Source organism: Neovison vison, chromosome 7 (assembly GCF_020171115.1).
Source record: "Neovison vison isolate M4711 chromosome 7, ASM_NN_V1, whole genome shotgun sequence".
Classification (NCBI taxonomy): Eukaryota; Metazoa; Chordata; class Mammalia; order Carnivora; family Mustelidae; genus Neogale; species Neogale vison.
The window spans coordinates 1,718,714-1,858,175 of NC_058097.1; the positions used below are offsets into that span (position 1 = coordinate 1,718,714).

General features: G+C 61.7%; 2 protein-coding genes and 1 long non-coding RNA gene across 3 annotated transcripts; 2 read left to right on the top strand and 1 right to left on the bottom strand.

Moving 5' to 3' along the window:
* Nucleotides 1-3,542: 3,542 nt before the first annotated feature.
* LOC122911153 lies at nt 3,543-7,918 on the top strand. Its single transcript, XR_006385435.1, has 2 exons — nt 3,543-6,256; nt 6,349-7,918. It is a non-coding gene; the product is annotated as an uncharacterized LOC122911153 (long non-coding RNA).
* Nucleotides 7,875-74,885, bottom strand: JPH3 (junctophilin 3). Its single transcript, XM_044255592.1, has 5 exons — nt 74,238-74,885; nt 48,589-49,366; nt 12,528-12,652; nt 9,716-10,614; nt 7,875-7,961 (listed from the first exon to the last, which is right to left on the bottom strand). Exons 1-5 carry the CDS (start codon nt 74,617-74,619, stop codon nt 7,881-7,883), a joined length of 2,265 nt encoding a protein of 754 aa, XP_044111527.1. The 5' UTR covers nt 74,620-74,885; the 3' UTR covers nt 7,875-7,880.
* LOC122911106 lies at nt 74,764-75,581 on the top strand. The gene is made up of 3 exons (XM_044255495.1): nt 74,764-74,903; nt 75,003-75,200; nt 75,398-75,581. Exons 1-3 carry the CDS (start codon nt 74,764-74,766, stop codon nt 75,579-75,581), a joined length of 522 nt encoding a protein of 173 aa, XP_044111430.1.
* The last annotated feature ends 63,881 nt before the right edge of the window (nt 75,582-139,462 follow it).

Sequence of the window (139,462 nt, forward strand, 5' to 3'; positions counted from 1 at the left end):
CTTCGACAGTGGGACCTCGGCCCGTCAGACTGGCAAGCCTCTGGAGCGGAGCCTGGGGGGTTTTTTAGCAGATAGAAATCGGAAGCTGTCCCTTGGCTGTAGCGTCTGCCACGGGCCGTCGCAGGGGCCAGGCCAGGGGCCGGGCAGCACAGTACCCTTCAAGTCGACGTGGGGCAGGTTTGGTGGAAAAGCTGAGCGCTCCGGCCCCAGGGCCGTGTCTGTGCCCCTTCCCTTGGTTGCCGGGTCTTCCTCGGACACGCGGGGTGCAGTCCTGCTGGATGGCCCTCAGGCACGGCTATTAGGAGGCCGGATCTGGGGTGCGGGACCTCCCGGGTCCTCCAGGCACCCATTGTGCCCTCTCCTGACATGTGGCCCTCAGCCCCGGCTGTGCGGCTGCTTTCCAGGGAGGTCCTCGAGGCGCTTGTCAGCTGTGCGTCCGCGTTCTGTTGTCAGAGACCAGGGTGTTCCGACCATCTCTAGGATAGAGCAGGTCTGAGGGAGGAGGCTGTTTTTCAGTCAGCCCAGTCGAGAGAGAAGTCCCAGCCCCCCTGAAAAACCGTGTACAAACAAGTCTCTGTTTCTGCCGTCATGTCCGTAGGGTCATTGCTGGAACACTCAGTTTGAGTGGACGGACAGAATGAATAAAGAAGCTTCTGGAGAAGGAGCCGCCCCTGCTACCGCATTGCCGAGACTGGAACTCCAGACAGACGCACCCGAGGTGTTCAGCGGACGGAGAGGTGGCTGCGCGCTCTGGGATGGCAGGGGCCCCCCAGGAGCAGGACCCGCACGCCTGCCCTGCTGTCTGTTGGTGACGGCTGTGCCCCACAGAAGGTTCCAGACGCCCTGATGGCCACCACGGGCACGAGTGGCCGGTACGAAGCCCAGGGCCCCCATTCCCTGTGTTGCTGGAGCCAGAACAGCTGGAAACAGCTGTGCTCCGGGTCAGCAAGGGCCCTGCGGTTACATCCTGTCTTGTCTGTTCCTCGGCTGGCTGAGTTGTTGGTGAGCCCCGTGCCGCAGCCCGGCTGCTGGGTCTGTGCCTTTCGCACACGGTGCTCCTCCGCCGGCTGTGCCGTCTTGGACGCCAGCAGAGCTCCTTGGGGGGCGTGGGGGGTTTGGGGTGTGAAGACTTCTGCTGAGCCCCGGGGCGGCTCATGCTGCAGGAAGGCGGGTTCCAAAGGGCTGCCCAGAGGGGGTAGATTTCTGGCGTTGGCTTGACTGGAACAAACGTCCTTTCATTCACAGTGTTGTTCCATTTCTCTCTAAGACTGGAAGAGTGGTATTTATTGCAGTTGGACACGTTTTGGGTTTTTTATCAAGTTGTACAGGAGGGGAGTCCTCGGCGAGCTGGCAGTAGAAACACACTGAGGGGCTAGAGGCTGGCCAGGGCCTGCTAGTGACAGATGGTCTCGTCAAGGCTGTCCCCCGGGGCTCAAAGGGACCTCAGGCTGCCACCCAGGGGAGTTCAGGCATAAGGCTGGGTTTGAATCGGGTGACCCAAGTGAGGCTCCCACTTGGGAACCAGTTCCCCCACGTGTGTTGGGGTGAGGAGGAGGTGACACGGTGTTGCCTGGGGGCTGGGGAGGCGCAGCTGTTCCCTGGTACAGGGCCTGGGGGACGTGACTCCCTTTGGCTTGCGTGAGCTAGAAACCCACTGCCGTCCACCGCTTGCTTCCCTGAGCACTGAAGGAGCTTTCTCGTGACCGCTGCTTTCCTGCGCGCTCTGAATCGGGAGGCCGTGTGCAGGCCTCGGCCACCAGAGGCCCATGTTGTCCTACCGGCCCGGGCGGCTCGCGAGTACGCAGCAGCGGCATCTGCGCTTCTGTTTCGCGAGAGCCTTGGCAGTGCTGCGTTCAGGCGGGGCCTGGTCCTCTGCCAGCGGTCTGACCGTGGTGTCCCGTGGGAAGCTAAGGCGCCGACCCGCATAGCCAGTGGCCATGGACATCAGCCACTGGGGCCTGAGGAGCCTCTGTGGGCACAGGCCACGCTGGGCCTGGTTTCCCCGTGCTGAGTGGGCGTGGGACCCTCTGGACCAGACCTGCTTGTGGAGCTCGGCAGCCGTGCGCCAGGGCTCTGGACCGGGGAGGCTGCCTGGAGAGACTCGGGTGTGTTGGGAGGGGATTCTCAGCCGGGAACGCTCTCGCGGGGCCCCCCCAGGAGAAGCGAGATCCAACTAGGTTGAGCACAGAGGTTCCGTGAGGCCCTTGGAGAAGAGCCCGTGGAGGGGAGTGGGTGCGGCTGGCGGCCCTGGTTTGGGGTGGTGGGGGGCGCTTTGGGCTGGGCTCCCGGAGCTGTCCCGCCGGGGACCGAGGCTGCCAGGCTGCCGTCGGGGCAACACAGGCTCTGCCCCGGGAAGGAACTCCATTTCTCTGAAAATTTGGGCTTGAGGAGGTTTCAGGGAAGACCCTGGGCTGTAATGACACAATGCAGGGGACCCAGAGTTTTCACACGATGACGTTTATTATTAAAAGGAGCAAAAGTGCTGTAAACCTTGACAGTGTCCCTTGCTCTCAGAGAGCGAGATACATAATAACGGTAGGACGTCGAGTGTTACATTCATTAAGGAGAAGGTCTTAATTTTCACTTTGTGAGTGACGAAGCTGTTTTCCAGCTAAAAGGTAAAATAGCGAGGTAACATACTTAGCTGCTTCATCGGTCAGAAAAATCAAAAACACAGTCGACATTGCCTTTTTGTCAATACACAAACGATTGCACTGTAGTAACGGTCACATGCACCCGGGGGAAGCGCGGGAAAGGGAAGTGCAGACCGAGACCCACTGCGGTTGGAATTCACGGGAAGGCATCTCTGTCAGGGTGCGCGCCTCGGGCTGGCGGGCGGGCGAGTGCGCACGCGCCGCTCCCCCGCGCGGTGAGGGCCGCTGGGACTTCCATCGGGCTGCGGCGGGCCTCGTTTCTCTGGACGCGGTGGGCGGTGCAGGTGAGCCCAGTCCGGCTGTCGGGGTCGGCCCTGCAGTCGGGGGGACCCCGGCCACGCGTGAGCCGCGGATGCCCGCTGCCTGCGCCCAGACCTGTCTTCTCCCCGCCCCCCGCCGCGTGTGGAAGCCCCCGCTGGGTGACTGGAGGGCAGCCCTCCCCCCGACTGCCCTCCTGCCCTTTGCAGGCGGGTGGCGTGGGTGCCGCTGGCTGAGGAGCACTGGGCTGCGTGGTGTGGGCTGCCCCACGCCTGACGGTGTCAGGGAGGGAGACCCCTTAGTGCTCTTGGCCTTGCGGTTGGCCTCGTGGTGGAAAGCCCTTCCTCTGTGACTTGCCGGTGACTCTCATCTTTAGGGACCGGGCGGGGCGCTGCAGCCTGTTCATCTCTTATCTTGGTAGCAGGCGTGCGAGGGACCACCGGGGCCGGGGCGGCCAGCGTGCGGGAGGGGAGCAGGGGCCCCGCCAGCACCTGTCCCGCCGCCCCTTGGGGCCTCCTGCCCTTCGTGGGTTCAGGCTGCTGCCGCCCCGTGTCCCCGCGCAGTGGCGGCCCCGCCGGGGCGGGCGTGCGCAGGCAGCAGCGAGCTGTGTGTCGGGTCTGCGGCGGGGGGGCGGGGGGCAGACCGAAGTGAGGTAGGTGTGAGTGTGCTGCTCTCCGCCTTCCCTGCCGTCCCCGAAGCCTGGGGTCTCGGCCGCGCACCCCGACGGGTCCCGGGCTGCCTGCTTCTCAGAGGCCGAGGAACAAGCCGGGAGGACGCGTGTTTGCCCTTTTGTATCTCAGGCGCCTCCGTGTTGGGGTTTCATGCAGAGGCGCCCTTTCTCCTTGGTGGGTGCTCTTGGGGAGAAGGCGCAGCCGTCCTTGGGGGTCTTCTGCGTCCAGGGGCACGCGAGCTGGTATCTTCTGTCTGTTGCTTTTCGAGGTGCCCAGCGCCGCTGCCCCCCCCCCGCCCCCAACCTTCCTCAGACGTTTCAGTGCCTGCGACCCTTGGCTCCCAGAGCTTTCGGACTGTACAATGCTGCGTCGTTCTTCCGTTTGGAGCTCAGGTAGCTGCACTTTTTCCTGATGCTCTTAAGGCTGTGAGCGACACTTCTTGGCAACGGGTCTCGGGGGCAGGTCACGCTCCCAGGCGTTGCTGGCAGTAGCGTGGGACACGTGGCCGGGCCGGGGCAGGGGGAAGCTAACAAGACCCCGTGTTTGCTGAGAGCACACCACCCTCCTCCTTGTTTCTCATCTGGGATTCTGGTCTTGTTGCTTCTCGTTTGTGCTGGACCGACGTGAGCAAGTCCTGGCCGAGGCAGGACACCCCGGAAACGCGAAACGTCCGTGCTCCTCAGTGCTGGCTGTGGAGTGGGGGGCCCGACAGCACGTGCGGCTGTGGACTAGAGGCTGAAAATCTAGTAGGCACCTTTATGATAAGTTTCTGAGACCGAAGGCAAGAAAAACCGGAAGACGAGACCTGCAGGAGTCGAGGAAAGTGAGCTTCATCCGAGCCGAGGCTGGCGCTCCTCGACCATGAGCCGTGTCTTCCTGCGCCCTCCAGCAAGCCCCTGCTCCTGGAGGAAGGCACCGCGGGCGTCCGAAGCGTGTCCCCCCGTGGGTGCAAGTGAGACCTGCCTCAAGAGGGACCCCAGCACTGGTGCTGATTCAGGAGGGGGATGAGAAAAGGTGGTCAAAACACCTGAACTAAAACATGCAAGAAACCACTTTGCTTCAGTGCCCAGATGTTCGTCTGCGTCGGGCTGTATGTAGCGTCTCGTCCCTGCACTGGGGCTTTCGGTGACATCCCTTGGCTTAAAGCGGGGAGGACTGTCCCCACTTAATGGGTTGTTCAAATAGGGATTCTCTTGAAAGGGAAAGGGAGCACCTTTAGGACCAGGATGTGGGGCTGCCCTCTGTGTCCCCTCTTGGTGTGGGCACCAGACGTGGTTCCCGAGGGGTGGCTGTGGGCCGCAGGGACCTGCCCGTGTTCTTCCTGCGTTGTGGGGGAGTCTGGGTTGGAGCAGGTGGCAGGGAGCCATTACCCTACAGTTGTGTGTGTGCACAGCCCTTGCAGTCATTTCGACACCGACGCGAGCTTGTCGGCCGGAACTGTGGTTGTGGACTTCTGGGGACAGCGATTTTGGCAATGGGTGTTGTCCTTCTGTGGCTACCAGAAGTTTCCTCCACTTCCGTCCTCTCCCTGCCGGTCACTTAGGCTCCTGTGTTGCATCCCTGCTCTGTGTTTTGGAATCCCGTGTGCTAATGGTTGGGAAGCTCAGACACGTGGGTGACTTTCCACGTGCTTGACATTGTTCCAAGCACGTCACTGGCACTGAGCAGGTTTCGGAAAGCACAGCCGCCTTGTAAGTTTCCTGGGGCGTCTGGTAACGTAGCAGGTGCTTTGTGTGCGCAGACGGGCGCGCTGCGGACCCGGAGGGCAGTGGGCTTCCCGGGTCTTTGGGGTGAGCTATGGGTGCAGGTTTCCCAGCTGGGGAGGGGGCGGCAGGAGCTGGGCATGGACCGGGGACCTGTTCACCTCCCCCCCATGGGCCCGGGCTCAGGGGCTCCGGTCACTCAGTTTCTCTGCCTCCGGCTTTCACATCTAGAGTGTGGAAGACGTTGTCACGGGAGAAAAGGACTCTCGCCAGGTTGCTGTGGGAGTAATTAGAACGTGTCAGCACTTCGAGCCACAGGGGGCTGGCCCTGACCTGCTCGCCTGTGCTTCCCAACGGGCCCGTGGGGCCCGGTCTAGCTCTGCGTGCGCCCTCCGGGAGCGTGCGGGAGAGAAGCTGGTGAGCTGCCCTGGCCCCAGGGGAGGACCGGCACCCGCTTGGGGGAGCCGGAGGCTTTGGGCGGGAGGAGAAGCCAATCCGGCGAGCAGCTGCGCTTGGGACTGCTGAGCTGCCTGGTCCTAATCGGTTGGGAAGCCAGGGAAGAAGCAGCTTCTGGAGTCCCTCAGCCCCAGGCCATCATGGCTGTGGTGGAACCCACGGGGAGCCCCCTGGGTGTGCAGGGAAGGCTGGGCCGTGTGGGGTCATGGCTGGGGTCGCGGGGCCGGTGTGTGCGGGGACACGAGCTCCTCGTCATGACGTCACGGGCGGCGGCTTGGCTTCTCTGCTCCTCCCAGGCCAGCGCGCGCGTGCGTGTGCGTGCGTGTGCGTGTACATGCGCGTAACCTGCCGCTCCAGGCCCCGTTTTGTGTCCTGCCGTCCCCGGAATGTACGGAAGTCTGTCATCTTGGCCAAGAGACAGAACTCTCAGACCCACATCCCAGCGCGGAGGGCTCTGAGCCGCCAGGAACCGGAGTCTCTGGTCCACCTCGGGTCCGAGCAGAAAGCACGGAAGGTAAGATGTGCAAAAAGATGTCATTTCCCGTTAGGAAGTGACATCAGCAGCAGCGTATTTCTTAACGGATCCTCACTCTCCTCTGTCCCCAGGCCCCCAGGAAAGACCCCCCCCAACTAAACAAGATGAGAGGAAAGGGGGCGTGAGTGTGGCACGGAACAAACGATGCTGGGTTTAACTGGAACATGCTCTAATCTTGAGTTTATTTCTGGTTAAAAATATAGCAATCCAGTGCAGTGTAGTAAAGAAATCTGCTCGAAAGGTAGCAGAGAAACAGCTAGACATAAGCAAAGCAAGGCAGAGTCCATAGCCGGGCTGTGTCCAGGACGGCTGTGGAAGCTCACGGTCAGGACCGTCCCATGCGGGAGCGCGGCGGCCTGTGTATGGACGTGGCCGTGCCCCAGACACGTCCATACCCACGGGCCGCGGCTGGCTCCGGCGCTAGGACCACGGGGCGCCCAAACCTTCCGGAACCTTGTTCTTTCATTGGGATGACGGAGCGACGCCGGTCGAGAAGGCAGAACTGACTGAAACCAGTTAATGTGGTGTTGGGACAGGGAGGGGCCACAACTGCTCAGGAATTTTAAGCCACTGGGTTTCGCCCACATTCCTGTCCTGGGACCAGACCAGCTCCAGAGCATGAATGCGGCATCTGGAAGGAGTGAGCGCATCTGGGGGTGTGGAGTGGCGGCCAGCACAGGACAGAGACGTGAGAACCCGTGTGTGTGCTTAGTGACCGCGAGAAAGGATGGTGTCAACTGCCATGACGTCTGAGGGGGACAAGGGGCCTGGGCACACTTTCTGCACGCCACGCGTATCGATGCCACACTCTGAGCCAGCTGTGCTGGCTGCGTGAGCCCACAGCGCTCCCTGCCCTCTGGTCCCTCCGCAGCCCTGCTTCCTGGGGGTCGGGGCGGGGGTGGGGTGGGGCAGGTCGGAGGCAGGAGTATTAGGACTTTGCTTTCAGACTTGGTGGGCAGCTGGCCTCGCCGTGAAGGCCAGAGGAAGCAGAGGGCAGGGGTGGGGAAGGGAAGGGGCGGCAGGTCCCCGCTTCCTCAAGTACACAGCACAGATTCCGACAGAGGCCCAGCTGCTGCCGGGGTGGGGGGGTCGGCGCGCCCTCTTCCCCACCGCGCGCCCACCCGGATCACTCGCTTGCTCTTCCAGGACGCGGAGGAAAAGCAGAGGTAGCAGACTTCCCGCACGCGGCCTCGCAGCAGCTGCTTCCCGATCTGCCGGGCACAGCTGGACGCGCAGGGGTCTCCCTCCGGCTGCCTCCGTTTCCAGTCCCAGGCAGGGTGTGACGGCGGCGAGGACGGTGGCCGTCTTAGTTTGTGGCCATTGATTTGCTGGGATCCCTTTCTTTCCACACCAAGCTGGAGGGTCGGGGTGCTGGCCTCCTTCTGCCATGCCACACAGCATCGTGTTATACAAGCAAAGAATTTTGGCTAAAATCCAAAAAACATTACCCAGAAAAAAAGGCAAACTGTGAGTAATACCCAATCATGTTCTGCGAAAAGACTCAGAAGGTGTGGCCGGGCCGTCCGAGTTGCGATCCTTCCCTGTTGTCGTGGGTTACGTCCCTTGGTACACCGACTGTTGTCTTTGCTAATGTGACATCCCGTCAGATGAAAAAGTTAATAAACAAAATGGCGACTCCGATGTTGAGCAAGATCACCATGGCCACGAGGATGGGGGCGGAGCCCTGCAGCGGGAGGGGGACAGGAGAGGTGAGCCCGCACCCAGCCTGCCCCCCCGCCCCCCAGCCAGGAGCCGGTCCTCTTGCTTCCCGGGCTCCAGTGACGGGTCCTGGAATCCCCTCCCAGCACCGGACTAAGTAAGTGTCCTCTGCGGTTGGGACAAAAGACGGTCCCGGGGTTCCCGATGTGGCCCACCCAGAAAGGCCCCAGCCTGAGGGCCGAGCCCTCGCACAGGCGTCCCGTCCTCTGCTCTCACGCCCCTCTCGCTGTCCCTGTGCAGCCCTGGGCTGCCTCCGAGCCTTTGCTGCCCCTGGAGCGGAGGCCGCAGCGAGTCCTCCTGGGGCTGGCTGGCCTCGGAGCCTCAGTGCTGAGGGGAGCAGAGGCCACTGAGCTGCACCTGGGGGCGGGGGCCAGCGGAGGAAATACAGGTGCTCCCCCCCGCCCCGGGGCTTCGTCTTACAGCACCAATACAGGGAAGGAGGCCACGGGTCGAACCTTCTCCCCTGTCTCCCACCCGTGTCCATCTTCTAGCTTCCTACCATAACCACACGTGCCCCGTGCACACGTGCGTGCACATGGGTACACACGCTGTAGAGCGTGCAAATGTTTCTGGCTGCTGGGACGGGACACGGAGCTGTGAGCGCAAGCTAATCCTGCCCCAGTGGGCACTCGGGGCTGCGCTCTGGTGGGACCTGGCATGGGGCGGCAGGAGCACTGAGGAGCCGGCCCGCCCACCAGATGCTCACAGTGGTTTCCAGGGGAAGCCCCTGGCCTGCCGGATGGTGCCACTCCTGCAGGGCACAGGCGTGGACACTGGCCCTGCCCGGCCACACTGCTGGGTCCCAGAGGTGGCCAGGGCGCTGCGTGCCCCCTGGGGCAGGTGCGTGGCCCTCCAGGGGCAGGGAAGCAGGCCCTCGTGGGTGGGCGCTACAGGCTACGGCATGGAGCCTGCAGGGGCGTGAGCCCGGGCTGGGGCTGAGAGGCTGTCGGGCCAGGGGCGCCGGCGATGTCTGTCCCTGGTTTGCAGCCTCCAGCTGAAGGGTCCCGGAAGGTCCCTCCCGTGTGTGAGAGCTCACCCGGCCCCACAGTCCAGCCTAGGGGCCTCCGTTCTAAGCTCCAGGCTGCCTGCCGTGGGAGGCAAACGCACATACAAGGACCTGTGACTGGCCCCCGGTGACCTGGAGCCCGGCTGCCCCCACGTGGCTAACTCCCGAGGTGCGTGAGCCAGAGAGGCCGCAGCTCTGTGAGCGAGGGACGCTCGGTGTGGACGCCTTCACCAAATTTTATCCCCTGTCCATCTTGCCCGTGAGAGTGGGTCTCGTGGGGAACCCCAGCGCCTGGCCCCCAAGTGAGAGGTGTGGCCCGGACCAAACAGTCCAGAGCCAGTTCCCAGCCCCATGCCCCAGTGGCTCGGGCTGACCCTCCGTGCTCTTCTCCAAGACGCGGGACCGTCCTTGAACCCAAGGACGGCAAGGTCTCCTCACCAGCGCAGGGGAGGACCCTCCTGGGCCCGGGTGGGGGAGGACAGGGTCCTGCTATGGCCCAATTTCTTTTGGGAGCGTCCAGAATGGTCCAGGTGCGTTCACTGCTAGGTTCAAGCCCGGGAGTGACCCTCTCTTGGTTCTAAAGGCCCGGGAGTGACCCTCTCTTGGTTCTAAAGGAAGGGGGACTCTGTCCCCCATAGAAGCTTCCTGTGGGGAGGGTCCCATTCCTCGGGAAGAAGTTGTCACCCCCTCGCCAGCGGCCGGCGACCACTTACCGTGCTGGCCTTGAGCTCGTCCCCGTTCTCCTCGTCCGACTCCAGTGCCACCGGTGAGGACTTCTGGGGTGGGGAGAAGGCCAGGTCCCAGCGCAGCAGCCGGGGCTCAGCCCGGTCCCCCAGCCGCAGGCTCTCCAGCCTCTGCACCGCGGGCTCCGCGCAGGGCGCCGGCCGCGCACTGTCCTTGTTCTGGGACTTGGACCGCAGTCTCTGTGCCCCGAAGCCCCGGTCGTCGGCGCGGTGGTCCTCCCCCAGGCCCCGGCAGGCCGCCCCCTTGCTGTAGCGTCTCTTCTGGGGGTGGGCCTCCTGCGCGTACGCGTCCACCCTCAGCAGCGGCTTCATCTCCATCTCGTAGTTGCTCAGCTTCTCCTCATCCAGCTCCAGCAGCTTGGCGCCCCCGGAGCTGGGATTGCTGGCCCGGTGGTGCGACGTCCAGGAGAACGTCGGGGGTGACTCCGTCCGTCGCTCCCGGGACTTGGGGTTGCCGGGCTGCTTGTGGCCCGAGCCCCGGCAGCGGATGTCGTCCGCGGGCTGGCCGCTCCGGAGGGCGCTGCCGCGGATGCCCCTGGAGCCGCCGGCCTTCTCCTCGCCCCAGCTGTTGCGGGCGTAGTCCCCGCCCCGGCCCTCCAGGAGCATCTGGATGTCCCCGCCTCGCTCCTCGTCCACCGAGACCTGCCGGGAGAAGTGGGCAACCTTGTTCCGTGAGGCAGGGGCCGGGGGCGGGGTGGCCGTGGGGCTGGCGGGGAAGCTCTGCAGGGGGCTGTCGTCGGGGGTCAGGTCCGAGGGGGTGGTGCCTTTGCGGTACAGCTCGGGGCTCTCCTGCTGCAGGGGCGTCCCCGTGGAGGCCACCTCGATGTCACTGCTGGAAATTGGGTGCTTCGGCCGCTGGTACTCGAGCCCTTTATGGAGGGGCAGGAAGCACACAGAGGTCGGGTTACTCAGACCCTCTGTGTCGTAGGAGGCCTGATCTTACCAGAGGAGCGCAGGAGACCAGGACTGGGCCTGGGCCCTGGAGGGCAGTGGCCAAGGCCAGGGCGCTCGCCGTTCACCCGTGGGGTGCAGGCATGGTGGTTCCCAGAACCCTTTGCGTAGAACCCCAAGCCTCCCACCCGAAGGGCACTTGGAGGGTGACCAGTTCCCCAGGGGCAGCAGTGAACAGAGGCTCTGGGCTGCCCACCCCTCTCCCCAGCTGCACGGGAGACCCAGGCCTCAACATGCAAGCGCGTGCGCTGGCCTGGTCCCTGCTTTCGGGTCCCCCGTCCCCCACCCAGTTCCCTCCAGAAAGTGGAAGGAAGCCTCTGGGGTCGGGCAGCCTTCTGCAGGGTCTCGGGGCCTCCCTGGGGGCAGTGTGTAGAACAGGGGTGGTCTCCCCTCTCCACTTCTCTGCTGGGGCTTCGAGCTGGGGCAGGAAGCGCTGCAGGGGTCCCGGGCCCCACGGCACGGCCGGGAGAAGCACGCGGTGCTGTTGCCGCAGTGCATGTGGCGGCCCCAGGGTCCCCCTCTTGCGTCGGGGGGTTCCGAGACGGGGCCTTGAGCAGCACAAGCCCCAGCTTCAGGTGCCTGGCTGCTTGTGGAAGGGGGATGGAGGGAGGCCCGTGGGTCCGGGGAGTGGGGCTCTCAAGACTGGTGAGTGATGGGCCAAATGGTCAGCCCCCCACCCCCCTAGTCCTTGCACACTCCATCCGGCATGTGAGAGCCAGGGCGCTGGGGTGGCAGGGCACCCCTTCAAGCACGGGGTCAGAGGCGCTGGGTGCCCGACCACAGGAGGCCAAAGATCATGGCCCTGACCTGTTCTACTTATGCCGGGGACGTCCTCGGGGCCAGGGCACCCCCAGACACCACATGCCTCGTGGGCAGGCCTGGGGGTGGCCAGTCCAACTGCTGTGTGGACTCCGCACACTGCGGGAGGCCTGTACCCTCCTGATCGGCGCCAGCACCTCGACGGCCAGCGCCACCAGCCGGGAGCTGATGCTCAGCCCAGACCCGTTCCAGATCACAAGCCCTTCCTGGGGCTGTCCCCGTCATAACCAGGGTAAACGGGGCGGCGATGGCAGTGGGACTCCCAACACCTGTGCCCTGTCGTGGGTTCTGGGCAGGTCCAAGGCCACTCAGGTCCTCCTGCCTCCTGAAAGCAGGCCTGGCGCCTCTGGGCTGCCCAGAAGGCCAGAACTGTCCTAGCGAGGCCTAGGGCCATGGGCTCCAGGAGAGCCTGGGGTGGTCTGGGAACAGCGGCTTCTCTCTTCTGGGCCCCGAACTGCCCTGGCTCTGGAGCCTCCAGGAGTGGAGGAAGCTCCCTGCTGGGGATGGACCGGCGGCAGGGGCGGGGGTGACGGGCGGCAAGTCCTGCCCGAGGGCCTCCCCAGCCTCTGGTCGTCACTAACCCTGCTGCAGGCCTCCTGGCTGGCCCTGCTTGTGTTGGGGCTGAGGGGGCTGCCCTGAGGGAAGGAGGAGGGTCGTGGGTCTGGCTGCTATTCCGGGGGCGGCTAGCTCTTGCGGGGTGCCCGGTGGGAGCGCCTCCCTGGGGAAGAGCCGCACTGTCCCTCCCGGCCAGCCATCACGTGTCCCCTGCGACGGTCACGCAGTAGAAAAAGAAAGCCCTAGTTCCTCAGCAGGCCGGAGACCCCCGACGGGACAGAGTGGCTCAGTAGAAAGCTCTAGGACCACGGGAGCGGAAAGGGCCGGGAGAGCGTGCGGAGGATCCCCTGGAGAGTAGGAGCAGTGCAGAGTGTGGGGTGCGGGGGTCTGAGCTGCTGTGGCCTCGCAGCCCCGCGGGCGCCGGAGGGAGGCGCCCACCGGGCAGACGTGCACTCACCGTTTTCCCGGGGCCGGAAGGAGGGCGAGAACTCTCTGGCAGTGATTCTGGCGACGCGTGCCTCCTCCTGGGCCTTCTGTGCTGCGGTGAGCGCCGCCTCCGCCTTGGCCCGGGAGTGGGAAGTCCTGGCAGGGGGAGGCAGGGCGGGCGGTCAGGGCGGCGGAAGCCTGGCGGAGGGCCGCTGGCTTCCCAATCTCATGCTTTCGTCTCTGCAGCCAACCTGCCGCCCAGCGGGCAGCCCGCCCGAGGGCCTGCCAGTGCCTCGGGGCACAGGGCACACCCTAGCGAGGGCAGGGCCTGGCCGAGGACGGACGTCTGTGCCCACAGGAGAGCTCTCAGCCCAGGCGAGCCGCAGGTGCTGTTGAAGGAGCTTCCCTCCCCCCCGGGGTCATGTCCACACGCCAGAGAACTGAACCCACAGCCGCCTCATCGCCGAGCCTCCAGACACAAGCGGGACCTTGATGCTGCTCCGCCCGGGAAGGAGTTGTTGGGGGGCAGCTGTGCCCGGCCCCACATGTGGGGTGAGCAAGTGGCTGGCCGGGCTCTGGAGCAGGAATGGGGCAGACTAGATGCCCGGACCTCCGGCTGTCTGAAGGTCCAGGGGCATAAGGAACAGAAGGCACCTTCCCCGGCCCAGGGCGGGCCCCGGCTGGCCGTGCTGGACACCGAGTCAGAGCCAGACCTGCCTCCGGGACCGCGCCAGCCCAGCAGCCGCCGGGGCCGCCCAGTGCCTCTGCCCCCCTGCCCTTCACATGGCCCCGTTGGGGCCCTGGGGAAGGATGCCGGGGTGCAGGGCTGACAGGCTGTGGCTGGTCCCTCTTGCCCGTCCCCAGCACTTGTGGAAGCTGCTGGCACAGGCCCCGTCCTTGTGGAGGAGACCAGCACAGGGCCAGAGAGCTTTCTGCGAGTCCGCACGAAGCACGGCCTCCCGAGGCCGGGAAGAATCATGTCCGAGTCCCATGGGCTTGCCCAGAGAGGAGGCCCAGCTCCCACTGGCTCTTAACTCAGGGTGACTGCCCTATGGAGCAGACGTGCTTCTCTGTGACTCGGTTTCCCCGCTTGGTCCCACGGATGCCAGCGGCACTGACCTCGTGTGTGGGGCCTCGAGTCGCTCAGCTCAGGCACGACCCGGCAGACTCCTCTGCACGTGCCAGCAGCCCCGCCCCGAGGACGCCTGCCCTGAGGACGCCACCCCCCAGCGAGGATGCTGCCTTGCACCTGCCAGCAGCACGACCCCATGGTGTCCCCTGCAGGACCACACGAGACCCACCCCCTTCGGTGGGACGGGGCCAGAGCCGCTGCCTCTAGCTGCCACAGCCCGTCCCTGAGAGGGGCCGCGGGTCACAAGGACAGATCACGTGATAAGTGGTCACCGCTGCCCGGGACCCTCCCTGCGCGCCAGGGGCTGCCAGGAGCCCCGGAGAAGCCACTTCCGCTCCTGCCTGCCCAGCCTCTGGGCTGCGGTCCTGGCCCAGCCACGTCCACGGCCTTCACCAGACTGTGACCCGCGGCCTGAACAGACGCACAAGCGAGGCCCAGCCGCCAGCCCGGCGAGGAGGGCCGCTCCTCTCCGCGCGAGCCCAGACCAGCGCAGTGGTGGAGTGAGGCTCTGGGAAACGGTGCAGACTGCCCGGAATGCCCCGTGGGGTGGCGGGCTCTGCCACAGTGACCCTGTTGTCCAGCGGTAACCCACGTGCCCAGCGGGTCACCCAGCGGTAACCCATGTTAACCCAGCGCAGTGGTTTCTGGAGTCTCCACGGCACGTACCCGCACGGCGCTCCTTCTAGAATGGCTTCCGTGCCCCCTGGCCCTGCATCTCCAGTGACCCCCCCCCCCGCCCCGCCCTACAGCCCTACAGCAGGCCTGCTCAGACTTCTCTGCCCAGCCGGTTCTCGCTGAAGGTCACACACAGAGTCAGAAGTGTGCCAGGGGCACACGCACGTTCCCAGGCCGTGCAAGTGTTTCCAGCCCCAGCAGGAGGCCCGGCCCCGGAGCAGCGCCCCCCGCAACTCCCACCTTGTCCCAGCATGGGGGCTTCTCTGCTTCTCTGTGGCCACTGGGTGTTGACCAAGCACCGGCCCTGGTCGCGGGGCCTGGCGGCACGTGGCTGCGGCAACACTGGTGCCCCCGTCCTGGGACCGGCGATACTTGGCTGGCCGGCACGCACGACTGGAGGGGACCCGAGCGGCCGACGACCACCCTAGCCCCCTGGACACCTTCCCGCTCCAGGTCTGGGAAGGCCGGTCCCTCGGGCACGCAGCGCGCTCCTATCCTCGCTGGAATGCTGAAGGAGTCGTGGTGCGGGCCGCGAACGCAGCCACCGAGGGGGCCGGCGAGCAGACGCGGGGTCCCGCACGCAGCGGGCTCGCTCACCAGCAGACCGGATGAAGGGGACGCCAAGCGGGGTCTGACGCACGGCGTGCCGGAGGGCTCGGGCTCCCTGGAGGCCAGGCCAAGCAGGGAAGCATCACGGATGCCCTACAGGGCACACGTGAGACACCAGCCTGGGGCAGGAGAGGGACGGTCAGGCTCTGGGCCTGAAAGCTCTTTCTCGGCCTCACAGGGGGACCCTCGATGCAGGCTGCTGGGGCCGTGCAGGGTGAGTTCAGGGACAGCGACCTGAAGACCAGCATCGAGGGTCTGGCACAGGGCCCAGCGCTTCCGCCCTGGTTCCTTCTCCAAGTTCAGCTTGAATGGCTCAGGGCAGACCCCTCCCTGGGAACGTGGGAATGTGGGAACGTGGGAACGCGCCCGCTCCCGAAGGCTCGCCCCTTCCTAATTACACCACCGACCAGGTGAACGCGGGCCGGTGCGTACCCACAGCGCTCTAGACCCGGAGACGCGGGCAGAGCGTGGCCACGTGCGGAAATGCCGCGAGGGTGAGGGGCAGCACGGGCGGCTGTCGGGGCAGAGCGCAGCCCTTTGGGAGCCACAGCCCAGCGGACCGGCGCGGACACGGCTGCCCAGGGAATGGAGTTGCAGGAGGACACGCGTGAGGCTCGGTGTCGGTTAAAGGGGTGAGTTCGGGGTTTCTCATCCCGAGGAGCAGCGTGAGCGTGCGTCTGTCCTACGGGCGCCCCCCACGTCTGTCCTATGGGCGCCCCCCCCCCACGTCTGTCCTACGGGCGCCCCCCACGTCTGTCCTACGGGCGCCCCCCCCACGTCTGTCCTACGGGCGCCCCCCCCACGTCTGTCCTACGGGCGCCCCCCCCACGTCTGTCCTACGGGCGCCCCCCACGTCTGTCCTACGGGCGCCCCCCCCCACGTCTGTCCTACGGGCGCCCCCCACGTCTGTCCTACGGGCGCCCCCCCACGTCTGTCCTACGGGCGCCCCCCACGTCTGTCCTACGGGCGCCCCCCCACGTCTGTCCTACGGGCGCCCCCCTCACAGGACCCTGCCTGAGTCGCCCCAGCTGTCGGGCCGGAAGTGTTTCTGCCCATGCGGCCCTGAGGGCGTGCGTGGCGACACAGGGGCCACCCCTCCAGGGTCTGACACATCAGTCAGCCGTGGCAGTCTCTCCCATGGTGGGGGGGGGTCTCTGTTTCTGTCCCAAACCCAGCAAACAGTCCCTGAGCTCCCAACCCCCTTCCCCACCCCCACCCTCCCCTGGGGAGACCCGGCTGCTGCCACGGAGAGTCTGTGCCTCGCTGGTGGGGCCCGGGCCCCGGTGGACGGCGACTGCCAAGTCCCTGCCTTCAGACTGTGCCGTGGGCACCGCGGCCGTCCTCTAGGCCACGTGGTGGGCTACGGCGCCCTGATCCCACATGGACCCTCCCACGGTGGGCTCCCGGGGGTGGCCGCTGTTTGGTTTCCACATCTTTGCTTCGCAAAATACCCCAGACGTTAATTCACCAACATCGTACGTGTGTTTACATACACACGCTCACACATAGGAAGGACTGTCTGTGCCAATCCTAAAATAAACCCGAATCAAGGAGAGCGCGTTTAATAGGGAAGGAAACCTCACGGCACCTCCCGAGGGCTGAACGGGACTCGGGCTCCCCGGGGGAGTGGGGCTGGGGGGGCCTGAGCCTGACAACCCCTGCGCGGACCCTGAGGCGTGGCAGGCAGGAAGCCGCGGCCCCGGGCGCCCTCCCACACGTCAACCACGGCGGAAGCCCAGGACAGGACATAGGGTGACCTGCCCGTGTCCACCCCGTCCCCCGTTTCACCGCTGGCACCTGTGCTGGACCCTGTCCCCAGCCCGCCCCCCTGCCCTGCTCTCTTGGCTGGCCTGGAAGTCTGCGTTCCCGGTGCTCCCAGATGATGCTGCCGGCCCTCCTGGGACCTCGCGCTGAGAACCCGCGCCAGACGCTGGACGCCCTAGACGGCCGCCGGACCGGGGCCCGCTGCCCCCGTGCCTGGCCGCTGTTCCGCCTCCAGCCCCCTCCTGGATGATCCCCATGTTCCGTCCCTCCGCACCTGATCCACAGCCGGGCAGCAGCCCACGGCCCTGCCCTGGGTTGAGGGTGTCCTGCGCCCCAGCACCGTCCCAGCCCAGACCAGTGGGGGCATGTGACCCAGCGCAGGCCCCCCAGCGCGTGGGTCTCCAGCCATGCCAGACCCTCCCCCTGCAGTTCAGAATGTGGTTTTCTTCCCAGTCCGCTGTCCCTTGTCACTCCCTGAGGGCAGGTGTCCTCACGGCTACTATCTCAGGTCCCCACAAGGGGTCACCGCGGGGCACCTAGCTGTCACCAGTGCTGGTAACCAGGAAGCTAAAGTGGGTCTCGGTGGGGAACGAGGGGCCCCGGGGGAGGTCTTCGCTGGTGCACAGAGTGGGGCCGAGGGGGCCGCGCTACAGGGGCTCTCCCCTCGCCAGCCCTTGACCAGGGGTCAGGGGCCTTACGCATCGCCCCAGGACGCCTGCCTCGTGTTCCCCAGGGGCTCCCTGTCACATCCCGGACAGATGGCGACACTGAGCACAGACATCTGGGCTTCTGCACGCGTCGGTAGTCTCGCCGACGATCCTCGTTCTCCAGCTCAACAACGCACCACGGGTCTCTGAGCCTCCGGGAATAAGGCCTTCGCAGGCGTCTTTAGTACCCAGGAGGTCCTGCTGGGTTACAGAGCCCTACGTCCCATGAACGGAGTCCCTCTAACAGGGGACACAGCCCTAGTGCAGGAGGCCACGGGAGGATGGCGGAGGGATGGGGCCGGCCGGTGCCGAGGAGCCAGGAAGGACCCTCCCCTCCAGCCTGCAGAGGGACACGGGCATCGGGTCAGAGCTGGAGAGTGGACGTCCCTTGTTTTTGTCTTTGGCTAGCGACGTCCCAGGACACTATGTCAGGCCAGGGGCAGGTCCTGGGGGTGCTACTGGAGGGCTGTGGCCAGAGGGAGTGAGACACACAAGTTCCTTGACCCACATGTGAGCTTGTCTTTCATGGGGGAGACGCCGCGGGCACCTTTAAGAAGGCTCCAAACGCGTCAGGTGCTAACGAGACCCCGAGCTGCCCAGTCCCTCCTCGCCTGTGGGGACCCCGCAGGGACTCAAGCCTCCGTGCGTAGGACACCTCCCTGACACCAGGGCACCTGCCCCTCCCGCTCGGGGCCACGTGCGGGACATCCCTGTGTGGACAGAGACGACACCAGCCCTGCCCCAGAGCCCGCAAGGCGGGGCCCCCAGCTCCCGACAGGCGACCACGGACGGGTCATGTCGGAGATGCTGCCCGCGCCATCTCTGCCACCACACACCACACAGGTCACCTACAAAGCAGGGCCTTTTAGCATGTCCCCAGAGCTGTGCAGCCGTCCCTGCAAATTTGAATTCTTGACCATCTGCAGCTCCTCCAGACCCCCGACCCCGTCAGCAGTCACCCCGACCTGCCGACCCCTCCTTACCCCCCGCAACCGCGCTCTGCCTTCCGACTCGGGCCCCTTTCGGTGACCGCGTCCGTGACACGCCAGCCTCCGAGTCTGAGGTCCGCTGCGCCGGGCCCAGGGAAGGACGAATGTCTCTGGGGCAGGACCCGGAGCAAAGCTGGGGTCCGGGGATAAGCAACGTGGAATGATCACTTCACAGTCACGCCAGATCCCTCCTCCCCCAGGCTGCCTGCTGGCGCCCTGAGCCCCATTCCTACAAGCTCACGGCGACTAGTGGGTCACCACAAGCGTCCCAGTCCGTGAATGGACACGCTAGAGGCTGGCCCCTAGGGAGCAGCGCTCGCTCCCTCTACAGAAAATCCCGTTCCCGCACGTTTCCCCAGCACTCCTGTCCATGTTGGGGCACCACTCGGGGTCCCTCCTGCGTGTGCCACCGCCCAGGGTCTGGGGTTGTGGCGTCTGGTGCGTTCGGGCTCTGTGCACTGTCCCCTGTCCCCCGACCCCAGGCCCCAGCTGTCCTTGTGGCCCTACACAGAGAGGAGAGGGTGCGCTGGGCCCCAGGTGGCAGACACCAGGGCACGGATGATGGGGGGGGGTGTCTGCATTTTTAAGGAGGGGCCTGACGTTTCTGAACAGCCGCACAGTCCCACGTGCCACGGGGTCTGTCCCCCGGCCTGCCACGTGCCCCTGGCTCGAGGTCTTGCCCCCTCACCATGGCTGTGTCCCCAGGCCTCGAGCACAGGGGTGCCCAGGTGGCAGCGGGAACAGACGGGCTGTGGCACGGAGGCCTGCCCGTGGGGGCGCCCGGGGAAGCAGGTCCGCTTCAGACCCCGTGTGATAAAGCCGCTCTCCTGCAGCACCCGGCAGGCACGGCGGGCTTCCCTCCCGGCGCGGACGCGCGGCTTCTGTCCTTCTCGGGCCCGGGAGGCGCGCAGCCCCACAGAGGACCTTTGCATCGGCTAAGGGCTGAGTGGCGTCCCCAGGAGACACACTGGGTCCTAACGGGAACCAGTGCGTGTGACCACGTTCGGGAGGACGTGGCGTGAAGACATGGCTGTCGGTGTGCCCCCCGCCCAGGGAGCGGACACCAGCACAGACACACGCCCGGGAGAGGGGCCTCAGGAGGAGCTGAGCTGCCCACACGGCCCTCAGGTGTCCGCCCCCAGGACCCGAGGCGACACGGTCTGCTTAGCTGCCCCTGGCCGTGGCGCTCGGGGACACTGCCGGAGCTGACACGGGGTGTGGTTTCTTCCCACGTGTGAGCCCCTGCCACGCCCCAACTCTTCCTTGTCAGCCTTCACTGGTCCCCGAGTCACACTCGGGCCTTTGGTTCGAGCCAGGCCCACCGGTCCGGGGGCTCAGGGACGTACATCATGGGGAAGGGGGCTGCGGCCATGAGTCAACCCTTGTCCCGCACTACCCAGGGCCCGCCCCGAGCTGGGGGAGCAGGCCCCGGGCAGGTCCGCAGACCCCTAGGCCCAGAGCTGACCTTACCTACTACCAGGGGCCGGGCCACCCACGAGGCGGGCAGGGAGAGGGTGTCAGAAAGAGCCGCCCTGGCCGTGGCAGACAGCGAGGCCCCAGTTCCCGGGCTGGTGATCCTGGGCTGGGTCCCAGGCCGGTCCTCCTGTTTGCAACCAGAACATGCCTTCTTGCCAGGACCCCGAGGCTGATTTCAGGGAGCACACGGGCACCCATGCTGAGGGCAGCCCCAGACACCGGACGAGTCCTCGGGCTGGAGGCCGCTCCCCCACGCCCTCCAGTGTGGACGGCACTCCACGCTCTCTGCGTCCCTTCTGGGGGTCTCCGACCACAGCCTGGGAACCCGCTCTCTGTCCCCAGCCGCCCCGGGCCGCCATCTGTCAGCTGACGAGCTGAGAACCACGAGCCACCCCTGCCGCTGTGCCCAGCCCGATGGCCCTGACCGCGCCGCAGACCGCACATAGGACCGTCTGAAGGGACCACTCGCCCCCCGCAACCCTGGACCCGCCCCCCCCAGAAAGGGACGGGCCTGTGGGAGGAGGAGCCGCCTGCTGCGAGGTCCCGGGACCTGCCACCTGTCTCTGGGGGCCACAGAAGGGTCAATTTTCAGGCCCACCAGGCCCTGCCGACTCAGGGGTGACCCCCCCCACTGCAGCCCTGATGAGGCCACCTGTGGGGGCATGGGAGGAGCCAGCACCGCGGGGCCTCAAAGCCAGTGGGGCCGGGGGCTTCTCAGAGACAGAGAATGCAAGATGCCGGCCAGCGTGTGTGGTCAGGTCCCTCCCAGCTGGGCCTCACAGTTCCTGGGACCCGCCCCCCGGGGCAGGGGTGCAGCGGGGGGGCCGTGGGGGAGGTGAAGGCAAGCGCCCCGCCCGGGCGGAAGGCAGGGGGCGCTCGTGCAGGCAGGGGCCCGTGGCGGGAACCAGTCCCGGGATGGAGCTGAGCCACCAGGTTGATGCCGAGTCTGGGCTTCCCCCGGGGGGGGGGGGGCCCTGCGCTTCCCCAGGCCGGCCATGCGCTCTGCCCAGGCAGGGCTACTGAATGCTGCTGGGGGGACAGTCCCGCAGGCCTGGGGCTCTCCGGAGAGCTGGGTGCCTGACCCAGGACCCCTGGTGTGCAGCCCAGGTGACAGGTCACCACGGACCTTCTGCGTTTGTCCTACACGCCATGTTGTCCCGTCCTGTGGTCAGCTGGCCAGGAAGCCAGAGAACGTTCCAGATCAAACACAGCAGCGGGCTTCTCTTTCCCCTACCCTGTCTCTCCCCACCCTCATTTTTTCCTATTAAAAATTCTCAAAAAAAGAAAAACACCCCAAGCTAAGGAAGGACATGCTGCCCCCTGCGCCGGTGGGGTCGAGGGAGGCTGAGTCACAAAGGCAGCAGGATGCCGACGGGGGTCACAGAGATGCCATCACAGAGGGACCAGCAGCCGCCAGCACTCTGCACACCAGCCCAGAAACGGCCAGTGCCTGACACGGAGACTGTGCCTGGGGGGGCTTGGGGCTGTGCCAGTGTCCTGGGGCCACAGTAACAACAAAGCCGTGTCCTCTCCGGGCTCTGGGGGCTGGAAGCCATGATCGCGGGGCTGGGCTCCCAGAGGGCTCCAGGGAGGAGAAGCCCCCACCAGGCCCCCAGCACGGCGTCCCCGCCGTCCCCTGTGCTCCTTGGCTGGCACACATGCCACCCTGATCTCTGTGTCCAGCTTCCCTGTCTCTCCCTTTCTGAGAACGCGCGTCGCTGCATGTAGGCCCGCGTCATCCAGAAGGACCTCACCTCCAGGTCCTCAGTGACACACAAGGCCAGTCTGAGGCTGCGCTGGACAGGTCTTCTGAGGTCCAGCGCCCCACCTGCGACAGGGCGTGAGGGCTCTGCCCGACAGGACCCTCCGTCCCCCACCAGATTCACCCCAGGAAGTGGCCCTGACCCCCCCCCACAAACAGCCCCCACCTTTCCTAGGATCACGTTCTAGGATCAGGAACCACGGGGGCAGTGCGCCACCCCCTGCGACTTCATCAGGGCCAGGTCGGGCCGCCGTGAGCTTGCATTTACTGCAGAGTGGGTACACTAGGGTCCCGGCGGGGGGGGGGGGAGGGTCTCTCCGGGGGGGGGGGAGCGACAGCGCACACCGTCCCCAGCCCGCCACTTCCCGTTAGGGGCAATTTCGTGGGCTTCATTTCTAAGCAGTTTTTCGAGATACAGTTCATAGGCCGCAACGCCCTCCTGTTCGAAGGGAGCCGTTGCGTGTGTTGAGTGAGTGTGGAGCTGTGAAGCCGACGCCATAAGCTAATTTTATAACCTCGCCCCTGCGAGAAAGCTCAGGCCCGTCAGCCCTCGCTCCCGGCCCCTCCCGCCCCAGCTCTGGCACCTGCTCCGCGGCTCTGGCTTTGGTGGCTGTGTCGAAAGTGCTTCTCGCAGGCAGGAGCCGAGGGGCGAGGCCTGGGGCCGTGGTGCCACCTTGGAGAGCCCCCCCACCCCGCTATTCCACAGCACCCCGTTTGCCTTCCCCCTGGCGTCGCCAGATCTCCTGTTTGAGGTCAAAGCAACTCTTAGCCATAAAAGCAGACAAAACTCCAGAAAACCACCCTCCCGGAAGGGCTCGGAAGGCAGAAGGGGGGTTAACACTCACCCCGGACACAGAAGCACCCCACAGCAGCGTGGGTCAGAGAGCCACCAGCCACCCCGCCAGGCACACTCCTCGGCCACATGCTGGTCGTGGGGACTCAAAGCACAAGGCAGGTCCTGCCCTGAGGAGGTGGCACGTCGGACCGCGGATGGCTAATGTATTAACAGTGGCTGCGGAGGGGGCACAGGCGTCCCTGCGGTGGGGATGGGACGTGGGCATCCCTGGGGTGGAGGCGAGGAGGGGTGGGCCCGGGGAAGAGTTCCGAGACAAAGGGAGAGCGAGTGCAAAGGCCCAGGGGCAGGGAGTGAGCAGCGATAGAGTATCAGAAAACAGGGAGGTGGGGGGGAGGCAGCAGCCTCTGCCGTGGAGGGGGAGGGGGTGACGGAAACAGCCCTCAAGCCTGCGGGTCTGAAACCTTCCACGTCAGGCTTTGTGGCTGGATATACACATTTCTAAATTTACAAAAACAAGATGGATTCTTTAAGCAATCTTTTCCCGGTGTAGACGGTGAATGTAAGTCTCCCCTCCTGACTGTGCAGCTCGTCAGTGTCCCCCAGAAGACCGCGCTGAGTCCTGGGCTCCCGTCCACCTCAAGGTCCACGTCCTCAAAGGTGCGCGTCTCATCTCCGGAACCTCAACGGCACCAGCGTCTACGCGAGTTTCCCCCTCGTCATGTTTGCCCCAGCGCGTCCCGGACTGTGCGCAGCCCCCGCGTACCGCAGACTTCAGACCCAGATGTCCGCACTCCGCGGCTCTGCCTCTCCCCTTTCTGCCGTTGGGTTTTGTTTTTTTTTTACCCCAACGCTGTGTCTTGGAGATTGTCCCACACCAGCAAACACGGCGCTCGCTTGTTCCTTTTAATGGATTTTTGTTTCCCCGAAATAAACCGCGCCTGGCCCGCCGACGGGCCCGGAGGCCGTTCTTGGCTCTGCTTTCGCGCACCGCTGTCCTGCCGTCTGGTTCGCGCACACGCACATCTGTCTTCGAGGTGGCCTGTCTGCGCACGTCTGCTCTAATCGGGTGATGGTCCGTGTTTTAAAAAACCCTCCCCAAGCGGATGGTGATTCAACCTCGTTCTAATCTGCAGTTTAGTTACTGAGCGCGAGGCTGGGTTTCTCCTCGTTCATGAAGACAGAGGGAGGCGGTCCCCCATTTCACAGGCGGGAACACTGAGGCTCCTCCAGGGAGGTCCCCCCACCCCGGGGCTCGGGCTCGCTGGCCCCCTGCAGGGGGACACGCTGCCAGAACGCCTGGGGGGGTGCTCATCGCGGTTGCCATGGCAACCCCCAGGCGCCTCTCCTCTCCCAGGGAGCTGATTCTCCAGCATCACTGCCCTTCTCCCCAGTGCCTCGCCGCCCCCCGGCCGTGGTCTATGTTTAGACCGAGCGCCCCCTCTTCTCCTCCCGCACCCCACACCCGAGCCCCCGCACGCCAGGAATAGCGCGCGAACCGCCACCCTGTGAGTAGCCCACATCCCCACTGAGCAAGTGGAAAGACGGCTAATTCGGGCGCTGCGGTTCCACTGCGGGACGGGCCACCTCTGCCTGTGACCATCGGTGCCGGACGGGGCTGGGGCGCAGGGGAGGCCTTCGTGTGGGTGGGGGGCCGGGCGATGTGCAGGCAGGGGGGTGGGGGGCTGGGGGTGCGGGGACAGGGGCCAGGGCTGGGGGAGCAGGGAGCTGGGGAGGCAGGGGGGTGGGGGGCTGGGCACGGGCATATCCCTAACGCGTGAAGAGCTAACACACGTGGTGGGGTCGTCTTCCTCCTCAGGCACAGAAGGCCGGGCTGGGAGCAGCCTCCCCACAGACCAGATTTACCCTAAACCCAGCTGGAGAAGCTCATGCTGGTCCTCTGTGGTTTGCCGACCTAAGGCCCCGCCTGAAACCTGCTCTTTGAAATCACGCTCGCGCATATTTCGTTAGCAAAGGAGCCCGTTTGGCCACGATGTCTGGGCCGGGCCCAGGACCACTGGCCTCAGCGGGTCGGGAGGAAGGGCGTGCTCCCCAGGAACCCTGGCCGGCAGCATCACGGTGGGGGGGCTCAGCTCGGTTCGGTCTGGGGCCACGTACAGCGTCCAGCAGGGCCAAGTCAACAGGGCAGCAAAGGGGATCATGCCCGGACGTCCCTGCCGGGGGCCCGTGCAGTCCCTCCCCCTCCTGGGGTCTGCGCTCCGGCCTCCAGTGGACAGGTGAGGGGGAAGGCAAGGCTTCTTGCTCCAATGTGCCACTGTCTGATGGGGAACAAGGGGCCCCTGCCATGGGGCCCCCAAACGTGCTGTGACCCCATCGGCTCACGGTGACCCCGAGTGCACAGGGCCCCCAAGGACAGTGGTGGAACGTGGGCTCCCTCACCCGCACGACCTCGTCACCACTGCGGGGTCAGGGCTGGCAGCCAAGCTCCTGTCCCACGGAGCTGAGGTTCCAAGACTACGACTTGTGGTTCCCTCAGGCCACATTTACACGACCCGGACACTGAGGCTGGGATTTCAAGATGGGCAGCCGGGCCCTGAGCCCCCAGAGCAGGGCCGCTGTGGGCGTGGGGCTGCAAGGGCACCATCCTCGGGCCCCGATCCCACCCGATGACCGCCTCCCCGCCCTCTGGTGACGTCATGCTGTCTCCGACTCACGAAGGGCCAAGATTCGCCCCCCGGCCCTCCGTCTCCTGGCAAGTCCCTCACAGCTGATCCCCTTCCCGGGTCCCCGCCCACGCCCCACCCTGCCTAGAAGCTCGGCAGGAGACCGTGGACCTCATCCTGCACAAGAGCAGGCGCTGGCAGGGGGCAGGGCCGACACGGGCACTTGTCAAACCCGCCAATGAGCTCATCTCGGCGCTTTCCCAGGAACATCTCCGTCTCTCCCTTCTCGGGAGCGGGGCTGGGACCGTCCAGCAGCGGGCGGTCTGGTGCACGGCGGGCACCCGCCAGATACCTGTGCCCGGAAGGGAGGACGGAACAGCACAGCCAAAGGCAGGACAGAGGCTGACGGGCGCTCACTGAGCTTGACGTTCGCACGACAGATGCTTGTCTGGGATCCACCCACGCGGGTCCTGGCGTCCGGCACCACACTGTTCACACGGCACAACCAACACGCTTGTTGACAGAATACATAAGGCCCGGCCAGGCCCGCGGGGATCCCTGGCGGCAGGGACACCCGTCGGCGCCATGCTCTGGGCTCCCACCTGCGCCCCGTGGGTCTCCCCCGTGGGCCAGCTGCTCCCAGCAGCTCAGCAACAGGACTAATGAGGGCAAAGGCCGCTTACAGCCCTCCCCCCCACCCCGCGGCCTCCATCCCTGCTGCAGGGCTTCCGGCAGCGGGCCGCCACCCATGTCCGTCCAGACCCTCGTCAGTCCCACATCCTTCCTGTGCGGGGGATACTGGTCTCGGTCAGGGCCTCGGGCTTCTAGCAACCAGCTGCGGGGGCGTGGGCGTGGGCCTGGCTTCCACGGACCCAGCACTGCAGAATGCTCCCCACGTCCGTGACCCCGTCCCTTGAAGAGCACAGAGCTCCGGAGCCTGGCACACGGGCTGGCCCAGCGGCAGCCCCAGGCAGCCCCGGAGGCGGCTGGGTTCCACGTGCAGCCGGACGCAGAACACGGGGGATCCCGAGAGTCGGCACGCACGGCCCGCAGCGAGCCCGGCCTGGTCTCCCCTCCCCACACACGGGGTGGTGCTCAGACACCCGCCCCTGGCCCCAGCGCCTCCCACCCCAGAGCCAGCCGGCGCTCCCACCCCAGGCTGCATGCCGCTAGCTCCTGGCCCTTTTTGCATGGCCCACATCTAGGCACCTGCCGTGTGATCACCCCACGTTATAGAACAGGACCCCGAAACACAGAATGTGAGGCAACCTGCCCGAGGGGGCAGGCCAGTGGCCCAGGGCCTTGCTCTTCTCCACCACGAGGGGGCACCGGTCCCGGCACAAGCATGAGCCCCAAGAGACCCAGCTCCCCGCTTTCTTCAGCCTCCCCGAGTCAGGCAAGGAGCAGATCTGACACCCGTGGGCGCTCAGCCTGACCAGCCCGCCCGGCCAGCCGGTGGCATCACGGGTCCCAAGCCCGTCACCCACTGACACGGCAGGATCTCCTGCAGGAGTGGAGGGGAGCCAAGACCCGGGCCGTGCCGCTGTGGGGGCCCAGGGCAGACCCTCCGCTGCACCCCCCACCCCCACCCGGCCCGAGACAGCAGGTGTCCGCAGCACGCCGCGGCCCCCCGGCCCACCCTGGAAGCTGGGAAAGGCTGCTGTGCACGTCTCTGGATAACCTCCCTGGACACGGGGGGATCGAGGACACATTTGCGAAGGGTCTGGGGCCCCCTGGAGACCAGGTCCGGCCGTGTGCAAGGAGCGAGCCGGATGGAGGAGCTCGGCTGAGCACGGCACCCGGGGGTAGGGGGGTGCGGGGGCTCCGCGGCCAGGGTCCCTGCCTCGTGCTGGAGAAGGGCGGGGGGGGGGGGCGCCCAGAGCCCAGTTTCTTGGTCTACAGTGGGGAGAGCCTGACGGGCCGGCCACAAAAGACCCTCAGTGGCCGATCATCGAGCCACCCGGACAGGGAAGGAGGGAACAGGCCCCACCAGGCTGCAAGTGTCGCCGGGGCCCCGATCAGCAGCAGTGACTGCCCCAGACATACAGGGCAGGGCAGGGGTGTCTTCCTGCCTTACAGCAGGGGACGCCGTCTGCTGGGAGGCAGGTCTGGCCTGTCGGGTCACGCTCCGCACAGAGGGAACCCGCCCCCGGTCCTCCCACGCCGCGAGATGTTGTCTTTTCCTCCACCAGCATCTGCGGCGACACCGTTCAGGCGGCAAAGGCAGGGGTCTGGGGTGGGGACACCAGGAGGACTTCTCGGAGGAAGCGTGGCTGACGAGGCACAGGCCGGTGCTGCGGGATTGGAGGTGGCCTGGGCGCTTGGCTCGGGTGTGGTACAAGAAAGGGGAGCCCCAAAGCAAGAGTGACCCTCGGGGACTGGGCAGGGGTCTGCTGCTCCGGCCGGGGACCGACGCAGCCCATGGCCTTGAGCGAGGAGTACAGCTCGCCTTCTGAGGGGCTGTGGAAGAAAGGGGGCGTCCTCTGTGCCCGAGACCCCAGAGCTGGCAAAGCCCGAGACCCTTCCCTCTGTGCCCTGTCCAGAAGGCATGGACGCAAACGAGGGGCCCTCCGTGGGTCAGTGTCCAACCTCCGCACCTGTGGGGCTCCGAGAGGGTGGTGCTTTGGCCAGGACCACCAGCTGTCACCAGGCAGAACCTGGGCCAGGCTTCCCCAGGGCCAGGACCCGCCTGCGATTCCGTCCTGTGCCCCCCGTGACCACGAGATGGATCGGCACACCCTGACCCCAGCCTGGGGGGAGCACCCTTCCTTCCTTCTTTGCTGGGGTGTGGGGGGCGGTGGACAGGGGATCGAGAGGAGGCCTTTAGATCAGATGTGACACTCTCCTCTGCCCACACTGGGAGGCTGGGCCCTGGGCAGCACACCACCGCTGTGGGTCGAGGGCTGACCCCGTTTGGGAAGACGGGCTCTGCAGACACCGTTACGTTAAGGGTGTTGAGATCAAAGACTATCCTGGGTTATGGGGTAGGGTCGAAATGCCATCATGTGTGTCCTTATGGGGACAGAGGGGAAGGACACACACGGCCACGGAGGCGAGGGTTGGAGGGAGGGGCCAGCAGCCACGAATGCCTGGGGAGGGGCTGGATTTGGCACTCCGGCCCCTCGTGCCCCACCGCGGGGCCCAAGGGGACAGAGACACGCAGCTCTCACGGGCTCCCACGGGCTGTCACCAGGCCTCCTGGGCTCAGTCCCAGCCCAGCCGAGCTGTGGGGGTCCCAGTCCTCTTGGCCTCCATTTCCCTATCTGCAGAATGGTAATGCGCTTCCTGCTTCCCCAGGGTCGCTGTGACAGGCAGGGGAGGGTCACCCCAGGGCAGGCTCTTCTGAATGGTGCACATGGGCATCCTAGGGTTACGTCTGCCAGTTCCGCACCCACGCGGCAGGCGGCAAGGGGGGCCGCCCGGCAGCCGGGCCGGGCTCAGCTGTGTGATCCGACTTCAGAGTGGAGGCCGGAGTCACGGGCACCCACGCTCCAGCTGGGGTCAGAACATTCTAGAGAACGAAAGTGGCCGCATCCAAGGAGGGGACACGGCCTCCCAGGTGCCAGCCGGGCTCGGGGGGACGAGGCGGAGCGGGACGCAGGGCGGACGGGAGGAGGGTGGCGGCATTAGGGTCGGCCGAGCCGCAGGGACAAGCGCCCCGTGCCCGCCCCCAGCTCCTGCAGCCGGGACTCTCGGACCCCCGAGGACAGCACCGGTGGTGTGGGGCGGACCCCACGATGCTGCAGGGGCTCACGGGAGACCGTGCCCAGGGCACGTCGGCCTCTGCGGGCTGCTGCATCCCATGAGCCCTGCCCTGGGACCAGCCTCTTGGGGAGACACCAAGGCCTCTGTCAGCCCCTCCTGGGTGGCCCCCTGAAGCCAGCCCCTGAGAGAAAAGAGCAGATCCCCAGGCAGCCAATGCTCGGGCCCCTGGTGCCCACCCTGGGGAAGAGGGTTCTAATGGGGCACACGGCAGAGGGCTGGGCGGGCAGGGCTCGGGGCCGGGGAGCAGCGGACTGCTGGCTCAGGGCCTCAGTTTCCCCGTGTGCCACCTGGACCACGACTCCCATCTCACTAGCATGACGGGAGTGAGGGCGTGTGGCCGAGCCTGAGGCTCGATGGCGCTGGGGCCCTTCTGTCCTGCCAGCAGCCTCCCCAGGAGCCGCTTGCTCAGCGACCACCATGCATCCTTGAGGCGGCCCCCGAGGCACGGGCCCGTCCAGCCGCAGAGGCCGCGGCACCTGTGAACCACCTGCAGGACAGGGTCCCACCCGCATTCACCAGGATGCTGGCTCCTCTGCCTTGTGCCCTCTGGGGGCGGCTCACGGCCGGACACCCGGGGGCAGGAGGGGAAGAAGGCCCAGGCCTTAGGCTGCACACGTGCGTGTCTGTGTCCTCATCCGAGGAGTGGGACGGTGACGGCACAGAACAGTGACAGTCATGAGCCTCTGGGGCAGGGCAAGTGTCCGGCACAGCCCAGACGACGGTCAGCAGACCGGCAGGGGCTGCACAGCCAGGGCAGGGGGGGACCCGGCCCCAGGAGCGGATGCCGTGGGCGGATGCGGGTCTGTGCGGAGCGGGACCTGCCTGTGGGTGACCCTCTGCCAGGGCCGCCCCCCCGTCAGCACCGCGGAGCTGGTGACCGGGAAGCACCAGACCTTGCGTCCAGAAATTTAAATATTCGTAAAAATGTTCCATTGTTACACGTATTAACTGAAACAGCAGAGTCCACAGGAAATCAACAGGTCAGGAGAGACGACTGCCCTGAAGGGGCCCCCGGGAGAGGCCAGGCGTGTGGGGGTCTCCCCACAGACGGCCCGAACCCCGCTTTGGTTGGTCTCCTCATGAGCCGCCGGGGAGGCCCAGCTACGCCAGCAGCTCTGCGGGGGCGGGGGGACCGGGCGCCCCGGCCCTCTCCTCACCTCGCCAGCCCCCGACCCCTGCTGCCCCCCCAGATGCCCTCAGCGCTGCGGAGCAAGTGGGGTTCAGGCCCCCAGGGAGGCAACAGTTTGAAGCTCTGAATTTCTCGGCATTCCCTCCCGTAAACCCAGTGTGGTCAGCGCTAGGACACGGCTCACAGGTCCCTACAAATCACCCCCCACGCGGGATCCCAGGACACGAACCTCAGGGGTCGTGGGGAGACTCTGACACTCACCAGCGACGCGTCAGGACGGGGAACAGATGGGACGGCAGCCGGCTTCGCCCGCGCTCGGGGCTCCAGCGCGTAAGGACCGCACTAGCCACGGCCCGGCTCGCCGGGTTGATGGGGCACGTGGGGCGGGAGGGCGGCCGCCGCGGGGGGCTAAGGGGGGCGGCTCTCAGGCTCGGGTGCACCTGTCCCCGCGCAGGTCCGCGGCTGCCTGTCTGCCCGTGTCTCCGGAGCAAACGCGGCGGCAGAACTTGCTACAATTACATCATCACGAAAGCCACCCGTCCCGACACCTGCTCTGCCGACTGCATCACACCTCCCCGCGTGGTCCCCCATTCCCAGCGCACAGTGTGTCCGCGAGGCCGTCAGCGCCGCCGTGAGCCGGGCCAGGAGCTCAGCGTGCCAGACTCTGCGGGCCCTGACCTTGTCGCAAGGGGACTGTGCTCGTCCTCTGCGGGCAGAGCCGAGCTGCCCCAGGTCACGGGGCAGGACTTCCAAGGGAGATCGGAGGAGGTCGTTGGGAACTTAGGTGGCAGGTGATTAGGACCTGAGCAACACTTTTATTTAGGGCCAAATAAGGGAGAAGCAGCCAGCCAACCCTGGGAGACAGGGAGTCCCTCACCCCTTCAGCAAGACTCGGCGGACTTGCGGCCATGACCCAGGACTGACCGTGGAGGCACCAAGGCTCCCTTTCCTCCTGCTCTGAGCACCTGATAAGATCCGGACCCATAACAGCCCAAACACAAGCCAGGACACCAGTGCCCACGTCCACCAAAACCAGCCACCACTCAGGCCTGTTAGCAGACGGTCCCAGGAGATCAGACACGAGCCCAGCAAAATCAGGAGACGGGGAGAATCCAGCTGTCCTCTTGGTTTCGGGGCTGCCCAGCACCTGCTGCCGACAGAAACGACAGGCCTGCTGGTTCTCAGGCTCCCAGGCCAGGCACCGCCACGGCACACTCCCCCCAGCAGGGCTCTGCCGTCCCAGCGACGCGGGGAAGCTGGGCCAGCAGCTTCAGAGCCGCAGACTCAGCCGCAGCAGTCTCCTGTGCCCACGGGAGCAGGCAAGGCCCGGGGCCCCTCTCGGGATGGTTGGTGATACGTGAGTCCAGCTTGGGCGGCCACCACCGAGACCGATTATTTGGAAGTGTTATTTACAGATCACATCTGAGAGCCAGGCACATGCCATGCTTCTCAGTGGACACGAGCCACGAGCCGTGGTCATGGCCCACGCTGCCCTGGAAAGTGGTGCTGTTTCATGCCGACGCTCCCACCACTGGGGCCAGAACGCCCGGCTGGGAAAACCCCAAGTTTCATGGAGACTAGTGCAGGGCAGAGGTGATCCCGTCCAACCCAGCTGCTTACGAGCCCTGGACGCTGACCCTGCTCTGGCCCCTGGCGGGCTGGGGCACTCTGGGGGTGAGGGACACATTCCCTAGCCCTTACCACGGCCTGCCCCCCCAGAAGGCCAGGCCACGCTCGGGGCCGAGGCCTCGCTCCTTCCAATGAGGAGCTACCATCACCCACAGGTCCTGACGGCGGGCCCAGGCCCCAAGAGGTCCACACCTTACTCCCTGGAACCTGGGGGTGGCCCCTCACACAGCGAAATGGTCCCTGCAGATGTGGTTTACTTTGGGATCCGGAGGTGGGAGGATTTTCTGCACTTCCCAGGGGGAAGTGACGAGACAGTCACCGTCAGCAGGCCCCCCGCAGCCTGGGGACAGGCCTGTCACCAGCTCCTACACACATAGGGAGACTGAGTCTCAGACAGGTGATGGCACTCCGCTCACTCTCCGACCTCTGCTGCCCTGGTCCCATCTCCTCCCCCGTCCCCACACTGACGCTCCCGCCTCCCTCCGACAAGGACCTCGTGGGGCTAATGGGTGGACGTCCAGGGCCCGAGCCCCCTCCCACCTGCGAGGCCCAGGAAGGCTCCTCCTCCAAAGCGGAGAGCGGCAGCCCAGAGGGCGGACAGGTGGGGACCGGCACCCCGACTTCTCACCGAGCCCACACTGGTTCATAACCCCGGCGGGAGCTGGGCTTGGGGGGACACGGCGCTGTCCTTAAGACTGTTCACAGACCCGGCGGGGTCCGGAAAGGGGTGGTGCCTGGGCCCCAGTGAAGGCGGCAGGTGGGGGACGCCGGGGGACGCCCAGCCAGAGGGCCCGGCTGCAGGGAGAGCGCCCCGGAGGGCAGGGCGGCAGGAGGAACGCCAGAGCTCGGGGGGTCTCGCCGGTGGGAAGCGCGAAAGGGTCCGAGCTGGTCCCGCAGGGATGTCTGGCCTCTGGGAACAGATTCTGGCCACGGAGAAGGGGAGGGATGAGGCTCCAGAGAAAATGGGACCAGGGCAGGTGGCCAGCGGGGGGGGGTGTCCAGCAGGGCCGGGTCAGGGTGAGCTGGGAGGGGGGCGCTGGGAGCTGGGAGGGGGTTTCCTGCCCGGCCCGCTGGGTGCACGGTGGGGCTGCTCGTGGAGACTTAACGGAAGCCGGGCAAAGTGCTCCTGGCGCACCCCGTTAGGACGGCCGCCATCAGAAAACCAGAACACAGTGGGTGTCGGCCACAGCGCGGGGAACTGGAGCCCAGCGCCCTGCCGGCAGGAGCAAAGGACGGTACAGCTGCCGTGTGAACCAGCCCAGTGGTTCCTCGAAGAACGGAGTGAGCACTGCCGGCGGCCCCGCGTCCCGCCTCTGGGCACATCCGGGAGCACGGACAGTAGAGCATCTCAGCACTGTCCACAGCAGCCATGGGGAGAGGCTGCCCAGCGCCCATCGAGGGATGTTGGGCAAACCACACGTGGCTCGTCCCCACGGCAGAAGGACCCGTCAGCCCTAAAAGGCCGAAACCCCTGAAACCTGCTAGAGCCAGAGGGACCCTGAGGACATGGTGCTCATGGAGAGAAGCTCATCGCAGCAGGACAGTGTACGATCCCACAGACGTCTCACGGATGTCCACAGATGTCCCACGGATGTCCATGTATGTGCACAGATGTCCCATGGACACCCACAGATCTCCCACAAATGTGCCACAGACATCCATAGATGTTCCACAGATATCTCACAGGTGTCCCACGGATGTCCACGGATGTCCACGGATGTCCCACAGACGTGAGGCCTAGAGCCAGTCGTCCGTGGAGACAGAGCTGCTGGGGGCGGTGCGGCCGGAGGAGGCAGGAGTCACTCTGGGGCTAGTTTTGCAGGGGGGGCGGGGACAGCCTCACAACCGTGGGAATATACAAAGCACGGTTAAGCCGGTCACGTAAAAATGATCAAAGTGGTAAAATGTATGTTGTGTCTGTCCCTACAGCACAAACATTGAAAAAACCCGCCCCAGGCACCAAGGCCAGAGCGGACAGCTCAGTGGAGAGAGCCCCGTGTCTGCTTCTCTGCCTTTCCCCCGAGATGGCCAAGCGAGGACACACACGCCTCTCTTGGTGGCCCCAGTCCGTCAGGGCCCATCCACCGAGCCCCAGCCTGGCCCCTGAGTCCTTCTGGACCCACAGCCCTTGGCAGCCACACCAGTCAGTGGACAGCGGCCGGCGCCCACCCAGAAGCCGTTCCAGACGCCGGGCGGGCTGGCGAGGCCTTGGCTGTGGGCGCCGCGCATCTCGGCCGTGCGGTGGTGGCTGTGACAAGGACCCCGTTAGGGACAGCTCCCTGTCCAGCCACTTCACGTCCTCTCCCGCCCGCGCCAGCCAGCCAGGCCGCCCGCCGGACAGGAACAGACGGTGTTCAGCCAGAAGGAGAGGACGCCGGGGCTGCGGGGGGCTGTGCGGGGCTGCGGGGGGCTGCAAGGGGCCGGCACAGTGTCACAGACAGCGGCAGGTCCAGGACCCCCAGCAGGCGGCGTGAACAAGGACGAGGGTCCGCACCGCTCCCCATGGCAGGAGCACAACCCTGTACCCCCTGCCGGCTGGCCCCATACAGGAGGTCACCTGCAGGCCTCCCTTGCCAGGCAGCCCTCGGGCCGGTCAGGACCCACAGGGGAGACACAGAGTCTCCGTCCGAATGCTCCCGAGCCCGTCCCTGAAGGCAGAGGAGGACGACTTCTCCATCCAGACGCGCCGCACGTGGGTTCGAGTCCCCCCTAGGCGCTCGGCGGCCTGCGACCTCCGGGGTCAGGCACACCGTCCAGCTCTCACGTACCTGTGTGGTATTCGCTGGTCACAGGCCCGATGCCGGGTTCACGCCAGGCCCCAGACACGGCCTCACGCGCAGACAGCGCCTCGGCACCCGGAAAAGGAGGGACGTCGGCAGGTGAGAGAGACGAATCTGGCCACGTGGCCTTGAGGAGACGGGGCAGCACAGCCCCCACGTGCTTGGGAACGTGTGCAGAGCGAGGACACCGAGGTCCTCAGGAAGCCGTGTCCCCGAGAACAAGCAGGCCCCAGTCTGCAGTACCTCATGGCAGCCAGACCAGACGGCACAGCGGGGGAAGGGGGCCCGACGGGCCGGGACCACGAGAGGCTGGCAGCAGGAGCGTGGGGTCCCACGCGGCCCCCGAAGAGGGACAGAGACCCCAGGGCGCCTGACCCGCAGGGGCCAGCTGGAGGACGGAGGGCACAGTCTGGGCACCTTGGCTGGTTGACAGTGACCCTCGGAACCCACCATCGAGGCCCCACTGTGGCGGGGGTTGGTGACCTCAACACAGTTTTGCAGAAGCCACTGGGTGGGTAGGGAGGGGAGCTTGTCCGGCAGCGGTGGCAGCCGAGGGGCACCCACGATCCCCAAGCCTGTGCTTGGTGGCAGGGGAGGCATGTACACTTCCTGTCCCCCCGACTTCATCTGGAGCCTCCTGGGGGGCAAGCGCAGCAGACTGTTGACCCGGGACGGCCCCACGGTCCCCTCCACGGGGCGGGATGCCGGCCAGCGCTACGCTGCGGGGGCTCTTACGTACACCGTCACCCCGGGAAGTCACGGAATTGGAAGAGCAGGAAATGAAGGTCAGACGGGAGGGGGACGCCCGTTCCGCGGGCAGGGATGCGGGGCCCAGCAGCCAAGTGCCTCGGCCAGGGAGCCTGCACGGGGGCCAGGCCCGGTGGCCTCCGTGTGACCAGACGGGCACCGACCAAGGTCCCCACCCTGTGTGGAGCAACAGGGTCTTCAAGGATACGGCGGAGCAGGGCCACCACGGTGCCCGAGCCCCGGCCAGCCCCAGAGCACCACCCCTCCGGTCCCCGAGGCCCCAGCCGGCACCAGCCACGGCCACGCTGAACGACAGCGACCTGCCAGGCACACCCTTCAGGTGCTGGCGGCGGACGGCGGCTCATCTGTGGGGATGTTCTCCAGGCTCGCTGGGGACCGACCGCGAGACTCTGCCGGGCGTTGCCAGGTGAGCAGCGCACTGCGCGGTCCCCTGCGGGCTGGGCAGAGCCGCGGTCAGAACCCAAGGGACCAGCGTCTGCATGTGGTGAGGCAGGACCCAGAGCCCGCTGGAGGGTTGTTCTGTAAGCTTGCCGCGCCTTTGCACCAGCCTGGAAGGCCCCAGGATGAGGACTACTGCAATCCCAGAGGGCTGTCCGGCGGCAGGGACGGACTGAATATTCCAAGAACATCCTCCTGTTCCATCCACCGCCCTGGGAGTACTGCCCGATCCCGATGTACAGATCGGGAAACCGGGGCTCTGACCCTATGGCCCGTGACGCGCCCTCCTTAGATACGTCCGTCTGTGTCAGCAAGACTCCACCCCTCCCCCTTCCTTCCTGTACCTGCTTCACAGAGAAGCCAAGCCCTGACGTCAGCGAGCCCGTGGTCCCAACAGATTAAAACTGCACCCCAAGGCAGATGTTGACATGGAGGGACCACAGAAAGAGAGCAGCCGACGCTCCTCCTCCGACCGGGGAGGAGTTCAGAGAGGGGCATCTGAACTGGGTCTTGAGGGTTGTGTAGGAGCTCTCTGGACAGAAGGAAGGGCATTCCAAGCAGAGGGAACAGAATGTGTAAAGGGGAAGGCTGCCCAGAGGGTGTTGGGTCACCCATGCTGGATGTCGGCCAGGGGTAGGGGGATCCAAGGCCAGAGGACTCTATCCTAGAGACTCGGAAGCACTGAACAGAGACCAGACTCCTCTTTTCACAGCTGCTGATGTGCCCATCTGTTGTCTGCACTGACGACCGGACAGGAGGCACTGAAGACGGGCAGGGGTGAGATCTCCCAGAGGAGGGTCCCTGTCATTGCCCCCTCAGCACTGGCGCAGACATTCCATACAGTGGGTCGATCCCCCTCGCAGGTCCCAGCCCGAGACAGGCCGCTCTGATGCTTCCACATCTGCTGGTCTCTTAGTCCTTCTGGACCTCCGTGGGCATCTGGAGGCTCGTCTGACAACCCAGTTTGAGTCACAGAAAACGCCCAGCGGAGTTGGACCCTGACTGCCTGATCTCTCCTCTCCACTCCCTGAAATTCTCTTGTTCCCAAAGTGCCAGCCTTCGAGGACAGCAGGCCCCACAGTCCTTGCCTCTAAGCTGGTCCGGGGACTGGCCTCGGCTGTCGTAGTCTCCAGCTCAGCCAGGCCCTGGGGTCTGGGAAGAGGACCGGGCGCCAACTCCAGGGGCTCACAGGTGCCGTACCAGACCCTCCCTGAGATGAGGGCCTCTTGGGCTCTGACTGTGCCATGGGGAGGGCGGAGGGGAGCAGGTCATGTGGCCCCATGGCAGGGACCCCGCCCCCCAAGGCCCTGCCCTGCTCCGCACACTCCGAGCCGACAGTGCCATCCCGGTCACCGCGAAGGCACGGGGGAGGCTGGGGCACTTGGGAAAGTGACGGGGATTCAGAAGCCGAGTTGGAGCATGTGAATACCCACGCACACACACATCTGTTTTCCTTCACGAAGACAGGATCCCACTGCACGCGGGACACGGGATTTCACTGCAGCCTCACAGCCGGAGCCCTGGGCGCAGGGTCCTCCCACGTGCCAGCACGGCCCTCCTCTGCCTGTCTGGGTCATGGTGAGTGGACGCGGCCGCCGCCCGGGCGTCCAGAGTGACAGGCGGCCGTGTCTGCCTGGCTGGGCGTCGGCATGTGGAGGGGTCTGGACCTCCCTCAGGTGCCCTGGGGGACCAGCCAGCAGCCTCGAGAGTGTCCAATGGCCTCCCCGAGTGCAGGGCCGGCTGCACCAGGAGGGACTTCAGCTTCAGTGACCCGCGCCTCTGGCCAATCATGTAACAAACGGGCCCGGCAGTCGACGGCTCAGACGGAACAGACACAGAGGTCTGGTCACGCCGGGTCAAAACCCGGAGTTCCTGAAACAACAGATCAGGCAGCGGCCATGGCCGACACGGACGGCTCCAAGAGGGACACGTCCTCGTGGGAATGGGCAAACAGAACGGGGATCTGATAAGGCCTCCTGGTCTACGGGTCTCAGGGAAACCACGGGATCAAGCCACAGGCTCAGCGCCCCCCGGGAAGCAGTCAGCCAGTCCCAGAGCGGGGAGGTCCTACCGCACAGCCTGGCTGGCTCGGCACGTGCGCTGCCAGGAGTGGGGGGCCTGAGCCGGGGGAGAAGCTTCAGCGAGACCCGAGGGACCGGTCAGCGCGGCAGCAGGAGGGCTTGGCTGGATTCTTAACGGTATTAGTGGTCGGGGCTCCTTCTTCCTGGGGGATGGCGGGGAGCCCAGTTTTAATTGTTTTTGTCCTTAGAGGGGAGATGGCAACATGCTTAGAATTGGCTCCAAGAGCGGCCCTGGGGTGCAGCGGGGTCTGGGGTCAGGTGGACGAGAGCCGTCCTGAGCTCCCGAGGGCTCGAGCCGGGGCAGCGGCCCGCGGGGTCACAGACCCTCTGCACTTGCGTGTCCAGGAAATTCTCCCCAGTGCAAAGCAAAAACACAAGGACACGCCCCGTTGGCAGCTGTGTCACCCCACAACAGCCGAAAGGCGGGAGCGACCCGGGTGGCCGCTGCGGGGTGAACCCAGCAGGGTCCCCGCGGACGACGGGAAGGCGACGGTGACACCTGCTGCGGCACGGACGGACGGACAGACGGACCAGCGAGGCCGGCCGGTTACAAGGGCACGAACACCGTAGGTTCCACTCATTCGAGGCCCCTGGGCAGTGGGACCCACAGAGGTGGGGAGTGGAAGCGGGGGGCAGGGAGGGGAGGGGCGGGGAGGGAGGGGTGGAGGGTGCCGCTCCCCTCCGCTCACGGCCGCGCTCTGGGAGGATGAGAAGGTTCCGCGGGCCGGCTGCACAGTAGGACGAACGCACTTCGTGCCGCTGAGCGCCCCCGCGGAAACGCGGACAGTAAAGCTGACCTCATCTGTGTTTTACCACAGTCAGGTTTTACGTGAACAGGTGTTCCTAGCGGACCATGGCTCCCTTCCAGGTGGGGACCTGGGACCCAAGTGCCAGGATCCTCAACCCTGGCTCCCGAGGCTGCCGTGCGTGTGAAGCCGCCGGCCTCCGGGAAGGGTCGCTGCGGGCCGGCTCCTGCCCTACCCACCCTGCCCTGGGCACCCGGCCCCAGGGACTGCGGTGCGCATGCAGTGGAGGGGGCGGGCTGGTGGCCGCGGGTCGGCCGCACGGTCAGGCTGGACGGAGCGCCTGCAGGCCAGGGAGCAGAACTGCCCTGTTTTAACGCTTCCTGTTGGCCCAGGACCAAGCCCGCTCGGGGCAGCTGGAAGCGGAGAGAGGAAGCGGTGGGTCTGCCCGGAGGACGGGCCGGGTGGCGGTGGGACCGGGGAGCGGGGCGGGCAGCCTCCCGTCCCCGCAGAGGAGACGAGGGGCCGAGAGCCGCAGCGGGGTGTAGAGGAGTCGCGGGGAGAATCCCAGCACCTGAGCCCCCTGCCCTGGAGGGATGGGAATCTGGGGGCACGGCTCGCCCCGCCGCCAGCCCCTGTGAGAGACCCGCGGCCTCTCGGCCCCACAAGGAGCAGGTGCTCTGCAGACGGCGGAGGGAGGCCCGGGGGCAGAGCCGGACGGTAACGTCTGCACACCCAGAGGGAGGGCCCAGGGCTGGGGGCTCCGGGGCAGAGGCTGTGGGCGCCAGAGAGGCTGAGGTGAGACTGGGAGACAGGCTGACGTCCCCCGGCCTCCCTGACACGCGGCCACTGGCTGGGTGCTTGGGGACAGCCGAGGCGGGAAGGGGTGAGGGTGCCGAGCCACTACCGCGTCCTCCCCCGAGGGACCCGCCCTGCGGAGGCCCCACAACTAGGTCTTCAGCAGGCGAGCTCAGCAGGGCCTTGGGGCGGGAGGGACCAGGTCTCCCTGGTGGCCACCGCAGAGACTCGGGTCGGTCCCCAGGCTGCACAGCGCAAGGGCAGCACTGCGGGGTCGAGGGCTCAGAGCCGCCCGGGTCAGCGCTGGGTAGCCTCATGGTCAGCTCCAGGAGGGGTCCCTCCCTCGGCGCCTCCCCAAGCTCCATCCCAGGACCCCCCGCCGCTGGACACTGAGGAACAGGGCGGCAGGCAGCCCCCCAGCCCGGCAGGAGCCCAGCCTCACGCGGGAGCCAGACTCTGACAACCGAGCGTGTCCGACGGGACCGGGAACACGACCGTTAGAGCCCCAGACTGCAGACGGTGTCCCCACACACCAGCGGCCGACACACGTGTCCTTATCCCGCCGTCGTTCGCCGTCGGGGAGAGGCCCCAGCATACCCACGAGGCAGCGAGCCGCAGACCCACCACGACGAGAGGCAGCGAGGGCGGGAAGAAACCAGAACCCACCGCGCCGCCGGCGGGAACCCAAGACAGGCGGGCCGCGGCGGGGAACGGCACGGGCTCGTGCACCCGCCTCCCCGGGCAGACGCCGTGGCATCCCCACTCCCCGTGCCGCGGGGCGGCCGTCCGGGCACCGGTCCTCCGCCGCCCGCCTCACGCTGGCGGTGCCGGAGGTGCACGTATGTCCCGGGCCGGCTGCTCGGACACTTCCCGACCACTCCGGCGTGCGTGCCGGGAGCCCGTGCGGTCTCCTTCCCTCCGGCCCCAGAGCTGCCAAGATTGCCGAGCGCGGACCTGCTGGCCGTTCCTGCCCCGTGCAGGGGAACCCGCCGGCAACGGACGTGAACACGCAGAGGGAAGCCAACCCGGTCCCTTTCGTCCTGCACAGATTTGAGTTGTGACTCTGTTGCTTTTGCAAACGAGTCCTGAAAGACACCGCCGGCTCCCGGTTTCCACGGACCTGGGTTCGCAGAAAGCCACGCGGCATCAAACTGCCCTTCGGAACCCCGTGTGGCATACGTGTAGGAGCTCGGTCTTGCCAACGGTAGGCATCTTTCCACAGCGGAGAATCAGCTCCGCGAGGCGCTCCTGCGGTGAGGCCCCCACCCCAACCCTGTCAGACCCCCACCCCCGCCCCCCCCCCGTTCTCCCGCCGGCCTCGAGGCTGGAAGCCGGGACTCTCACGCGGGGCTGGGCAGCTCACTGCCTGGCAGAACCCGTTGGTGGGACTGGTGAGAGGCAGGGGGAAGCCCTGGGGGTCACCGTCTGGGGGTGGCGGCGGGCAAAGCCTAAGCTCAGGCCGGAGGAGCGGCCGGGGCGGTTTGGAGCTGTGGCCTCTGTAAGCCGTGGCAGATTCCGCCAGGGTTGGGAGAACCCCGACCGTCTCGCCGTCGGGGAGTGTCTGCCACACCGCGTGCCTGGGTGACGGTGCGTCATGGAAAACTCCAGGAAAGCTGAGGCAGGGCCCCGGGACCCCAAGAACTGGAGACACTTTGTGGGGGGGGAAGGGTCCGAGCAGCAGCCTAAGCAAGTGAGCGGCGACCTGGACCCCAGCTCTCCGGAGGACGGCCCACGCCGCGGACAGGCGCTGGGACAGCAGGAGGGAAAGGAGCAGGGGACACGGCGCTCGAAGCGTGGGAACCGCCCGGCCGCGGCGCAGAGTGCTGTGGGCTGAACCAGGGCCCCTACCCCCACCCACCCTGCACCCGGATTCACACCCACCCAGAACCTCAGCGTGACCTTACCTGGGATGGGGTCTTTGTAGGTGTAAGTAAGAGGAGGTCATTGGGTTACGCTGGCCCTTAGGCCAAGGATGTGTCCTTGGAAGACGAGGGGACACGGATACCAGCACAGGGAGAGGGTGAGTGAGGACAGAGGCAGAGACGGGGGGGACGTGGCCACCAGCCAAGAAATCCCGGGACCCCTGGAGCAGGAGGAGGCAGAGAGGACCCTCCTGGCGCCTCCGGAGGGAGAGCAGACCCACCGCACTTGTTTCCAGACCTCTGCCTCCAAGGTCGGGAGAGGACGGACACCTGCTGTGTCGGGCCCCCACCCCCACCCCGCGGGCGGCACTTTGTCACGGCGGCCCCGGGACACGGATCACAGGGAAGGTCAGGAGGGTCCCCCCGAGGACCGACGGTGCAGCGTGGCTGGGACACTCGTCCTTCCAGAACCACAGCGATGCTCTGTCCGCCGGCTACACCGCCGGGAAACAAGCCCCCCGGGGAGGCGGCTCAAAGTCATCGTTTATTCCCGACAGCGTGTCGGGGTCTTCCCGGGGGCCCCACACCCAGCCCCTGCTGTCACGGTGCTGGAGCCCAACAGGGCGAACTGGGGGCCAGCCACCACGTCCCCCCCAGGCCACTGACCAAACAAAGCACATGGCCGAGCCTCTAACAGGAGGGACCCCAAAGTCCCATGGCAGAGGGCGCAGCCGGTGGGGGGGCAGGCGGAGTCGGGAACAGACGTGAAGCTTGCCGCCGTCGTCTGCTGGATTCTGGCTGGACTGAAACCACACTCGCGGGTCTGCCTGACGTGGACGTGGCTTCCCCGGCTCTGAGGGTGCGGCTCACTCGGGGGGACACGGATGCTCGGCGACCATCAAGGGGTCAAGGGCAGGGGGGCTGCTTTGCTCTCTGCACCTTTCTCCCTGCTTGCTCTCACGTGCCAGGGAAGGACAACCCAGTGTCCCGTCTGTCCCTGTGACCCCACCAGACCCCTGCTGCTTTCGACCCCTTATACGGAGCTGAAGACGCAGTCTGGGGAGCCTACGAGCCTTGCCGGAGCCTGGAGAGCAGCGCACAGCAGGACCGCGTGCCACATCTCTCCAGGAGGAGGAAACAGGATCCCGCTGCAGCGGGAGGGCAGGGGTCCCACTGAGGGGGGGATGTCCCATGGTCAACAAGTCTGGGACAGATCGCTGAGACCCTGGGGCCCTGTACGAGGCTCCAGCTTCTCCTGAGAGGCGGGGGGCTCAGGGAGGATGGGGAAGTGGCTGCCAGCCCCACTCTGGGCCCTGGGACCCGGGTAGGGCTCTCCGGGATATGGCCAGCGCGGAGCTGGCTTCCTGTTTCCTCGCCATCCAAGGTGCCTGTCTGAGCGCCAGGTGGGGTCACTGCCTGGGGCTGAGTCACAGGCTCCGCACCTTCTGCCTGACAAGTGGGACACCGCGGAGCCAAGCAGGCCACGAGCCTAATCACATCCGACAGCCCACATCCCCTGACCCTGCGTGCGAGGGGGAGGCCCCACGGGGTGCGGTGGAGGCACAGAAAGGAGCCAGCCCTGCCGCCAGAGGACACAGCACCCAGGCCCACACTCGGAGCTCCTGGACTTCTAGGGCAGGAACTAAGGTTTGGGGGCACACACAGCCAGGAGGCAGCAGCCTCTCGCCCCTCAGCGAGCCCTGGGCCGGCCCCAGCCCCTTCCCAGGATCGAGCACCCCAGTCCTGAGCCTCTCCTCCGGTTTTCCTGTCCAGAGGCCAGAGCCAGAACAGATGGCTCTCGCCCACCAGAAGGCCTGTCCTAGCAGGTGGTCGGCCCGCCTCCGGAGGCAGGAAGCTCTAGTGCCCTGCGCGGAGAGCCCAGCTCCGCAGAGAGCCCAGCTCCGCAGGGCCTGGAGGAGCTGGCCGCCTAGCAGGCTGGGAAGGGGACGGGCTTTCCCATTCTAGAGAGGGGACTGGGGGTGAGAGACCCCGCCCTCATCCAGGGCAGAGGGCAAGCTCTTCCCAACGCATGTGGCACACACAGAAACTTCGGTCTCTGGATGGCCGAAGCCAGGGCCTCAGCAGGCCAGGGTCACAGGGCGGGTGGTGCTGGACCCTTCTAGAACCTGGGGGTGCAGGGCTGAGTTTCCTCCCCTCTTCCAGCGGCCACATCCTTGGCTCGTGGCCACGTCACCACCCTTGCCTCCGCTGTCCGTCCTCTCTGAGCAGATGCGTACCTGCTCTGGGACCCTTGTAATCCCTCCGCCCCCGATCCTGTGCGAGCCCCTCCTCTCAAAACCCTTCACCACGTCTGCAAAGTCCCTTCTGCCACGGAAGGTCACATACCCGCAGGGTCCGGCCATCAGGAGGACGGTGTCTCTGGGGTATCGCCGGCCTCTGCCGTGGACAAGCCTCAGTGGGGGAGCTTCCCCTCGAGGTCGCCCCCACGTCCTGCCGCAGCCCCCCTCCCCTCCCCAGCCACAGTAAACGGGGCAGCCCTCCCGCCAGGCCCCCACCGCATCAGCACAGACCCAACGCACACATGTCTCGGCCAGCAGGGCCTGCTCCGGGAGGCTGCAGGCAGCACGGCCAGCCGGCAGCGAAGGGCATAGACCCAGCCTCTGTGGCCTTGCCCCTACGACCGAGTGACTGGGCGCACCCAGACTCATTCAGAGAGTCGGGGCTGGACCCATGCGGTGCAGCACGAGGAACACACGGGTCTGGAGAGAAGCAAGCCACAGGCGCCACGGTCCTGCCACAGAACAGGAGACCACAGAGTGCGAGACCTGTGTCCACCCGGACACGGAGAAAAGCCAGACAAGAGCATACGGTTGTCAGGGGCGCCTGGGGGGCTCGTCGGTGGAGCGACGGACTCTTCGTTTCAACTCAGGTTTTGATCTCAGGGTCGTGAGTTCAAGCGCTTGCTGGGATCCAAGAGCAGGAGGGCCTGGCGGCCGGCACCGGGGGCGTATCTCATTGTGACCGGCCACGGCGCCCTCAGCATCGGGGCCTGTCCTCGGCCACGCCGCCCACATGACTCACCTCCCGCCCCAGCCCCGGCCACGCTGGCAGGGACAACCCCCACCTCGGAAGGGCAGGCTGCCCGGCAGGAGGACCGTGAGCGCACGGAGGTCGGGGAGCCCCGTCCGCCCGAGTGTGGGAGGGGATGGCCGCCCCCTGTCAGGAATGACATCTCCCGTCCAAATGCCTGGTCAAGGTCCCTCGCATCTCCTCCCCCCGCAATTCTACGCACTCAGCCAAGCGTCCCAAGACACACACATCCAGCGAGGGCCAGCACGCGCACCTGTCTGCCTGCTGGCCGCCGTGAGGACCCAGCCAGCCTCGGCACACGGTGACAGGTGCCCGCAGCCGCCCAGCCACCACCAGCACAGAAGCAGGGATGTCCGCCCCACCCTGGGGCCTCGGGGCACGGCGCCCCCTTCCTGCCTGCACACCCACCCCCACCTGAGGCTGCCCCCCTGGGACAAGAGCCCCCCCGAACAGCTCAGCCGCCCCGGCACCTCCTCTTCCCTCGTCCTGATCACCACGGCCACTCCCCGGGGACTGCTGGCTCCAAGCACCAGGCTGCGGTGTCGCGCCAGAGGGAATCCAGCCCAGGGAGTAGGGGGCTGGGACAGAGGGCTCTCGGGTCACCATCCCTGCTCCCCTGCCCAGCACGTCCTGGCTCGCTGTCCCCGACCAGCCCCGGTCAAATCGGGAGCGAGCCCACAGGCTCGCCTGGCCCCTGTAGGGGTCTCAGGGGTGGGGGATGCCTGGGAAGGGGGGGGGTGCTGCGTGCTGCGAGCTCTCATCCTCGTCTGCACGTGTCCAGCACCCCTGGGCCCTGTGCTGAGCACTGCAGACCCCACCCCGTGTAACCCCCACAGCGCAGAATTGGCCTCCACCCCTGTAGAGCTCGGTGACTGCCCACGGCCACACGGTGAGCCCTGGCGGTCAGGACCTGGCCCCGCCCGTGCGATGTCAGGCCCCGGGAGCTGGGACGCCAGAGGAACCACGTGGGAAAATGCCGTTCTTGCTTCTGAACTCTGCCAGGAGAGGCGGCCTTGCTGGGCCCGGGATGGACGGCTCTCCTGCCAGAATCCTCGGGCACCAAGGAGCCAGAGGGTTCCCTCGGTCCCCACGGAAAGGATGGGTAGCTGGGGTGACCCTAGCTGCTTGGGAGTCTGGCAACTCGTGTCCTGCCCCCCGAGGCCACGGCCACTGTCACACCTGCAGGCCCCCAGCCGCTGCTGGTGAGAGCAGGTGCAGCCCACGCGATCAGTTACTCACCCCTTCCCTCCTTCGCTCGTTTAAAGCAAGCGCGTGGAGCAGAGGCCATAGTCCACGCTCTTCCAGCCCCAGGGCCTCGGCTGCGACCGGAACAGCCCCGGCCAGGAGTCCACACCCCAACAGAGCGACAGTGACAAGCCCCTCAGCCGTTCGGACAATGCCGCATGTCCGCGGACAGCTCTCCATGGATGCGTCCGCGTGGCTCCACAGAGGGGCCAGAAGGGGACCCCGCTCGCGACCTCCACCGGGGGGCCCTGAACTGTCACAGGCCCTGACCGCCCTCGCCCTGCAGACACAGCAGGGGGGGGGGCTCACCGCAATCTGTCTCAGCAGCCAGGGGAGCTGCCCTGTGTCCCGGGGCTGCGCGGGATGGGGGGGGACGGACCGGGATGTCACCCCCAGCTTGGCCCCCACCAGCGCTTTCCTCTACGGGGAGCCACGAGAGCCGCGTGACAGACGGCAGCCTCTGCACACTCCAGTGGACAGCCTCTGGGCCAGGAGTGGACAGGTTTGCATCCTGACTTCCAACCAGCCCCCGGCTGGTCCTCGGAAAGACCAGCGGCTCTGGTGAGACCGTCAGGTTCTGTCCACCGGCCAGCGCACTGCCGGGATCGGCTTGTCACATCCGCCGTCCGGTGAAGGGCACTTTGCGGAAGGGCCGGAGCGGAGTACAACAGGAGGCGCCTACGCTGAGGTCCGCCGGAGTACTCGTGGTCTGGAACAGGACCCTCCGGGGGCTCAGGGTGTCTCCCGTCCGTGACAGGGCAGGTGGTGGCCGTCAGCCACGACGGGGGAAGACGACGTCACAGAAAGTCACAGGGGAGGGACAGCGGCACCTTCTGCTCTGACCGCAGCCCCCTCAGACCGACCTTCCCCGCGGGCCCTGTCCCACCCCTTTCCTGTCTCCTGCAGCGCCTCCGCCCTGGGGGGAGCTGGCGAGTGCAGCCCCCCGGGGGCTCTGAGGAATGCAGGTTCTCATGCTGTGCCCAGACCCGCCAACCCAGCAGCTCTGGGGTGGGCCCCCACCCAGCACGTTCCCACCTCTGGGGCCATCAGCACGGACGATGGCCCAGAAAGCCATAAGGAGCTCGGAGCCCAGGTGTCACCCAAGACAAACCCAGCATCTCTGGGGGGTGGGGTGCGGGGCTCCATGTGCCTTAGAGCCCCGGGGTGCCCGTGCACAGACCGGGGACTGGGAACCGGGCTGCGGACACTCCCCCGGCCCCCCACCCCTTCGGCTGGGGGCCCACATAAGGGGCCCCCACTCAGAGCTCAAGGTCTATGTGCCATCGTCCCACCCATGTTTTCCAGGAAAGCCCGTGTCCCCATCCACAGGGCAGCTGTCCCCACAGAGCTGCCCCCAGGGGAGGAGACACAGCACCGTCTCTCGCAGACATGGCTCAGTAACCTGCACCGGCACCCAAGGAGGCAGTGGCAGCCCCCGCTGTGACTGCCCACATGGCCTGGCTGTCTCCAGGTTGTGACAATGACCAGAGTCCGCCTGGGACCACCCCCCCACCGCAGCTGCCAAGGCCACTTCCACACTCCAGTGGAGGGGGGCCTTGGGGTGTCTGGCCAGGCCCCCCACAGGCTGCGGGCACTGTCCATTGCTTCATTCTGTCCTTCCACAGGGAACCCAGCCCAGAGAGGGAAGCACCTTCCCCACCCTGCTCAGCCGCAATGGGCCTGAGCCGGACCAGGGTCTGCAGCCCCTTGAGCTGACCCCAACACACGGAGAAACGTCGCCCGAGTTCTCCGACCTTCAGCAGGCAGGGGCTGTCACTCCCGGTTCACCGACTGAAGCCAGTCCTGGGCGGAGCCCGTCAGGTGTGCGGACTCTGATCTCAGGCCCCCACTTCTGTGGGATTTGTCAGAAAACTTCCCCACATCCCACATCCTCAGTCCCAAGGACGTTCTCCTGGTCTCTGGACTTTAACGTCACTTCGGCAGGAGACCTGGGGTCGAGAACAGATCCTCAGCCAGACAGGAGCTCCCGCAAGGACCCCGGATCCCCGACCACGCCGTGCCCCAGCCCTGGAACCACCTCTCGTCTGTGGAGGTCAACAGGCCACACGACACACAGCTGAACAGCGGGACATACACCCAACACCAGCCCGTGGCCGGGGCCCACCAGAGCTGCGGACACCATCCTCCTACGCTCCGTGTTCGTACGAGCGAGTGTTACGTTTAGGAAGGAAACAGTAACAATCACACCTAATTTCATCTTCAGCTTCCGGGGCAGTCATCATCAACGCGGGCCCCGTTTGTTTCCGTGCCCGGATGTGTCTTGGGGAGACGGGGGAGCAATTTGGGACTTTGGTGCGCAGGGAGGGGCTGATCCTTCTCCTGGCTTCTCAGAAGGGATCTCCTCTCCCTCTAAAGCCTCAGACGTCGGGAGCCGCGGATGTTCTGCCGACAAACCTGCTACTGTTTCTGCTCCTCCGCTGTGGATCAAAATTCACGGAAAACCAGAACCCAACGAACTAAAACTTGAATTAGCGACAAGGCTGGGCTTTGTCCTGACCCTTGATGGAGCCAGAAGGTTTCCCGCCCCTGGCTGGGAACCCAGAATCACCCAGAAAGACGTGGTGGTCTGTCCTCCTAGACGCCTCTGACCTGGGCAGGTGTGCCATGTAACGCCGTCCCCAGGACCCCTGCCGACCGACCCCAGCAGCTCCAGGAGCCGGGCCCTGAGCCCCTCCTTCTAGTTCAGAGCCCGCACCGTGCACCAACACCAAAATCCCCTGGAGAGCTGACACGTGGCCCCCAACAGCCAGCTTGGGACTGCTGCCCACTGCCTGGTAGCCCTGAGGAACCCCAACCCATGAAGGGGTGTACTTCACACTGGCTGCCGGCCTACAGCACCCAGGGTCCCGTGGGCCTCTTGCCGGGCACCCCCAGCCGGTCCCTCCCCGTGGGGCTATGTCCTGGAGCCCACGGACAACCAGGGTGGCTTCCTCCCTCCCCCACACGCCCGCAGCACCGGGAGAGCGACCATAGCAACATCACACCTCTGTGTCGCCGCAGAACGGGCCCCCTCCTTTACCCACAGCGACCCCACGGGAAATGCCAGCACAGGGGACAGCGGGCGGTCTTCTCAGCCGGAGGAACCAACCAGCAGCAGCCGCTGGACCAACCGCTGCCCGCCCCCTCCAAGAACGACCGGGGAGCCCCCGGTTGTCCCAGGGCAGCAGTCCAGAAGCACCAGCGTCTCCTCCCGCAGACCGCGGCACTCCCAGCCGGCCGCCGCACCCCCGCCCGCCCCACGGGCCGCCTACCTGGAGGCCGCGATCTCCGCCTTCTGCTTGGCGATGGTGGCGGCCCGTGCGGCGGCCTCCACGGCGCGGTCCACCTTCTCGCGGATCTTGCTGGCGCGCAGCGGGATGAGATTCTTGCGCTTGCCGCTGACGAGCACGTTCTGCTTGTACTTGCCCTCCTCCTTGGTGCCGTCGGGGAAGGTCATGCAGCCGTAGCCGTGCCGCCGGTTGCCGGCCCACTCGCCCTCGTACCGCAGCCCGTCGGAGCGCTGGCTGACGCCGAAGCCCGAGCGCTTGTCGCCCTTCCACTCGCCCACGTAGGTCTCGGTGGTGGTGGCGTCGATGTCGTCCTCGATGGCGGCCAGCTCGGCCTCGGCCTCGCCCAGGCTGATGGTGGAGTGGACGTCGCTGGCCGTGGAGCTGACCGTGCTCATGCCCGCCTCGCTGCGGAACGAGCTCTGCTTGCTGCGCTGGCTGGCCAGGCTGCTCTTGGACTCGGACTTGCGCAGCTTCAGCCCGCTCAGCAGCGAGCGCCGGAACAGCCCCTTCTTCTTGCTCTTGAGGATGTCGGAGTCGCTGTGGGCCACCAGCACGAAGCCCCCTCGGGACACGGCCGGGCTGCCGGCCACTGCCGGGGCGGCGTCGGGGTGCAGCGCCGCGCCGTTGGTGTGCTCGCTGCGCAGAGAGTTGATGGACGTCCTCAGGGGCGAGCGGATGACCGCCGCCATGCCGTAGGGGACACTCTGCCGCACCCCGTAGCCTTGGCGCATGCCGCCGACCCACTGGCCCTGGTAGGTCCCTGCGGAGAGGAAGGAGAGACGGGTGAGCCCAAGGGCAACGGTGGAAGGGGACAGGACACCGCGGATACAGCGGACCAGCCACCGTGGTTCGGTCTTGGGAGACAGAGGGGGACGGGACACAGTGGACCAGCCGCCGTGGTTCTGTCTTGGGACAACGTGGTGAAGACTGCTCGGAGGCAGACAGACTGTAGTATTTTCATGATTATATCACCAATGGTCTTTGGTAAAGACGCTTCCACCGTGCTCTCTACGGTGGCCTTCCATTGTCCTGGAAGTTGGAGAGGGGAAAGCCAGGGGTCTGACACGGTCAGGGGTGAACTGGAGCTCCCCCCACACGCGGGCAAAGGCCCAACCTGGGAAGACAGGGAGGCACCCAGTGGAGGAGGGAGAAGCATGTGCTGTTGTGTGGCCCCCAGCAGTCCTGGGGCCTGGGAATCCAGCCACGGGGACACAGATTCGGCCTACAAACCGGGTGTGAAGAGGCTGGCCTGGGAGGTGGCAAGCGCCCGGTCGCTGGAGGTATCCAAGAAGGGTTTGGAAGAGCAGTAAGCGGGACACCTCAGCATGCGGGACACGAGGACACGGCAACCACAGACCCGACGCGCCCAGAAGAACCCAAGGCAGGGTTGGCACACCCAACTCCCAGGGGCATCACTCAGAACAGCCAACAGGTGCAAACGGACCGGGTGTCCCTCTACGGATGAACGTGAAACCCAAACGGGATCCATCCACATGGTGGAGTATCATTCAGCCACAAAACTGCCGCCCGCTACCGCGTGGGTGCCCCGGAGGACTCAGGGAAACAAGTTGGCCCCGGAAGGACACACGCCCCCCGAGAACCTGGACAGACGGCCCTTCCAACAGTCAGGTTCAGAGACAAAAGGGTGGTGCCTGGGGTCGGGGGAGGGGGAAACAGGTTTTGTTCTCTGATGGGGTCAGTTTCTATTTGGGGTGATGGAGAAGTTTGGAAAGTAGATAGACAGGATGGCTGTGTGACCTGGGAATACACTGCCACTGAACCACACAACGAGTGCTTCAAACTCCAGATTTTCCAGATTTTCCCATATATGGAATATCCCACCACAGCAGAATAAGAAGGAAAAATAAACCAACAAACGCAGACTCGTATCCTTTGCTCTACTTACTTGTTGTGTGATGGGAACCTCTCTGACCCTCAGTCTCCTCGTCCATAGAAGGAACCTGAAAGCCCTCATGCCGTAAGTCACTGGAGGAAGAGGGCGGCCCTCAGTGTGGAGTCCGTCCTGGGTTCGCAGACTAGGTCTCAACCCAGGTCCGCCAAGGGGCTCTCCACCCTGGAAGGGCTTTACACTCTTCCAACTCCCTGTCACAGGGCTATAAGGCAGAAACTCGCCAATATACAAGTTTATTTTGTCCAACAGTGTTCTTCTAAAAAACTAGAATTATGGGGCCCATGGGTGGCTCAGTGGATTAAGCATCTACCTTCGGCTCAGGTCATGATCCCGAGGTCCTGGGATCGAGCCCCACATCGGGCTCCCTGGTCCTCAGAAGCCTGCTTCTCCTTCTCCCACTCCCCCTGCTTGTGTTCCCTCTCTCGTTGTGTGTCTCTCTCTCAAATAAATAAAATCTTAAAAAAAACCCCAAAACTGGAATGCCGACATTTCAAAACCAAGACGCTTCACACAAAGGTTTAGCTCTTCGTTCTCCTACAATTACAGGATCTGGCAACCCTAAATCCTTGTTCCCACACGGCAAATGGAGTACAGTTTAGCAGTGGCCACCTCCTCTAGACAGAGTGTGCCCTCCGGTTTGCCCCACGCCCCACTGCTCCCTCCTGTCTCTCGCGCAGGCCCTCCCCTTCACGTGGCCGCCCCACACCAGAGGTAAGACACAGTCCAAGTGTGGAATCCAAAGCTTTGCAGTGCGGGCCCAAAAGACTTCAGTCAGGGGTCTGTCACCCCCATAACCGTCTCTGTCACCCCCATAACCGTCCCCCACAACCCCAAGGCAGAACAAGTCCTGACCGCTCAAGGGCTTGTGTGAGACTTGTCCACACAGCCTGCCCTGACTCAGCCCCCACCGTGCCTTTCGAATCCCACCCAACCCAACCCAGCGGCCCGCCCCCCGCAGTAACACCGTGGGGTACCCCCGTCCACGGAGCTGACCACTCCCACACAGGACCCGTGGCCTCCGGGCCAGCATCCGGCACTCCCCAGCAGGGGGCATGCCCGGCTTTGGGGGACACGTCTCCCTGCCTATGCAGCTTGCAAGCTGCCCAGAGGGGGCGGGCCTTGGGCTCCGACTCCTTCTTCTCCTCATGGCTGGTTGTGGCCTCGATGGAGAGAGACGTGGCCGGGGCAAGGGGCCAGGACAAGGGACCCGGAAGCCTTCTGCTCCAGCACACAGCAGCCTGTCCATCAAAACAGTGACTCACACGCAGGTGCTGTCTAGGAGCAGAGCCAGAGACCAGTGTCCCCTGCAGAGACGGGCGAAGGAGGGAGGGGCCGAGGTGACGGGGGTCTCCACCGCGTGCGTCCTTCAGCTCAACCCCACAGACCCACCCCACCCCGAAGGGGTGAGTTCCTGCGCCCCCACACTGCTCAGTCATTTGGCAGCCCCAAAGCTGGTGGGGGTGTGCCCTGCTCGGGGAGGCTGTCCTGGGCCCACTGCCCCAAGTGGAGGGGCAAACGTGGAGCAGCAGGGGTGCTCCCCACCCTCTGCTCTCCTCCCACCCCTGCCCTGACCATGAGCTCTTCCTGCCTTGGGCTGCCTGTCCCGGTAGTGGACACCTTCCCCCTGGGGGGACCCCGCCAGCCCCACAGCCTCTGCTGCACCTTTCTGGAGTCAAGCTGGCTGTAAGCGGGGGACGGTCATGGGGGTGGGACAAAGGCGATGGTGGATTCTGTGTCACTCCGCAGGATCCCTGTGGCCCACGCTGGCACAGAGACCCCGTCCACGGCCGGCACCCACGAGGGCTGTGAGGAGGAACCCGGGACCGGGCGCCGTGGGGGTGGGGAGGCCTGGGGGTAGCGGGCCCGTTCGGGCGGGCAGACCTCCTGTCCTAGTTCAGGCTGCGAGCAAGCTGCCATCGCTGCGACTCTCCCCGACGCCCGGGAGTCTCCTTCTACTTGTGGCTCAGGGACAGAGCTGTCAGATGCGGCCCAGGGCGCTGAGTTAAAGCCGAGGCTCTGGGACGCACTTACACGAGATGAGCTTTTGGGGACGATATGAAATCCGGGTTCAGCGGGGACCTTCCACGAGGACACCTCGGGCTCTGCAGACGCGGGCAGGGGGGTGGCAGGCCCCTCCCCAGGAGCTTTCATCCCCCACGTCGCACTCATGCCCCCCGGTACCTCAGGACCAGGCGTACCTGGCGACACGGCCTTTGCAGACGGGACCGCGGTGGAAGGAGGTGAGGCGACAGGCGCGCGGGCAGATTCTCGACGCTGCTCACCGTCCGGGAAACACGTCAAACCCATGGCGGGACCCCACCTCACGCCCACCAGGACGGCCACGGTCACAGCCACGGAAGGCGGTGTTGGTGAGAGCAGGGAGAGCTGCCGGCGGGCACGCAGGACAGCGCTGCTGCCGTGGGAGACAGCACGCGGCTCCCCCAGAAAATAAACCCAGAATGGCCGGAGGAGCCTGGGGCCCCGACCCGGGGAGGGGTGCACGGCAGGGGCTCTGCACACCGCGTTCTCAGCACCCAAGAAGCACAAGCAAGCCAAGGGTCCACGGACCGATAGGGTGAGGAACATGGGGTCGACCCACGCCACGGAACATCACTCAGGCCGAAGAGGAGGGAATCCGGACCCGTGCCAGGACACGGTGAACGTGCAGGACACGACGTGAGGGAAGAGAGAATTACTGCACAATCCCACATGGAGGAGACACTGAAAGCAGGTCAAATCCAGGACAGAAAGTCGGACGGTGGGTGCGAGCCCTGAGGGGAGCCGTTAACAGGAGCAGGGGGCCTTATGGGAACAGACTGCTGGATGTGGATGGTGGGGACAGCTGCCCGACAGTCTGCGTTGGTACCAGGGAACTGCGGTCCTGAAAACAGGGAAGATGGTAAATTCCATGTGGTCTTTGAGCACAGCAAGAAATAGGAAGCTGTTAGTCTGGGCCCCAACCCAGCTGTTCCTGCGAGAAAGGGGGTGAAACCAGGGGTGTGTGCAGAAGGGAGCACACGCATGAAGACGGGGCGAGCGGCCTCAGGAGAGCCCCACCGGCCGGCACCTCGATCTGGGCCTCCAGACTGGGACCCGACACACGCCGAGGGGTTACGGGAGCCCCGGCAAACCCGTATAAGACCCAGGGTGCAGAGAACACACACCCGTTCTGTCCTGTAGCACGCAGAAAGAAGTTTCCGGAGACACAGACCCAGAAGATCGCACCTGGGGGTCCCCAGGAGAGAGGAGCCAGACATGGACTCCCGAGAGGAAGGCCCTGTTCTGAACAGAGACCATGCCGGCCTTCCCGGGTGACCCAGGGGAAGGCGTCTGGGATCGCCCCAGCCTGGCAGGGGCGGAGAGCCTCGGGAGGGGCTGAGTGGGGCCGGCTGGCTGCTCGGCCTCTCACTTTAATAACTGGACTGTGAGGGCCGGCTGCGAGGCCCCGTTGGTCTGACGTCGGTTCAGGTCGGCATCTTGGGGTCCTGGGAAAGAGCCCCAGAGTCAGCGAGTCTCTCTCCCTCTGCCCTCACCTGCTTGCGCTCCCGCTCAAATAAAATATTGAAACGACAAGAACAACAGTCCGCCAGGGGCCATCCGACGTTTGGGGAAAGCCTCCGGCAGGAAGAAAGAGCCAAACATACCAAAAATGCAGGGGGGAGAGGGAGGGATTGGAGAGAATCATGAAAAACAGAGTACGGAAGACGGCAGGAGCCCAGAAGTTACATCCGTGAAGAGAGAAGGGCCCGCATCGGCAAGGAGCAAAGAAACCGACAGCGACAAAAGGAAAGTCAGGGACAAAGAGCAAGTGCCCGGAAATTCAAAGCATGAGCTGGAGGATAAATTCAGGAAAACTCCAGAACCTGGAACAAAAAGAAGAGGCAGGCACCGTAGTGAGAGGAAAACCAGAGCCGGCGCGTGTCAGCGGGGCCCAAGCCCGTACAGCAGGGGTTCCGGGACATTACCGAGGGCGTTCGACAGGGGCCGGGCCGGAGGGGCTCACGGACGCTAGCACGGCGAGGGAAAGGTTCCCACTAAATCTCGGCGTTGCGGGTTTCAGGAACTGCCCCCGACCCCGGCCCCAAGAACGAAGGTGCTAAATACCGCGGGGGCCCGGGGCGACCGTGCATGAAGGACGGAGAATCGGATCCATAGAGGCCTCCTCCGCAGCCATGAAACCGAGCCGTCCGGGGAAGCTGCCCCCACCCCAAGGTCGGGGCAATGCTGGCCTAGAATTCTGTAAGGGACCCGTTCAGCAGCGAAGCCACTGAAACAACCTTCCTGGAACCCTTCCTCGCAAAGCTGCTGCAGGACAGGGGCCAGCAAAGGGAGGGAGTGAACCACGAGAAAGCAAGAGGCGGGGAGAGGCGCAGGGGAGGTCCAGGAAGCAGAGGGGGAGCCGGGGACACACAGGGGACTCCTGGAGACAACGAAGGGAAATCCAGAAAACGTGTGATCCACAGAACGTGTGTGTACGTACAGGTAGACGGCGGGGAGCCTCTGGAGCGTGCGTCCACGGAAAAGCCGCCCGGAGGAGCTCCAGAGCCTTCGGAAGGCGGGGAGGGGTCGGGGCACCGCAAGCGCCGCGCAGCTGGGAGAGGGCGCCAGTCAGGCAAACGGGTGCAGCTGTGCGCGGTGGCGTGGCGAGGCGCGCAGGGGGTGGGCCAGGGCCGGGCGCCCCCGGACGCGTTCGCCTCGCAGTTACGACCGAAAATCCTCCACGGAACACACGTCCACACCCAACAGCGAGGGCACAAAGTTATCCGCCCGACGTTCTGGGCAGGTGGGGCCGGGCAGGGTGTTTCTGGGGCCCTGATGGAACCTGCAGCTCTGGGCACACGTGATCTTGGCGCAGGTGGAACGCTGTGAGCGGGGAAGGGAAGGGAGGGACGTTGGCAAGAGGGTCCCTCAGCGGTCATCCTGTCCTCACCGCGCTGGCTGTGGAGGCCGAGGCTCGGGTAGGATTCAGACCTCACGGGGGTGCCGCCACGGGGCCCTGCCGCCCGCAGAGGACGCCAGCCTGCTGAGGGCTCGGCCCGGGGCCTGAGCAGGCTGCTGGGGAAAGCTGGAGAAAAGGGGCCAAGCCTCACCGAAGTCAGTGGCCTCCTTGGGACGGAGGGCGGGCCTGGGGCCGGGAAGCGCCCTGGGGTCCGAGGGCGCAGAGTTAAAGCAGACCCCAGCGGAGAGCGGCAAGCCGGCCTTCACGTTCACCTTCACCCTCGTTCCAGCCCGCAGAGGTGTGGGCGGTGCACCCGGCCTCCCGGGGGCAGGGGGCGGGCACGAGGAGCCACGCAGGTGAGTGGCCACACCTGAGTGTGCTGGGGGCTCGAAGGCCAGGAACTAGGCTCGAGACCAGCCTCTCCCCGTCCTCGGCGTGGGGGTCCATGGCAGGCGTCCACGCTGCCCCTCTACTCCCCACACCGGTCCATTACGGAAAGAGGTTTTGTTTTGTTTCTAAATTTAAGCGCAGTTTCAGGATTACAGAAAGATTGAGTGGGAAGCACACAGGCCTTCCAGATGCCCCCAGGCCACCATTTTGTTCCCCTGCATTCATTAGTCTCCGTCGATGGTCCGGTATCGGTGCTGGCCGAAGTGCAGGGTGGACAGCAGGAGACACGCGGGCCCTTCTGTGGGTCTGCACACATGCGCGTGTCCCCACAGAGTCACCCCACCGCCCTACAAGTCCTGTGTTCTGCCCGGTCCTCTTTCCCCACAAACCCAGGCAGCCACGGACCCTGGCACTGTCCGCAGTGTGTTGCCCCGTCCGGCGTCCCAGAGCAGGGACGGTGCACAGTGAAGCCTTCCGAGCTGGCCTCATGTGCGCGGCCCCAGCCCCAGAGGCGTCGGCTCATGTTGCGCCGTGCACGGTCGCCTGCCCCCCAGGGGAGGGCAGTTTGCTCCTCCAAGTCTGGGCAATTATTAGGTCCGGGGAAGTACTTTTCCAAAAACCTCATTTCCGAATAAGGATGGTTCCTTCAAGGATTCTGGTCCTCACGAAGACGTCCCTCTACCCGTTCCCGTCAGCATGGGCGCACCTGGGAACCCCTGCTAGGGAGCCCGGCGGTCAAGAACCACGAGCGCCGTGTCTGAAGGGCCCGGGCCGCGGCGGCTTGCGGAGCCGTCATGGTCGAGCGCCCCCCACGGTCGTTCCACAGGGGCCCGCGGGGTGCGGAGAGACGAGGGCACTTCCCCAAGATCACAGAGCAGGGAGAGCGCGGAGATCGGACTCCCCCGCTTGGCTCCCCGCAGAGCAGACAGGAACCTCTGACCCCTGACGCCCCCGGCCTCCGGGGAGGCCCACGCTCCCTGAGGTCCGTCGTGCGGTGCAAGTCTGAAGTAGCAGCGGTCTTCGGACCCCAGCCGGGGCTCCCCATGTCCCTTCCAAGCCGCTCTCCCCAGGGAGACCGACTCTGCTCGCCTCGTCACCCTGACCTCACAGGGGAGGGCGGAGGCTCCTTTCCCCGCCGACAGGAACAGCACAGCCCACACTGCCCAGGGCACACAGTGTGTCTGCGCCACGCCAAGGACTTCTCCGGCTGGGTGCCCAGAGTTACTGGGCCAAACTTCTGACACGGAGGACACAGCTGGGCTAGGACCCTAACCAGGTGTGCCTGATAGAGACCCAGGCCCGGGTTCTGGACAGTTACCTCCACCGCCGTCGGAAAGGCAGGGGAGAAGTCCGTAAGGAGGAAGGCGGGCCCCAGCTCCAACCACACACGTCCCCCAGGCCTGCTGGTTCTCACACCCCCGTGCGCCGAGCCGCTCGCGCAGAGAGGGCTCGTTCTGACGGCCGGGAATGGTTCCACAGGCTGAGAAGACCTGGCTGTCTCCCCCACCAGCTTCCAGACTGCCATCCTGCCAGGCCTCAGGGAGCGGGGACCACCCGTGCCCCCAGGCCTGACTCCTCCATCCCCCAGAACCGAAGGCCGCACAGAGACGGTGTTACTCCGAATCCCGCCACCCGGGGAACACCTTTCCTGGGTCCATGCTCCCCCTCGGGTCACCTAGTGGGCACGGAGGCTCCACAGCCGCCCGAGGCCCGCAAGGTTAGTCCCTTTGAGGTCAGGGGTTAGTGGGAACACGGGCAGGAAATGAGGGATCAGCCCTTCTCAAAAAGGGCCCTCCACCAGAGTGGTCAGAAGTCAGGCCGGTCTGAGCATGGCCACACGACCCTGGGAAGATTCCTTGACCCCTGAGCCTCACCTGTCTCCATCTGTGAAATGGGTACAATGACAACAGCGCCCCCCACCCCCGCCATGTGTTTCTTATGGGAAAATTATCGATTGACACTTGGAAAGCACTTGAGGATGGTGCTGGGCCCAAGGCAATCACCGTGTTTAAGTAAAATTCATTAGGAGGCCACGGCCTTGGGGCCTGGGGGCTGCATTTAAGACGAGGCTCTCAACGTGGCTTGAGATCCATCACCCCATACACGCACCCACGGCCACAGCGGGACACAGGGGCTCCAACCCCCTCAAGACTGTCACTAAGCCCCCGTAAGCCCTCGAGGCCTCAGTTTACCGAGTTCTGGGCCAGTTCCCAGGGGCAGGCCTCCCACAAGGCCACTTGGACGCAAGTCGAGCTCCACCACCAGCCATGAGGCTGAACGGGTTACTAACCCTCAGACTCCATGTCCATAAAAGGGGGACCCTGGCACCCGACCCACAGATCTGCAGCAAGACAGGGACTGAACATGGGGACCTGGGGCGACTCGGCCAGAGAGTGAAGGATGGAGCCGCTGAGAGGCCCCACCTTCTGGCCACGGCCCCCAGAGGCCCCTGTATGTGCCACAGCCCCACGGAGCCCCCGATGGCCACGGCCCCCAGAGGCCCCCTGTGCCTGTTATCATCCCAGGGTGAACCCCCAGGTCCCTGCCATCTTCTTGGGGTCCCCCAGAACTCTGTCACCTTTATGCGGGTTCCCAGAGTCTGCCATCCCAGAGAAAAACAGAGGGCTCCTCGGTGGTCGGTGGTCTGGTCACGGGGGCTAGCTTGCACGTCAATGTCATTTCCTCTCCCGAGACCTCTCCCGTAGAGAGTGGGATCACGGTCACTGCTTAGCTAGGGGGCTTCCTCTGTCCCCCTCCCCACACCGAAGCCTCCATCTTCTGCAGCACGGGGAGAAGACCCCCACTCCACATGACCCCACATTCACCTCTGCCTGCAGAGAACCATCCAGGAGCTGGGCAGAGACCACACAGAGAACAAAGAACCTCTTGGATCTGGGATTTAGAGGGACAGAGACACATGACCGGAACACCACCGGCAGGAGGAGGCGAAGAGCAGGGCTTCGAGTGGGGGGTACCGAGAGGCAGGACTGTGGTGGGGACCACGTGCAGGGGACAGCGAGTGCCCCCCGTGTCCTGCACAGCTGCCATCTCCAGCCCTGTTAGGGTTTTCTCCAAACACAGACTTCGCCACGTCCAGAAAGAAATCCATTCCTCACCCCCTGGAGAGGGGGGGAGCCGGTAAGGACTTCTGATCTTCCAGAACATTCTTTTTAAAAATAAGCTGAGTGGAAATGTACCGTGGTACAGACTCTTTGGGAAACAGTCTGGCAGTTCCCCCAACAATGAACCCCAGAGTCACCCTATGACCCGGCAGTTCCGTGCTTCGGTGCACCCGCAAGAGAGAAGAAAACGCCCGTCCCAAGACCTGCGCCCTTCAGCCCGCGGCTGACCGGGGAGCGGGCGGCGGCCTGTCCGTGCCTGGAACGCCGGCAAGTCGTAGAGGGAACAGAGCTCTGGCACGTGTGGCCGCACAGACGGACGGACGGACTGTATGCGGCTGCGGCGCGTGTCCGTGAAAGGTCCAGGACGGCAAACCCAGGGACAGAGAGAAGATTCGGTGGCTGTGAAGGGGCGGGGGGAGCTAGGGAGAGGACAGCTGGGTACAGGGTTTCCCTTCTGCGGCCACGAAAGGCCCTAAAGCCGACGGTGGCGAAGTGTGCGACTCTTGACCCACCAGGAATCCCCGACTTGTGCGTCCGCAGCGGGTGTGGCGTGTGCCCGGTGGGGTCTGTCTGCACCGACTCTGCACCTGGCAAAGAGCGGCCCTGGTGTGAGGTGGAGGCAGCCTTCCTGGGGGGCCATCCTTGCCAGTGGGAACGCACCTCCACGTCCCAGAACCGTCAAGTAACAACCCTCCCCATTCCGTTTCCCGGGCACCCCGGGGGGCTCCCGCTCCACAGCCCAGGGACCCCCACAGCCTTCGCAGTGTCGAGTGCCCGGGTCAGGATCCCCCTCGGGACACAGAGGGGGACAGTCGGATTTCAGACATGAGATCTGCTCCCGAGGGACGAGGTGGGAGCGGAGGCCCCCAGCCTGGGGTGTGCAGACCCCCAGGGGGTCCATGGATGGAACCAGGGGTTGTGGAGAAGGAACTCACATCCTTTCTTCACTAGCCTCGACCTGAGGTGTAGACGGGCAGCAAAGCACGGCAGTCAGTCGCCAAAGCTGTGATTCTGTCAGCGATGGAAACAGCACGGAGAGCAGCTGCCAATGTCCTCGGGTAGCGTAACCCCCCCAGGCCTGCCCCCCAGAGCAGGGCCCGACAGTTCAGGACGAACCTCACACCTATCCCGCTGGATGCTAGCGTGGCCGGCCAAGGGTGGCCCAGGCCAAGGACACACAGGGCTCCGGTCCCTGCCTGCCCCTGCAACCGCCATGAACGCCAGCTCCAAGTCCGTGCCGGGCCTGGGGAGGCGCAGCCAGCAGTGTGTCCTTGTGCCCCCAGGACGCTGCTGCCCAGAGCAAGGAGGGATACGGGGGGCTGCACAGGCGTCTCCGGACAGAGCAGCTCCGAGGGGAGACCGGGAGAGCAGAGGGAGGGGCAGCAGGGGCCCGGCCGGCCGGCGGCCAGCACACAGCCCTTCACCTACACCCCCGTGATGACTCCTGCCGGACGCCTGCCCCAGTTCAGGAGGACAGGCCCTGGACGTTGGGTTTTCCTGAAACTCCTTCCTCAGCCACCAGCCAGAGTCCCTGAGGCGACCAGAGGAAGAGCTGAGAGAACCCCGCAAAGCCTGGCCCTGCACTGAACCACCCCCACAAAGCCCGGCCCGCCACAGGCTAGACGACTCCTCCCTCCAGGGTTCCCGCAGGAATTCCTGCATCGAGGAATAAACCAGACCTTCCCACCTCAGGGCGGACGCACTCCTGGGTACCCCGGCTGGAGGGCCTCGACACCCCCGAGGGGGTTCTGGATGCTTCTACAGGAGCTCCTCCGGCCGCCGCCGTGGGTGGAGGGGAAGGCCTGCAGGCAGGGGTCTGCCGGCCCTCCTGAGGGGCGGCGGCGCAGGAGGGCACTTGGAAGCCCCCGGTGCTGACCCCTGCGGCCTCTCGGTCTCCCTCCCCATCTCTCTCTGTGTCTCCCCATCTCTGTCTCTCTCCCCCTCTCCTGGTCTCTCCCGCCTTCCCTTCCTCCCTCCCTGTCTGTCCGCTAACGTCCGCCCGCGCCCCCGACCGGCGCACTCCTGTCCTCCTCCCCGCCCAGCCCCGGCCTCCGGCTGACAGGACACTCCACGCTGGTGGACACTTCATGGCCACGGTCTCCAGGGCCGCGTCCAGTCCCAAGGAAACCTGGACCTCCGCTCTCTTCCTGCCGCACTCTCTCGGGGATCCACAGCTCACTTCCTCCAGACGGGGCCCTGCCCCGCAGACGCAGCCGCTCGGCCCCAGGCTGTCCGGGTGGCGTGGCGTGCAGGAGTGCAACCGGGCCAGGCCCTCCGTCCCCAGCGGGTTTACAGGTTTCCAGGGTTTTGGCTCTGGGCAGACCCAGAGGGTTGGGCTGCAGCCTCCATGGCCAGGGACGGCCCAAAGCCTGGACACGGGGCTGCAGGACACAGCCACGCTGGCTCCCCGCGCTCCTCGGCCCACGCACGCTTACAAACCCTCCTCCTGGAGCACCGGGGACCCCCCAGCCTGCCCACCTCTCCCCACCCTCTCCCGGGGAAAGCCCTTCCCCCGCAGGCTTTCTCACACCTGCTCGTCCCTCCTGTCGCCCCGGCCCAGTTCCTTCCATCCCATCAGCAGGAACGGGGAGTCACGTAACAGACGCACGGGCACAGTCCCCTCGTGCCGGGGCCGGCTCACTGCCAGGAACACAGTCGGCGCTCACTAAACGCCCGTGGGCAGATACCGCGGCTGTTCTCCCCGGCTGGGGAAGCAGACCCCTCTGAGCCCCCACTGCAGGGCCCGCATAGCATCCCGACCACCTCGCCCGTGGCGGTGGTCCTGCGTCCGTCAAGTCCACATCAGCTGAAGCCCTACTGTGCGCCGGGTGCCACGCTCGGTGTTCTGGGGCAAGACAAAGGCATCGAGCGTGTTTCAAGGAATCCACTGTGCCCTGGGGCAGGCAGCGGCCACACGGGATCCCGGGGGAGGGGTCAAGTGCTGGAAATCAAGTCACTATTTACAATGTATCTTTAAAAATTGACAACTCGGGGCACCTGGGTGGCTCAGTGGGTTAAAGCCCCTGCCTTCGGCTCAGGTCATGATCCCAGATCCTGGGATCGAGCCCCACATCGGGCTCTATGCTCAGCCGGGAGCCTGCTTCCTCCTCTTTCTCTGCCTGCCTCTCTGCTTACTTGTATTCTGTGTCTGTCAAATAAATAAATAAATAATCTAAAAAAAAAAAATTGACAACTCAACAACAGAAAAACAAATAACCCAACTTTAAAGCGGGCAAGGATCTGAACAGATACGTCTCCAAAGACATGCGCGCGGCCCACGGACACGTGGACAGACGGGCCTGGCCAGTCCTCAGGGAGACGCCCGTCCACACTGAGTGTCCAGGCCCAGCCGCTCCCGAGACAGAAAGCAGGTCAGGGTGGCCCAGGGCGGGACTCAGCACAGGCGGGGTCTCTTTCTCAGAGGAGAAAAATGTTCTAAAATTAGGGGGTGACAGACTAGACACCGCTGAAGTGTATACTTCCGCAGGCGACCTTTGTGACCGGTCACTTGTACCTGCACAAGGATGATATCAAATCCATGTCACTGTGCGACCGTCTGTCCCCTCCTGGTGCCGGCGCGACACGGAACCACCTGTCTGGGACAGGAAGCCCAAGGGGCCGACCGGGGGACGCGCAGAAACCTTTGCCTGCGGGGCCCTCCCATGGGGCTCGGGACCTATGTCGTGCAATTCCCTTGCTGCTGTCCAAGGGGCCTGGGCAAGTCCCCGCGTCCCCCAACCGTGGCTTCTTCGTCTTCGAAAGGGCACAGCTGCCTGCTCCTGGTCTCGTGGGGTGGAGGGATGGTAAGGAGGCCTCCCGGATGAGAAGGGGGAACCCGGGGCTGAATCCCGGTCCGTCTTTGTCCCTGCTGTCTTCCCCTGCCCCCACCCCCCAGGAGCGCCCTCCCCCTCCGCCTGCCTGAATACGTCTGCCCCATCACTCTCCCTCTCCCGCCCAATTCTGAGTCCTGGAGCTTCTTCCCTTCAGTCTGGTCCCTCCCGACTTCATGCCCCCATGGACGGTGCCCCCACCTCGATCAGAGCCGCCTTCTCCCTGCACGCTCCACCCTCACCCAGCTGCCTCCAGGCTCTCCCACCACACACCCCCCCTGCCCTCGGAGCCCCCTCTGAAACAGGAGGTCGGCCCTGACCTGGGAGCTGGCTGTCCCGGCTCCACCCACCTGCGCAGCCCACCGCCAACCCTCAGGGCTCTGCGTCTCCCCGACGCACTGCCCCCGCCCAGACCCAGCCCATCATCTCCCCTCCCCTGACACCAGCGCCCTCCCAGGGGTCCCCAGCTTCCACCCTGGCCCCCATTTCCATCCCCACCCAACAACCAACGTGATGACCCAAACACAAACACACACACGGCAACGGTCCAACAGCCACGCTCCTCTGCGTGTCTCCCAGGGACACGATGGCTCACGTTCACCTAACAGTCTGCAGGGTGGGACTCATCGCGGCCTCTCGACGGCTCGTGGTTTTTGATGGCACGTGGTCACACAAGCCGCAGTCCACGCACACGCACACCGCAGGACCCTGGTCTGCAGCAGGAAGAAAGGACGGAGTGTGGAAGCACACACGACCTGGGTGGCTCTCCAGAGAACCAGAGGGAGCGAAAAAAGCCAGTCCCGAAAGGTGGCACCCCGTACGATCCCACGGATAGAACATTCTGGAAACGAGACAGTGCCAGGAGGGAGGGCAGCGGAGTGGGTGTCGGGGAGGCGAGCGAGCACGGTGTGGCTGGGCAGGGCGGCGGGGGCTCCCCGCTGATGGAACGCTCTGTGTCTGCGTGGACAGCCCGGCCGCAGCCCGTGCGGTCCTTACGTCAGGGCTTCCTGCGGGGAGACTGCCTGGAGGGCACAGGGGAGGCCTCCGCGTGTGTCACCACCGCAGCTCGGAATTCAAACTCAATCACAAAAACACCAGCCGACGAGGCGCCGACGAGGCTGCCGCGCTTGAATCCTTCTGTGCCCTTCCCTCCGGGGGCCGGGAAGCTGTGTTCAGACCCCCACCCCCTCGAGCTCACCCTCTGGCCTCTAACGAGCCACGCCGGCTCCGGCTCCTCGGGGCCTCCGCGCGCCCTTTCTCCTGCTCTCCGCGCCGCTGGCCGTCCTCTCGTCCACGCATGGGCCAACCAGGATCTCTGCAGCTCTCCATGCTGCACCCCCACCAGCCTCCAAGCCACCTCGAAGGGACCCTCCCAGGAGCAGGTGTACCCAGAGGGCTCGGAGGCTCCCTGAGGGTCTGGACTCCCCACACTATCTTCACTGAAATGCATTCAGCTCTTGCCTTTGCTCCCCCAGAGCTACCCACAGACAGCGAGGCCTTTGAACTTACCAGGAAGCAAGCAAACAGCTGGGCAGAGTGGGGGGGGGCACAGGAATGTCGTGCACGGCCCCCAGGGGGGCAGCGGGGTGCCAGCTCACAGCCCCTCGCCTTGGCGTCTGCAACCAGCGTCCGAGAGAGCCGGCTCTGGTCTGCAGTGTGTGCCTCCCATGGAGGCCCCTGCCCGAGCCTCCCTTAGGACCTGAAACTCTCCCCACAGGAGATCCCTCCCGGACCCCTACAGTGAGACCACCCCTCTGCCACCTTCGGGGGTCTCCTCTTTTCCCCTTAATGGTCCTCACCCGAGGCAGAGGCCAACAGGGAGGGACGGGGCTTCTCAGGTGTGGGCCCCAGGATCCCTGCCCCAGACAGCCCCAGAGGCGTGCCCTCTGCTAGATTCCCTGGGGAGCCTGCCCCTCGAGCCCAGGTTGGGACGTCAGGAGCAGACCACTTGCAGACACAGGGACCCTCAACCAGCATCCCCGTGTCCTTGGCCTCCCTGGGCCTCAGTTTTCCCCTCCAGAATGGGGGAGTCCCGCCTTCCGCCCAGGCCGACGGAACGGAAGAAGGCACAGGCAGCTCCCAGCTCGCGGCCAGATGCTCGCGGAGGCACGAGTGTTGTTGGGCTGGTGGGGAGGACGAGGGTGAAGAAGGTTTGAGGGTCAAATGCAGTCTGAGGGGGCAGACCGGGGAGTCCTGTGGGAGCAGCTGAGGGCCCTGGGGCCTCAACGCGGGGAGGGCTGCGTTCCTGGCAGAGGAGGAAGGGAAGGCCGGGCCCTTGCTCCAGACTCACGGGCTGTAGGAGGCCGCTGGCTCCGGCCCTCCTCTCGTTTCCCACTTGCTGTGCACCGCGAGCCTGGGCCGCCATGGAGAATGGGACGGTTCCTATCCTGGGGTCCACGGACAAGTCTTGGGGAGTCTGTGAACACCCACAAGTACCCCCAAAATGTCTCACGTGTGCAGGAACCTGCATATTCCTGGGAGAGGACCCGCGGCTCCCCTACACTCTCGGAGGAGCCTGGAAGAAACCATGAGTTTACGCACTGCCACGGAAAGCCCGGCTTCGGGAGGCCAGGCCCCCTCCCCTGCCTCTCTGTTATTACCAGACCTGGGCACCTCCCTGGTCCTCTGCTGCCTCAACTGTACAGCAAGGGGGTGGCCAAGACAAGTGTCCACCGCGGAGCCCCCGCCCCCCCAGGTGCTGCAGACGGCGCTAGGCCGGCCCCACAGCCCAGCAGCCCCATGGCCTCGCCAAGCCGCCCCAGGCTGTGAGCACATGCCTCAGACGTGGGAGAGCGTGCCTCCCCCAAGCACAGCTTTAAGGACTAAAAGGAACAAGGTCTACGGCAAAGTGCGCCAGAACCCAGAACGAGGCAGACGTTCGTTCACACGTGGTTGTGTCCTTCCTTCAGAGCCGTCCCGCGGCTTGGGGATTCCAGGGGCCCGTGTCTGTTCGGCGCACTTTCAAACTGGGGTCTGTAAGACACGGTCGTGTCCTCGTCCTGACCCCAGGGCTCTCACACAGACACAGGCCTTATGAGATCCTGAGAGACTGTTCTGGATCTTGGTGGGGCCGTAAACCCGGGGGCGGGCGGCCTGTAAGGAAGGAGGAGGCAAAGGCAGAGGCAAGGAGGGGCCACACACACATAGCAGCTCTTCTTGCCGGGGCATCGGCACGTGCTGGGGAATCTGCAAGGCTATTGGACTCTAAAAGAAACCCAGCACCTCCTCCAGGAGCCACCAGACCCGGCGTTTGAAGAACCGTCCAGAGCAGCGGCTCAGCCCCGTCGGCTTGTATCGGGGACCCGGGTCAGGGGCCGCCTTGCCTTCCAGCCGTGTCTTCCGAGCCAGTCTCCCAGCGACACCCCCAGCGAGTAGCCCTCCGCCTCGGCTCTACATCAGGATCACCAGGACAGTTGTTGAAGAATCCCGATGCCCAGGCTGCACCCGGACCAGCTCCGTCAGCGTCTCCGGGTGGGGCCCGGGCATCAGCATTTCCCAACGCAGCCAGACTCCACGTGCTGCCGAGGTTGGGACTAGTGCACTAGGTCCTTCATTCGAGCCACCCGGACATCTCGCAAACATGGGCTTCCGGCCCTGGAGGCCCCTGGGCTGGGGCTGGGGGGACGGTGCTGGGATTCTGCACGTCTAAAGGTCTCCCCGGGGAACCAGCCTCAGTGGCTCTGCTGTACGGCTGGCGTTAAGAAGCCTCACACTTGGGCGCCCGGGTGGCTCAGTGGGTTGGACGACTGCCTTCTGCTCAGGTCATGATCCCGGAGTCCCGGGATCGAGTCCCGCATCGGGTTCCCGGCTCCATAGGGAGTCTGCTTCTCCCTCTGACCTTCTCCTCGCTCATGCTCTCTCGCATGCTCTCTCAAATATATAAATAAAATCTTAAAAAAGAAAAAAAAAAAAAAAAAAGGAAGCACCAGCCTGACAGCCACTCTGGAAGACAGTACGGAGGTTCCTTAGAAAGTTGAAAATAGAGCTACCCTATGGCCCAGCAATTGAGCTACAAGATACTTGACCCAAAGGATACAAACACAGTGATCCGAAGGGGCACGTGCATCCCAGTGTTTACAGCAGCGATGTCCACAGCAGCCAAACTGTGGAAAGAGCCCAGATGTCCATCAGCAGACGGATGGCTCAAGAAGATGTGGCCCATATAGATCATGGAAAACCGCTCAGCCATCAGAACGGATGAAATCTTGCCATTTGCAAGGACGTGGATGGAACTAGAGGCTATTATGCTGCGTGAAGTAAGTCAATCCTCATGATCTCACTCATGTGTGCAATTTAAGAGACAAGACAGACGAACACAGGGGAAGGGAGGGAAAAATAAGAGGAAATCATAAGAGACTCTTAACTCCAGGAAACTAACCGAGGGTAGGTGGGGGTGGGTGGGGGGATGGGCACTCAGGAGGGCGCGGGATGCTTGAGCACTGGGCCTTCCACGCAGCTGATGAGTCACGAAACTCTAACTCTGAAACTAATAAAACACCCTGTGTTAATTAACCAAATTTGAAGAAAAAGAAAATAGAAGCCCCAGCCCAGAGCCATGTTTCTAAAGGGGGGGTGTCCCCAGGCCAGCAGCAGCGGCGCCAACTGAAACATGTTGGAAACGCACATTATCAGGCAGGATCTCAGGCCAGAAACTCAAGGGTGAGACCAGCAAATGTGCTTTCGGCACCTTCCAGGCGATTCTGACGCATAGTCAAGTTTGCAAAGCACTGACCTCGAGGAACGACAGTGGGGGCCAGCATCCTGCCCAACCCCTGTTCCCCCAGGGGCACAGAGGACCCTGGGTCCTTCCCGAGGCCTCCAGGAGCACCAGGGAGACCCCCGGACACCCAGGAAGGTGGGAGCCGGCACATGGAAAGAGTATTAGGACTCTACTTCAAGGACACGCCTCCTGCAGAGTCAGCACCCCAGTCTCACAGCCTGGACCCCAACCTGCCATGATTTAGCCTGAGCCCAGTCCCCTCTCCTGGGATGCCCTTCAGCTGCTCTCAAGGACACACGCAACCCCTCTTCCTTTCTCAGACCCTTTCCCTGTGGTGGTTCCCCCAGAGTCCCCAAACTCTGGAGTGAGAAACCCCTTGGTTATTTTACACATTTTAGTGACACTTCCAGACTTTTTGGTAGAAGTCACGTCATCTCGCGTCTTCGACATCGCTGCTAACTACATACCGTATTCCTCGTGCTAGCAACTGAATGTCTGTGAGGGTCGGGCCCTAGGCGTGGGATTAGTGCCCGATAAAGGAGACCCCGAGGGCTCCTCCAGCCCTTTTCCCCACGTGAGGACACAGGGAGGTTGGCAGTCTGCACCCCAGAAACAGGCCCTCACCAAACACCAACCTGCCCGCGCCTTGATCTTGAACTTCCCAGCCCCCAGAGCTAGGAGAGATACACATGACTGTTTAGAAGCCTCCCGTCTCTAGGGTTCTGGGACAGCAGCCTCAACGGATGAAGGCGCAGGAGGGTCAGCAAATAATCCAGGTCGGCTTCCTAAAGGCTGCCCTGGGCTCTGTGGCTTTCCCCCTCGAGCCTAGCAGAGGGTTCAGGAAAATGCATCTCGGCGACTGGACGAGTCAAGCCAGAGCAGCCGTAAGAGCAAAGAGAGTTACAAAGCCGGTAGAGGAACAGCTGCTTGTTTTTCGGCTTCTTCCCAGAGCTTTGCCGCGAACGCTTTGCACAGTGCCCCCGCCGCGTCCTCTGGCCCCAACGGCACCGTGCCCTTGGGACGTCAGCACACCGTCGGAACGGGTCCCCTTTGCTCTACGCCATCCACCTCGCTCACAGGAACAATGGCAGAGCGTCTTACGAGTAAGGACGGAGCCAGGAGCAAAGTGAAACCCACTGGGGACCTGTCACCGCGATGCTGTCAGAGAAGTGGGAGCGAGGCTGGCCCCACTGCAGGACAGTCTCAGGGAAAACTCTCCTTTTAGCTCCCCATGCCCACTGCAGGGGCTTGCAATGAGGTGACATGCGGCAAGATGGTGGGGAGGCACGGCCTTGGTTCATTCCACAAACAGCATGCCGGCGCCACCACAGGCCCTGCACGCCCGGCGGGGACCGGCACAGACCCGTGCCTCCCCACAAGAGGCTCACGCTCCAGCAGAGCCTTCTATGATGGGGGACGTGTTCTATCTCTACACCGTCCACGTGTCCCACGTGGCCATCGAGCCCTTGAAACATGGCTAGTGAGAGGCAAACTCTGATTATCTATGTTTTATTTCCTCGAAATTCATTCGGATTCAAATTGGAAAGGCCACGTGTGGCCAGCAGCCGCAGGTGGGTCTAGAGGAGGAACCCACAGGTTCTGACTTGAGGAGGAAGGTGGCACGGTGGCCTCTCATTGGCTGTCACAGGCAACGTCATTCCCTCGCCAGCCTCGGCATAGCCCCTGCACACCCCGCGAGCACGGAGGTGCACCCAACCTGAGACGGGCAAGGACAGAAAAACTTCTCATGGCGGAGGGTGCTGGACGGGTCAGAGCCGGGGGGGGGGGGCGGGGGATGTCACTGGCCAGGAGGGTCTTAGCTGCAAGGGGTTGACCTGAGACAAGGAAGTGGAGCCAGCCGGGGGTGTGGCGCTCTCCACGGTGCTGAAGGGACCCGCCGCTCCTCTGTCCTAAAGGAAGAGGCGGAGAGTCCCAGAGAACCCCTGGTGGAACGCACAGAGCCTGTCGGAGGCAAAGCCAGGACCCAGGGCGGCGCTCACCCACCCACCGCGTGCCTCGCAGGAGGCAGGAGACCCTAAACTGGGGCCGTGGCTGATCTAAGAGGGGTGACCACGGTGGAAGTCCAAACAAACATTGTCCCCTCGAGATCCCACGGACCCACACATCTTGTCACTGTGACGCTGGGCTGGCTACCCTGTCAGCTCAGAGATCACGGCCACTTGACTGTGGAGTTGTGCAGGCCTGGGGGAAAGCGAAGAGGCAAGTGAGCCTCCAGGAACAGCAGCAGAGCTTCCTGGCTTTCCCCCAGCAGCCCCCGGCACTCTGTGTCTTCCGGGCCGTGCCCCCTCCTCCCTCGGTCAGCTGGGCTGACTGTCGCCGTCAGCCAGGGCTTTTCGCGAACTCCGCTGCGGGGCGGGGCGGCGGGGCTATTTCCGGAGGGTGCCGACCCTCCTCTCCTCACCAGCGTGCGGCGGGGCTCCTGATCTAAAGCACCCACTTCGCTCCAGGGCTGTGTTGGGTGAGGGGAGCGTGCGGTAACACTCTTTCTCAGCTATTATTGGCAACAAAGAACTAGTTATTTGCTTTTTCTTCCTCCTTTCACCTCCCGGAGCCTTTTCCCTTGCCAAAGTGGCTGAACCAGAATCTGCGAGGACAGGCTTTTATCTCTGGCGGCTGAGTGCTGCTTTTGTTTCTGAAACGAATCCCCAGTGGCCTACGTTGTCCGTCGCCCATGTCCGTGAACCTGCTTCCTTCCTTCCTAACCTGGGCATTTGGATTTCTTTCTTTCCTTTTTTTTTTTTAAGTTTGTATTCGCATATTCATGGTCTAGTATCAAAAATAAGCCCCCTGGCCCTTTATTTTGTTTGGATGAGGGCTGCTTCCCCAGCAACAGGGGCACGGAGGGTATAAACTCCTGTTTAAAGTGGAAACAACGCATCACTCCCCCCTCTGTAACCTGAGCCCTCCTGGAAGGCTGGCGCTCTCCCTTCCCAGGGATTCCTGCTTCTAGGGAGCAGGCGCACTGGGAGGGCTCTGGAGGGTACACGTGGCTGTGTTTTGGGGGACGGGGTGGAAACATCTCTGGGTGACAGGTGTATTGTGCGTGTGTGTGTGCACAGGCGCAGAGGGCCTGGAATTTTAACCGTGGGCGTGTGTGATTTGTGTGGGCCGAGGGATCTGGGCCAGTGAACGGAATCTGCATTTGAGGGGGGAGGCCTGGTGTGTGAGATGACTCACATCTCTCAGGCTGTGGGAGGGTTTATTCGTGGGGGGAACGCTGGTCCGAGGGGTCCTGCAGACATGGCCGCAGGAGGAAATATTTACCGGTCTGGCCGAGCTCAGGGCTCCGGTGCATGCGGAAGGGGATGCGCGCCCCTGGGCGGGACGGAGGAGACACCTGGCAGCTGTGCCTCTGCCGACAGCTCCAGGCTGCTGCGCCTGGAGGGGACGCGGGGTGCGGAGGAAGAGGAAGGAACGAGGAGGTAGTTTTGCACGAGGGAGTTTGAGAACGTGTGCCACACAAAAGCAGGGGTTCTGGAATCACTGGCCTGAGCGCGAATCCTGGTGCTGCCCAACAACCCACCCACCGAGCCGTCTGCCCTCTCCGAGCCTCTGGTGCCCAGTGTGGGACACGAGGGAACGAGGAAACCACCCCCGCAGAGGAATTACGGCTAGAATGCATGCAAACACTTGCCCCACGCCCGGCACATGTTCAGCATTTAACGTTGCCCCGTAGCATCATTATGACCGCGACCACACCTGGCTATTGGTTCAGCAATGACCATGATAAGTGGCCTTGGCTCCAGGTGTCGTGTGAGAGCAGAAGAGAGACACGTGGCCACGAGAGCTTACTGTAAGCCCAGCACACGCCTCAATCAGTCTCCACTTACTATACAGATCTTACCAGCCCTTCGCAGGCACCAAGAGACAAAAGCTCAGAGATGTTAAGGAACTCGCCCAAGGTCACACAGCAGAACAGTTGCAACTACAGCATGTGCTCCTCCCGCCCCGTGCCCCCAGGGCCTCTCCATCTCCAAGGGGTCCCCCGGCAGACCGACCAACTGTGGAAACCACTTGGCTCACTTCGGTAGAAAACGCCTGCCTTGCACTTGGGGGAGGATGAACCCGGAGGAGGAAGGGTTGGCAGAAGGGGCCCCAGTTGAAATGGAGTCCATTTCAATTCCAGCCAAATGTAGGATACATTTGCCGTTTGTGCATTATTCATGAAAATCGCTGTTTCCCAAAGTCAGCACTGGGAGCTGGGCTGGAGTTCAGGAGCTGTGCTGATGCCTGCCCCATCTTCCCATCCCTCGTGCAAAGGAAAAGTCGGACTGGAGTCAGGACCACGAACTCGTTAAGGCTCCCCTGCCCTTCCTGGGCATGAGGTGCCACGCCCACCCGCCGACCGGGGAGAAGGCAGCCAGACCCACGCCGCAACACCCCCCTTAGGTTCTGCTTGCCTGATGCCCTGCTGGAGGGCAAGTCACTTCCTTCCTGGTGAGAAGCATGGACCATGCTGCAGAAAGGTGGCCCCTTTCTGACCAGATGTCTGGTCTGATCATCCCAATTTTCCGTCATGCCATGTGGCCAACCAAGAGGGAGCCGCCGGCCCGGGCGCCCTGCTACCTGGCTGGCCTACAGGTGCTGTGATGTGGGAAATGGGGGCTGCACTCGGGACAAACCAATCTTCCCCCCAGGACTCTGCCACTACAGGCTGGGGGCTCTGGCCTCCTCTGCACACTGGACCTGACCCCCGCCCCCACCATGGGAGGACCGAAGTGAGGAGCTTTAGGGAGCAGAACCCTATGCAGCCACTTGGATGGGAGACAGAGACCCAAGAACACTGATCCACGTCAGGAAGCATCAGACCCTAAACTCATGGGCAGCTACCGAATCAGAGCCTGTCTTCCCCCAGTGAGCACAGAGGAAATTACTACCCTTCCCTCTGAAATGAAGCTGAGGACCAGGACTTTTGCCTGCTCTGCTCACCGCTGGTTTCCAGAGCCCATAGCAGTATCTGTTGAATGAAGGACGGATTTCTGCAGGCCGCCCAAGATGTTCGGGGAAAGTGGGCAGCCTGGAGGGCTAGCTCGCACTCTTAGCTATTCTGGGGAGTTCCACAGAGACAGGGCCTGGCTTCTCTCCTCCTCAGGCTCCCACAGGAGGCCGCAAAGCTGCTTTCCTGGCTCAGGCACAGCTGGGAACACCTCTGGAGAGACAGATCCTCAGAGTCGCACAGCCAGAGCCCCCAGGGGGACAACTACCCCTAGGCTCCCAAAGAGCCCAGCTGGGAGCGCCCGGCTGCTGAGCCGCCCACCTCGGCCACCCACATCTGCTGCCCGAGCCTTGCCGCGCGCGCGCACACACACTCCTGCACGCACACACGGCCTGAAACCCAGAGAGGGCTGTCTGCTCAGTCCAGCCCCTGCGCCCCAGGGTCACGGATGCTCTCCAACCTGCTCCATGAAAACAACAAGAGCACAGAAGAGGCCGCCGGGGACGAGGCTGGGCACGGCTTTGACAGGCAGGAGCATTATATAATTACCTGCCCCCCCCACGCCTCCTCCCCTTTGAGTAGTAATGAACCCTGCCTCTTGGTTGCATAAGCCAAAATAATAATTACTCTCCAGCCCTCCGTCAGTCCTGGATGTGGCCGGGGAGCAGGTGTTCGGTGCCTGCTTCATGAGACGCTAAGGCGGCAGGCAGGGAGAAGACCGCACGTACGTTCACGACTTCCATGCCCGGCAGAAGCACACGAGTCAGTTCCGTGCCCCACGCCTTCCCCAGGCATCCATGCCTGAGAAATTACCCAGAGGGAAGCACGGAGCCACTCTGGGGATAAGCTCCCAGACGGGGGAAGGGGGCATCTGGAGAGCCGGCTCGTTTGGGGTCTAGCTTCCAGGAACAGTAAACACTCCACGCCTCGGACACTGGCGTGTCCAGGACAAGGGGGAAGCTGCACAGCTGGCCAGGGCTCTGTGCACAGAACCCATCTTGCAGCCAGGGCAGGCGGACAGGCTCAGCCCTGGATGTGGCGGCTGGAACGAAGGCGCAGAGCATTCCCTGAACTACCGTGAAAATGATTCAGCCACTGGAAGGCAAGATTCCTGGGCTCTCGCTAACAGATGGGCCTCCCCCTCCCTCCAGCAGCCTCTCTGGCTGTGCTGGCCGCGTCCAACCACCTAGAAGTTTATTGCCGTGTTGTGTTGCTCTGGGTTTGTGTCCCTCTCCCAATCCCTCCCTTTGCATTGGCTTGGGTTGATCAGGACTAAGGGAGGCCTTTCGGCACGGCAGGAAAACAAGGATCAGAGCTGGGGCCTGACTCCTGGCGGCCTGGCACCACGGAGCTCTACCAACAAGGGCAAGGGGCCGTCTCCCTGCTCCCCTCTGCCCTTGGTGGGTCCCAGATGAGGCCCTGGGCGCAGGGCCCAGTCTGGCCTTTCCAGCAGGTCTCTGGCCTGCGCTCGGCTCATGCACTAACAGTCTCTGGTCTCAGCCCCATGGTTCTGGGCCTGGTTCTGCTCCTGGAAAGCCCCCAACACCCTTCAGCTGGTATGGGGGTGCTGTCCCCCACCACGCAGTGGGGCAACCTGTAGCCAGGGCAACTATGGCCTCCAGGAAAGCCCCGGGAAATGCTCCAGGTGCACAGGGCCCCACTGGAGGGAGAAGCTCAACTTCCCCAGAGGTAAACAGAAGAGGCAAGAAAAGCGGTTCCTCCGCCCGCGCAGCCGGGCCCCGGCCCCTCGGTGGCACCTACCTCCATCTGAGTACGTCTCCGTGCCGTAGCCGTCCTGCAGCCCGTTGCTCCAGGTGCCTTCGTACTTGGCCCCGTTGCCCGTGCACTCCCGCACCCCGTAGCGCCCCTTAAATCCGTGCGTCCACTCGCCCTTGTACACCCACTTCCCCTTGCTCTCCAGGCCGATGCCGTGGCGCTTGCCCTGCGCCCAAGTGCCCTGGTACGTGTTGCCGCTGGGCCAGGTGTAGACGCCCAGCACCTCGAAGCCGTGGCTCCACGAGCCGGTGTATTCGCCTTGGCCCTTGGGGCCGGTGCAGACGCCATGGCCGTGCGCCTTGCCGTCCTCCCAGCCTCCACAGTAGGACCCTCCGTCGTCAAAATTAAACCTACCCCCACTGGACATGCATGTAACTCGGTTTGCAAATCCCGCAAACGGTGAAAAAAAAAAAAAAAAAAAAACCAAGGCGATCAACAAACCGGGTTCTTGGTTGGCTGGCTGGCTGGTTTTGTTTTGCCTTTTTTTTTTTTTTTTTTTTTTTAAGGAAGAATGGAGAAAGCGAAAAACACGGCGAGCGGGTCCCGGGCGGCGGCGGCCGCGGCGCCGGCTCCGGCGGAATCTAAGTCAACCGGGGGCGATTATTCCTTCCCGAGCTGCGCCGCGGAGCCTGACCAGCGTCTCGCGCTCCCGCTGGAGACAGGACCGGAGGGGAGGAGGGAGGGGGAGGGGAGGGGAGGGGGAGGGAGGGGGCAGGAGCAGGAGCGTCTGGTGCAAACGCTCCACCTCAGCGGCAAGTGCCCCTCGGAGGCGAGCCCGCCGGGCTTGGCCGCGCAGGCCGGGGCGGGGACGGCGGGCGGCTCAGGCCCGGGGCGCAGCCCCCCACCTGCGGCTGCCGCGCTGCGGGCGCCCGAGGGCGGCGGCGGGGCCCGCGGGCGGCGGCGGCACGGGCGGCGGCGCGGGCGGCTGCACCATATTGGGGGCCGCGGGCCGGGCCGGGCGGCGGCGGCAGCAGCAATGCGGCGGGGCGGGCGGGCGGGCGGCGGCGGCGGCGGCGTGCGCTCGGGGCCCGGCTCGCGCGCTCGGGCCGGCGCGGCGCGCGCCCGCACCCCACCCGCGCCCCCGACCCGCGCGCCCCCGACCCGCGCCCCGCCCGCGCCCCCCTCCCCGATCCGCTCCCCGCCAGCGCCCGCGCGCCCCCGACCCGGGCCCCGGCCTCGCGCGTCCCCCTGCGCGCCCCCGACCCGACCCTCCGCTCGCGCACCTCCCCACCCGCCCCCGACCCGGTCCTCTGCGTGCGCGACTCCCACCCGCTCGCCCCCGCACGGGCTTCCCGCACGCCCGCCCCACCTCGACCCGCGCGCGCCTGAGCCGGCCCCCTGCCCCGGGCGCGCGGGCAGTCTGGAGAGGGGCGCTGCCCCGCCGGGGCGGAGGGCGCAGGACAGCGGCGGGGACCCCGGGCGCCCGCCCTCCCGCACCCCTCAGCCGGCGCTCCCCCCCGCCGGGCTTCCCCCGCAACGGGGCAGGCCTGGAAATAGGGGTCCAGACAGGTCGCCCCAGCCCCCCCTTTCCCGGGACTTAGATTTAAAGGGACAGGAACTGCGTAACGGGAAGGCGCCCAGCACCCAGGGCGCTTTCCTCCCCCTCCCAGGAGCGAGCCGCGAGGTGAAGCCTGGCAGAGCAGGCCCCGGGCGTTTGGGGCACCCCTCTCTCCCACCCTGCGCCTCGCCCCTGGCTCCTGGCTCCTATCTGTAACACCTGTCCCTGGCTGGACTGGAGAGGCTCTTGGCAGACCACAGGTGGTTTTTCCTAAGACAAATAATCCATCCTTCTTCATTATGGGCAACTTTGGCTCCACATGCTGCAGGAAGGGGGACAATCGCCCCAGAAAACATGTAGTTGGTAAATGTCCCCTCTCCATAAATTAATGCCACATGTACATATCCTGGCATAAAGATACCCAAATGCCATCCCTTCCCTGCGCCCTGACCAACAGGTAGCCCCCAACTCCGGGAGCGGTTGCGCTTTGGGGGAGCAAAGTGGGATGGTCACCAGGGCATTACTAGGTCTTTCTCCATATACTCCCCCTACCCCACCCCCAAGTGATGATGTCTGGTTCCTGGATCCAAGTATCCTGGGACCAATTTAAATTGCATTTCCTGGGCCATAAATCCGCAGACAGGAGCCTGGTTCTCAGCTCTCCCGGAACGTGGACGGCAAATGGCAGCGGCTGCGGGGGGGAGGGGCGAGACTGCACAGGGGTCATGGCTAATTGCAGTGCCAGCCTGGGACTCCGCGGTCAGGGAGACAGGAATTGCAAGCCAGGTAGACAGCCTGACATTCAACCCCAATTAACCGGAGGCCCAGCTCACACCTTCTCCTGCTTCCCAAAGATGGGAAGACAGATCCCATCTTTGGCTGAACAGGCTCTCCCGGGAAAACCAGCCCCTCCAGGAGTCCCAGAGTTCAAGCTCAACTTTCTGTCTTGCTTGGGGCTCCAAAGCCCCCTCCCTCCCTAAACCTCCACCTGCTGGAGAGCAGTTACCACCCTACCCCCCACACACACTCCACCCGGTCTGTGAAGGCATATTTAGGGAGTTTGGCCTAGGGGTAGAATTGCTGGGTCAAGCAGATCTGATCTGGGATTTAACAGAGCTGACAGCAGTTTCCTTCTCGCCAGCAGTGCTGTGTCCTCCTGGTTCTCGGTGTCCTCCTGGCTGTGCCTAGGAGTTATCAGACTTCCTACTATGTTTCCATTTATTTTCTTTTGTTTATCTGTAGGAAGTACTCTCTTGGGGCTGTTCGGTGTAAACGAAAAATTGCATATTGTGAACGTGTGCACAAACCCGCCCTTCTTCACCAGCTTCAGGCTCGTGCTCTGCCTCCGGAGCAAGCCAGCTGTGCGGTTTGGGCAGTCACTTACTGCCTCTGAGCTCAGTTTTCTCATCTGCAAAATGGGCAGATACTGGTTCCCACAAATTGCCCTGGGGATTCAAGGAGCTGGTGTCTGTGGCATGGGAGGCACGGGAGAAGGGGAAACAGTGGTATTATCAGGAGTCCAGCCCCTCCTCGAAGGTCGTGGATTCCTACATGGGACTCCCGACTGTCGGCCTGCTCCCCCCAAACCTCACTGACATAAAATTGCTGTTGCCTTTACACTCTGCACGTAATTTCTTCCATTTTACTCCCCATCCAGGTTTTTTGCTGATTCAGCAGCCTTTCCTCACACAAGCGGTGGATCACAACCAAGATCTTGTTGGAAAATGAGGACTTGAGACTTCAAGCAATTTCTGGTCAGCACCTTCTGCCTCTGGCTAATACACACCCTTCCCCCGGCCATTCTGAGGGACCTGTGCCCCCACCTCCCCCAGCCCACCCTCCCTCCTCTCCCACGCATGGTCCTGGTTGTGCTGGCTTCAGCCCTGACGGACTTCAGTCTCTAAAATGCAGACATTAGAGGCGTTCGTGTTGTCCTGTCTGGAAATCATTCTCCCATCATGGATGGCGGGTGGTATTGATTTCATTTTGGAGGAAACTCTGTAGGGCTACAAACACAGGACCCACTCCCAGCAATTTCAAAACAGAAACCAGAAGGGAAAACAAAAAGCCATAGCACCACGCAGAATTTCATGGCTCTGGGCACCAGGCTCTGGGACGGGAACCATACCTTAGTGACCTCATCGGCACTCCTCAGGTGACCCGCGCTGCCGTACTCACCTGTCTAAAAGACCAGCTTGGGGGCTGCCTCTGTGAAGTGCCCGACGGAAGGGAAGGGAAGGGAACGACAGACGGCCAGAGCAGGACTGCCGTCCAAGCGGGCTGGTCTCCCAGCCGGCAAGCTCTCTGGCCTCCACGCCCGGGCACGCTCTACCTCACCTGCTCCCTTCTCCCCGTGGCCCAGAAATTTTCCAGTCTCCGTGGCAGAAAGTCTCCTGGGTTCCCCAGATGAGGGACGCCCCCCACCCACTACTGAGTTTTGGACACGCCTCCTGCTGCTGCGTCTCACCCCGGTGATGCCATGTGACTTTGAAGGTCACGTAAATGGCAACACGGCTTCTGCACGTGCCCACAGACGCTCGGAGGCCCCACCCACAGAGTTTTCCTCCTGTGCCTCGTCATGGTTTCAACGTGTGAAAGTGGCGTTATAATGCCAGAGCTTCGGGGGCAACATAGGGGATCCGTGTGTGCATTGCAACGTGACCAAGCCGGAAGTCTAGCCAACACCCGTCACCCCACGTCGTCACATGCTGTGTCTCCTCCAGGGAGAACTTTCCAGGTCTACGCACTTGGAGACTTTCAGATGGGCATCGCAGTGTTCATTAGATCTCTGTGACCTCTTTCTTTTACGGCGGGAAGTTTGTGCCTTTCGACCCCGCTTCATCCATTCAGCCCACCCCCTCTGGCAACCATCGGTCAGTTCTCTGCACCTGTGAGTTTAGTTTGCTTTGTTTTCTCTAGATTCCGCGTATAGGCGAGATCGTGTGGTGTCTGTTTTTCTCCTTTCACTTAGCATGATGTCCCCAAGGTCCATCCATGCTGGTGCAAATGACGAGATTTCCTTTTGTATGGCTTCATAATATTTCATGACATCACATACACACGCATTTTTCTCATCCATTCATCTATCATAATTTCTGTATCTGAGCCAAATAAATGGTATGTTAAGCCAGGCAGAGGTCATGCAAACTACTAGGTCAGGGGCCAAATGCTTGTTTTTAGGGACAAAGCTTGACTGGAACACAGCCATGCCCGCCCACGTACACACAGCTACAGTCGCTTTCACACCACAGCGTCCGGGTTGAAGAGTTTCTATGGAAACCATGTGGCCCATAAACAACTCAACACCTTGCCCTTTACAGAAAAAGCATGCGAAGCCCCGTGTCCGTCTGCTCAGGCTGCCGAAACGGAACACCACACACTGAGTGCTTCCCGCCATGGGAATTTATTTCTACGATACTGGAGGTTGGAGATCGAGCTCAGAGTGCCAATAGGGTCAGGTTCTGGGGAGAGCTGTGCTCCTGGCTTGCAGATGGCCACTTTCTCACTGTGACCTCATGTGGCAGGGGGTTGAGGGTGGGGTGGGAAGGGAGAGAATGAGAAAACCCTCTGGTAAGTCTTCTTCAAAGGACACTAATCCAGTGGGATCAGCATCCCACACTTAGGACCTCATTTAACCTTAATTACTTCTTACTCCAAATACAGCCACATTGGAGGTTGAAGGACACAAACGTTCAGTCTGTAACACCCTGGTTTAAGTCACTAAGTCTTGGGGTGGCTTGGTACAGAGCAGTAGCCACCAGAACAGACCGTAGGCTTCATGAGGATGGCTCGACGTCCCTTTCTCCTCCTCTGTAAAATGTCACCAACACTGATTCCTACTTTCCAGGGCTGGGGCAAAGGTGAGGAAGGAGTTTGGGGGTCCCTATTGCCTCACTAGACCCCAGCAACTCACAGCTACAGCTCCTCGCCCTCTCTGGGGGTGGCCGTTCCCAAGGATGAAGATCACCCCAAGGTGGCCGGAGGTGCCGCCCGTCCTCTTCCGACCGCCAGAGCTCATCCTCCGGTTTTAATGTGCCTCCCGGCCGCACGTGCGTGGACAAGTAAACCGTGCCACGCAAGATGGCCGTTAACATGCGGGTGCCTCGAGATGGTGCGAGGGCTCTTGATTCTCCCCAGACCAGAGGTAGAAAAAGATGCCAGCCCTGGGTGGGAGCAAAATCAGGGGCCGTCAGGATCACTGGCTGTCACTGGCCAGTTTCTCCGTGCAGACCTTGAATGTCATTTCATCTAAGTCTTGGCATGGCCCTTTGGGGTGCAGACTCTGACCATCTCTACCCTCTTAAAGATGGGGAAACTGAGGCTCAGGCAGCTAAAGCGAGTGGCCCCAGGCCGCATACAGCTCGCAAGTGCCAGCTCCAAGGCTTGTCCCTCAAAAGGTCAGGTGAAATTGGAGGGGAATGTCCTCCTGGGACTCTGGCTGCCAGACTCTGGCCTTCAGGCAGGGAGGCCATCCCCAGGGACTGATCCACGGGGACCAGGGACTGATCCACGGGGACAGGAGACAGGGGAATCCTTTGTACTTGACGAGCAGCTGGTCAGCTCCAGGGTCGAAAGTCTGCCGAGGAGAAAGGTTTAGACGCCTGGTCTGAGCTTTGAAATCCCACACTAAGCCCCCTGCGGGGAGCGTTTTCTCATGCTGGAGCTGGCTCCCGCCCATCTCAGTTCCAGACAACACAGGGGTAACCGCGGCCAGCAGGACAGCTGAGGGGTGCCAGTGGGTAGTTCATCTGTTCCTCATAACGACTCCAAGCGATGCTGTTATCCCCACGTTACAGATGAAGAACCTGGGGCAGGAACAGACGAATGAATCGCCCTAAGGGAAGCAAGTAAATGCTCGAGGAGTCAGATCTCCAAGCTTGACTTTGCAAGTCCATTCGAACTAACTGCCCCCTCCACCTGGAGGGCCAGAAATCCAGATCCCTGACCATCCTCCGCACGGTCAGCCAGGGGACTTGCTTCGAGCTGGGCTCAGTGCCCCGAAATCCCTACCTCCCCCAAGACACAACAGCCCCTGGGGCTTTGCAGATGAGGAGTCAGAGGCAAGGGCCAATGAGCTGGCCTGCCCAGAAGCCGCAGTCTGGGCGCCTAGCAGACATATGGCCACGTGCTGGCCGACAGCGTCCCCTCCCACTCAGCGGCTGGAATCATGGCATCTGGAGCAACAGCGGGAACAGCGGCAAGTGTGCCGTCGCTGCTCTTACCGGAGCCCTCCCCACACACATGCCGAACACAGTGGCCCCGGAAGCACCAGCTGGTGCAAGATAGAGTTTCTTTTTCAGACCTCTCACCAATATTCCCCACCACGCACCCCCACAGGGGACAGCCACGCTGACTTGCATCAGCATAGATTAGCTCTGCCTTATCCTTGAGCCTCACACCCACGCACACATACGTCTGCGTCTGCTCCACTCATTCAACATCATGTCTCAGATTCACCTGAGGGATTCGTGTGTTCCTTCCGGTGCTGCGTAGTATTCCACTGCGTGAATATACTGCAAATTATTTCTCTCATTTCCTGTTGATCAGCACATGTGTTGTTTCCCAGTTGGAAGTCATTTTGAACAGTCCGGCATGAGCACCCTTGTATGTGTCTTCTGGCAGACACCCATCTCTTGAGCGTACATCTAGGAGTGAACTTCCTAGGGCCTGGGGTACTTGGGCATTTAGTTCTTGGAAGTGGTCAAGTCAGTCTGCAACCTGCCTCCCAGCAGGGGGTACACATTCCAGTTGCTCCGTGTCCTCACCAACACTTGATAATATCAGCATTGTAAATTTTAGCCAGTCTAGTGTATTGCAGTGGTATTTCTTTGTGATTGTGATTTGCAGTCCTGAAACACTTTGTAACTTAATTAGGCTTCTTTTTTACTTGTAGCTCACTCCTTAATTTTAATTGAATAGGTATGAGCAAACCTGTTCTTGTCACTTGTCAGCAGTATTTATATTTGCAGTCTCCTGAAAGTACCATGTGCTACTAATGTTCTATCTAGATGGCTAATGTAGAGTTTTCTTTAAAGATAAATCCATCCAAGTTAAAAAAAAAAAAAAGAAGAAAAGGAGGTTGGGGGAGATGCCCTTAAAGAGGAATATTTTGCAACTAATAGACCTGCACAGGTGGGAATGTGGCGCCTGTTGAAGACATAGCGACCTCTCCCAACCTGAAGATGGAGGGGAAAGCAGGCTCTGGATGGAAGAGAATCAGGAAGTCAGAGCCCATGTCGGTCCCTCATTCTGTGCCCCTGTCTCTCCTGTTGATCCACTGTCTCTGTGTGTCTGTTCTCTACTGCCTGCCACACTCTGCTCTCTCCTCTACCTCTTAGTCCAAGCCCTAACATCAATAAACTGGACTCTATCGATCAAAATTCCCGGGAGAGACTCCACTGGGGGAAGCTTGAATCAGGCACTGATTCCTCACCGTCAGTCATGGTCAGAGAGTGGAGACCTCTCTGTGACAGTGGGAAGAACACATGATTGGCCTTTCTAGCATAAGTAGAGGAAGCACATTCTGAGGCAAAAATTGGGATATTCTGTTGATGGGACAGATGATTTGAAATTGAGAATGGAAGGGGCTCCTGGGTGGCTCAGTGGGTTGAGCCTCTGCCTTCAACTCAGGTCATGATCCCAGGGTCCTGGAATCGAGCCCTGCATCGGGCTCCCTGCTCTGCGGGGAGCCTGTTTCTTCTACTCCCCCTGCTTGTGCTCACTCTCTCTCTCTTTGTGTCAAATAAATAAATATATAAGACATTATCATTTAAAAAAAAAGAAATTGAGAATGGAAGACATTTGAAAAATAATAGGCATAATTATTCTTCCTTATTTGTCAAGATCTAGAGCTATCTATGTCCCCAGGGGCACTCTCACTGGTCATTTGATTTTTAAGTGAAGATTATTATGATAGAGAGAGAGGCGGAGAAAGGAAGGAGGAAATGGGAAAGGAAGATAATGTGAAGGGTTTGGATGAATTAGCAAGAACAACAAAAGAGAGACTGTGGTTGTGATGGTGGAGACGGTGGAGATGGCGGTGGTGATGGTGATGATGAAGATGATGATGATGGTGATGATGAAGATGATGGTGATGGTGATGATGAAGATGATGGTGATGGTGATGCTGAAGATGATGGTGACGGTGATGATGAAGATGATGGTGATGCTGAAGATGATGGTGATGGTGATGATGAAGATGATGGTGATGGTGATGATGAAGATGATGATGATGGTGATGATGAAGATGATGGTGATGCTGAAGATGATGGTGATGGTGATGCTGAAGATGATGGTGATGGTGATGATGAAGATGATGGTGATGGTGATGCTGAAGATGATGGTGACGGTGATGATGAAGATGATGGTGATGGTGATGATGAAGATGATGGTGATGGTGATGCTGAAGATGATGGTGACGGTGATGATGAAGATGATGGTGACGGTGATGATGAAGATGATGGTGATGGTGATGGTGACAATGACGACAGTGATGGCGGTGATGACGGAGAGGAGAGTGATAATGGTTATGATGCTGGTGCTGGTTACATCTTTGTGCCTGACTCTGTGCTGAGCACTTTACATTCACTATCACATTTCTTCCTAAAACAACTTCATGAGCTTGCTACTATTGTCCTCATTTTACAGATGAGGACATTTGAGGCTTAGACAGGTCACGTCACGTGCCCCAGTGGAAGTGAACCAAGGCAGCTGACAGCAAAGCATGAGCATGTGTCCAACCACGTTCCTCTGTCTCAAGAGCATAGATGTCCCCTCCCTGGGGAAGATGAGCTGTTGTCTGTGCTCAAGCTCCGTATTCGTGCAATTTAACAAATGGTTATATAGCAAATGTCCATGGACAGTTAGGCACCCAGGCCCAGGAGACGGACATTATTCACATCCCAAAACCCACTGCATGCCCCTTGCGGTCATAACCATCTCCCCTCCTGAGACGGAACCGCTCATCTGAATTTACCGTCACTTTGTTTTCCCTTAGAGCCTTACCCCCGCGGACGTGTGTCTCTCCGCACTGCAGTTCAGCTGTCGGACTTTATGTGGCTGGATCTGGACGATACGTGTTCTTTTTCTGCCCAGCCCTGCGGTCGGGGTTCGTCCTCGTGGTTGTGTGACTCTCGGGCTCTTTGTCCCCTTCGCTGCACAGTGTCCTGTGGCATGGGCGCCCATGTCACCGTAACTGGACATCTGGACTGTTGCCAGTTCGGGGCTACTGTCTGTGTATCCCGAGCCCAGGAACCCTTACCATAAACCTCCCTCCCTGGGATCCGCGGGCCTGGGGGGTGCCTCTTCTCTGAGCTTTGTCAGCCCCTGTGCTCCCCCCGCTACAGCGCACGTCCCTCTGCCCGGTAGTTGTCTTTTAATTCACGGCCTCGGCCCCTCACACAGGGTGGGGGACTGCGGCCAGCCGGGCCCCTGTCAGGTTCCTCTCATCCCCGCCCCGTGCCCAGCACAGTGCCTGGCACTGGGAATGGGACCGTAGAACTTTGAGTAGAAGATGGATGAGCAGAGGAAGACGCGGGTGGACGGTCGGCATCCCCCAGCATCTGCTGAATCGAAGCGCGTCACAGACGTGAGAGGAGGGGCCCGGAGGCGCCGGTGAGACACTCCGCTGTGGCTGGACCTCAGAAGACACCGGCCAGTATCACTGGCACGGCACGCGGGGACACGGACTCCTGGCGGGGGAGCGGGGAGGTCACAGAGGCCGCTCTCCCTGTCAGCAGATGGTGCGTGGACTAGAGACATCTAGAGAGGTGCTTCCCAGCTGGGTCCCTCTTCCCCCTCTCCCCTGCTTCCCAGGGCTAATCAGTGTGATTAGACCTCTTCAGGAGGAGGCAGCTAGTGGCTTCTCCTGCCTTTTCGTTACCTACCGCGCACCCGATCTGTCCATCCCCGGGAAGACAAGTGAGCAGCGCAGCGGCAGGACGCTCCCGGATCTGCTCCTTCGTCGAAGAGGAAGACCAAGGTCACGGAGGGTGAACGAGGGCCCTGGGCAGGGGCCGAGCTCCCCCAGGTTGGGGGCGAATCGGAGGGTCCAAGCCGACATGCAGAGGCTCAGAGGTTGGGGACATGTATCCAGAAGTCACAGCCGTGGACTGGAGCCCTGGCCAGTGCCGACCAGCTTAGTTCCACACAGGCCAGGCCAGGTGCCTTCACACCGTCTCAGTAACGCTAGTTTTCATCAGAGCTCCCGGGCCTGTGGATCACGTCCAGCCTCCTTGACAGTTGACAAGGCCTCCCTGGTCGGTGCCTGCCAATCCCTCTGCCTCCCGGTGCTCCCCTCCGTGCCTTCTGCTCCTCCTCCTTGCCCTGCCCAGGCCGGTTCCGCCCTCACAGGTCCTGCTCCCCTGCCTGCCGTGCTCTTGAATGGCTCAAGCTTAGTGACTGCTTCTTCTAGGGGGCCGGCCTGACGCCCACCCCATCTAAGGCCAGGCCAGCTGCTCCCAAAGCCCCCGGGACCTAGCACCCAGCACACTATCCGGTCCAGGCTTGCCTCCCCAGCACCGTCCTCTGCTGCATGATTAAGGACAGACAGCAAGGCTGCGGGATTCACATTCTATCCCTGCTCAGGGTCCGGACACAGAAGGTGCTCAGTAAATGGATGTCCTGGTGAATAAGGTGGTCAGGCGTTTGCCGAGCGTCAGAGGCTGACTCAGAGGTAACCAGGTACGGGGACAGCTTCTTCCCGCTTCCAGCCTGTCCCCCGACCTCGCCTTCCTTATAGGCCAGCCAGGAGGTCCTTCATCTCTGCCTTTCCAGGGCCTGCCTCCTGAGCCACCTCAAGCCTGCAGTGGATAGAGATAGGGTTGCTCAGGATCTGTTGCCCCCAACGGGCCAAAGTGTTCAGAGCACGCCCCGGTTCTCAGCCCTGGTGTTGGGAGTCTGCACCCGGGTGCTGACGACCTGTTTTAGCTCCTGAATCAGGCAGGACCTGAAGCCAGCCTACGTTTGAATTTACTCACTCACTACATACAGAAACTAACAAATTCCCTTTCTGCTTATACCGCTCCAAGCTGGGTTTCCTGGCATTTGTGAAAGGATTTTTTTTTTTTTAGATTTTATTTATTTATTTGACAGAGATCACAAGTAGGCAGGGAGGCAGGCAGAGAGAGAGGGGGAGGCAGGGTCCCCGCCGAGCAGAGAGCCCGATGTGGGTCTCGATCTCAGGACCTTGAGATCATCACCTGAGCTAAAGGCAGAGGCTTAACCCACTGAGCCACCCAGGCGCCCCGAAAGGATTTTTTTAAACAGCATTATTGAGACGTAATTCATGCCGTATCATACATGGAAAGTGTATAAATCAGTGTTTCCAGTACAATTATCAAATTGTGAGCTCCCGCCGCAGTGTAATTTTGCCTTTTCTTCACCCCAGAAAGAAGCCCTCAGCTATTTGCCGTCACTCCGGCTCCTTCCTGCCCCAGCCCCAGACCCTGGAAAGCATGAATCTGCTTTCCGTCGTGATGGATTTGCTGACCAAACAAAACCACCCAAGAGGGACCTTCTGTGACCGTCTTCCGTCACTGAACACGACGTCCTCCTGGCTCATCCACACCACAGCAGGTGTCCGAGTCGTCGTCCGTCATGTGGACAGACCCTAGTGTGTGCATCTGTCCCTCCGTCGGTGGACGTTTTCATTGTTTCCACTTTGAGGTCCCGTGAATGAGGCTGTGGTGAACGTTCGTGTTCAAGCCTTGGTGTGCCTGGATGTCCTGACTTCTCGTGGGTGAAAGCCAGGGATGACGTTGCTGGGTCACACGATGACCCTGCTTCACCTTCTGAGGAGTCGCGGGCTGTACAGACTGCATCCTGCCTGGCCAGCCCCCAGGACGGGAGGCACGTGGTCCTGCCCCGCCCGAACACACAAGTCACCCACACAGCGGGCAAACGGTGTCTGACCTCAGCTCCTAACCCCGTGGGTCCCGGCTGGGCGACTCGGGCCTCCTTCACCGCGGGAGCCTCAGAGAGCCACAGCCCAGGGCCGCTGCGAGGATGGAACGGGACATTGGCGGTAAGCGCCTCCTCCCCAGATCAAACGTTCCCATGTATGCGCCTCTGATCACTTCCGTTGAATACATTCCAAAATGTGCAAGGGCTCGGTCAGAGGGCACATGCTTTCTGCAAGCCTGCTGCCACCGCGGGACAGTCCCCCTTTGCACAGCGTGGCTCAACCTTCCACAGTACCAGAACCACCCAGACTCGGGAAAAAGGAGACCCTGGTTCAGCGGCCTGGGAGGGGCCCGAGCTCCCTGCATGCCCACTTCCCCCCAGCAGGAGGGATCCCCAGGGTTCCCTCTCCAGGGAGCCCGGTGATGGCGCTCAGAGGGTCCGGCAGAGCACAGCCCCAGGCAGGGCGTGAATGGTCAGCTACACTGGCCGCAGAGGCTGCAGAAGGCGGGTTCTTGGCAGGCGGCCTCCGTCCGGCACAGCTCCTGCCCACCCCGCAGAGCCCGAACCTCTGTCTTTGGCCGCTTGCCCAACCTGGCCATTTATGCAGCCGATTCCTGCGAATCTAACCCGCCCAGAGAGGACTGGAGAGGTCAGATCTCGCACTGAGGCCAGGCGGTGGAGGTCCAGCCCCGTGCGCGGAGGGCCCTTCCTGCAGCCTCCTGGGCCTGCGGGCTCCGGTCCCTGCAGCGCGGCATCCAGGGAGCCTGGAGAGGACGGCGGGCCGAGGGAGACCCCATCTGGACGGGAGTGGCCGTGCAGCGCGGCGGCCGGTCTCTCCACTACACACCCCAGCAACGGGGAGCTGGAGCCTGTGTCTGCGGGGGTTTCCGTTCTACCCCCAAGAGGCTGCTGAGGCCTGTGGGCTCCTTGTGCTGGGGCTGGGGAAGGGGAGAAGCAAATAATAATAATAATAATAATAATAGCTTTAATCCTGGTAAAAGCAGGGGGGAGTCCACAGAACAATTAGAGGCTTTTGCTTTCCATATGAAACTGGAAATGAAATATGAAAATGAACCACATGAAATTGCTGATTTGGGCCGTTTTTGCCTTCTAGAAAAAGGCAGTTCCACACGGTTCAGTGTTAATGCTCAGAGCAAATTAGGGGTCGTGGTTCTCGGGACACGCGAAGCCGGTGTATTTGCCCGCAAGCACACATCTTATCACACATGCTGCTACCCTCGGGTGCCACGGGTCATGGAATCTGAGATGCCCCGAGCGTCAGGTGCTCTGGGTCCCTCCGTCCCTCCGAGAACAGAGGAGTCCCAGACAGTGCCCTGGGGGCTTTAGAGAGTCAGGGCTCCTGTTTCCTCTTCCCTGTGTAACAGGGCTGCTGTGCCTCCCGGCACACTTCTGTGAGCCACACCCCCGCGAGGGGCGCTGAGCTGACAGGGGAGGAGGTCCTTCATGAGCTGGCCTCTCTCCATGTCCGTGGGGCCGTCCTCTTCCTCTTTTCTCTCCCACCAACACTCTGAGGGTCAGCCCCAGCGAAGCGCCCCGGGCTGGGTGGGGACGGCCGCCAGACCAAGGGCTCCAGGCCCCGGAGAATGCTAACCCAGGGGTATGGCTTCCAGGAGACCAAGATGCTCATAGTAAAGTAGAAGATACTAAATAATGAGCAGATAGGAGTAGTAAAATAGTAAACACACGGCCAGATCGCCGAGCCACCAGGCCCTGTCTTCCAGAGTCACTGTGTGCATCCACAGCGGAGACACAGGGTGGACCCCACCCAGATTTAGGTCCCGACATGAAGAGGGATGAGCCTCCCCCCACACACACTCCGAGGGTAGGAACAGGCCATTACTCCTGTGATGAGCCTTTCTGGGGAGAGCGTGGAAGCTCCCACACGGCTGCAAAGTGGCCAGAAGGAGCGGGCGAAGGAGACTGGCCTGGGGGCTTCCTGTGGCTGGAGGGTGGGGCCGGGGGAGGAGGGTTCCTCCACTCGGAAAGGGGCTGTGTGTTGTGAACCTACGACAGCACCGAAGGACGGGGCAGCCGGGCTTTCTGTCCGCCGGCTGGCCGCAGGTCTGGGGGGCCAGGGCAGGGGTGGGGTTAACCGCCTCCCGCAGCGCAGCATCTCAGATGGGGTCCGAGGACACCGCAGGCGGACGTGCCTGCTTCCCGGTTCCGAGACACTTGGGGACACGCGTGGCGGGCGTAGGCGTGCACACGCGCACAGCACGCACGGGGAGCGTGGCGACCCGCAGTCTCCGGCGCGGGGGCGTCTGTGGGGGCGTGTTCAGCCCGCCTCTCCCAGAGCGGCCTCCTGGCGGCTCCGCTGTCGACAGACACTCAAGGTTCCCAATTAGGAAGAGTTCGGCTTGTACCAGACGCCCGTGTGCCACCTCCCAGATCGAACAAATGTTAATTTTTTTTTTTCCCGATTTGCTTTGGGTGTTTCTTGAGGAGATCAAAGTCGGAGTTGAAGTGCTCCCCCAGCCCCAACCGTCTCTCTCTGACCGTTTCTCAGCTTGCGGCACTCTGGGAAGTCAGCGGCCAGGATGGCAGCCGCGAGGGGAGAGGCCTCCCGTGACCAGCCGCAAGGACCTGGGGCCGTCGACAGCCACGAGGTCAGCTTGGAAGGGGACCCTTCTGCCGCAGTTAGAGCCCCCCACGACCCCGGACCTCACCCACACGAGACGTCAGGAGCCAGAAACACTGGGGCAGCTCCCAGGCTCCCACACGAGGAGCTAACTCCTGCTCACTCTATTTTTTCTTTCTTTTTTTATTGAGGTAAAATTCACACAACATAACATTAACTGTTTAAAGTGAACAATCCGATGGCAGTTAGTACGGGCTCCGAGCTGCGGCAACTGTCACCGCAATCTAGTTCCAGAACATTCCATCACCCCCAGGGAAACCCGACCCCTCCCCCAGCCCCTGGCCACTGTGACTCTACTTTCGGTCTCTACAGATTTGTCTCTTCTGGAAGTTTCCTCCAAGAGGAGACCAGCACTACGGGACCTGCTGAGGCAGGCTCCCTTCACGTCAGAAGACGTTTTCGGGGTGTATCCGCGTTGCAGGCTGCGTCCGTGTCCCCCATCTTCATGGCTGAGGAAGGTGGCCTCGTGTGGGCAGACGCCTCTGCTCGTCCGTTCTCGGGGGGTGGGCTTCGCTTGTGGGCACGTTTGGACTGTCGTGACTGCCGCCGCAGACACGCACGCGCAGGGTTTTGTGTGCACCGAGGTTTCGGTTCTCCTGGGGGGGGGTACCAGGGCGTGGACTCCCTGGACTGTCTGCTTTGGAGGAACCCCCCCCCCACCGTACCTGCCAGCTCCCACCAAGCCCTCGGACTGCAGGTTCTCCGGGGGTCACTTTCCACGAGACTCTGGGAATTGCTCTGCTTGGCCGTCTGTGAGCCCCATGTGAGCCGGGTCGGGGGGCGTGCTCACCCTGCATCCAGGCGCGGTGACGAAGACATTCAGTGAGCACCTGTTCCTGTGAGGACAGCCTGCGGGGAAGAGCCGACGGGCGAGCAGAGACGCGGCTGGGAAGCCCCAGGACCCAGAGCAGGACCCCTCAGCAGACGCACACATGCTTGGTGGACACGGGGTGGGCTGAGGTGCTGGGGGTTCATACGCAGGCTGTGCCCAGGGCAGCCTGTACTGAATGGCCAGTGGTGTGGCAGACCCACACTATGTCCTACGCCGGCCCCCAAAGACAACGGTGGGGTGGCATCCTAGCGCGGTCAGAACAAACACCCCAGATCTTCCTTCCTCACCTCCAGATTGACTGAACCCACAGGGATCCTGGCTCAGGGTCTGTTCCCAGAACCCAGTGGAAGCCGGTGGGCGTGCCCTCCGGTCAGCTGAGGACCCGCCCTGCCATCAGGAGGGACGCCTGGTCATTTACAGGAAGGATTAGCCAGAATCAAGGGGCTTTCCCAAGGCTGCTGCGCTGGGCACAGTCACGCTCTGGTTCCAGGGGGCTGCCCGCCGCTGACCACCTCCCCCCGAAGACACAGGTCAGGCTGGGACCAGGGGAGGCAAGCGAGGCACCCCCTCAGAGTCCTGGGGGCAGCACCCCTTGTCCTGGTGACCCTGGTCCTGAGAATAGACAAGGCCTCTGTGGACGCCGGTGTGCACACGTGTGAGCGAGTCCCTGTGTGCGCGTGAACACCTAAGTGTGTGCATCTGCATGTTTTGCGCGTGTGGCTGCATGGACAGGCATATGCACCTGCGTGCGTGTGTGCACACGTGTGTGCGTACCCCCGGGTGCATGGGGTCAGTGTGTGCCTGTGTGCCTGAGCGGACTGTGCGTGTGTGTGTGGCACACGTCCCCGCAGCTACGGAGCACTCACAGGCCGTGCTGGGGTATGAATGGGGCCCTCAGAGCCAACGGGGGGTGTGAGTCTGGGCAAGTGACCGACTCCTCTGGGCCTGGATGCTGCAAGGGACTTTGTAACGGTCCCTGCCTCTGGGAGGAGTCGGGGGAGTGACGAGCTCAGCTGGGTGGGGGGCTCAGCCCTGGGCTTCCACGGGATACCCCAGGGCCGCTGTCATTAAAACAGGGGCAGGACGGGCAGCCGGGAGCACGCGCTTCCGGGCAGCGGGGAGGCAGAGGTAATCAAGCAGTCAGGCCCGTTGGGGGCAGCAGGGAATTGAGTTGAGAGCAGAGAGGCGGACACCAGAGGGCTGCCGTCCTCTCCTGTGAGTGGCTCTTTTTTCTAAGGCCCCCTCTCCCACTTGACCTTGCTGCCTGTGCCGCCAGGGACAAGGCTAACTTTACAGTAGCCCCCCCACCAAGGGCAGGCTGCTCCCCGATCCCTGTGACCAACAACCCCCTTCCAGAAACTTCCAGCTTGGCTCCTAGGAGAGGCAGTGCCCACTGCATTTGGCCATCCACCAGGCTTTAGGTGTGCTGGCTAGGGTGCGTCCACCAGAGAGCCCACTTTGTGTAACCCCCCCCCCACCGTGATGGCGCCTAGCTTGAAGCCAGAAGTGCGTAGAGACCACAGTGATCACCCAGGCCAGCGTCTCCTGGGCCACTTGTGTCCTGGGGAGCTGTGAGAGTCCGGTGAACCTGGCTTCTCAGGGCTTCTTCCCGGGAAGAGAGGCAGAGGGGAAGCCGGAGCTCGGGTCATAGGCTGGGGGAGCAGGTCCGTGCCAAGGGCCAGCTGTCGCCAGGAGGGAGGCAGGGCTCTGGAACCAGACAGCAGGGGATGAGGCGGCCCCTCGAGCCCTCAGTGTGGTGGCTGTTGCTGTGACCGATGGGAGGCAGAGGAGGTCAGCGGTCAGAGGTCACAAGGACTGTCAAGGGTCAGCAGGAAAACACCGGAGAGATTTCAGAGTGCGAATCATGGAAACCTTGAACTGTGCAATTCATGTGGCCTGGAGGGGGTCCGTGTCTGTGTCCTGGGCCCAGCTCAGCCCTCTCAGCCCAAAGGGGGTCTTACCCCGAGAACTGACCTGGACCCGGACTTCCCAGGCCATCCCCTGACCCCATCTCACCCACCTTCCTCTGGGGCCTGTTCTTCTGCTCTCCCAGGGCCGAATGGGCTCTCCATCTGGTGCTGCTTGTCCCTTCTGACCCCCGAGAGCAGCCCGTCACCTGGGTAAGAAGGGACCCCATCCAGGCCGGGAACGTGACTCAGGAGGGACGCAGCTGCATTGCCCTGTCGCAGCCAGGGCCGCCATTCGGAAGTCTGCAGGCCAGAGGCCCCTCCCAACTGTGAGTGTCTCGCCGCCCACAAGCCAAGGAGTGCTCCGTGCGCCCGTTCCACAGGTGCCGATCAGGGTCAGGACCTGGCCTATCGGGAGCCCCATCGGGGCAAAGTTGAGGAATTGGGGGTGGGGCATGAGCTGGGTGCCAGCAAGGCCTCCTGCCGTCGGGATCTCTGCCTTCCTGGGGCCTCCCCTTGGAGTGACTCCCAGCTCACTGAGCGCTCTGGCCCCCAGGGACCCCTGCTCTGGGTCTCACCCTGCATGGCAGGAAGAACAGGCCGCCACGCTTAAGTTTCCAGATCCTTCTCCGGCCACCTCTAGTCTTGGTCTGTGGAAGGGCATGTGCACCCTGGGGTTCACGGTGTCACTGCTCGGGGGGTGGCAGCCCTGCAGGATGCCCCCGTCCCAGTTCCCGGACTCTGGGGCTGGGAGACGCCACAGGGCAAGTGTGCCGTGGGACTGAGGATCTGGAGGTGGGAGGTGAGCCTTGGAAATGGGAGCCAGAGGAGGTCTGCCTGCGGGAGAGGCAGACGGCAGGGTGGTGGGGACGCTGCAGGAGAGGAAAGGCCGTGGGTCCAGGGCCACGAGGCAAGGAGCACGGACACCTCCTCAGTTGGAAGAGACAGGGAAGCAGACCCCCTCAGAGCCGCCGGAAGAAGCCAGCTCTGCAGGCACCTGGACGTCTTCCCCGGGGAGACCGCAGCTGACCTCCGACCTCCAGCCCGCCAGAGAATAAACTGTGCCGTTCCTGGCCACTGGGTCTGTGGGCTACACTGGGCAGCCCCGGGATGCCCACACGGCTGCCACCCACCAGCTCCGGGAGGCCGTGGGGGCTGCTGGGGGGTTGGGTTTCAAACGATGGGACTCTTCTCCAGCCCCTACACTGGAGCGGCTCGGGTCAGCCCCGGTGCCGTCAGCACGTGCACGTCCCACCGCTGGCCCGCAGCGCTGCCGTCCTCCCCATCGGACTAGCTTAGCGTCACGGCCCCGAGACTGAGGCCCCAGCCCCATTCCAGCCACAAAGTGAGGGGCTTGCAGCGGCCAGTGCGATGACAGCCTTTTCAAGCCGAGCCCTCGGGGCGCCTGGGCAGCTCCATCGGGGAAGCGTCTGCCCCTGGCTTGGGTCGTGATCCTGGGGTCTCGGGATCGAGTTCTGCATCGGGCTCCCCCTGCTTGTGCGCACGCTCTCTCTCAAATAAGTAGATAAAATCTTTAAAAAGTAAATAAACGAATAGAGTGAGCTTTGCTAAGTGCCCAGCACCCTCGCGCAGCCCTGCGGGGTGGGGCCCACCACGGCCTCACCAAGTCTCCCACAGCTCGCTCTCCTGCACGGGGGGCGTCTGGCCGCCTGCAGAGCGGGCCAGAGGGTGGGTGGCTGGCTCTGCCGTGTCTTCCCCACACTTCTCGGCGCACGACGGGCCCCTCGCAGCTTTCCCCCCACACACAGCGGCTCCCACAGCGCTGCCCTGCCTTGGGCGGGGTTCAGAGCAGGGCAGGTGAGGCTCACCTCCTGCTTGGGCCTGGGGGGATGGGCAGTCCTGAGGCACTTGGTCCTGGGTGCATGGCTCTTCGCCTTTCCTACTCCACAAGGGGACAGAAGGACACCTGCCTTCCGAGGGCTCTGCGGAGGCCAAGCTAGAGGCAGGTGCAGCCCTCGCCCGACGCGGCCCCCGCAGCACAGCTGATAACCCAGCCTGCACCCCCCGTGGCCACTTTCTGACCACGGACTTCCACGTTGTCCCCCAGCGAACGAGTGAGTGAGTGTATCAGACGCGTACGTGCGCAGGCCGCTGCGCTAAAACCGAGTGAGTGGAAGAAAGGAAAGAGAAACTCACTGCTTTGGGCAAGTTCTTGTCTCGGTTGAAATGGAAATGCCTGGGGGGCTCAGTCGGTGAAGGGTCTGCCTCTGGCTTAGGTCATGACCCCGGGGCCGTGGGGGAGCCCCCGTGTCTCCCTCTCCCTCTGCCGTCCACCCCCACTCACACTTGCTCCCTCTCACGCTCTCTGTCTCTCTCTCAAATAAAATCTTTGGAAGGAAAGAAGGAAGGAAGGAGGGAGGGACAGAGGGAGGGAGGGAGGGAGGGATGGGAATGTCTGGAGCTTCCCAGGAACTGTCCCTTCTCCCTCCGCCACTGGGAGGCCCAAGGGCTCGGTGGACAGACTCTGGGGGGTCCCGGATGGGCAGGCAGGATGGCCAGGGCAGCCCGCCTCCAGGAACCAGGCATTCTTCTGCTCCAGAATATAAACACATCCCACGCGGCCTCCGGGAGGGCCACAGGCCCTGTTAGCTGCCTTGGAGGGAGGATTGTTGTCCAAAGACCAGTGTGCAGCCGGGGCCCACTTCCCGAGAGAGCTAGGAGAGCCCAAAGCATCATCGGGTTGACCCTGTGCTCCTGCTGATGGGCAAACTGTGACTGGGAAGGTCAGTGACCTGCTCAAGGCCACTTGGGAGTCAGGGGCTGAATCCAAGCCCCTGCTACGCAGCCAAGCCCAGATTCCAGCAGACTGTGCCTCTCGCTCCAGGAAGAGGCCCAGAGCTCAGGCGAGGAGGAGGGCCTCCCCTGGAGGCACAACGGTGCCCAGGGACCGCCCAGCACCTGGTGGCTTCATGCTGAAGCTGGTGTCTCCGCAGACCAGAGCCCGCTCGGACCCCTCTGTGCTTCCGTCCAAGGGGCAACGGCCCCCTGGGAGGGCTGACCACTTTGCAGTCAGGAGCCAGACCCCCTTCCTCTGTTCTGGGGGATTTCTCCATGTCAAAGACAACTTCTGGAACTTTCTGTGAGTGACTGAGAACCAGTCCCAGCCTCCCCAAGAAGGAAAACCTGGGCTTTGGCAAAACAGGAGCACAGGACCACCAGTCGGGGCTGGACAGGGCACCGGTCGGGCTTGTGTGACCCTCCCTGGAAACCGCACGGTCACCAGGGCTGGCTCCTGCACCCTGTGGGATGAACCGCCCTTCCTGGGAGACTTCAGCCCCCAGAGACTGGGAACGGCTCAGGCAGAGGAGCTACAGCCCGTGGCCACAGACCCCAATGTTGACTCTCGGCCCAACGCCGCTGCCTCGAGACCTGGCGCGGCCCCTGCGTCGATGAAGGCGGGACTGGACTCTCCCCAGACGCCGGCCGTCCGGGGCCGTCCACGCGATCGCAGCACGGCTCCCCGCCAGCGCGCGCACGGCGACAAAATCCCACCTTCCCTGGGGCTTACCTACGCCCGGCCCCGCCTGGTGGGGTAGTGGTCCTTGCTGGGAGCGGAGGCGGCTGCGGGGGGGGACAGCGGTGCGGCCACGGCGGGAACCAAGTCTGGCGCTTCCTCCAACAGTTCAACGCGGAGGAACTGCCCAGAGCTCCCACGCCTGGGTATCGACGCGAGGGAACTGAAAACATGCGTCCGCACAAACCCTGGACCAGAATATCCGCGGCAACACCGCTGGCGGCAGAGCCCAAGTCACCTGCTGACCAGGCGAACGAAACACGAGCCGTCCTGGAAAACGAATCAGCCGCAAACGACGCTGACGGGCTGACACGTGCCGCCAGAAGGGAGCCCCGAACCCCGCGGGTCACAGTTCTGACAGCATTGTGCGGGGACAGAAGGTAAATCGGAGACGGCCCAGGGTGGGACGGGGTGGGGTCTGAGGCCGATGGCCAGGGCATGAGGGATTCTTTCCAGGGTGATTCAAACGTCCTAAAAGTGGCCCCGGTGGCGGCCGTGCAGCCCTGCCGCGCCCGCTCAGCTTCGCCGAACCGCGCGCTGGACGCGGACGAATCGTGCGGTCTGCGCCTTGTACCTCCGCGAGGCCTAAACAGAGCGAACGCTGACGGAGGCCGAGGGCGCGTGTCGCGGGCACTTTCAGGCGCTCCGGGGTTCTGAGTGATGGAGCTTTGAGCCGGCCGTGCCTCCTGAGGCGGAGCGCGCTCACGCCACGACCGCGAGCCCCGGTCGCAGCAGAAACGGCCGCACCTGTCGTCCCGCAGGCGCGTGCCGGGACGTCCACAGTGCGCGGCCGGTGACCGCTGTCCCCGGGAGCCACCTGCTATCCGTCCGCCGCGGGGGGAGACACGAACGCGGCTGCTGGACGACGGAGCGCCGCGGCGACCGGGAGCGAGCGGAAGCCGCGTGCAGCACGGACAGCCCTGAGCGGGAGAGCCGCCTGCTGGGTCAGAAGCCAGCCTTCCGCGCTGAAGGTCACGTCCACGCTCACTCGATGGGGACGGTGCCAGGGAGGCCGGGGAGCGGCGGCTAACGGGGCTGGCGAGGATCTGTTTCTTACCGTTCCATGAATGCCTTCGTTCCGAGAACGCAGCCCACGGCCCCGGCCGGACTTGTGCGCTTGGCTGGTGTGTCGTATCTCAACGAAAAGTCTGCGGACGAAGATGTTTCCGACGTTAGCTACGGAGGCAGCCCACGTGTGTCATCGGCTGAAGAACGGGTACACACGCTATGGCGACAGTGGGATGTTAGCGGGCAGTGAAAAGGCAGGAAGGGCTGACCCGTGCTACAAGAGGGAGGGGGAAGCGGGGGTGCAGAGTCCCCCACCCGCTGTGAGGGTCCGTCCACACGAGCTGTGTGTGCAGAGGAGGAAAATCCAGAGCAGGACGGAGAGCAGGTTTGTGGGTGCCAGGGTCTGGGGAGCCAAGGGGGGAGTGCCTGCTGAGGGGGACGGGGTTTCTGTTTGGGGCGATGGAAAGTTCTGGAAGTAAGCGGTGCTGGTAATTGTGACAACTCCGAGAATGTGCCAAACACCACTGAGTGCACCCTTGAAACGGTGAGTTTCGTGTTTGAGGAAGGAAGCAGAAGTTCCAAGGGGCCAGCTCAATCCCGAGAGATCTGGGATTTCTAATCCACACGCCCCCATCAATGCCGCGACGCCTGTGTTTTGAATCCTTCCTCTGCGCCAAGCTCCAGGGCCAGCCCCCCGTCCTACACTCCCGTTCGTCCCCAAACCCATCCTAGGGCATCGCCACGATTGTCACCCCCACACTACAGATGAGGACTCTAGGTAACAGCCTTGCGACAGCAGGAGGTGGGTCGCCGTCCAGGGCCGCCCCGCAGGCACGGCAGCCGGCCTGACACGGCCCTCAGGGGAGGTGTTTAGAGGGGAGAGCACGGTGGGAGGAGACGCCGATGAACACCCGGGCACACCACCGCTGCCCCCAGGCCTCCCTTCAGGGAGCCCATGGCAGGGCCGAGGGACGCTGGCCTCTGCGGATGGCACCGCAGGGCTGACCCGTGAATGTCTTCCCATCCGCTGGCCCCTCAGAGCCTGCCCGCAGCGCCCGCTGGACCCTCGCAAGCACCCAGGTGCTGTCCGTGCAGCAGGAGAGGAAACGAGCCACGTCGCTTGCTCACGCAGTGCCAGGTGGCCGAGTGGGGACTGAAACCCAGAAAGCGGAGTCCAGAGCCCCCCACCACCACAGGTAACCTGGGCCTTGACTGCGCTCCCTGGTGATGGCAAAGCCGATGTGGCACGGTAAACTTGGGGTGAGCATTTGGGACCCTTCCGGGGGGCAGGTTACATAACAGGAGAGGGAAGCCAAGCCTCGGGCCTCAAGGTCAGTGTGTGGGCACACCAGTCCACAATCTCCCAGAGTCTGTGGTCAGTGCTCAGACCCGGGACACTTCCAAGGGCAGCAGAGCTGGCGGCTGCCCGGGGAGGCCACCACCACGCCCTGCGGGGCTGGACATCTCTACTTGGGCAGAGCAGCGGGCTGGCCCCAGTCTGGACTGGTCTCCTTCCAGCAAAGGAACAAATGGGAGCTCAGGGGTGAGGCCACACCAAGAGGTGGTCAGTGGGGCAAGGGCTGGCCTAGGACACAGCAGGCTTTCCCATGTCCAGCTCTTGCCCATCAAAGATGATCCTGCCCTAACAGAATGGGCCTGGATTTATTCATTCCACAAATATCTACCAGGCACAGTGAGGTATAGATTTTCTGAGTCCAGGCGGCTGGCCACAGTGCCTGGATATCTATTTAGTCAAACCTTATTCTGGATGTGTTTAGATGAGACTAGCTTTTAAATTTGTGGGTTGAGTACAGAAGGTTGCCCTCCATAATAAGGGTGGGTCTCATCCAATCAGGTGAAGGCCTGAATAGAACAAAAGACTGACCTCCTCCAAGTCAGAGGGCATTCTGCCAGCACACAACAGACTGGGATGGTAGCATCAGCTGTCCCCGGGGTCTCCAGCCCAGGTCAGCCCACCCTGCACACTCTGGAATGCTGGCCTCCATACATAAATACACGTGTGTGTGTGTGTGTGCGTGAGAGATTTACATATACAAATACATAATGTGTGTGTATGTGTGTGGTGTGCAATATATACAAAAGTATCTCAGTCACATAATATGAATTCTGCTCCTTTGACAAATGCAGGTGCCTGCCGTCTGATGGGGCTGGAACTCAGAGCGAGGATGCGGCCCTACGGCGTCAGTCTGTCTTCTGCTGAGGAGGACCAGCCGTGGGACACCTTCAGGTCACGGAGGTCCCACGGGCCAACAGGCACAGACTTTGCCCGCTCCTGAGAGCAAGCCTGTCTGCCAGGATAGAGGCTCCTTCCGGACAGCGGTGCGACCTTGACCGCAGGACTTCACAGGCTAGGTTTCTATTTCCTTGTCTGTGCAACGGGCCAGTTTCATCTCGTGGGCGGCAATCCCGGGGACTGTACGGGATGCAGTGCATGCAAAGGGAGTCCCATAGGCGCCCAGCAAAGCTCTCTGGATGTGGATCCCAGGTCGAGCCAGGGACGCCAGTGAGTCAGAAGCACCCGGGAGCTTGTCTGGAACGGCAGGCTGTGGGGCCCCTCTGACCTGCTGAATCTTCCTGTCCGGGTGGAGGAGCCCAGGACCTGCCTTTGAAGCACACCGATCTCTAGGCAGCAGATTTGGGAATCCTGGCCCCTCCCAGGGGCACCAAAGGACCTTCTGCATGCAGGCAGAGCTGAGCCTTCTCGAAACAGGCAGGACCAGGCCCAGACCTCACCTCCCTGGGCTGCGTGAGTTGGACTGGGGCTGGGCTCTTGGCCACCAACAAAAATTGCCTGATAATGAGCTACCTCATTACCTTGCAGACTGCCACCCCCCTCAGCTACCATCTGCCATCTCACCTGTCCCTGGCATATCACCGTCCTCCCGCTGCAGGAAGGGGGAAGACCATGCTGCCTTGAGCCTCCTTGCTCCAAACTGTGCCTGCATCTGCTCCCATGGGGGTGCTGTGTGCAGAGACCAAGATTCTGGGATGGACGCAAGCTGGGGGCCACGGGGACAGGACAAGTGCCGGAGAGGGCTGTTTGTTTTAGGTAGGTGACGGAGTTTCCTAGCACAAAATTCAAAAGGCACACTGTGTGCCCATCCTGCCTCCACGCCTTCTGTCTTCTTTGCTACCAGGGTTCTGATTTCGTCTGGGGCATCAAGTCCTTGCTGAAAACCCCCATGTCCCAGCCTTCCCTGGGTTGGGCTGTGGGACCCAGCACCGCTGACAGCCCATGCGTGGCAGGAACAGGCTTCTGGAAGAGCCCTTCCCACTCAGCTGGTTTCTGTGCTTTGCTGTGTGGAGGCCGCGGAGGGCGGTGGTGCTGCCGTCGTCATGCAGACATGAAGACAGGAGCCGGGTGAGGTCCCTGCTGCCCCAGCTGCCTGCCTCGGGGTCCCATGATGAGACGTGCTCCTTATTCACTACGCTGAGCCCGGTTCTGTTCCCTGACGTGCCCACAAGCAGCTCGCAGCCGGCTCGGGGATAAGGTGAGAAGTCTCCTTCCCGGCCTGTCTCAGTGCCCAGCTCCCCACGGGGAAGCAACACAGCAATGCGGCCAGTGTCTTGGAGTCGCCCCGGAAACGTGGATGGGCACACACGCACACAGCCTTACCGGTTGTTTCCCTTCCCCACCCGAATGGTGGCACGCGGCCCAAGGTCGCCATAGTGCCTCCAGGCCCTCCCAGACCAGGCGCAGTGTGTGCTCCACCTCCCGCATCACCCCCAGGGACGTGAGCAGAACCCCGCGGACAGAACCATCCCAGGCACACGCTTTCCAGGCAAGGATTTCGAAAGGTACTGTTTGGGCGGATGGCTAAGGTTAGGAGGGAAACACGGAGGTAGCCCCGTGAGAAGTAAGCTGGGAGACAGCCAGAGGGCCGGCAAGAAGGGCACTTTCCTTTCCCTTCTCCAGCCCAGCCTCCTAAGATATATGGCCCCACGTGCAAGAGGACTGGCCCCACCCCCCGAACGCCTGGCCCCTCCCCCTAGGCTATATGGCCCCACCCCAGGAGGCCTGGCTCCACCCTCAGGACATACTGCCCCACCCTCAGGAGTCCTGGCTCCACCCCCACGAGGCCTGGCCCTGCCCCAAGGACATATGGCCCTACCCCCTAGGATATATGGCCCCTCCCTTAGGATATGCAGCCCGAACCCCACCCCCAACAATATATGACTGCCCCTCCCCCTCCTTCCCCCATGTCTGGCCCCTCCCCATGGGCATATGGCCCCACCCCAAAGAGGCCTGGCCCCACCCCCAACATATGGCTCCTCCTCCACCCACCCACCCCCCACCCCCCGGGCCTGGCCCCACCCCCCAGAGGCCTGGCCCCAGCCCTGGCTCTTTCCGCTGCATCAGACCTGCTCTCCCTCGGCGTTCCTCCTGCCCAGCCCCCGCTCTGGCCACCCCCACGGGGCCCATTCCTCACTGCCTCCTTCCTGGATGGCTGCGACTGCCTCCCAGCGGTCTCCTAGCCCCTCTCCTACCCCCTTCTCACTCCCAGGGTATGTCACTCACCCCTGCTTAAGGTCGGTGTGGGGTTTGTTGCCTCCAGGGGCAAGGACCAGGCCAGGGCGGGTCTCCGCGGCCGCAGCGCAGCACACCGGCAAGCCGCCCACCTCTGCTTCCTTCATCTCCGCTCGGGGGTCGGCCCCCCGCGTCCCTCTGCAGCGGCCCCGCCCCACCGGACCCAGCCCCCTGCCCCTCCTTCCCTGCGGGCCCATTCAGGGAGGGAGCCCTCCGCACGGCCGCTCTCCTGAATCCTCGCTCCTGGAGGCCCCGGGTGGGTTGCTCCGGGGCTGGCAGAGGAGGAACCGGGGAGCTGTGTGCCGGCGTCCCCGGGCTCCCACACGGGTTCCCTGGGTTGAAAGAAGGTATCAGTGAGGTGGGCGAGGAGATGGCGAGGCAAGCAAGGCCCAGTTTCCATAGCAACGGACAGGCTGCAGCGCCAGAACTGAGAGGACAGGGCTTGTCCTGGGAGCAGATTCGGTCCTGGGATTTGAGGACAGAAGGGACCTTCAGTTCCCGCTACTTCAGAAGTTCTCAACAGGGTGAGTTCCCCCCAGGGGACATTTCTGGGGGGTCCCTTTGGTTGGGTGGCAGGTGCTCTGGCGTCTCGTGGATGAGGAGTGGGACACCACAAAACAGCCTGCAGTGGGCACGGGGCAGAGCTGCAGAGCTCTCCAGCCTGGCATGCCCACGGGCAGAGGTGCAGAAACCCCGATGCCAGTCAGGCCGTGTTCTGGGTTCGAATGTGCTCTACAACGTCTCCCCACCCTCTCAGAGCTCTTTTCAGTCTTCACTTACCTGCCTCCAGTGACGGAGGGCTCACTACCTATGGGATCAGACCATACAAGTTGAGGAGCAGGGGCACTGGTGCCAGAGCTGCCGGGACCCCCGGGGGAAGACGTTGCATGTGTGTCTCCACAGCAGAAAGGCAGCACCTGGCTTGCACTGAAGCTTCAAGAGGAACGAGTCCGGGCAAAAACTAAGACACCAGCTTCTGTCCTCAGATTCTCCAAGGAGGAGGGTCCCCCAGAAACCAGGGGTCTAGGGGGGAACTCAGGGGTCCTGCGGGTTCCTGGCCTAGGATCTCTCAGCTTGTGACTGCAGGGTGAGTGTGGGGATAGGCAAGAAGGGGGCGAGAGATCTGCATTTCCAAAAGTAAAGTGTCTACGGGACTGGCATCTTGTTTGTGATACGCGTGGGAAAGTACTTAGGGGGAAAGGTACACACACTGAAATATGTCCAGAAATAAGAGGATGGCTGGGGAGGTGGGGTTAGATGGACCCGGGCTGGCATTCGCAAGCTTGAGTCATGGGTCCCGCCAACCCTTGGTTCTGTCTCCTGTAAAGTGGGAATGATCACGGTACCTGCCTGGAAGCTTGGAGTGAGGACGGCATTTCTGAGGTATCTGCACGGACTCTGGCTGATATGCCCATGTGAAGTCTCCACGGGCAGCAAAGTGGCCTCTTGGCTAATCCCGCTGAGGCTGGGGACTGGGGGAAAGGTGTAATTCCTTCTTCCCATCTACGTTTACAGACCCCTGAAGTCCTTCCATGAACCCCAGAGGAATCCCTGCCCCAGTGCGAATCCACCCTCGCTGCTGGGCTGGCAGACCCTTGAGCCTGTCATTGTCCTTCCCGAGCAATGGGAACTTTTAAACCTTGCAAGCCCAAGTGGCAGCGGGAATGTCCGGGCTGTTGGAGGCGACAGCCTTGGCTCCTCATCCTATCCCACCCCGAGTCCCAGCCTGGAAACTCTGGGGGGTCACAGACTGAGGCTTTGCTTTCTGTTCTGTCCAGGAAGGAAACAGGGCCAGTCCTGAGCAGAGAACAGGGCAGTCGGGCCCTCAGACTCCGTGCCAGCCGCTGGGCGGTCTTTTAGCGGCTGGGGAGAAGCTAGGCTATTTCTGGGCCTACTGTGTCCCCAGGGCCCAGCCAGCCAGGAAGGCCACTCAGGGCCAGGCCCGTCCGGTCATCAGCCGCGACACTGGTTTTCCAGAAAGTGTAGGCAGGATGGGAAAACGCTGTCTGGCTGGGAAGCAGAGGCGCTACCTGGCTGTGAGTGAGTAGCCACGGTGCCCGGGGAAGCTGGGTGTGAGTGATACGGCCCCAGGCCGGCAAGTCCGAGTGTATGGGCAGGGCTGTTGCCCACAGAGCAGCCAGCCCTTCCTCCCCTCAGACAGAACAGAAAAGTGAGGGTGTTTCAGGCAAGGGAAGGGCCTGGACCCAGGTGGGGCGTTCAGCAGCAAGGACAGAACCGTGGGCCAGGGCGGTCAGGCCCTTCCTGGAGGCAGCAGGCCGGGCCGAGCATGTGGCCTCGGATTCTGGCTCCGGGCTTCAAAGCCTGCTCTGGCTGTGCGGTCTCGGGCGAGCTGCGTAACTGCTCTGTTTCAGTGAGATGGGGATCCCCAGAGCATCCAGTCTAAGGGCTCTGGCAGGGAGCCCATGGGACAACAGTGAGAAAAAAGCGTTAGCGTCTCTCGGCCTCGGTTTTCCCATGTAGGAACTGGGAGAGCAGACTCTGTCGCGTCCTCCAGGGCCGTGTAGATCTGATGTGACCCTTTCCTCTTGTCTGGGGACGGCATCCAGGTCCCTTCCTCTTGGCCCTCTCTGAAAAGCCTGTTTGATTCGTTTCTGTGTGGGAATCTTCCATCAAAGACGAGGGCAGAAGCAGCCCCTCAGGGGGCCGCCCCTCATCTCCCACCCAGGCAGGGTCCCCGCCGTCCGCACGGGTCACATACGCACCGAGCACACCCGGGCAGGCCCTCCATCCTGTCCCACTTCACAGAACCTCCGCAAGGGTCGGTCGGCACTGTTTCGTAATCCTGGTACACACTGGCTTTCCCTTGTAACATTTATTTATGCATTTATTGCAAAATAGTTATTTTTCTCCTCGTAAGAGGAGTACGGGCTCATTGCAAAATATTCAGAAAATAAAAAGTGTGATGAAGAGAAAAGAAAAAAAGACGGCCCTTAACCCTAATACCCAGGGGTTGTCTCTGTTAACCCTCTGGTGCTCACCGGGCCAGACCGATTTTTAAAAACCATCCCTGGAGAAAGGTATTTGCTCACTTATTTACACACTGAAGATCCTACCTACATGTGTGCTTGCTGTGATATCTCTGACTTTAAATGCACATACCCACGTGTGTGTGCACGCACATATCCACACATACATATAAGTGCACGCGTGTACATGCAGTCATGTTTTACCTTCTTGCATGGTCTCACACAGCCCCCGTGAGAGGAGAGCAAAGACATGAAAATAAATCGTGTTTCGAAGTTCTGCACATACTCCTATCCGTCGTTAAGTGCCGCGGCCTCTGTCCCAGGACCCTGCAAAGCTGCTGGCCCCACCCAGCGGCCCCTTCCTTCTCCCCAGGCGGGCAGGGGACCGCGCTTCCAGAAGGCGACGGCTGCTGGCTCCCACGTCCTTTGCTGACTGCCTTGAGCCCCACGCGCGCCTGGGCAGATCGACCGTCCCCTGAATTCTTCGAACTTGCCCATCTGTCTCTGTGCTCCATTCCGCACTCCACGTTCAGAAGCTGGTTCAACCCCGTCTCCGCTGGGGGGCAGCCAGGTGGAGTCCGGCTTTTCACAATCATTGTGAAAGGCTGTGGACTCTCCAGTGGCTGTGCCTTGGAGAGGGCTTCTTGGAAGTGACATTGCTGGGTCTCGAGAGCACACGGTAACATTTCTGGCTGCGTCTGTGGACGGTCGGTGACGCTGTCTGCAGGAACTGCGCTGATCACTCTGGCATCCCCTGTGGCTGGACGCGTCTGCTGTTCCCAATACTTCCCGTGATACATAACACTGGGGGGGACGTCTTCAAGCACAAAGTGACTTTTCTGTCTGGGACTGCTCTCTGGCCCGGCTGGCTTTACCAGGGTAAAGGGACCCTGAGGCCCGTGCTGGATGGTTCGTTTAGAACAGCCATACCTGCCAAAGTTTACACAGGAGTGACAGATCAGGTGGGAATAACTGCTTTATTTTGTGGTCTGCGTGTCCACAGACAGCAGGAGGACAGCGCCCCATGAGACGCCCAGCAAGTGGGTCCTACAGAAATATCTGACCTTAAAAAAAACAACAAAAATCGAACCTCAACTTCCCTCCCCTGGGGCTCCAGCTGCCTATTCCCGCTACAGATGGAAGCAGATACTTCTGGCCGTAGAGGGGGCCCAGCAGGCCAGACCACACGGCCCTCCCCTACGTGGCGCCCGGCGCTGCCATCCGTGTCCTCCCCCCATCAGACTACAGTCCCCCCCACTTGCTCCTGCCTGTGCTCACCGTTGACCTGGGGTGTATGGTCAGACCCTATCCTCGCATGAACGGATTCTAAGGTAGGTCTCTGAAACTGGACCTCTGACTCGTTGCGAGAAAATCATGTGATCCCCTGCATGCCGTCCCCTCCCCCCACTTCACCCCGACTTTGGGAGCCTTCCATTTGGATTCTGTGCATTCGAAGCTAAGGCCGGCTGCGAACCTCATGCATCTGCTCATCCGCTTCCAAAGCTCCACCGGCAGAACCTGTGTCTCTTCAATACTCAGGTTTTAACCCACCAGCTGTGCGGGAGCTGTACGCGTGAGCCCTGCCCGCAGGCGGACTTTTCTTCTCTCTTGGCCCTCGGGCTGCCCCAGGCCGGCCCCTCCTGCCGGAACCGCCGCCCGCTTCCCTGGCTCGCCCACCCGGTCTCGGCCGCACCCGCTTCCCTGGCCACCGTCCCTCGGCTCGCCCACCCGGTCTCGGCCGCACTGCACACCCACAGTCAGGGTCCGCCGCTCACGGAGTACCTGCTCTCCCCGCACGGGACGGCCATGTCTGGGGTCATCCTAACAATGGCCCTGTGGGCCAGCTAGGACTAGCCCCTTACAACGGGACAGCGGAGGCTCCAAGGGCACACCCCTGCCTTGCAAGTGGCAGGCACAGGACCCCTCACCGTGCCTCAACCTGGAGCGCCACTCAGGTGTGTGCTCAGAGCATGCACGGGCTGGGGTGGGGGACGCACTGGGACACGTGTGCGTGAACACGGCGGCTGAGGGGTCTGCATCCAGCCGCCGAGCTGAGATCCGGGCGAGTCTGGCTAGGAGCCCCAGAGGCGCCTGCCTGGCCCATGTCTGGCCCCACCAAGCCAGGTCTCGGAGGAAAAGGGGGTGGGGAGCCAGCCTGCTCCTCGGGGCTGCTGTGAGCCAGAGGCTCCCTCCCGGTCCAGGCGTGCCCTCCACATGAGCAGCGCGGGGCGGCCACAGCAAGCGCCACAGACCAGACCGCGGGGCTGGGCACAAAGAAGTCTGTTCTCTCCCATTCCGGAGGCGGGAAGACTGAGATCAAGGGGTCAGCAGAGCCACACTCCCTCAGGCCTCTAGAGGAGGATCCTTCCTGCCGCCCCCGGCTGCTGACGACGGCTACAACCCAGGGCCTTCCTCCGCAGACGCGCCCTTCCAGCCTGTGCCTCTGTCCCCATGGGCCTCTCTGCTGGGTGTGTCTGTCTCTGTGTCTCTTCTCCTAAGGACATTTGACATTGGATTTAAAGCCCCCCGACTGCATCCGGCAGGACCTCAGCCTCACCGGAGCACGTCTCCAAAGACCCACACCCCCAGTACCAGCTGGGACTCGAACGCGTCCTGAACACACTACTGCCCCCCCCACCCCCGCCAGCACCGCAGGTAAGGGCTTGCTGAGGTGCCCACGTGGAGGGGCCCCAGTGCCTTTGCAGGGTGTCTCCTGTCCATCTGTGTCCCCATTCTTGTGCACTGGGACGAGCTGCCTGTCCCCGACACATGGAGACGGAGAGACCAGGCGCTGACGAGGGAGCACAGCCATGACCGTAAATCCCAGGGGGGCTCGGGGTCAGCCGGCGCGGAGGGCTCCCATGCACACTGGGCTGGATGTGGGATGAGGGCACTGTTCCAGGGCCAGGCACTTTCCACGGGACACGCGCCCGTCCCGTCTCCGGGACGTGAACTCCGGAGGGAGCCCTGCTCTGCTCTGCTCACCCCTGTTCACAGCCCCGGGCATGGAGCAAGTCCCCATGAACACTCGGCCCCTGTGGGAATGAATTCCCTGGTGTGGAAGGAAAAGCCTCGGAGGCAGGAGAAGTCCTGCCTCAGTTTCCCCGACTTGCACACACAGGGGGTTGAGCCCAGACCCGGACATCCCACTGCAAACTGCCTGGGCAGCGCCACCTGCTGGACGGACCAGGAAGTGCACCTCATAGGAACCTTCCAGAAGAACTGGGGGGCGTGAGGTCCTGGTGCCTGGGGCCCATCACGGCCATCTTCCCTGGAAGGCGGCTCCTAAGGAGGCCAGCGGTCCTGTTCCTTGGGCCCCTCTGCCTCTAGCTGCCAGAGTGGCCCGTGCCCAGTGATGGGGACCTCGGGGATGGCCCCCAAGTCGCCCGCACTGGGGGGCCGGCCGCTCAGGGTGTCCCACAAGTGGCCTCAGGGCTCAGCCTCACGTTAGCACACACTCACACACGCACCGCCACACGCCGCTCACATTGTCACGATGCACACGTGTTCACGCTCAGACTCACACCGGCTCTCACGTGTCACGCTCACCTTGTCACCACACGCGGTCACGCGCTCACACACGCTCTCACAGCCCGCACTCGTGGAAGCACGCCCACTCACACGCGCCCATTTATGTGCCCCTGTGTACACACCCTCCGTGCCCCACCAACACTCACCCCTGCTCACATGCACACCCTGTCCCCTCTGCTGGGCACAGTCACCCGCACGGACACGTACACTCGCCCCCGCACGCGCACACCGCTCCGCGCTGCCTCCCACCCCGCCCCCGCCCGGCCTGAGCAGCGCAGCCCCACGGTCGGGGCGGGTGGAGCGCGGGGGAGGGGAGGGCCCGGCTCTCAGCACCGCACACAGCTCCCGGGTGAGCCCCAGACCACCTTCCCTGGGCTTCCTTTCAGAGGGCGTGCAAGCGGCTGTGCCACACGTGCCCTTCAGCTTTTCTGACTCATTATGTCGGGGGTTTACCGGCTTTCATTCATGAATTGTCAAGTCCCCAGGATCCCATTGTACAAATGTACCATGATCGAGTGATTCATTCTCCTGCCCGTCGACGCTCCAGGCTGCTTGTGGTGACAAACAAGAACACCGTGAACTCTGGTGTGTGTGTCTTTGCACACCGGGAGCAGTCTCCCGTGGCCTGCCCTCCGCAGAGCACTCCCCACCGGGTCACGGCGCGTGCGTGGCCTCTCTGCTGCGGGGACACCCGCGGGGCCTTCCTGTTGCGAGTGCCACATGACCACGTCCCCCATCCTGACCACGCCTGGTGCTCTGCCCGCCTGCCGGGCGTGAGAGGTGGTGCACTGTGACCCAGCCCGTGTGTTCCCCGGGGCCGGCGAGCCCCGCAGTGTGTAGCCCTTGGGGCCCAAGCCGCGTCTTCCGCTTGCCCGACCGGCCTGTGCGCTTTGCTCGTCTCTCCGTCTGGTTCCTTGTCTTCCCCTGACGGGTTTTCCGAAGTCCCTCAGATGCTCTAGATGCTGCTCTGTCCCCGACGGCTTATACTGCGAGTGACTTTGAGTCTGTGACTTGTGTCTTCACTTTGTAGTGGAAATCTCTCCATTTTAAAGATTTTATTTACTTATTTGGGAGAGAGAGTGAGTGTACGCGCGCATGAGTCGGGGAGCGGGAGAGGGAGACGCAGACGCCCCTGCTGAGCAGGGGGCCGGACAAGGGGCTCCATCCCAGGACCCCGAGACCATGACCTGAGCCGACGGCAGACGCCTAACTGACAGAGCTCCTCAGGGGCCCCCAGAAATTTTCACATTTTTCGATGTCAAAGCGACCAATATTTTCTTCCACAGTTTGTGCGTTGAGGATCTTGCTAATTCCTTCCCAGCCATCAGGTCAGGAAGCTACGGCTTCCTTTCCCCCAGAGTTGTGTACATGCTGCTTTTTGCTGTCCGGCCCCTTTGGAGTTGAAGGCAGCGAGCCGTCGCAGAGTCCGATGGCTGGTCCCCCGTCCCCTCCTGTCCGCTCTCTCTGCCTCCAGCCCTCCTCCCGTGCTCCCCCACCCCGTCGGCTCTCTCACCCCCAACCCCAGCCCTCGTCTCTCCTGCAGAGGGCCCTCCTCCCCAGGCCCTTCGCCCGCACCCGGCTCCGGGCCAGGAAGTCGACGTGACGCCCAGGCGCTGTCACTGGCTCGTGCTGCGATTTCCGCCGCATCCTCAGCCCGCCGCGAAGCTTGATGCCGGTGCCCACCAAACCCCTGCTCCGACATCCTCCACCTAAACCCCCTGCCCGCCTACTCTCTACCCCGTCCACCCTGCTCTCCGCCCTCGGAGCTGACCGGTACATTCTGCAGAAACAGCCCTCCTTGCTCTCTGGCTTCTGGAGCCCAGGGGGTGCCCTGCTACCAGGTAAGTGGGAAGGCGCAGAAGGAGGCCCAAGTGTCTCGTCCTCCGCACCCTTCCCCCAGGCGGCGTCCGGCCAGGTCTCTCACCTGAAGGTCACACCCTTGAAGGCTATGGCTTTGCGTTCCCCCCACGTTCCAGCCCCAGTCCCCTGCACGCCCCAGGCCCAGCGTGGGTGAAGCTCGGCAGCTGTCCACGTGGGAGCCCTGCGTCATCCTGGTGGCGCTGTGCCTGCCACACCCCCATAAATTATACCCCATGAGCCCCTCCCCGCACAGTCCTACTGTGGGTGTGCAACAGCCACCCTCTCCCCTTCAGAAACCCCAGCTGCCATCGGTGGAGACAGAAGCCCCAGTAAAAGTCAGAAAGGCAGAGGCAGGCAAATGCATCAGCGGGTTCTGGAGACAGTTTCACTGGGGGTGACCGGTTGGGTCACTGTTCTCCTTGAGACGGGATGTCATAAAGACGTGTGGGGACGGTCAGCACACTCCAGGGTCAGCCTGGCTACCAGAGAGCCAAGCTGGCCCCTCCTGAGTGCTGCTGACAGGGGCTGCTCGGTGGTGAAGGGGAGGGGTTAGCAGGAGGGCGTGCTGGCCCGGGTTCTCCCCAGAACTCTGTCAAGGCCGGAGCTAGCAGCCTCCTCCCACCCCCAGCCTGCCTGCTGGAAAGTTGAATTCCGTCAGAGAGCAGTGACAGCTGCCAATGAGAGATAGAGGGGACAGTGGGGGAAGGGCACATGCTTTGAAGTTGGGCCTGCCTGGGCCGAGTGCCTAGCGCTGCCGTTTTCTAGCTGGGTGGCTTGGGCAGGTCCCTCAGCCTCTCTGAGCCGGGTGTCCTGGCCCGTGAAGCGAGGGTGGCATTCCTGCCCTTGGAGAATTATTCAGACGTGGCTATGACCCGTGCACACTGTGGCCCACTTGGTTATGGTTAGTGTGTGTAGCTGCGGTCGGGAGCGTTCCTAGGATTAACACAAGAACAGCATTGCTGGCTGGACACCATCTTCGAACATAAGAAAAACGTGCATTGATGTTGAAACCGCTGACTACTGACTGCTACTGCTTAGTCACAGGTGAGGACGCTGGGACCCAAAGAAGGGGAGTCGCTTGCTTGAGGTCACACAGCAGTAGCAGAGATGGGTCTGGAACAATGGCCTTCTGAGACCGTTTTCAAGCCTCGTGCTGTGGCAGACACTACCACGGCGACTGGCCGTGAACCAAGTCCTGTGGGATCCCCTCCCTTCACGTGTGGGCAAGACCTGTGACTTGCTTCTTAAAAAAAAAAAAAAAAAGATTGACTGATTGATTTGCGAGAGCAGGAGGAGGGGCAGAGAGAGAGGGAGAGAGGGTCTGAAGCAGACCCCGCACTGAGCGCAGAGCCCGACGCGGGGCTCGACCCCGAGATCGTGACCTCGGCCGAAACCAAGAGTCAGACGCTCAGTCTGCTGAGCCACCCGGCGCCCCGTGACTTGCTTCTAACCAACGGAATGTGGGCGCTGCTACATTTCATCACGCAAGGCTCTGTCTTAGCAGGTGGAGGGAGACAGAGCCTCCCCAGGGCCTCGCAGAAATAAACGGCCGCGCTGGGGAGTGCCCGCGGATGGAGCCTGGAGGGGGGCCTGAGCGCGGCCTCCAGGCGCAGTGGTGATGAAGTGAGAGCCTGGGTCCTTCAGCCGCAAGGAAACCAACACCGGCAGTGACCTCAGAGAGCCTGGAGCCAGCCTCCCCGGCGGACCCTCGGGACGAGAGCGCGGCCCAGCCGAAGTCAGGACTGCAGCCCGCGGCGAGGCCCGGAGCAGGGACGCGGCGCAGCTGGGCCTGGAGTCCGGACCCACAGCGACGGGTGTTTGCGGCCCGAAGCTCGCGGTAACGGTTATGCGGCCCGGACATGAACACGCACGACCTCCCGAGTTCTTCTAAACGTCCCACCTCGCCTGCCCACCGCGAGCCCTCAGGCCTGCGTCTCTCCTTTGCGGCAGTCATGTTCAGGGCCCCCGGTTCTGAGCGGGCCCGTGGCTCTCCCAGCAGAGACCCCGCTTCCGACAGGCGCACGCGGCTCACAGGAAACACCACACCGCCGGCCTCCTTGTGGGGAGACGCAGCCAGGGGACCGGGTTCCAACCAGGGGCTTGAGCAGAGGTGAGGCGCACCGCTCCCGAACACTTCCCTGAGCCTGGGGGGCGCCCGCCCTCGCACCCACTTCCCGCTGGCTGGGATGCAGCCTGACGTGAGCCAGCCCGATTAGGCACCGTGTGCCCCAGGGAACGTGCCCCTTCACCTATTCCACCTGCCACTGGGAGGTGGCCCTCCACCTCCGCCCTCTCTGGGAACACCCCCAGCGGAAGACAGAGCCCTTGCCCGGAGCCACAGACCCCAGTAGTCCCTGCAGAAGACGAAGGCCCAGCCTCTCCCCCATGCCTGGGACACCTCCAAAGGGCCACCCCAGCCTCAGAACTGAGGTCTCTGCCTGGCAGCGCCCGGGGAGCCCTCTGTGTGCAGACCTTCCCCAGGGCCGGCCTGCAGCCTGGTGAACAAGTCAGCACCGGGGACTCGGAGCGTTCTGAGCGAGGAGAACCTGAACCTGCCGCCCTGACCTTGACCTGAGAGAGGCGGAGAGAAACCCCCTCTGATGCTCTGCTCCTCCTCCTCGGGGTTAACGCCCCTGCCGTGCACGCCGAGTGCGTCTCTGCCTCCTGCACCCATAAGGCTGTGCTCTCCAACCAGCCCTGAGACATCCCACAGGCCGGCTCACACCCCACCTGCTGCGTGGCCTTGAAGACTCACAGGAGACAAGGAGGGCCCTTGCCTGCCCACGGCAGGATCTGCACGGGCCTGGAAGACGTGACTCTGGTCACGGCGAGACAGGTGGCCAGCGGTCAGAAGTCCTGACGAGCAGCTTCTTAACAGAAATGTGGCTCACCCAGGAAGCACGCGGCTCATGCGGTCCCTGCCGGGGCCGGGCCTCCCGCCGTGGGATGACGCGCAGAGCTCACACGGCCGTGCGGGGAGCGACTCGGGGGGTGCGCAGAGGCCAGCATGTTGGTCCCTTGTACTCCCTTGTTCGTGGAGGTCCCGCACAGATAGGGATGGACCCTGAGCTAGGGCAGAGCCGCTGGGAAGCCGCCTGTCGAATTCAAATACAGGGACCAGTTTGGTTCAGGGCAGAGGGTCTGGCCTCCTGCCTGGTTTGGGGGATCCGTGCTTGTCATTTCTGTGAACCTGGAGCTTCGGTGTGTTTCCATCCTCCACAGCCAGGCCTGTGGGGACTGTTTGGAGAATGTCCTGGGCTCCTGCAGGCCCTCTGCCCTCACCAGTGGGATGCCTGGGACTTTATGTCACTCCAAGACACGGGCATCCTGTGTGGCTTCCTCCCCCGTGGCCTGTACCCATTTCCCCAGGGGACGGACACACTTAATAGTCACCTGAAAACAAATCTGCACATTACATTCTGCTTCTGGGCGACTTGTCCTAAGAAAAATGATCAGGGAAAGTGAGCAGGACCTGCATCAGAGGAGACAGCTCTGTGCGGTTACAGAAACACACAGCAGCCATGGCCACTGATCTGCGCACACCTTTAAAATACAGTGTTGGGCACCTGGGGGGCTCAGTGGATTAAGCCTCTGCCTTCAGCTTGGGTCATGATCCCAGGGTCCTGGGATCGAGTCCCACATTGGGCTTTCTGCCCGGCAGGGAGCCTGCTTCCCATCCTCTCTCTGCCTCTCTGCCTACTTGTGATCTCTCTCTCTGTCAAATAAATAAATAAAATCTTTAAAAAAAAAATACAGTGTTGGGGCACCTGGGGGGCTCAGCTGGTTGGGCATCTGCCTTCAGCTCAGATCATGACCCCAGGGTCCTGGGATGGAGCCCCTCATCGGGCTCTCCGTTCAGTGGGGAGTCTGCTTCTCCATCTGCCCTGCTTGTGCTCACTCTCGCTCCAATAAATAAACACAATCTTTTGAAAAAAACACAAAAAATAAAATAAAATCCTCCTGTTAAGTGAAAAAAGCAAGGTGCCTAAGAACGGATAGAGTATCCGTATTTTTTTGAAAGGGGAAGGACAGAACTTCCATTGTACGCGTCTCATCTCCACCCAGAAAACCAGTGGAAACTGCGGTATTAGCAAAAGCGTCTAGGACAGGGAGTGGACGCAAGTGTGCATGGGCTCAGGTCACTGACTCCGAGGGGCTTCCACCAATCCAGGAAGTAACGTGTGGACCCCTGGAAGCCTGCTGCAGCCGGCCTGGGGTGAGGCACCGGCACCTTGAAAGGCTCCACAGCTGACCAATGCTTGCCAGGCTCGGGGACCTTGTTCTGGACGATTTCATCCCCAGGTCTGAACAAAACCCACAGCAGCTGAACACTCGGGCGGTGCTGCTTTCCGGGACACGTGCAGCCCTCCCCGCAAGCACGATCGAAGGACTCCTTTCGTTCCTGGTGACCCCCGATGGTGCGTGTGAGCTGGGGGCTCCCGGCTGGAAATCAGCCGCCTTCACCAGCCTCCGTGGTCCCTTCACGCCCAAGCTTGCGCCACATCCCGGTTTCCACAGCAACAGCAGACACAATGGTTTCCGTGCAGTTCGGGTCTATAAATAATTTCTAGATCGCTCGTTGAGGTGTGAGTGGGGTGGGCTCGGCAGGGCGGTTTGTGGTGGTGGCAGGCCGGGCCACCGTCCACGGGAAGCGGGCAGGTGAAGCAAGGTCGTAGCCCTCTTCTGTCCCTCTGGGCCGGGGCGGCCTAGCCCCACCCGCAGCAGTTTCTGCTTCAGGGAACGTATCTGGGGCTGCTCCATCTTGTCTGCGAACCCCAGAGATGTTCCCAGCCGAGCCAGCTGCCTGGGGGCAGGGGGCGACGTGGGTGTTCAAAACCCCTTCTGCCGACCCGGGGACTAAGGCAGGCTCAGAGGGGCACGGGCACGGCTGTCGCTACTCCTGAACTGGCAAGGATCGTGCCTGCTGACTTCGGTGAAGACCCGGAAGGACCTCGCGTTTCTCTGGAGCGAGGGCTGGATACCCTCCGCCCGATACCCAGAGACCGGCCGCCGGCACGTACGTAGAGAGAAAGAAGGGGTGCGTCTGTCCGAGGGGATCGGAACAGGCTCTGGGATGAACGAAGCTTTTTAAAAAGAACAAGGTGCACAGATGCTCCTATTTGTGTCAGAAGAGACACGCACCGCGTTGTAAACACGCACCTGTGTGCGCACACGTGTTCACGGGCACACGTACACACGCGCGCGCGGGGAGAGACCATCTCCGCAGACACACACAAGAAACGGATGACCTTGCTTATTAGCTCTGGACAGGTGGGTCCAGCAGCCTAAAAGGTGTCGGGTAGAAGGAGGCGTAGTTTTGAGGCTGACCTCTCCGTAGCATCCGCGTCTGGTTTGATCATTTGCATACATTGATTTTTCAATTAAAAACAAAGAGGAATGGCAGCGTGGAAAAGAAGAGTGAAGGGCAGAAAGCGAGAGCAGCCGGGAAGGGGGGTGGGAGCCGGGAAGGGGCAGGGATCGCCCTTCCTTCAGGCTTGCAGGGGTGCGTGGCTGCGAGCACGTCCACGTCGAAGCCCAACGTGGCTGAACGTGCAGCCGCGATCCCAGCGGGAAGGAGTCCCTGGGGGCCCCGCCCCGAGAGGATCAGAGGCGTCGGACAGCGTGCCCGCTCCCTCCGTCGTGTGAGGACGCGACGGGTGGTTGGCAGCCTGCGCGCCAGCGTCCTCCTCGGAAACCGTGACCTTGGACGACTAGCCCCCAGCACGTGCCGTCCCATTAAAGCAGCCACGGGACGCGAGCAGCCCCCACGGGCAGGTGGGGAAGCAGAGGTGTGGGGAGGCTGCGGGCCGTGGCTGTCGCCGCAGGCAGGGGGTGGCCTGGGAGGTGGGTTGGGGAGCCCAGCCTTGAATTCCACAGAGTGGGACAGGCTCTTTTGTTTTAAACCTCATAGGGCAGTATGTTGGGAAAAGTCTGGAAGCTACCAGACTAGCGAGGGAGCACGCGAGACTCTGTGCGGCAGAGTGGCCAGCCCACGGCGTCCGGTCCCAAGTGCCCGGAACCCGTGAGTGTTTACCTCTGGAGGCAAAGGGGCCCGTGTCCGTGTGATGAAGGGTGTTGAGGTGAGTGCATTGATCGTCCCGACAATCAGGCGACGCATAAATGCAGTTCAGGGGCAGGAGAGGCAGGCAGGGGGGTCAGGTAGGGGCAAAGGCGTGAGACCTCTGGCTGGAAAGATGGGCGGGGAGCCGCAGGCCGGGGAGCACGGCGCCTCCAGAAACTACAGGAGAAGCCCGAGAACACATCCGCCTCCAGAGGCCCAGAAGACACGCAGACCGGCAGCCCACTGTAGACTTGGGACCTCCGGAACTCGAATACGAGGTCTGCGGCACTCTAGGACAACAGCAGTAGGAAACTGTTCGCAGGGAAAGCGGCAGATTTCCGGGGGCAGGTTATCAAGGGGAGGGTACGGTTGGGAGAAGGAGCTGAAACACGCAGGCCCAGGGACCTGCCCCTCCATGAAGTGATCGGGCAAATGTGCAAAGGGCTTTGGTCCACACAGTGTGGCAGGAGCGATGTGTGACCTCTGACCTCAGTTTTGAGGGGCCCTGCGGTCCCCACTCCTGCTCTCTTGGACGGCCACGAGGAGTTCCAGTCTGCAGAAGGAAGATGAGGCCGCAGGGAACGGAAGAGAGCTAAGCAAGCCACAGCCACCGCCAGGCCTGCGGCAGCGGCCACCTCTGCGCACACAGCCCCGGGGGCCACCAAACCACTACAGGACGGGAGTGATCCCACACCGTCCCGTGGAAGAGTCACCGGCTGAGCCCAGCCCAAACCGCCCTGCCTGCGGGTCAGGAACGTGTAAATGCTGGAACCAGAAGCCACCCCTGCGGGCACCTCCCCGTTATTCTCCACCTCTTCTGTCCTCGGTGCCGCCGTCGCTCCTGCCCGGGTCAGCACCACCACCAGACAGAGCCCCCGCTGGACCCGCTCATCATCACCGCAAGCCTGGGGTGGTTGGTCGTGGCATCACCGTTCGATTGGGCCCCGAGGCCGAGAGCCCAAGATCCAAAAGCCGGTGAGAGGAGGGAGTGGGCTTCGAACGCAGATTTATCTGACACTGGACCCCCGTCACGGCGCCTTCGCTGGTCTGCTCCATTCACTCACTCATCCCAGATAAGTTTATCCAGAGTCTTTTCTGTCCAGTGCTTGGAAAGATGGACGAAAGGACGAGGTCCCTCTGTGAGCAGCTCTTCGAACAGAGTCGCCGTCCTCGGGGACGCTGGGCGTTCTGTTCGTTTCCCTGATGAACGCGGCATGGACGTGAAAGTGGCCGTTTGTTCCGGGGATGAACTGAGATTGCGCTCGGCTGTCACACGAAACTCAGCTCCGTGCTTGTCCAGCTAGGCTGTCGTTCTTCTTGCAAGACCCTGAGGACAAGAGTCCTGGGTGGACCGCAACAGGAAGGGGTCGTCCGTGTCTCTCTGCCGCGCTGTCCGTTCCCAACACGGGGTTTGCGGCCGCGGGCTTGGCTTCTGCCAGGCTGGTCCGGGTCACGTGCCCACGGCCGGCCTGATCCCTGCGGCTGGAGCGACAGAGCATCACGGCTGGCCCAGCCTGGGTCATGGGCTTTCTCTGTGGTCAGAGGATGGGGCCGTGAGACAAAGGGGAGCCGGGAGCCAGGGAAGGAGTTACAGGTTGTGTTTTCCCAACATTACCCCCCAACTGCACGCTCTTCTACACTGGGAGTTTTCTGCTCCTCCCAAAAGATGTGGGGACTAGATCTCTTTCCCTTGAGTTGGAGTGGGTTTGTGACCGTGGTCAGAGTAATGCTATCCCAGATCTGCCACTGGGTCATAGAGGTGATGTGCCTTCCACCCGGTTCTCTTGGGATGCTAGCTCTCGGAAGGCGGCCCCCATGGAGAGGCCCCATGCCGGTGCCTGGGTGAGGCACCGTGTGAGAGAACCTTCGGCAGATCTCAGCTCCCAGCCACGGAATCACCCTCGGGAGCCGAGCTGCCCCATCTGAGTCCACACAGAGCACAGCCCTGTGGTCCCCGCCAAGCCCCGCTCAGAACAGACTTGTCACCATACTGCACGATTTCCTTTTTTCTTCTGGAGACTAGGTTCGGGGTAGTTGGTGAGGCGGTGTCAGAGAAGGAGAACCAGAGCCGGTGAGCACGGCTGACGGACAGGCGAGCTCAAGCACAGCCTCTCTCCTGGGAGGTGGGGGCCAGCGGTCGGCAGGCACGCGGAGACAGAGGAGAACGGTTCGAAGATGCCAGGCTCGCTGGCAGCAGAGCAAGGGCGCGGGGCCTGAGGGGGCCTCTGGCTCGCAAACGTGAATCTGAGCGGACTCTTGGGTTGCAGGCTAGCCGGACTGGAAGAAACCCAGAGACCGTATTTCCGGGACCGGTGGAGAGTGAAGCGTGGGATTCGTGAGGCCAGCACCAGGAAACGTTTGCTCCCCACCCGGCCCGGCCGTGCCTCCTCTCCGGCCAGGTGGAACCACACCCACCCACATTCCTGCACTAGCTCTGGCCTTGGGCACATCCCATCCTGGGGACCATGGCTCTGTGACGGACCGTGCCCTGGGGCCTCTGCCTAAGTCCAGCCGCTTGCCGCTCTGTTCCCATGGCTCTAGATCCGAGTTTTTAATTATTGCACATAACCTTAAATCTTAAACTCTTACCATTCCTAATTCTTTTTTCTGTAGACTTTTTAAAAAGATTATTTATTGATTTATTTTTTTGACAAAGAGAGACAGAGAGAGCACAAGCAGGGGGAGCAGCAGGCAGAGGGTTCTCCGCTAAGCAGGGAGCCTATTATAGGACTCGGTCTCAGGACCCTGAGATCATGACCTGAGCTGAAGGCAGACGCTTAACTGACTGAGACCCCCAGGCATCCCTGTAGGTTCAGGTTTTTACTAGTCATATCATCTGAGAGTACTGATGGCTTTGTTTCTTCCTTTCCAACTCAGAGTTTTTACTGTTTTTCTCACTCCCTAGGCTGGTGACTGCCTTCACACAATGTTGAAGGATCCTTGCCTTGAGCCTGATTTTAAAGACACTGCCTTGAATGGGCACTGCTAAGAATGGTATTTACTAAAGCATTTTCATAGGTGTGGTATATCATACTAAGAAAGTTTAACTGCGTTTTTTTTAAAGACATTAAACCAAATTTTTAAAAAAAGATTTTATTTATTTACTGGACAGACAGAGATCACAAGTAGGCAGAGAGGCAGGCGGAGAGAGAGGAGGAAGCAGGCTCCCCGCCTAGCAGAGAGCCCGATGTGGGGCTCGATCCCAGGACCCTGGGATCACGACCTGAGCCGAAGGCAGAGGTTTAACCCACTGAACCACCCAAATGCCCAACTTTTTATCTTAAGCAGCTCCATGCCCAACGTGGGGCTTCAACTCACAGCCCTGCGATGAAGAGTCGCCCACCCCACTGACCGAGCCAGCCAGCTGCCAAAGTGTACTTTTGTTCTTCATTTCCCAGTTTTCAAGCTAAAAGGAGGCTGAGTTTTAGCGACTGCTGTTCCTGCCTCGGTGTCCTTCCGCTGCTCCTGTGACGACGGACACAGACTCTCACTTATCAACGGTCTTGTATCCCTGCTGTAAACTCACATTTGTTCTGAAGTGATGCCATTTTATAGCTCAAAGACGGGGTTTGCCAGTGTTGTAAGGTTCCTGGGTCTGAGCTCATGGGTGGTGTTGGTGTCAGATTTTCCTTTCTCACACGACCGGGGTCTGTGTCCTTTCAGGATCGGGATTACGGCGGCCTCAGAGAACGAGTCTGGAAATGTTCCTCCTCTTCTGTACTCGCTGGAAGAGTTTTTCAGACCATGGTGGCAGACTTGAAGGGTCTGGTAGAATGCCGTCCGTGAAGCGCACTGGGCCCGGGCTTCTCTCTGTGGCAGGATTTGGAATGAAATTTCGGTACCCTCTGGCTGCAGGACTGTTCCCACTCCGTCCTTTGTGAGCCCGTTTTGGCTGATGTGTTTTTTCTGATACCGTCTCTGTTTCTCCGCCGATGCCTGAATTGGAAGAACCCTTGTCCGGCCAGCTCGAGGGCACAGTTCAGCGCCTGCATCTGAGCGGCCCTTGACCGGGAAGCCCAGCCTCCTTCCGCTCCTCTCTGCCTACATCGGCATCGGAATCAGGATGAAGCGGGCTGCAGGCAGCAGAACATTGGGCTCAAAATGGCTTAAACAATGAAGAATTATGGCAATTTAATGGGAGCAGTCCAGAGCTGGGCAGCTGCCAGGCTGGTTGGGGGAACAAGGGTGCCCCTGAGGACCCCGCCTCTTTCCTTCTGCTCGTCCTCAGCACCTTCATCTGCACATGGAGTGTGATGGTGGTTGTCGTCAGAGGCATCATGTATGGGGATGTGGAAACACCCAGGAACAGGTGTATCTTGGGCATTACAAGACTTATTTTGGGGGGAGGGGCGCCTGGGTAGCTCAGTGGGTTAAAGCCTCTGCCTTCGGCTCAGGTCATGATCTCAGGGTCCTGGGATCAAGCCCCGCATCGGGCTCTCTGCTCAGCGGGGAGTCAGCTTCCCCCTCTCTCTCTGCCTCTCTGCCTACTTGTGATCTCTGTCAAATAAATAAATAAAATCTTAAAAAAAAAAAAAAGACTTATTAGGGGAAAGGGAAGCATTCCCCCAAAGTAGCCCCCACAACAGGCCTTACTTTCTATAGGGTCAGGTTCTGACGGAGGTGTCCGCCTCCCCAGTGGGTGGCTGGCCCTGTGTGGCTGGAGTAGGGGGGTGGGCGCTGGGCCGAAAACCACGTCCGCTCCAGTACCTTTGGGCTTTGCCCACAAGCCGTCTCACCTGAGCCCCTCCTGACCTCTCTGGCTTGCTGCCACCCAGGTAAGCCCGACAGAGCGAGTACCTGCGCTGTGCTGGTTAATGTTTAACAACAGGCTCTCAGGGACCCGGGGGAGCCCTCATTTGAAGGTTTGCAGATTTCCAGGGTGTAAAGTCTCCCACTTGATCTCAAGCTACCGATCAAGGTCATTGACTGCAGAGCTGGGAAGCTGAAAGCCGGCTCCAGAGTGCTCCTCCCCGAAACCCACTGGATCCTACAAATGGGAGTGGGTGGAAGGGGGACACCCTGCCCTCACCGGAGAGCGGCTCTTGGGCATTAAAGGGGCTGCCCTCGGACACATGAGACCATGTGCTTAACACCTCCTATGGGCTAGTCGGTACAAAACCCTATCCTGATTCCTCCTAACTGTCCACTTGCTCACTGAGGAGACAGAAATGCAGAGACAGCAAGGCGCACAGAGGCTTACACAGAACTGGGTCCCAACCCAGGCTTGTCCCATCCGTGTCCTTCCAGCCCAAGCAAAGGCCCGATGCAGAAGAGACTCAGCTCACCCGCGTTCAGCACCCAGCACGCACCGGGTGGACTTCCACCAAAGCGGAGCATTACTCATAAGAGCCCAAACTGTGGGGCAAAAGCAAGTGTCCAGCCGGTAACGAATGCCCCAGCAGAGTGCGGTCCACCCAGGGGACAGCCGCTCAGCCGCGAGAAGTAGTGACGTCCCGCCTCGGGCTGCCCTGGGGATGAACTCGGAAGGTTTGCCGAGCGAATGCGGTCGGTCATGAAGCACCAGGCGATGGGCTCCGTGCACACGAAGTCTGCAGGGACGGAAAGCCGATCGGCGCTTGCCAGGGGCTGAAGGGCAGGAGGATGGGGAGCGGCTGCATGGATCCGGGGCTTCTCTTGGGGTTGATGAGATTCTGGGAGCAGGTAGCGATGATGTTCGTGCAACTGACTGTCCTGAGAGGCACCGGACGATAAAGCAAATAAAGTACAGGATTGACGGAAGAGGGCCGCCGCGCACACGCACACACACACACACGCGCACACACACACAGAGACACACGTGCGCGCGCACGCCCAACCGAGGCCTTCCACAAGCCTCTCGTGATCGCTGAATGGAACTGGCCCAGTTGCCCAGGGTCCTGGGCTAAGGAAGCCCTCCACACGCATGTTTCCAACTAAGTACATCAATGCCTCTACAGCTGGGTCAGATGGTCAACCCCATTCCACAGGTGAGAAAATGGAGGTTCAGAGAGAGAGAGGAAGCCACCGGGTAGTTGACAGCAAGAGTCAGGATGTGGACCCTGGTCCGTCAGACCCAAAACTTGTGTTCCAGGCGCTTCCCTGTCATAGAGTGGTATCTGGGTTGCCGCAGGGTCCCTCTGTCCTCCTCCAGGATGCTGGTTCGGCTGACTCTGCACATCCCAAGCCTACCTAGCCTAAGATCGGCCTCTCACACCTCAGCAGGAACTACGTGCTGGAAGGAAGGGCCCTCTGTTGCGGGTAGGAAGCCTGGGGTAAGGGGACAGGGTTCCCGCTTCGAAACTCGGTTCTGTGGCTACACCGTGGGGCTACCTTGGTGAGCCCCATTCTGTTTCCAGCCTCCTTTCACTTACCTTAAAAAAGGAGGGACCCCACATATCACTGGTCCTCAACAGGGGCACTACTGCCCCCAAAGAGTATTCGGGAAATTTGTAGGGGTTCTATGAGTGGGACAATTCCCAAAAGGGAGAATTCCCCAACCTCTCCAACTTTCCAGTGTCCCACCTGACCTTCGTGGGCATGAAAGAGCCTCTTATGATTTACAGGTCAAGAAACTAGCTCCATTTCCTGTGTGTCTGCTTTTTGTAGGGCTGTAACGTACGCTGGGCTGTCCAGGACTTCCATGACCACGCGGTGAAGGGGAAACCTTCGCTTCTACTTGGACTTGGCCAAGAGTTGGTCACCATTTTGGAAAATCACACTGCCAGCAGCAATGCCTTCATGGTGTTTGAGCCTCCGTGGGACACACCGGTGTCACCAAGCTTCCCCCTCCCATATAAGCGACGGACCACTGTGTCGCCTAGTAGGGCCAGCCCCAAACACCTGTCTTTGAAATCCATACTGCTTTATTACAGATGACTTTTCCTTTGCCTTACAGGGAGGGGCTCATGTGGGTTGTTTTTTGCAGTGGGTGTCTGCATAGATTAGGTTTCCTATGAGTTTCATTTCAGAATAAGAAAGGGAACATTCACCAAAATTTTCAAGGTGTTTGGCAGGGCTAAAATAGGTCTGGGGGCCACTGAGCTCCGTTGGATTTCTTCGGCTCCCTTCCAGCTTCTAAATAATGAAACCTGACCTCAGAAAACTTTTTCCAGAATTCTAACAAAAGCGAGTGCGGGGTGCCTTTTAAACAATTCCGAACCCGTCGCTGCGCCACCGCGGCCCACATGCGTCCAGAAGCTGATTTCAATGCGCCGACCCCACAGACCCTCAAGGGGCTTCCTTCTGTCCCCGCGGAAACCACCCGCCCGTCGGTGACCCACACGCACAGCCAACTTCCTTGTGTGCTTCCTTTCCCCCTCAGGAGAGGAAAACGCCGACACGTCACGCTCAAACTGCTTCTTACATCATTTCTTTGCACCCTGGCAAGTCCAGTGCCCACCTGGAAGGTTTGCCGAAAGAAAGAAACAAAATAAAAATAAATAGGAGACGACTTCCGAGGAAGCGTTCAGTGACAAATTTTGCTGTGCCCGAGGGAGTTCACGCCGGGCGACGCTCCTTCCTATTAATTACTGCTCCCAGGCTTGGCGCCTCTGTCTCTCCTCTAGCTCACTGTGTCTTAACGGCAGCTAGCGGAAGGGCTGGGGCACCGCCTTCCCCATCTGTGGGGAACAGAATGTTCGGAACGGGTGGTGTCGGGGATGCCACGCGGAACTGGCAGATGTGCCGGGGAGAGGAAGAAAGCAGACGGGAGGAGGTGAGGAGCAGAATCCACCAGAGCCGGGCGGGAGCCGGCCATGAGGAGGGGCGCTCTGATGGTAGAGGGTGGCCCCCCCAACGTTCGCATCTGCCCGAAACCTCGGAACGTGACCTTGTTTGGAAACAGGTGTGTAGCTAGGCTATAAGGAGGTCGTATGGGATCGGGGCGGGCCCCAGTGTGGGCCCGCTTCTTGTAAAAGGAGGACAGGACACACATACGGAGGAGGGGCCAGGTGGCAGCAGAGGCAGAGGGTGGAGGCCACAAGCCACAGGACGCCAGGAGTCCCCCGAAGGAAGAAGAGGCAGGAAGGATCCCAGCCCCTGCTGCCTCCAGAGGGAGCACGGCCCTGCCCACACCATGACTTCGGCTTCCAGACTCCAGGACTGAGAGGACACGTTTCTCTGGTTTGAAGCCCTCCGGTTTGTGGTCATGTGTAAGGCAGCCCCAGAAAAGTCTTTGAGGGCTTACAATGAAAAACCGAGAAGGTGCGTACTGTGGACTGAAAGTCCACAAGTTCTTCTGTGGAAACCCTACCCCTGGTGTGACAGGAGGAGGTGGGGTCTTTGGGATGTGCTAGTTGAGGTCATAAGGATGGAGCCCCGGGAATGGAACCCGTGTCCTTCTGAGAGTTAGGAGGCGCTTGCTGCCCCCGCTCTGCCCCCCACCATGTGAGGATACAGTGAGAGGCCACCAGAGCCCCACCGGGCGGCACTCTGCCTCCAGAACTACGGGAAATGAATGCGTTGTTTACAAATACCTCCACACCACCCCGGCTCAGTTTCCGATATTCTGCTGGAGCCGAGTAAGTAGACTGATCCCCACCCCTCCACCCAGCCACCGACCGCCAAATTGACCTCAAGACCCAGAGTGCAGTGTGGGATGGAGGAAGGCCGTGCCGGGCTCTGGCCTCACTGAAGGCTGGGGGCTTACCGACTCACTGAGCCCTGGGTGGATGTCAGCCCCAGCTGGTCGAGCCCCTTCCTTCTCCCCACTGGGCGTGCTTGGTGCCAACAATGGCCGGCACTTACCGAGTCCTTCCTACAGTCCTGGCACTAGCCAAGTGGAAAATACGAATACTGACGTCTGCATTCTGTGTAATCTCCCGAGACGATAATTCTACTCGTACACAGAATATGTCGGCTCCATATTTCATCCTCAAAACAACTGCATTTCATCAAATATTAGACGCCAGTAGTGGTAAGATGCACTGTTACGTTCCATACCATCTAGAATCACAGAGACAGTGAAACACATCCTTACTTGTAAACACGTCACAGTTTTAGAGATGTTAACGCACGAATCTTCGAATCGACGGCATGGGGTGCTATCGTCACCCCTCTTTGATGGGTACAAAGATTGGAAATCGAGGCCGGGGTGACGCCACTCTTAAAGGGTAGAGCCACTGGACGTTTGGCTCTGGGGGCTGACCTCTTGGGACACACACTGCAACTCCCGCAGGGAATACTACCAACTCTACCACTCTGGGAGTGTTAGGCGGAGTCTCCTGGCTGTCACTCAATGGCCACTCTCCCCCTTTTAGCATTACAAACCTTGGGTTTCCCTAGGCACATGGTCAATGGCTATGAACTACATTTCCCAGTCTCCTTTGCAGCTAGCTGGCCATGTGACTGATTTCTGGCCAATGGGATGGAAGCAGAAGAAATGAGTAAAACTCCTGGGCCTTCAAAGGGGAGGGGGCGCCCTTTTCCCTCCTTTGGCTTCCCTCTGCCCTGGCTGGAACACAGATGTGCTGGCAGGAGCTGGAGCAGCCGCCTTAGATCTCGGGGTGGATACGGCATATTGGGGTTGGCAGCACAGCGAGACAAAATACAACAGAGCAGCGAGGGTTGTCATGTTAGCCTGAATTGTTTAGTCGTGGGCAATTGTGAGAGAAAGAAAGAAACCTCTTCCTGGGTTAAGCCACTATTATTTCAGCCTCTGTTCTAGTAGCCAAGATGTAATCCTAATTAATACACATCATTGTGCGCCAGATGCTGCCCGGGAGGCTCAGTCCCTGCCCTCCAAGAGCTGGGGGCTCACCGAATGAGAACGTATATAAAATAGCCCGTGCTAAGCACAGAGCAGGCCCTGGGGAAAAAGTCGGTTCCTCACGCGAACACAGGTAACCGAGGCATCAGTTTGTACATCGTGACATTCTCCTGCTCTCTCCAGATCCCACCCAAGTACGGCTGGAAAGGCAGCATGACTCTGATTTTGCTGGGTTCCTTTGCCTAGCTCCCTACCACGTGCACCTTAATAAATACAACGTTCTCTCGGTGGGCAGAGCAATTCATAAGGAAGATGTGGGGCTGCCTCTACACCCCAGGATGGCACCCCTTCCTCAAACAGCCGCACCCCACTTTTCCTTCCTGACTGCTGGCCAAGTCCCTGCGGTCCTCAGGGTGGCCGTCTCTGCACCCTCCCTTCACTGGGCCAGAGCGTGGCTCACGACCCCGCCGGAGGGCCAGGGCTCTGCACCCTTCTGGCCACGGCAGCTGCTTTAGAGGAGACTCGGGCCCACGCTGAATCAACCGGTGTCTGTTCTGGGGACTGACACTGGATGTAGCAGAGGGTGATCGAGCCCCTCGCTGGAGATCTGGAGCCGTGTTGATCATGAGCTCTACTGCAGTTGCTACAGCTACGTAACAAATGACCCCAAAGCTCATGACAGAAGACCACCCTCTACCATGCTTATGGGTTCTGTGGGTCAGGACAAAGCACAGTGTGGATGACCTCGCTGCTCCACGATGTCTGGGGCCTCGACAGCCTCGACGGCAAGTCTTGAAAGCCAGAGTCTGGAATTCCCCGAAAGCCTTTCATGGGGGCAGTGGTGGCTATCAGCAGGGGCCTCAGGTCCTCTCCAGGGGTCTCTTCGTGAAGCCAGCCTGGGCTTCCTGATGGCATGGTTGCTAGTTCCCAAGGGCTAGTGTCCGAAGAGAAAGTGAGCCAAGTGGAAGCTGCTTGCCTTTTAAGGCCTAGCCTCAGGAATCACATGTAACTTCCACCACTTTTTGTGGATTGAGGCAGTTCAAAGGGCATTCAAGGTCAATAGGAGGGACCATAAACCCTAGTTCTTGACGGGAGTGCATTAAGGTCACATTTCAGAAAAGCATGTGGGATGGGATGTGTGGGGATGTGGCCAAATTTGGAATACACAACAACGTATCACAGAAGCCTAGAGCTACCGCCATCCTTAGTCAAATGTTGAGGCCATCTACGAAACGGGGCCAACACAGAAGAATGCAGAGCAAAGAGAAGGAGAGCCCCTGGATCCAGTTGTACCTGAAGCTTGACTCACCTGCAGATGGTCTTTTTCAGGTAGTGAGCCAATAAACATTACTTTTCCTTTAGAGATCTGGGTGGAATTTCTATCATTTGCAGCCAAAAATGTCCCAAGCAACATACAGACTGTAAGCACGAATAAGCTTGGCTAAGGCAGGACTCCAGCAGTTAGCGGCATGAAGCACTCGCCCGTGCTTTGAAATGACAGGTTTTCCTCTGCTCTTGGCTAACCAGAGTCCCCAGGCCAGCACCCCCAGTATGAGCCTGCCACTCCCTTTAGAAGGCAAGAATTGATGACAGTCAGTTTTTTACTTGGCTCGGGCTTAACCAACCAAAATGTTCCCTTTTGCCATGAGTGCAATACAGGGTAGCATCTGGAAAGTGCTATCCAAGTGACCCAGATCAAGGTGATTGTCAGCACAAGAGAGAGCAACCCTGGGGCCTAGAAAGTTCCTCCAGGCTGGTCCTGCAGGGAGATGCCAGGCCTTGGGCAGAGAATAACAGCACTGTATCCTGCATCTACTCCAGGCCGGGCACTGGTGTCTGTCCACCTTGCTCCCAATCTTTGCGGCAATCCTGCGAGGGAGGTCTCATGTTACAAAGGAGGAGACAGAGGCAGAGAGAAGTCGGGCAACTAGCCCGAGATCCACACCAGGAAGCTGTGAAGCCAGACGTGTGGGTTTCTGACTGCCTGCATTCTTTCATGCCAAGCTAGTGGGGCTGGGAGGAAACCAGCGCAGGGCGTTCTAGGCGAGGAGGACCACATGCTTGCCTCGGGGAGGGGAGGGAGGACCAGCAAGTCAGTCACGTGGCCAGAGCACGGAGGGGAGGGGCTGGTCCCAGCAGCAGATGCTGATGAGGGGCTTGCAGGTGGTCAGAGAGGCAAGGACTGGCATCCTGCCAAGCCCATTCTTTGGTGACCTGTGTGTAAACTGAGGCCGGGCCCCTCTGAGCAGGTTTTCGGCTGCTGGTTGGCGGCGGCTGACCGGCTCCTGCTTGCCGGCCTCTCTGGCACTTGGCTGGGGAGACAGGAATGAGTCACACCCCCGTGCTGCCTGAGCCCCCTCCCTCTTCCTGGGGCGCAGGCCGCCTGTCAATCCAAAATAAGCAATGCGTGGCCGAGGGGTCAGGATCTGGGGGGGAAGGAGCCCTGGGATAGGTGCTAGGGCTGGGAGCACCTCGAGCTCTGCCGGGTGGACCCCGCTGGGGGCCCTGGTCATCAGAGACCTGTCCCGCTGCGCAATGGCAGGGGGCTGAGGTCCAGGGCCAGCCGTGCCTCCAGGGAGCCCTCTGACCCAGGCAGGTCCCTTCCTCCCGACTCTCGGTGGCTCGTGTGTATAAGATGGGGCAAGCCAACACCCGCAGCACGCGGACCTCCAGGCCCCAGGCTGCTTGCCGATCTTCCTCCTAGATCCTGGGCGCTGGGCTGCTCCCGTCTGACCTGCCATCAGGTATCCATCCTTCCTTTCTGTTCTGCAAACGTGCCCGTCTCCACCCCGTGACCCCCACTCAGAACCCAACATGGCTAGCAAGCGTCAAGCCCCAAATCCAGGGTGACAGAGTGACCCAGCCGGGCATCACGTGCTGGGGATAGGACCCAACACAGGAAGTGTGGCCCAGAAGCACCCTTACAGTCGGAGTGGGACCCTTTCCAGAAGTGGGATGTGGCCTCATGTGTCAGAGCTGCTGGGGAAGGCAAGGCAGGATGTGACTAATGTCGGCCGTGGGTGTGACAGCCGCAGCCTCATTGTCAGAGCAGAACAAATGCAGCCCCCCGCCCGCTCCCCTGCCTGCTGCCTGCCCAGCCCTGCCCTGCGTCGCGTCCCCCTCCTCCCTTGGGGTGTACAGACCCACAGTGCCAGGCACTTAAAAATAGCATCCTACCCGAAACGTAGGCATGAGACGGAACTCCAGAAAAGGAGAAAGCGTCTCCTCCCTTGACTTGGAGCACGTGGACTAGGAGCGAGCAGTACCTGGCACTGACAAGGGGCCTCTCTCCACGCCTTCTGTTCCGCGTGGGGAAGGGAAAGCCCATGTGGTGAGCTCCCCGTCCTGAAGCCAGCACGGTGATTCCATAGTGTGTGGGGGGGTCACTGCTCCTGCCCAGGGCCGCTCTGCACCCCGGCCAGGCGCGAAGGAGGGGCTGACCTTGAGGAACAGACACTGAGAGCTACTCATTTCCTCCCTTCCTCCCTGAAGGTCACCACTGGCTGGCTGTGACCTTGACCTCTCCACCCAGCCTCTCCCGTTGGGTCAGTGACACACCTGATTGCATTTCCTGCTGTATGGTTTTTTTTTTCCCCTCAGCATTGTTGATAATACCAAGAAGCCAGAAGGAGCTAAAGCATTTAAAAATAGGGGTCAATCAAGGTAATTATGGCAAAGGCACCAAAGAATACGCCGTGGTCTTCCAGAAACATCTTCAGAATGCCCCATTTCTTTGAGTCTGAGACACTGTCATTTGTCACCGGATCACCCATCCCGTAACCCCCTTCAGGGGAGAGAGAGAGAGAGAGAAGCAGCAGCTGGCACGTTTCTTTTGACAATGATTCTAAAACACATCCCTATTTCAGAAACATCAAAGTGTGGGAAAATATGCAATCTGGTGAAACGGAATGATTTGGAGAAAATGTTCTCGATACATTTTTGAGTTTAAAAGAAGTGGGTTAAGCGACATCACGCCCAGTCCTCAGAAAAACTAGCACGCACATCCAGACGTACGCTGTGCTCATTCAGCAGTGATCCCGGTCTGTGAACCACGCAAGCCTACAAACGGGCCCGAGGGACACGGAACACAAGCTCACGGCGTGTGTCTCCGGGCACCAGGGCTGTCAGCACTGTGGGTTCTCTTCCTTGACGTTTTCTGCATTTTCCGATTTTCTGATCTCATGGTCACGTGACTAAAGTCCCAGGGGTTCCTGCTCCCTGCCACTGTCCACGGGTCCGCGCTTACCTCTGCTGAACACCCTACAACGGGGACCCATTCGGGGCTCATGATCACATGTGGCAGCAGGAAATCTTTCCTGTTGCCATTCTGCAGATTGGAAAACTGAGACTCAGACAGACAGCAGTTTTCCCTGCCAGGCTGGAGCCCAGTTTCAAGCTCTGGTTAGCGTGAGTCCAGAGCAGAGGCTCCTAACTGTTCTGTGTAGACAGGAGCCTCGCTGCGGTCCCTGCGTCTTCATGCCACAGGGCATCTAGGGACAGTGCCACCTCCCCACTGGCCAGGAAGGGAGGCCTTGATGTAGAGCCCGGAGAGGGCCCCTCATGTGGCTACCGAAAGGCTGGGAGCTAGGGCTGGAGCCCCCCTCCCCAGCCCCTTTGGTCCTGAGCCACTAACGTGTTCTATGGGATAAAATGAACACAATCAGGCTGAGAAAACCAAGACCCAGCCCAGCAGATTAGGACAGCAGGAGGCAGATGTAGGAAATGAATGTTCCCACAAGCCCATGCAAGGATGCTTTGGCAAGTCCCCTGCACCCCTTTTCATGGTTTCTTCTCGTCTGGCTGAAAGGGGTCTCCAGCTTCCCCAAGAGATAAACATTCCTGACATCACTTCTTCTCAGCTGGGCAGCCAAGGGAGCAGCTGGGAGCCCTCCAAGCAGGGGGTGGGACCGTGCTCATTTGCTGGAACTCAGCTGAGAATCCTTTCTCTAGGAGACCCCAAGAAACCGTTCCAAACAAACAAAAGGCTGCTGGGGAAACTGGTGGCCGGGAACCCAGGGCAGCCAGTGCAGCCCTACAGGGAAGGATGGAGTCAGCAAATCCCAGTGTTGCTGGTCCTGGGCATCGCCGCCCCCCGCGGAGCTCCTCGAGGTGCCAGGATGGGCATCCATGGCAACAATCAGAGGGGGGCAGGATGGTCCCATTGTCCGGGAGATGGAAGCTGAGGCCCCGAGAGGTCAAGGACACCGCCACAGCCAGAGCACAGCCTGAGCTCCGAACGATGCTCTCCCAGCTCTCTGAAATGCCCCTCGGGCCTCAGACTCCTTTGGAGACACCTTCAGAGACACCGCGGAAGCCATATACCATCCGCTTTTTAAAAATGCGCACAGGCTTTTCGTGCAAAATGTGGTGGGTCAGTTCAGGGAGGTTAAGCGCTCTTTGAAGGACTTGGATAAGAATCTTCACCAACTGTCCAAACACATTCACCGCCACCCCCGCCTCCCTGGGCCAGCACAGTGCTCAGGGTCGGGGGAAGGGTGCTCGTCTCTGCCCGTTACCGCAGCCTTGACGGGGAGAAGGACCCAGAACTGTGTTGTCCCTGTAGTGGCCCTGTGCTCGCAGGACCAGGTCTTTGCCCAGTGGGACCCACACCTTCCTCCCCCCCCGAACATTTCTGGTTATCGGGGGCCCCAGTCTCACCATTTCTAAACTTGTAAGACCCGTGTCAGACGCCGGACCTCTAGAATGCGGCAACAGGTATCTGTGTTGTCTTCAGCTCCGGAGTCTTGTGCGTTATTTGTTAGAACAATCACAGGGAGCGAAGGCACCGCCCGCCCCGGAACAAACATCTGGGGCTGCGTTCTGGGTTTCCTCACTCAGAGCGAGCAAGTGCACAGGCCTGGAAGCGCCCCCGGAGGAAACTTCCAGCTCTCCTTCCAGAGCACGCCAAGATGCCAGGTGACCCCCAGGAGATCGCCGGGCTCCGTGCGAACCCGCTGCAGCCGCACCGCGCCGGGAGAAATGGCCACTGCTCGTAGGCACCAGACACTTGCAGGCTGCTCAGTCCCTGAGCCGCACAGCAGCCCGTTATGCAGAGAGGAAAAGGGGGGTACAGGGAGACTGAGTGGCGTGCCCAGGGCCATGTAGCCGCGAGCCAGCCCTAGGCCCTGGGCTCTCCCAGCCCGCTCTCATTTCTGACACAGCCAACGGTGAATGAACCCAGACACAATGAAGGCAGCGCCGGCACGGTCACCGCAGGGCCGAGGTGGGGCGCGGACAGCGCCACGCGCGTGCCCAGGGAGGGAGGAGGAGGAGAAGGCTGTCGTGGAGGCGTGGAGGCGTCGGCCCCTTGGTTGTCGGTGGCAATGGGCCAGTGACAGTGAGACAATCTCGGGGGAGGGCTCCCTTCTCACCACAGACAGCCCCTCCGACCTCCCAGAGGGGCTCACGGGGACAAAGGGCCAACAAGTCCCTTCCCTCACTCTGGGAGAACCAGCCGTGGGGTGGATAGGAAGGCAGAAAGTGCCCGTGAGAGGTCGCAAAGTCCATCCCCGCTGGCAAGGAGATGAACGGGGCGGACGTGGCCTAGACAATACTGGAAGGTGCCCAGGGGGTCGTCTGGGCTGGCCATAGGTGCCCAGCTGTGAAATGCCCGATTACGGAGCACAGATGTGCCCAGCGGCTGGCTCTATCGGAGCCCCCACGATGAGGGTAAAGGCTGACGACAGCCTGGTCTGTCGTGAGAGGAGCCCACCCCGCCCACACCGCAGGCAGCACGGCCGCACGGCCTTGCGGTGACACAGCTGGCGTCGGACACGTGGCGGTTAGAAATCTGGAATGACGGCGTGTGACTGCTGACCTCCTGAGCCTCGCTGTCCTCCTCCACGAACACAACCCTTCTCGTGTTCCGACTCCCAAACACTCCACACGTCCGTGGACTGCAGGGCAGGCAGAAGGCATATCCTGATGGGTCAGGGGCCATCACGATGGCGCTAGTCCCCTTGTTTGTGGTTACTTTCAGCAGGGACATGGGACACAGCCTAGCCAAGGAGCACAGGGGCTTCAGCGAAAGATTTCTTCTCCTTAAAATTGATACACAGAGGGGGTGCCTGGGAGGCTCAGTGGGTTAAGGCCTCTGCCTTCGCTTCAGGTCATGATCCCAGGGTTCTGGGATGGAGCCCCATATTGGGCTCTCTACTCAGCAGGGAGCCTGCTTCCTCCTCTCTCTGCCTGCTTCTCTGCCTACTTGTGATCTCTGTCTGTCAAACAAATAAATAAAATCTTAAAAAAAATTGATACACAAAGAAAGATCATCTTTCTCCTTCTGTTGGAAGCTGGATGTGATGCCCGGAACGGCTGCAGTCACTTGTGAGCACGAGGAGAACCAGCACGAGGGCAAGGCTGACACCCCGAGGATGGCATATTATAAGGGCAGAGGAGGCCAGGTCCACAGTGGTGTCTGTGAGCCACAGCATAACCAACTCTGGAGCCTTCCTATCTCAGGACTTTTTGGCTTTTTGAGCTGCTAGTTAGCGGGTTACGTGGGTAACGCCACATGCTAATGTCAGAAGCATGCATGAATAGTGAATAGAACATATTACCATTAAACGTTATCATACACTTGATATAGAAAGACATAGTCAGGGGCGCCTGGGTGGCTCAGTGATCCATGATCACTGTGGGTGATCTCGGGGTCCTGGGATCAAGTCCCACATCTGGCTCTCTGCTCGGCAGGGAGCCTGCTTCCCTCTCTCTCTCTGCCTGCCTTTCTGTCTACTTGTGATCTCTCTCTGTCAAATAAATAAATAAAATCTTAAATTAAAAAAAAAAAAAGAAAGACGTAGTCAAACACAGGTGACCAGAAATACGAAGATGTGCGAATCATACAACTGTTCTCTACGGTGGCCGTCAGCTCCCGAAGGCAGGCTGGTACGTGGGTCGGCTGGGGGATCCCCAATGGCTCCTTTGCCTCTTTTCTCATCTGCTAATTAAGAAGTTAACCTCATGTGACCCCAAAATTCTCTTCCAAATCAAGTCTTTCCCATCCTGGGACTCACGGTATGTTATAAGGAAATATTAACAATATTTTGGGAAAAATTCCTCTCCACAAGCATGAGGATAGAAACATAATTACACAAAACAGACCATCTCTGATAGACAAGATGCTGTACTAATTGGAGAAATTGGCGTGGTACCACCATCTTTATAGAAGAGAAGGGAGACCTTTGAACGAAGCATTGCAAAAACTTATTTGGGACGTCGGAACGACCATCAGCAAACATTTAGCCAGTGTCTAGGCAAGGCGTCCATCTAGAGCTGGAAACCCAAAGTTACAAACCCGTATCAGACCCAGTCCCCGTTCTCAGGGAGCTTAGAATTTAGTTCAGGCTCTAACAGACGTGTGTCGGCAGGACTGACCTTCCCTTGGGATGTGCAGGCACGGCCTTCGTGCATTTCGTAACCAGGCTCGGCTCTGATGGTTCCGTACAGATGTCCGTGTGGCACGCTGTCCCTGCACGGAAGAGAGAAAGTCTCAGCGCCAAGGAGCCCATGCGTGAGGAGAACCACACGCATGACATGTGGACCAGTGGTTTAAAGAAACACCAGCTATAGAAACAACTCTTCAAACAAGACGGGAAGTGGACGTCAAACACACATGGCGCCCACAAGCATGACACACGTGCGGTGGTCCACACGTGATGGTGAGGCTTCCACTCGGTCTGGAAACCTCTGACATGATTAGGGCCACACAGTGGCCAGGACGGGGGGGGGCCGTGCTGCTGGCTGTGTGCAGAGGGAACTCAGCCTCTTCACCTGCGAAAGCAGAACCAGGAGAAACCATACAAAGTACCCAGCCTCCGGCAGGTCCCCACAAGGGCTGCGAGCTCCACGACACCAGCTCACCTGAGCCGAGTGGAAGGGACCCTCCATGAGGACCTTCCTTATTATTGGCCTCCAGCTGTGCCATCCTGGAGGGGACAGGAGGAGCAGGACTGGGGACCAGGAAGCCTTTGTTCAGGTCCCAGTCAGCATCTGCTCTCTTTCCTCAAGGCCTGACGGCCTCCTCTGCCAGGTGAGGATAAGGATCTATTGATTTCAAAGGCATGTCACAGGGTTAAATGAGGCATGAAAGTGCTTTGTCCCCTGGCATTTCTGCCTTTCCTGCTTTGGGTGCCAAAACCTTTAGCTTGGCCGTGCTTGGCAGGAGGCACAGAGTGCGCCCAGTCTTGAGGCCTAGCTCCGCACTTGCTAGCTGCCTGTCCTTTAAAAATGACTTGAGACTCTGGTCCCTGTGCACCAAACCCACTGGATAAATGACAGCAGGTGTGATAACATCCTGCTGTTTTGTTCCGTGACACAGAAATGGCTTGGGCCAACCTGGGGATTTTCTGTGCTGTACACACACACACACACACACACACACACACACCACGCACACTAAGGTCAGGGGGACTCATTCAGCATGAAGAGCTCATTCAGAGTCTAGGCGACCTGGCAGTCTTCTCCCGCTGGCCGTTTCCACTGTTTCCAGCTCCAAGCCTGTTGTGGTACCCCTACCTTCATCAGGACACAGGAGGAAGATGCTCCTAGAGGGGCCACCAGCCCCCACTTCTAGACGCCCTGCTGAGCAATATCTCCTCTCATTCCCCAGCCACCTTTTGAAGCAGATACTTCTACCTCCATTTTGCGAAGGGAGGGGGGACACGGCAAGCTGGGGGTGAGAGCCAAGACGAGAATCTGCTCCCTCTGGCCTCCGCAGCAACTCCTGCCCTAAACCTGTCTGGTCCACCAAAGGGAAGATGGCTTTGGGAAGGCTTCTGTGGGCAAGCCATGGAATTGGCTAGGCACCAACAAGGGAGAATTGTGGGGCAGGGGCTGCTTAAAATAGCAGAAAACTGTTCTCTCTCAGCTCTGGAGCCATGATCCCAGAGTCAGGGTGGTGCAGGGTCTGTCTCCCTCTGAAAGCTCTACGGGAGGTCCTTCCAGCTCTCGGGGGCTCCTCGCCTCTGTCTTCACATGACCTCGACCTTGTCTCCTCTTCTGGAAGGGCACCAGTCCGTGGATTAGGACCCACCCTCGTGACCTTGTCTCAGCCCATTACACCTGCAAAGGCTCTACTTCCACATAAAGTCACATTCACAGGAACCAGGGATAAGGACTCCAAAACGTCGTTTTTGGGGGACACGACCCTTAACAGAGACTGTGTCAGCCTGCTGTCTCTGGGAGGGAATATAAAGGACCACACCTGCCCCCTTCAGAGGCACAAAGACGTCTTCTTCCAAGATCAGACCCCACCCCCCACCCCTGCTCCCGTGGCCTCGGGTCAGCCTTGCCTCAGTCGGGGGCTTCAGACGCGCCCTTCTCCTTCCTCACTCCCACTGTCCACCAGACGCCGCTGACGCAGGGCCTCATCTCTCCTCCTCCCGCCTGAGGGTTTTCTTGAACACATGAATCCCCAAATCTGTCAGAGATGAAATGGTTTCCATGAACGGCCCTGCTCGATGTGGACCTTACCTCCACCTGCAACTTTGTACTTGCCGCCCACGTGGCCCCTCAGCGCTCAGGGCTCCTCCCCGGCCCAGCACCGGCAGTGGTTACCTGTCCCCAGGTGACACACCTGTGCAGGCAGGGTCCCTTCTCTGGTCCTCACCTTTGTGACGAGGAAACTGCTCTTGGGGGAGCAGCCCGGAGGCAGGCGGCTTCACGGCATGGGGGTGGGGTGAGCTAGAAGAAGCATTCCACCTGAGGACCCGAACGCCACCTGCTAGTGCTTACCGAGCACCTGCTACGCCCACCATCTCCGAGTCAACGAGGTAGGAGCTCCTGGCCCCCAAGCCAGGGGCACCTAGAGCAAAAGCCTTTGCTGCTTGGTTCTTTCAGGGGTTGGGGGCAGAATGCAATTTTCTGGGACGTTACCCTGAAGACGCAATTTGTTACGTTAAAGGACTTTAGCAAGATTGCTCCACGTCCTAAAAACCTATATAAAACAGCAGGATAAAATGTGGTTAGACCCACCTGGCTCCCTCGTCTTCAGTAACAGCTCGAGCACAAGAAGAGAGGACGTGCGTCTGATTCCCATCAACCTCTGAAGCCACCGAGGACACCGCAAGACGAGTTCATTTGGTGCCTCTGTGCCTTTGCAGGGGCCTGAAGTTCTCATGGGTGGGAGGCTGAATGCGCGCAGGGGCCAGGGGAGGGGACCACGGCATTGTCCGACCCCACACCTTCATCCCCCTCATCATTCTCAGCATCCCCACCCTCAGACCTTCCCCAGGAGCAGAGGTATGTTAATTTGTGCGGCTGCAGAACCTGAGCCGAAGGCAGCTGCTTAACCAACTGAGCCACCCAGGCGTCCCAAGCATTCCATTCTTGATTTCAGCTTGGATCATGGTCTCAGGGTCATGAGGTCAAGCCCTGCATTGGGCTCTGTGCTGAGTGTGAAGCCTGCTTAAGATTCTACCTGCCCCTCTGTCCCTCTTCTCCCTGCTTGTGCATGAAAGCACGTGTGCTCTCTCTCTCCCAAATAAATAAATAATATACTCCAAATGGGTTAGGGATCTAAATATGAAAAAAATGAAATCCTATACATAATATAAGAACACACATGGTATAGGGAGGGGTTTCCTAACTATAATTAAAAATACAGATGTAATAAATGATCATATAAATACTTTTTCAAGGTAAAAACACCATAACTAAAGTCAAAAGCAAGAGACAAAATGGAACAGAATATTTTCAACATAAATCACAGATAAAGGGCTAGTAACTGTAATACATGAAAAACTCTTAAAAACTGATGTGGGGGCACCTGGGTGGCTCAGTCTGTTAAGCATCCAATTCTTGGTTTCAGCTCAGGTCATGATCTCATGGGTTGTGGGATAGAGTCCCATGCTGGGCTCCTCACTCAGCTTGATTCTCTCCCTCTGCCCCTCTCCGTGCTCATGCCCCTCCCCCATCTCTCTAAAACTAAATTTTTAAATTAAATAAATAAATAAATAAATAAAAATAAACAGAAACAAAGATGCAAAACCTGATAGAAAAATGGGCAAAAAACACGAACAGGCAACTCATTAAAAAAAAAAAAAAGATACAAAAATGGCATCCACATCTGGGTTTCCGACCCTTCCAAAGACCTGGAGTCCCTGCTGTAATTTAATAACACTGTTTCTGCTCAAACCAGACATAGTGGACTCTGCTGTTTTCATTTTGTTTCATAAGCAGAGGCTGTTTCCAGATATCAATCCACCTCAAAGCACAAAGACTTTCCCGCCTACAGCGTCTCCAAAAATTTCTTACCCGGACTGTGGAGACAATGGTGTGAACGAGGAGTTCATGGATGTATTTTCAAGCAATCACAATTTTATCACAACAGGAGCACTACCTTCCGGGGTAAGCACCTTGAAGGAGGGAGCGTTACGGGATCGGGCGAGCTCTGGTGTGTTTGCTTAAAAAGGATCCTCCCATATTTTAGAGTTACCCCTCCTCACCCAGACAATATGTTATCTGCCTTTGGAATGTGTTTTTCACCTGGACTTGAGTCTGGGTGTGTCCTGCGTCTTGAGCCGTCAAGCTGGGCGATAAAGCCTTGCCTGGGATGGCGCTGGGAAGAAATCCAGTTCCTGCACCTTAGCCCTGCTTGTGCTTCTCAGAAACACCCAGCAGATCTAGAGGAGGCAGATCGGGTTTCAGCCTGCTGCAAGGCCCAGGTGAAGCAGAACTGCCTTTCGAAACTCGATCAGCACAGCACAGAAACAACCTGAATGCCCAGCTATAGGGGATTCGTAGGAAATACGGCAGTGCATGCAAACAGCAGGATTCTGGGCTGCCCTTGAAAAACGGGACTTACGAGAGAGTCTGTGACGTGGGAAGACATCTGCAATGTGTTGTTAAATGGAAGAAGGAGATCGCAAAACGCGGAGAACAGCCCTATTTTTGCGGAGGATACCACTTCTGTAAAAACAGGTGTGCATGAACACATGTGAATACAACAGTGTTTAGAGGGATGTGTTTTAGAATGCTAATGTTGGTTATGGCCGAGAAGTGAGATTATTTGTGACTTCTATATTGTCTTTTAGTGAGATATAATCTCTATACAAGGAGTATGTATTACCCCATAATCAGGCAAAATAGCACTAATATATATGTATATTATTACTTATATGTGTATAAAACCCTGAATTTATTTGCTTTTAAATAGTCCATTAGAAAAACGCCCATGTGCCGGGGTGGCGTGAGAGCAACAGATGAACCATGGCTAGGGAAGCTGGGCGACAGGGACACAGGGAACCACTATACCAGTCAAATGACTTGGGTGTGTTTGAGAACTCCCACAGTAGACAGAGAAGCAAAACACACAAAACCAAAAGCAGCAGGGAATTAATTGTGGGCTTTTAGAGATAGAACTGTGGTGTGAGAACGGGAAAAATGTGAAAAATGAACAAACACACAAAAGAAATAGGGCTCGGGGCTTAGCGAGAACCCACGAGTCCCTGGTGGTGTGACCTCTCTAAGCCTCGGCTTCCCCGGCTGGGAAGGAAGGAAGAGGGAAGGTCCTTGAGCTCACGCAGGCCTGGGATCTGGACCTAAGCGATTATTGTGGGGGTTGCTCTTGGTCCAAAGAAGCAGGCTACATGCCTGAAAGCCAAACCTCTACTCCCCAAAGTCATTTTCAAATATCAGGGTGACTGGGGTTACCCAAGAGCTAGCGTCATGCAGAGTCCAAGACCCCAGCCCCTGGGAGTCTAACTCCACACCTGGGGTCAGGCTAAGGAATGTCCATCTTCAATAAGAGCCCAGGGCAAGTCACCGATGTGGAAATGCCACTCCTAGCCAAAGGTCAAAGACATCCAGGAAAGCAGGTCCTCCCTGGAGGTAAATGTGCAGCTGTGTACAAACAGCGCCAGGCACCATGGGGACACCTGCCCATTTACGACTCCAGGTGGACTCAGTCAGCAAAGTCCAGGCTGGGAGGAACCGGCTGCCACACATGTGACCAGTCTCTGGTGTGCAGAAATAACGAACAAATGACAGCTCACCTTCGGGCTTTCCTCCGGGACGGACAGTCTGGGCAACTGACAGGCCAGGGCGTGGTTCCCACACACACCAGCGGCGCGGCCCCGGGCCCACGGTGACTGGGTGGCATCTGTAAAACGGAGCAGCAGCAGCTCGGAACCCGGCGGACAGCTGCGGCGATCGCACGAGGCGCTCAGGAGCGGAGGCACCGGGAGAGGCTCCCGT

Bases quoted from the DNA above. Each gene is read 5' to 3' on its own strand.
- JPH3 (XM_044255592.1), bottom strand. From the start codon at position 74,619: ATGTCCAGTGGGGGTAGGTTTAATTTTGACGACGGAGGGTCCTACTGT. The intron at 49,367-74,237 runs GTAGGTGCCACC...TCCTCTCCGCAG, and splicing joins GGAGACGTACTCAGATGGAG to GGACCTACCAGGGCCAGTGG. The intron at 12,653-48,588 runs GTAGGCGGCCCG...TCCCCCTGCCAG, and splicing joins GCGGAGATCGCGGCCTCCAG to GACTTCCCACTCCCGGGCCA.
- LOC122911106 (XM_044255495.1), top strand. From the start codon at position 74,764: ATGGAGAAAGCGAAAAACACGGCGAGCGGGTCCCGGGCGGCGGCGGCC. The intron at 74,904-75,002 runs GCTGGAGACAGG...GCTCCACCTCAG, and splicing joins GACCAGCGTCTCGCGCTCCC to CGGCAAGTGCCCCTCGGAGG. The intron at 75,201-75,397 runs GCCGGGCCGGGC...GCTCCCCGCCAG, and splicing joins CACCATATTGGGGGCCGCGG to CGCCCGCGCGCCCCCGACCC.